Source organism: Symphalangus syndactylus, chromosome 23, assembly GCF_028878055.3.
Source record: "Symphalangus syndactylus isolate Jambi chromosome 23, NHGRI_mSymSyn1-v2.1_pri, whole genome shotgun sequence".
NCBI classification, from domain to species: domain Eukaryota; kingdom Metazoa; phylum Chordata; class Mammalia; order Primates; family Hylobatidae; genus Symphalangus; species Symphalangus syndactylus.
In genome coordinates this window covers 39,339,429-39,483,607 of record NC_072445.2, presented here as the reverse complement: position 1 = coordinate 39,483,607, position 144,179 = coordinate 39,339,429, and the positions used below count along the sequence as shown (strand labels likewise).

Genomic DNA, 144,179 nt, shown 5'->3' with positions numbered 1-144,179 from the left:
TTTACTACCGCGTTCAAGGGACTTCTCAATTGGGCCCCAATCTACTTTTCTGATATCATTTCTGATACAACTTTTCACTTACAGTCCAGCAAGGCCTGTCCACTCACTCTCGTTAGACCCTTCATGCTGTCCTACCTCTGAGCATTGGCTCATATTCACTCCTTGGAATGGACTTGATTTCACCTTTTAAAATCCACTTTTATTTGCTTCATCTAACTTATGACTTCTTCAAAGCAGATCAAATATCATCTTTTTGTGAAGTATCCCAGCACTCTATTAGGGTGAAATTATCATTCCTCCTGTAATATTTTGTTCCTAAGCTGTTTGTTACTGTATGTGATAGTTGTTTACTTTTTTCCTCTTAAGACTGAGATTCTCTCAGTAATTTTTGAATGATTTTCATGAACCAGCTAAGCTTAACTCTGGAGAAACGAAGATGAAAAGCATCTGGTTTCTCACCTCCAGGTGCACAGAATCTAGTAAAGGGGGTAAACGTATAAACAGAGAATAATTGAGGTTTATAAAAGTGGTTTGGGAACTGTGTGGAGGGCAGTCTCCCTTAGTAGGTGTTTAGGAAGACTTTACAAATGAGATGACATTTGAGCTGAATCGCAAATAAGTAGGAATTTGTCAGATGCGCTGGCAAAAGGTAGAATGTGAGTCCTTTTAACACCTAGTCAAAAGTGATTGGATGGTGGTTAGTTTTAACGTAATTTTTCTTATTTAGTGTATGAAAATGTCCATAAGTTACAAAGCAGTGTGGTTTCATCAGAATTGCTACTGGACCATAGGGTATGATATGATATGATACCCTATGAAACAACAATATGATAAAGAAGATGTTCCTTTCCACAGCTGTTCAGTCCACCATTGAATAGATCTGAAAGGTGTAAAGTTCACTGATATGCATCTGATTTCTTTTTTTTTTTTTTTTTTTTGAGACAGAGTCTTGCTCTGTCACCCAGGCTGGAGTGCAGTGGCATGGTCTCAGCTCACTAAAAGCTCCACCTCCCAGGCTCACGCCATTCTCCTGCCTCAGCCTCTCATGTAGCTGGGACTACAGGCGCCCGCCACCATGCCTGGCTAATTTTTTTTGGTATTTTTAGTAGAGATGGGGTTTCACCGTGTTAGTCAGGATGGTCTCCATCTCCTGATCTCGTGATCTGCCTGCCTTGGCCTCCCAAAGTGCTGGGATTCCAGGCGTGAGCCACCGCGTCAGGCCCATTTTTTTCTTTTCAACTTTTCTTAGACTGGACAGACACATTTCAGAGATTGGCAAAGCACCTCATTAAACTTGGCTGCTATAATTTTTCTTCTTTTTTCATCTCATTTTCTATTCTATTTTATTTTTGCCTTTGTTTACTCTTCGTTGGTTTGGAAATTCCTTCTGTTTTTAGCTGATAAAAATCTATGACTAATCTTAGATAATTTTATTATTTTTCTTTAGTCATTTTGCTATTCAGGGGTGTTTTCTTTTTTTAAAAAAATAGACATACTAGACTTAAATAGATAGTTATTATTTGGAATGGACTACATCCAAACAATTATGAGGAACAATTGTGAGGAACTCAGTTCCAGAAACTTTTGTATCCAATAAATGATAAATAGATAAGTAATGTACTAATGGAAAAAACACAATCAAATAATAAACCAAAGCCAATCTTTTTTTTTTTTCCCCTAAGATGGAGTCTTGCTGTGTCGCCCAGGCTAGAGTGCAATGGCGTGGTCTCGGCTCACTGCAACCTCTGCCTCCTGGGTTCAAACAATTCTTCTGCCTCAGCCTCCCAAGTAGCTGGGATTGCAGGCATGCACCACCACACCCGGCTAATTTTTGTATTTTTAGTAGAGATGGGGTTTCACCATGTTGGCCAGGCTGGTCTTGAACTCCTGATCTTGTGATCTGCCCACCTTGGCCTCCCAAAGTGCTGGGATTACAGGCGTGAGACACTGTGCCCTGCCAAAATTTTTTTTTTTTTTTTTTTTTGAGACGGAGTCTCACTCTGTCGTCCAGGCTAGAGTGCAGTGGTGTGATCTCAGCTCACTGCAAGCTCAACCTCCCGGGTTCATGCCATTCTCCTGCCTCAGCCTCCTGAGTAGCTGGGACCAAAGACCCCCGCCACCATGCCTGGCTAATTTTTTTGTATGTTTAGTAGAGACGAGGTTTTACTATGTTAGCCAGGATGATCTTGATCTCTTGACCTCGTGATCTGCCCATCTCGACCTTCCAAAATGCAAGGATTACAGGCATGAGCCACCACGCCCAGCCCAAAGTCAATGTTTTGACCAAGAGCAAGGCTACCACTTGTTATTATTAATTAATTAATTAATTAATTTTTGAGACAAGGTCTTACTATATTGCCTAGGCTGGCTTCAAACTCCCAGGCTCAAGTGATCCTCCTGCCTTGCCTCTTGAGTAGCTGGAATTACAGGTGCGTGGCACCATGCCTTACTATTTATTTCTAAACACATTTCAGAACATGGAATTTAGGGAGGACAAATTTTGATGAATCAAATAGGTACAGTGATATGGGTAGAAGATTGGTTTACTTTATCATAATTCCTTAAATACATATTGTGTACTTGATTAATGAAATGATAAATGCTTAGATATCATTTGACATTAAATAACTCAATCACTGAGCATGAACTCCATATTTAAAAACTTTATAAAATTTTCAGAGCTCACACAGACAAAATTCCTTATTGTCATGATCACTACATATAAGTTTGAGTTCTTTCTTCCTTTTTTTTTTTTTTTGAGACAGAGTTTCGCTCTTGTCGCCCAGGCTGGGGTGCAATGGCATGACTTCGACTCACTGCAACCTCTGCCTCCTGAGTTCAAGCGATTCTCCTGCCTCAGCCTCCCGAAGTAGCTGGGATTACAGGTGCCCGCCACCAGACCCAGCTAATTTTTTTGTATTTTTAGTTGAGAGGGGGTTTTACCATATTGGCCAGACTGGTCTGAACTCCTTATCTCAGGTGATCCACCTGCCTCGGGCCTCCCAAAGTGCTGGGACTACAGGCATGAGCCACCATGCCCAGCCCTTTCTTACTCTTTATTACATTGTTGAGTATAGTATTAACTGTCCTATCAATTGACATTTATATTGCCATTTAATCCAGTTTGATAATTTTTGTTTTTAAAATGTGGCATTTCTTGTCCAACAGGAAAATATCACAATCCTAAATATATATGCACCTAACACTGGAGCTCCCAAATTTATAAAACAATTACTACTAGACCTAATAAATGATATATACAGTAACACAATACTAGTGGGGGACTTTAATACGCCACTGACAGCACTAGACAGGTCATTAAGACAGAAAGCCAACAAAAAAACAATGAATTTAAACTCTGCCCTGGAACAAATAGACTTAACAGATATATACAGAACATTTTACCCAACAACTGCAGAATATACGTTCAATTCTTCAGCACATGGAACTTTCTCCAGGATAGACCACATTATAGGCCACAAAACAAGTCTCAATAAATTTAAGAAAACTGAAATTATGTTAAGCACTCTCTCAGACCACAGTGAAATAAAACTGGAAATCAGCTCCAAAAGGAATGTTTAAAACCACGCAAATACATGGAAATTAAATAACCTGCTCCTGAATGATCATTGGGTCAACAATGAAATCAAGATGAAAATTAAAAAAATTATTCAAGCTGAATAACAGTAGTGACATGACCTACTAAAACCTCTGGGATACAGCAAAGGCGGTGCTAAGAGGAAAGTTCTTAGCCCTATATGCCTACATCAGAAAGTCTGAAAGAGCACAAATAGACAATAAGGTCACACCTCAAGGAACTAGAGAAACAAGAACCAAGCCCAAAGCCAGCAGAAGAAAGGAAATAACCCAGATCAGAGCAGAACTAAATGAAATTGAAACAAAAAAATACAGAAGTGAAACAAAAAGCTGGTTCTTTGAAAAGATAAATAAACTCGATAGACCATTGGCAAGATTAACCAAGGAGAGAGAAAATCCAAAGAAGCTCAAGTAGAAATGAAATGGGAGATATTACAACTGACACCACAGAAATACAAAAGATCATATGAAGCTACTATGAACACCTTTATATGCATAAACTAGAAAACCTAGAGGAGATTGATACATTCCTGGGAGGAGAAAACCCTCCTAACTTAAATCAGGAAGAATTAGATACGCCGAACAGACCAATAACAAGCAGCAAGATTGAAATGGTAATAAAAAAATTACAGCCGGGCGCGGTAGCTCACGCTTGTAATCCCAGCACATTGGGAGGCTGAGGCGGGCGGATCACGAGGTCAGGAGATCGAGACCACGGTGAAACCCCGTCTCTACTAAAAAATACAAAAAATTAGCCGGGTGTGGTGGCGGGCGCCTGTAGTCCCAGCTACTTGGAGAGGCTGAGGCAGGAGAATGGCGTAAACCCGAGAGGCGGAGCTTGCAGTGGGCCGAGATTGTGCCACTGCACTCCAGCCTGGGTGACAGCGGGACTCCGTCTCAAAAAAAAAAAAAAAAAAAGTCCAGGGCCAGATGGATTCACAACTGAATTCTACCAGACATTCAAAGAAGAATTGGTACCAATCCTACTGACACTATTCCACAAGATAGAGAAAGAAGGAATCCTCCCTAAATCATTTTATGAAGCCAGTATCATCCTAGTACCAAAGCCAGGAAAGAACAAAAGAACATAACAACAACAACAAAAAAAACTACAGACCAATATCCCTGATGAACATAGATGCAAAAATCCTTAACAAGATACCAGCTAACCAAATCCAACAACATATCGAAAAGATAATCCACCATGATCAAGTGGGTTTCACAGCAGGGATGCAGGGATGGTCTAACATATGCATGTCAATAAATGTAATACACCACATAAACAGAATTAAAAACAAAAATCACATGATCATCTCAATAGACACAGAAAAAGCATTCGACAAAATGCAGCATCCTTTTGTGATTAAAACTCTCAGCAAAATCAGCCTACAAGGGACATACCTCAATGTAATAAAAACCATGTATGATAAACACACAGCCAACATAATACTGAATGGGGAAAAGTTGAAAGCATTCCCTCTGAGAATCAGAACAAGACAAGGATGCCCACTTTCGCCACTTCAGCATAGTACTGGAAGTCCTAGCCAGAGCAATCAGACAAGAGAAAGAAATAAAGGCATCCAAATCGGTAAAGAGAAAGTCATACTGTCACTATTTGCTGATGATATGATTGTATACCTAGAAAACCCAGAAGACTCCTCCAAGAAGCTCCTAGAACTGATAAAATAATTCAGCAAATTTTCTGGATACAAAAATAATGTACACAAATCAGTAGCTCTCCTGTACAGCAGCAGTGACCAAGCTGAGAATCAAATCAAGAACTCAACCACTTTTTACAATAGCTGCAACAAACAAACAAATCACACAACCAAAAAAACTTAGGAATATACCTAACCAAGGAGGTGAAAGACCTCTACAAGGAAAACTACAAAACACTGCTGAAAACAATCATAGATGACACAAACAAATGGAAACACACCCCATGCTCATGGATGGGTAGAATCAATATTGTGAAAATGACCATACTCCCAAAAGCAATCTACAAATTTAATGCAATTCCCATCAAAATACCAGCATCATTCTTCACAGAACTAGAAAAAACAATCCTAAAATTCATATGGAACCAAAGAAGAGCCCAAATAGCCAAAGCAAGGCTAAGCGAAAAGAACAAATCTGGAGGCATCACATTACCTGATTTCAAACTATACTATAAGGCCATAGTCACCAAAACAGGATGGTACTGGTATAAAAATAGGGACATAGACCAATGGAACAGAATAGAGAACCCAGAAATAAACCCAAATACTTACAGCCAGCTGATCTTTGACAAAGCAAACAAAAACATAAAGTAAAAGTGGGTAAAGGACACCCTATTCAACAAATGGTGCTAGGATAATTGGCAAGCCACGTGTAGGATAATGAAACTGGATCCTCATCTCTCACATTATACAAAAATCAACTCAAGAAGGACCAAGGACTTAAATCTAAGACCTGAAACTATAAAAATTCTAGAAGGTAACATTGGAAAAACCCTTGTAGACATTGGCTTAGGCAAGGATTTCATGACCAAGAACCCAAAGCAAATGCAATAAAAACAAAGATAAATAGCTGGGACTTAATTAAACTAAAGAGCTTTTGCACGGCAAAGAGAATAGTCAGCAGAATAAACAGACAACCCACAGAGTGGGAGAAAATCTTCACAATCTATACATCTGACAAAGGACTAATATCCAGAATCTACAACAAACTCAAGCAAATTATCAAGAAAGAAAGAAACAATCTCATCAAAAAGTGAGCTAAGGACATGAAGAGACAATTCTCAAAAGAAGATATACAAATGGCCAACAAACATATGAAGAAATGCTCAGCATCACTAAGGATCAGGGAAATGCAAATCAAAACCACAATGCGATAACACCTTGCTCCTGTTTCTCTGAATCAGGGTTTTTCTAAAGAAATCTTTCAGAATCGGCAAAAGTGGGGATGACCCAGGCATCTTGATTTGCAAAGTCGCAAAACTAAGTTGTCAATTATCACTGTAGATAAGCAACTCATCTTTTTAAAGTATAGTTACTGAACTGATTCTGAGAAATCTTTAGAGAGAAAAAACTCAACAGTACAAATTAATTGGGAAAGTTAGAATGTCCTTTCTGAATTTTTCATTAAAAAAATTACACTATCTGAAATAACATACAGCTACTAAACTGCTTTGTATTCTATTAAGAAATAGCTCCTAAAGATGTAGTCTTGTTTCATAGTTGTTGCACTGTATCAAAGCTTTAAATGTAAGCCCAATTCTTCTCTGTATGGAAAGGAAACGTGTTACTTAATGAATTATTTATACAGAGCATTTGTTGCCAACTGTTGTTCCAGCCATCTACACAGGAGTCTGTTCTGAGGTGGCAATAGCACATGGGAAGATGAACTTTCCCTGTTTGTTTACCCGTTTTTCTTTGGCTGTATCTGATGACAGTATAAGATGTTCTTAATAAAGTTTCATGTTCTTTTAAAAAAAATCGGAAAATAATAGATGTTGGCATAGATGCAGTGAACAGGGAACACTTTTACACTGCTGGTGGGAATGTAAACTAGTACAACCACTATAGAAAACAGTTTGGAGATTCCTTAAAGAACTAGAAGTAGAACTACCATTCGATTGAGCAATGCCACTAGTGGGTATCTACCCGGAGCAAAAGAAGTCATTATACAGAAAAGATACTTGCACATGCACGTTTATAGCAGCACAAGTCACAACTGCAAAAATGTGGAGCCAACCCAAATACCCATCAGTCAATGAGTAGACAAGGAAACTGTGACATATATATATGGTGGAATACTATTCAGCCATAAAAAGGAATGAATTAATGGCATTTGCAGCAATCTGGATGGGATTGGAGACTATTCTAAGTGAAGTAACTCAGGAATGGAAAACCAAACATCATATGTTCCCATAAGTGGGAGCTAAACTATGAGGATGCAAAGCCATAAGAATGACATTGGGGACTCAGTGGGAAAAGGTGGGAAGGGAGTGAGGGATAAAAGACTACAAATTAAGTTCACTGTACTTCTTGGGTGATGGGTGCATCAAAATCTCACAAATCACCACTAAAGAACTTACTAGTGTAACCAAATACCACCTGTCCCCCTAAAACCTATGGAAATAAATAAAATCTTAAAACAAATAAAATGTGACCATTTAGTCCATTTATAATTAATGGAATTATTGATTGATATATATGGGTCTAAGATTATTTTATTGCTTGTTTTCTATTTTTTTCACCTATTTTGTATTATATGTTTTCTTATGTTTTTGGCCTCCTATTTATTTATTGAGACAGCATCTGGCTTTGTTGCCCAGGCTGGAGTGCAGTGGTGTGGTCTCTCTTGCAACCTCCACCTCCCAGGCTCAAGTCATCCTGCCACCTCAGCCTCCTGAGTAGCTGGGGCTACAGGTGCACACCACCATGCTCAGCTAATTTTTGTATTTTTTGTAGAGATGGGGTTTTGCCATGTTGCTTTGGCTGGCCTTGAACTCCTGGGCTCAAGGAATCTACTCGCGTCTGCCTCCCAAAGTGCTAGGATTATAGGCATAAGCCACTGCATCTGGCCTCTTGGCCTCCTTTTGGAATGATTTTTATAAATTATGCTATGATCAGCCTTTGTTAGTTTTGTATTATGCATTTTAAATTGTTATTGTTGTTACCTTAGCAAATACAAATATATCCCTGATGTGAGTACTTTATTTTAAAATTTATTTATTTAAACTGACAAATAAAAATTGTATACAATTATCATGTATAACATGATGTCTTGAAATATGTATACATCACAGAATGCTAAATCATGCTAATTAACATATTAGCTCATATACTTATCCTTTTTTATGATGAGAACACTTAAAATCTACTCAGTGATTTTTCGAGAATACAATAACGTTGTTTTTATAGTCGCCATGTTATAAAATAGATATTCTGACTTCCTTATTTCTTCTATGAAACTAAATTTTGTATCCTTTGACAAACAACTCCCCAATTCCCCCATTTTCTGTCCTCCATTTCCCTGCTCCCAGTACCTGGTAACCACCATTCTACTCTCTGCTTCTTCGTTCAACTTTTTAAGATTCCACATATAAGTGAGATCATGTGGTATTTATCTTTCTGTGACTTACATTTCACTTAACATAATGTCCTCCATGTTCATCCATGTTGTCACAAATGACAGGATTTCCTTGTTTTTTAAAAGCTGAATAGTATTCCGCTGTATATGTATCACATTTTCTTTATCCATTTGAAGCAGGACAGACATGTCCCAAAATTAGAGTTTAGCCCAGAAAAGTTCTTGACTTTGCCCAGGAATGAATTCAAGGACAAGCCAGTGGTTTTAGATAGCAATCTTTTATTGAACTTTACTGCTCCTTGCAGAGCAGGGCTAACTCATAGATAATGTGCCAAGTTGGCAATGAATGGACTATTGGCAACTCTATACCCACTTATACCCACTTTCAATCATATGCCAATCAGCGGTGGGTTAATGCAAATTGGGAAGTAGTTTTTTTAAAGCTTTCTAGGAAAGGGGTGGTAACTTCTCGGTCATTGTTATGGGAAGGGGCAATAACTTCTGGGTCCTTACCATGGCATTTGAAAACTGTCATGGTGCTGGTGTCTTATACTAATGAGTAGTGAGGGCAACTAGGGATTGCTTTTGTTACCATCTGCTAGTTTCTGCTGTTTTTTTTCACTTATCCTCTCAGTACCAGGAAATAAGTCCTGCCAGTCTCCTACTTCATTCCCCCCTCAGATATTAGATACTCCTCCTTAATCTTAAGGGGGCTGAAGAAGGGTGGATGTCCATCTTCTGTAACTGCTTCCTGCTGATTTTATGGGCATAGGCCCTGATATGGTTTGGATTTGTGTCCCTGCCGAAATCTTATGTCAAATTTTAATCCCCAATGTCGGAGGAGGGGCCTGGTGGGAGGTGATTGGATCAAGGGGGTGGAGTTCCCCTTTGCCGTTCTTATGAAAGTGGGTTCTCACGAGATCTGGTTGTTTAAAAGTGTGCAGCACCTCCCCCTTCTCTCTCCCTCCTGCTCCAGCCATGTAAGATATTGCCTGATTCCCCTTCACCTTCCACCATGATTGTAAGTTTCCTGAGGCCTTCCCAGAACACGTACAGCCTGCAGAACTGTGAGCCAATTAAACCTCTTTTCTTTATAAATTACCCAGGTTTCAGGCATTTCTTTATAGCAATATGAGAACAGACTAATATAGAAAATTGGTACTGGGAAGTGGGGCATTGCTATAAAGATATCTTAAAATATAAATCTTAAACTATGAACTTTGGGTGATAATAACACATACACATAGATGAGACTGTGAACAAATATTAGGAGAAGCAAATCGAACTTTTAGAAACAGTAAATATTAGTAATTGGCTAAAACTCAATAGGCTAATCAGGACATTAGACACTGAAGAGAAAGTCAGTGAATTGGAAGGTAGACCTGAGGAAGTTGTCTATACTGCATTGCAGACAGACTTAAAAATACATAAAAACAAGGTTAACAGAAGTAGAAACTAGAAGGAGAAGATCCAAAATACATTTGAATTCCAGAAAGAGAATATAGAAAGCATGGAGGAAAAGCAAAGTTCAAAGAAAGAATGCTTAAGAATTTTTCAAAATTGATGAAAGACATTACTCTAAAGTTTTAAGATGCGCACTTCTAGAGCAGGAATAATGAAAATGGACTGGACATGTAGTAGTGAAACTGTGTAACGCCAAGGCAAAGACAAAATTCTAAATATTACCAGACAGAAAAAGACAAAATAACCTGCAAACTAACTAGGTATTAAGCAGACTTCTTAAGAGCAAAAACAAAGGCCAAAAGGCAATGGATAACATCTTCAATTAGCTGAGAAAATACGTTGAGTTCCTTATTCACCAAAACTATTATTTTATAATGAAGGCGAAGTTAATTTTTCTGGCAAAAGCCCAAGGGTTTATTATTCACAGATCCTCATTTAAAAATGAAATTACAGTCAGGGTGTGATGGCTGACACTGGTAATCTCAGCACTTTGGGAGGCCAAGGCGGGCGGATCACTTGAGGTCAGGAGTTCGAGACTAGCCTGGCCAACATGGTGAAACCCTGTTTCTATTAAAAATAGAAAAATTAGCTGGGCGTGGTGGCACATATCTGTAGTCCCAGATAGGAGGCTGAGGTGCGAGAACTGCTTGAACCCGGGAGGTGGAGGTTGCAGTGAGCTGAGATCACACTACTGCACTCTATCTTGGGTGACAGAATGAGAGACCCTGTCTCACAAAAAAAAAAACTAAAAATCAAAAAACAAATCAAACCACAAAGCAAGGATTAAGATACAAAGAGAAATAGTGAGCAATATTGGTAAACATATGAATATATCTGAAAAACACAGACTATAAAAGTAATTTTACCATGACTAATTTTGGTGTGCATAAATGTAGCAGAATGAAAATATCAGACAACATTAGCAAAGACAGTGGAATAGTACTGTAAAACTATGCAATATGGAAAGCACTAGGTGAGGTATCATAAACAAAACTGAATAAATCAGTAATCATCATAAATATAAACGGTTTAAACTTGCCACTTAAAAGACCTATACTTTAAGACAGGGAAAAAGGATCCAGTTATTTTCTATTCACAAGATGTATTGGAATCTGAAAAGTAAAATAATAGAGAAAGACAAAGCAGAGGAAAATATTAACCAAAAAGCTATTATTTAAAATAAAATTTAAATCAGAAATTATTATTTGAAATAAAGACTATCGGAGGTTCCTGGGAAAGATGGCCGAATAGGAACAGCTTTGGTCTGCAGCTCCCAGTAAGACCAGTGCAGAAGGCGGGTGATTTCTGCATTTCCAACTGAGGTAACTGGTTCATCTCATTGGGACTGGTTAGAAAGTAGGTGCAGCTCATGGAGGGTGAGCAGAAGCAGGGTGGGTTGTTGCTTCACCTGGGAAGTGCAAGGGGCTGGGGACCTCCCTCCCCTAGCCAAGGGAAGCCGTGAGGGACTGTGCTATTCAGACCAGGGACTGTGCTATCTGGACCAGATACTGTGCTTTTCCCATGGTTTTTGCAACCCACAGACCAGGAGATTCCCTTGTGTGCCTACATCACTAGGGTGCTGGGTTTCAAGCACAAAACTGGGCAGCTGTTTGGGTAGACACCGAGCTAGCTGCAGTTTTTTGTTTTGTTTTGTTTTGTTTTGTTTTTCATATGCCAGTGGCACCTGGAACCCCGGCAAGACAGAACCATTCACTCCCCTGGAAAGGGGGCTGAAACGAGGGGGCCAAGTGGTCTTGCTCAGTGGGTCCCATTCCCACGGCGCCCAGCAAGCTAATAACCACTGGCTTGAAATTCTCTCTGCCAGCACAGCAGTCTGAAGTCGACCTGGGACAATCCAGCTTGGTGGGGGGGAGGGGCGCCTGCCATTACTGAGGCTTGTGTAGGTGGTTTTCCCCTCACAGTGTTAAGGAAGCCACCGGGAAGTTCGGACTGTGTGGAATTCACTGCAGTGCAGCAAAGCAACTGTGGCCAGATGGCCTCTCTAGATTCGTCCTCACTGGGCAGGGCATCTCTGAAAGAAAGGCAGCCCCAGTCAGGGGCTTATAGATAAAACTTCCATCTTCCTGGGACAGAGCACCTGGGGGAAGGGGTGGCTGTGGGAGCGGCTTCAGCAGACTTAAACTTTCCTGTCTGCCAGCTCTGAAGAGAGCAGCCGATCTCCCAGCACAGTGCTCGAGCTCTGCTAAGGGACAGACTGCCTCCTCAAGGGGTCCCTGACCGCCATGCCTCCTAACTGGGAGACACCTCCCAGCAGTGGTTGACAGACACCTCATACAGGAGAGCTCTGGCTGGCATCAGACAGGTGCCTTCTGAGATGAAGCTTCAGGGGAAGGAGCAGGCAGCAATCTTTGCTGTTCTGCAGCCTCCACTGGTGATACCCAGGCAAATAGGCTGTGTAGTGGACCTCCAGCAAACTCCAGCAGACCTGCAGAAGAGGGTCCTGACTGTTAGAAGGAAAACCAATAAACAGAAAGCAATAACATCAGCTGGGCACGGTGGTTTACGCCTGTAATCCCAGAACTTTGGGAGGCCAAGGTGGGCAAATCACGAGGTCAGGAGTTTGAGACCAGCCTAGCCAATATGGTGAAACCCTGTTTCTACTAAAAATACAAAAGTAGCCGGGCATGGTGGTGTGCACCTGTAGTCCCAGCTACTTGGGAGGCTGAGGTGGGAGAATGACTTGAACCTGGAAGGTGGAGGTTGCAGTGAGCCAAGATCATGCTGCTGCACTCCAGCTTGGGCAACAGAGAGAGACTGTGTCTCAAAAAAAAAGCAATAACATCAATATCAACAAAAAGGATGCCCACACAAAAACTGCATCCAAGGTCATCAACATCAAAGATCAAAGGTAGATAAATCCACAAAGATGAGGAAAAACCAGCGCAAAAATGTTGAAAATTCCAAAAACCAGAATGCCTCTTCTTCTCCAAATGATTACAACGCCTCTCCAGCAAGGGCACAAAACTGGACAGAGAATGAGTTTGACGAATTGACAGAAGTAGGCTTCAGGAAGTGGGTAATAACAAACTCATCTGAGCTAAAGGAGCATGTTCAAACCCAATGCAAGGAAACTAAGAACCTTGATAAAAGATTACAGGAACTGCTAACTAGAATAACCAGTTTAGAGAAGAACATAAATGACCTGATGGAGCTGAAAAACACAGCACAAGAACTTTGTGAAGTGTACACAAGTATCCATAGCCAAACTGATCAAGCAGAAGAAAGGATATCAGAAATTGAAGATCAATTTAATGAAATAAAGTGTGAAGACAAGATTAGAGAAAAAAATGAAAAGGAATGAACAAAGCCTCCAAGAAATATGGGACTATGTGGAAAGACCAAACCTATGATTGATCGGTGTACCTGAAAATGACAGGAAGAATGGAACCAAACTGGAAAACAAGCTCCAGGATATTATCCAGGAAAACTTCCCCAGCCTAGCAAGACAGGCCAACATTCAAATTCAGGAAATACAGAGACCACCACAAAGATATTCCTCGAGAAGAGCAACCCCAAGACACAAAATCGTCAGATTCTCCAAGGTTGAAATGAAGGTGAAAATGTTAAGGGCAGCCAGAGAGAAAGGTCAGGTTACCTATAAAGGGAAGCCCATCAGACTAACAGTGGCTGGCTCTCTCTGCAGAAACCCTGTAAGCCAGAAAAGAGTGGGGGCCAATACTCAACATTCTTAAAGAAAATAATTTTCAACCCAGAATTTCATATCCAGCCACACTAAGCTTCTTAAGGGAAGGAGAAATAAAATCCTTTACAGGCAAGCAAATGCTGAGGGATTTTGTCACCACCAGGCCTACCTTAAAAGAGCTCCTGAAGGAAGCACTAAATATGGAAAGGGAAAAGCCAGTACCAGCCACTGCAAAAACACACCAAAATATAAAGACCAATGACACTATGAAGAAACTGCATCAACTAATGTGCAAAATAACCAGCTAGCATCATGAGGACAGGATCAAATTCACAAATACCAATATTAACCTTAAATGTAAATGGGCTAAATGCCCCAGTTAAAAGACACAGACTGGCAAATTGGATAAAGAGTCAAGACCCATCACTGTGCTGTATTCAGGAGACCCATCTCATGTGCAAAGACACACACAGGTTCAAAATAAAGGGATGGAAGAATATTTACCAATCAAATGGAAAGAAAAAAAAAAGCAGGGGTTGCAATCCTAGTCTCTGATAAAACAGACTTTAAACCAACAAAGATCAAAAAGACAAAGAAAGGCATCACATAATGGTAAAGGGATCAATACAACAAGAAGAGCTAACTATCCTAAATATATAGCACCCAATACAGGAGCACCCAGATTCATAAAGCAAGTTCCTAGAGACCTATAAAGAGACTTAGACTCCCACACAATAATAGTGGGAGACTTTAACACCCCACTGTCAATATTAGACAGATCAATGAGACAGAAAATTAACAAGGATATTCAGGACTTGAACTCAGCTCTGGACCAAGTGGACCTAATAGACATCTACAGAACTCTATACCCCAAGTCAACAGAATATACATTCTTCTCAGCACCATTTAGCACTTATTCTAAAATTGACCACATAATTGGAAGTAAAACACTCCTCAGCAAATGCAAAAGAACGGAAATTGTAACAGTCTCTCAGACCACAGTGCAATCAAAGTAGAACTCAGGATTAAGAAATTCACTCAAAACCACACAGCTACATGGAAACTGAACAATCTGCTCTTGAATGACTACTGGGTAAATAACGAAATTAAGGCAGAAATAAGTTCTTTGAAACCAATGAGAACAAAGACACAATGTACCAGAATCTCTGAGACACAGCTAAAGCAGTGTTTAGAGGGAAATTTATAGCACTAAATGCCCACATCAGAAAACGGGAAAGATCTAAAATCGACACCCTAACATCACAATTAAAAGAACTAGAGAAGCAAGAGCAAACACATTCAAAAGCCAGCAGAAGACATGAAATAACTAAGATCAGAGCAGAACTGAAAGAGATATAGACACAAAAAACCCTTCAAAAAAATCAATGAATCCAGGAGCTGGTTTTTTGAAAAGATTAACAAAATAGATAGACAGCTAGCCAGGCTAACAAAGAAGAAAAGAGACAAGAATCAAATAGACACAGTAAAAAATGATAAAGGGGTTATCACCACTGATCCCACAGACATACAAACTACCATTAGTGAATACTATAAACACCTCTACGCAAATAAACTAGAAAATCTAGAAGAAATGGATAAATTCCTGGACACATACACTCTCCCAAGACTAAACCTGGAAGAAGTTGAATCCCTGAATAGACCAGTAACAAGTTCTGAAATTGAGGGAGTAATTAATAGCCTACCACCCCCCAAAAAAGCCCAGGAGCAGATGGATTCACAGCCGAATTCTACCAGAGGTACAAGGAGGAGCTGGTACCATTCCTTCTGAAACTATTCCAAACAATAAAAAAAGAGGGACTCCTTCCTAACTCATTTTATGAGCCCAGCATTGTCCCGATACCAAAACCTGGCAGAGACACAACAACAACAAAAAAGGAAAATTTCAGGCCAATATCTCTGATGAAGATTGATGCAAAAATCCTCAGTAAAATACATGCAAACCGAATCCAGCAGCACATCAAAAAGCTTATCCACCATGATCAAGTTGACTTCATCCCTGGGATGCAAGGCTGGTTCAACATACGCAAATCAATAAACATAATCCATCACATGAACAGAACCCATGACAAAAACCACGATTGTCTCAATAGATGCAGAAAAGGCTGTTGATTAAATTTGATACCCCTTCATGCTAAAAACACTCAATAAACTAGGTATTGATGAAACATGTCTCAAACTAATAAGAGCTATTTATGACAAACCCATAGCTAATATCATACTGAATGGGCAAAAGCTGGAAGCATTCCCTTTGAAAACTGGCACGAGACAAAGATGCCCTCTCTTACCACTCCTGTTCAACATAGTATTGGAAATTCTGACCAGGGCAATCAAACAAGAGAAAGCAATAAAGAGTATTCAAATAGGAAGAGAGGAAGTCAAATTGTCTCTGTTTGCAGATGACATGATTGTGTATTTAGAAAACCCGGGCCGGGCGCGGTGGCTCACGCTTGTAATCCCAGCACTTTGGGAGGCCGAGGTGGGCGGATCACGAGGTCAGGAGATCGAGACCACGGTGAAACCCCGTCTCTACTAAAAATACAAAAAAAATTAGCCGGGCGTGGTGGCGGGCGCCTGTAGTCCCAGCTACTCGGAGAGGCTGAGGCAGAAGAATGGCGTGAACCCGGGAGGCGGAGCTTGCAGTGAGCCGAGATCGCGCCACTGCACTCCAGCCTGGGCAACAGAGCGAGACTCCGTCTCAAAAAAAAAAAAAAAAAAAAAAAAAGAAAACCCCATCGTCTCAGCCCCAAAACTTCTTAAGCTGATAAGCAACTTTAGCAAAGTCTCAGGATACACAATTAATGTGCAAAAATCACAAGCATTCTATACATCAATAATAGACAAACAGAGCCAAATCATGAGTGAACTCCCAATTGCTACAAAGAGAATAAAATACCTAGAAATACAACTTACAAGGGATGTGAAGGACCTCTTCAAGGAGAACTACACACCACTGCTCAAGGAAATAAGAGAGGACACAAACAAATGGAAAAACATTCCATGCTCATGGATAGGAAGAATCAGTGTTGTGAAAATGGCCATACGGCCCAAAGTAATTTATAGATTGAATGCTATTCCCATCAGGCTACCATTGACTTTCTTCACAGAATTAGAAAAAACTACTTCAAATTTCTTTTTTTTTTTTTTTGAGACGGAGTCTCGCTCTGTTGCCCAGGCTGGAGTGCAGTGGCACGATCTCGGCTCACTGCAAGCTCCGTCTCCTGGGTTCACGCCATTCTCCTGCCTCAGCCTCTCCGAGTAGCTGGGACTACAGGCGCCTGCCACCACACCTGGCTAATTTTTTGTGTTTTTAGTAGAGATGGGGTTTCACCGTGGTCTCGATCTCCTGACCTCGTGATCTGCCCGCCTCGGCCTTTCCAAAGTGCTGGGATTACAAGCGTGAGCCACCGCGCCCAGCCTCAAATTTCATATGGAAACAAAAAAGGGCCCGTATAGCCAAAACAGTCCTAAGCAAAAAGAACAAAGCTGGAGGCATCATGCTACCTGACTTCAAACTATACTACAAGGCTACAGTAACTAAAAGAGCATGGGACTGGTACCAAAACTGATATATAGACCAATAGAACAGAACAGAGGCTTCAGAAATAACACCACATGTCTACAACCATCTGATCTTTGAAAAACCTGACAAAAACAAGCAATGTTTTTAGGAAAGGATTAATTAGGAAAGGATTCCCTAATTAATAAATGGTGTTGGGAAAACTGGCTAGCCATATGCAGAAAACTGAAACTGGACTCCTTCCTTATACCTTATACAAAATTACTGATTAAAGACTTAAACAGGAAACCGAAAACCATAAAAACCCTAGGAAAAAACCTAGGCAATACCATTCAGGACATAGGCATGGGCAAAAAAGACTTCATGACTAAAACACCAAAAGCAATGGCAACACAAGCCAAAATTGACAAATGGGATCTAATTAAACTAGAGCTTCTGCGCAGCAAAAGAAACTATCATCAGAGTGAACAGGTAACCTACAGAATGTACAGAATGGGAGAAAATTTTTGCAATCTATTCATCTGACAAAGGTCTAATATCCAGAACCTACAAGGAACATAAACAAATTTACAAGAAAACAAAACAACCTCATCAAAAAGTGGGCAAAGGATATCAACAGACACTTCTCAAAAGAAGACATTTATGTGTCCAAGAAACATATGAAAAAAGCTCATTATCACTGGTTGTTAGAGAAATGCAAATCAAAACTGCAATGCGATTCCATCTTACGCCAGTTAGAATGGCAATCATTAAAAAGTCAGGAAACAACAGATGCTGTAGAGGCTGTGGAGAAATAGGAACACTTTTACACTGTTGATGGGAGTGTAAATTAGTTCAACCATTGTGGAAGAGAGTGTGGTGATTCCTCAAGGATCTAGAACCAGCAATACTTTTGACCCAGCAATCCCATTACTGGGTATACCCCCAAAGGATTATAAATCATTCTACTATAAAGACACATGCACACATATGTTTATTGCAGCACTATTTACAATAGCAAAGACTTGGAACCAACCCAAATGCCCATCAATGATAGACTGGATAAAGAAAATGTGGCACATATATACCATGGAATACTATGCAGTCATAAAAAAGAATGAGTTCATATTCTTTGCAGGGACATGGATGAAGCTGTAAACCATCATTCTCAGCAAACTAACACAGGACGAGAAAACTAAACACTGCATGTTCTTGCTCATAAGCGGGAGTTGAACAATGACAACACATGAACACAGGGAGGGGGATATCACACACCGGGGCCTGTCGGGGTGTGGGGGCCAAGAGGAGGGAGAGCATTAGGACAAATACCTAATGCATGTGGGGCTTAAAACCTAGATGACAAATTGATGGGTGCAGCAAACCACCATGGCATATGAATACCTATGTAACAAACCTGCACGTTCTGCACATGTATCCCAGAACTTAAAGTATAATAATAAAAAAGAAAGAAAGAATATCATTAAAGTTAATAAAAGAAATTATCCTCCTGGAAAAATCTGGATTCTATATACACAGAACACATACTAAAAATGCGTAAATGTAAATTGTATAAAGCAAAATCGTATCTCTTTACACAGTATGCTAAAAAATTCAAGAAATGGCCAGAAAACTATTAGTAATAATATGAGAGTCTGATGTCACATTAATCAAGATAAATACAAAGATTAATTACTTTTCTCTACACTTGTTAAAATTAATTAAAAAAATAAATGTAAAAATCACACTTACAATGACAACAAAACATTATAGGTACCTAGGAGTAAATATAACAAAAACTAATATGAAGAAGTTCTGTAAACTTTCGAGAAAGCACCAACTGTAAAGTCTTGTGAAAGCACCAATATGAAGACCTAAACCAATGAAGACTCATACAACATTTCTGGGTGAAGTGACTTCAACAATAACAATAATGTCAAATATCTCCAAATAGTTAACTCATTTTCAGCCAGAATGCTATTTTTTTTCGAGGGGAGTCAGGTAAAATTAAAGTTTGTATGGCAGAACATATTCCAAAAGAGCCAAGAAAACAATGAAAAAAGAGCAGAATAAGCCATGCTTAATAGATACTCAAATTTTCTATATACCCTGTATAATCAAAGCAGTATGATATGACATTTTTATCCTAATTGCCTCACTTTACAAAATTGTAATATTACCAATATACTGTATATCTGCTTGTGTATTTTATTGTCTATATATCTGCTTATGTACTTTATACATAAGTTGATAAGCAACTTCAGCAAAGTCTTAGGATACTGAACATCTGTGATATGTACCTGAAAAGAAAAAATCACAATAAATCACTGGATTTCTTGATCCACCTAGAACTCGTTTTTGACCCTTGGAGGGCAATGTGGCCCCTGTTGAGAATGCATGATTTAGGGGAAAAAGAATAGTTGATTCTACAAATGCTACTGACATAATTAGATATCTGTCAAGAAGGAAAAAAAGTGAAACCTCCATTCACACCATAAACAAAATGGATTAAATATTGAATTGTAGAAGAGAAATAGAAAATAAAAATTGTAAAAGAGAAAAAATTAAGTGAATATAAATATGTGTACCATAGTAGTCAAGGAGACCATTTATTTATTTATTTATTTTTTCATCTTCCAGATTCAGCAAGTACATGTGCAGGTTTGTTACCTGTGTATATTGTATAATGCTGAGGTTTGGAATATGAACGATCCTGTCACTCAGGTAGTGAGCATAGTAGCCAATAGGTAGATTTTCAACCCTCATCCTCCTCCCTTCTTCCCCTCTCTTCTTGTCTCCAGTATCTATTGTTCCCATCTTTATGTTCATGTGTACCCAATGTTTAGCTCCCACTTGTGAGAACATGCCGTATTTGGTTTTGTTTCTGTGTTAATTAGCATAGGATAATGGCCTCCAGCTGCATCCTTGTGGCTGCAAAGGACATTTCATTCTATTTAATGGCTGAGTAGTATCCCATGGTATATATGTACCACATTTCTTTATCCAGTCCACTACTGATGGGCACCTAAGTTGATTCCATGTCTTTGCTATTGTGAATGGCACTGCAATGAACATATGAATGCACGTGTCTTTTTGGTAGAATAATTTTTCTTTGAGTATATATATATATATGTATACTCAAAGTATATATTGCTGGGCCAAATGGTAGTTCTACCTTTAGTTCTTTGAGAAATATCCAAACTACTTTCCACAGTGGCTGAACTAACTTACATTCTCACTAATCGTGTATATGCATTCCAAAGAGACCCTTTAGAAAGCCCAGAAGTTACCGAGCATAAGGCAGACACATTTGACTAAATGAAATATATTTTTATATAGTAAAATGTACCTTTGTTTAATTTACTTCATTTCAGTTAAAAAATCTTTGGTGAGCATCTACTATGTGTGAGGCACTTTTCTAAGCACTGGAGATTCAGCAGTGAACAAAGTCCCTTAGAGTTTACATTCTTGTGGGGTAGAAAGTCAATAAACAAAAATAAATATATGATGTCAGGTGATAAATGCTAGGAATAAAGATACATCAGGGCAAAGAGATAGAGAATGGGGGGTACTGTTTTAGTTAGGGTAGTCAAATTTAAGCATATTTCTTAAAATAATTGAGTAATGCATATGTTTGAGGGGGAGTGTTCAGGCTGATTCTGAAGCAAGAACATGCTTGGCAGGCATGAGGAGAAATGAGGAGGCCAGTGTGGCTGCAGCAGTGGAAGGGAGATGGAGAGTGGGTGATGAGGCTAGAGGAGAAGCCAGAAGCTAGATACTGTAAGGCCTTGAAGGCCATGATAAGAACTTTCGTGAAGCTGGGCGTGGTGGCTCAGCCTAATCCCAGCACTTTGGGAGGCTGAGGTGGGAGGGTTGCTTGAGCCCAGGAGTTTGAGACCAGCCTGGGCAACATAAGACCTCATCTCTACCAAACCTAAAAAATAAAAAATTAGTCGGGCATGGTGGCGTGCATTTGTAGTCCTAACTACTCAGGAGGCCAAATGGAAGGATTGCTTGAGCCTGGGAGGTTGAGGTTGCAGGGAACTGTGATCACGCCAGTGCACTCCAGCCTGGGCAACAGCTCGAGACCCTGTCTCAAACAAACAAACAAACAAACAAACAAAGAAACAAAAAACAACTTTGGAATTTTTACACTGATAGGGGTTGGTCTTTGGAGAGTTTTGAGTAGAGAAGTGACCTCATCTGATTTACATTTTGAAAGCACGATTCTGTTGGGACTGGGGAGTGGGATGGAGAAGCTCAGTTTGGAAGCAGGCACAGCAATGCAGGTGAGATATGACGATGGCTTGGACTTCTTGATGAAGGAGATGTGTAGTAGTCAGATTCAAGATATAATTTTAGGGTACAGGTTGATGAATTGGATGTAGAGAAAGAATGAGTAGATTGGGAAAACATATTTTCAACACAAATGGCAGATAAAAACTTAATATGCAAAAACACATAAAACTGGGTAAGACAAAGGGCAAACCACCAGTTTGAAAAGCAATTAAATCACGTGAGAAAATTCAAAATACCATTAAACTTATGAAAAAATGTTCAGTCTCGCTAGTAGTCAGGAAAATACAATTAAAGGAACAGTTAGATATCACTTTTCTCAATAGACAAAGATTAAAAATAGCTACCGCTTCCAGCACCAGTGCAAGTATGGGGAAGATAGGACTCTCATATATTCCTATAGGAATGTGAATTATTACAAATTTGGGGAAAAGGAATTAGGTAATATCTATTAATATTAAAATACACATTTCTTTTGATCTGGCAGTTCTACTTCTGGAAATCTGTCCTAGAGAAATAAAATCCTGATCACATATAGAGATGTTTATTGCAGTATTATTTGGCAATGGCAGAATCATTTAGCCAAAGGCAAAAGGTTGGAAACAAGCTAAATGTCAATCTTTAAGGAAATGGTTGAATAAGCAGTAATTCATTCACACTACTGGATGCTATGCTATTAAAACGTTAGATTGATGTGTTGTCCATGATGTATTGTTAGGCGAAGAAGACAAGTTGCAGAATTATGTTTATAGTTTGACCCCATTTTTAGAAAAAAATTCCTACATATACTCATATTTGCATATATTTTTATATAAACCTAGATTAAGATGTGGAGAGATTCATAGAAAATTAACACTGTGAGTTTTTAATTTTTGAAGAGAGAAACTTAATAAAGATTTGAATAGAAAATTTATTGAGACCTAGCTTACAATGTGTATAATCTGTAGTGTGGCATCTCAGGTTTGACTTCCCAGTCTTGGCAAGTGCTCAAGCTTCTGGATGATGATAGATAAGAGTGTCTTTATTCCTGAAATGCTAGGATTACAGGCTTGTATTTCTTCGAAACCACAATTGGAACTTCTCAAGTAGAGTGTAGGAACACTAGTTGTTTTTTTCTATTCCTGATTGTTTTTAAGGGGGAGAGTAAAGGAATCTCATCAAATATAAAACTGAATATTTTGATCAATTTTTCAGCTTATTCTTTTATTCCTTTGGATCCTGTTTTTTCCTTCTATATCTTGTCCCCTTTCCCAGTTCCCTGTATTCACTTCCTTGATATGTCAGTTATAACCTAGGGTGAGAGATATTTAGGGGAAAATGGGAAATTGCATTTTTTTCTTTTTATTTTTTGAGACAGAGTCTCACTCTGTCGCCCAGGCTGGAGTGCAGTGGCATGATCTCGGCTCACCGTAACCTCTGCCTCCTGGGTTCAAGCAATTCTCCTGCCTCAGCCTCCTGAATAGCTGGGACTACAGCTGTGTACCGCCACGCCTGGCTAATTTTTGTATTTTTAGTAGAGACGGGGTTTCCCCATGTTGGCCAGGCTGATCTTGAACTCCTGACCTCATGATCTACCCGCCTTGGCCTCCCAAAGTGTGAGCCACCACACCCAGCCAGGAAATTGCATTTTTAATGCACTACTAACTCAGGGAGTCTTTAATTGGGATAGCCGCATTAACTGATTTTACATAAATTGTTTGTTTCCTAATATTTTGTGTTTCTCACTCAGCTTCATTATCTCTAAACTCACTTTTCTGCTTTTCTTTCCTATGTTCTGCTCCTAAATGAAAAATGACTAATTCAGTTGACTTCCATTCCATTCTGTGAACAGGACATTTGACATTTGTATTAGTTTATTTGCAAAACAAAATTTACTATTGATTTCTTAAGGTAAGTTTCACATTCCTACTTTTATATTGCCACTATCTTAGAAGTACATATTTATGTGTTTTCTTAAAATTTTCATCATTTTGTTAAACATGGTGTCATTTTGATAGCTTGTCCTTTTTCCCTTCCTTTTTTTGGGGTCCTTTAAGATTTCCACATCTGTATCTTTACAAGAGGGTTAACAATTGCTTTAAATTTGTCAGTGTTTCAGTGGCCTTTAGAAAATGGTCCACAAAATTTTTATAGTTGGAGTATTCTATTGTATGATTTACTTGCCTTCAAAGACCTAGTGGGAGTGCAAATGTTTTGACCCCAAGTTAGAAGTTATGGAGAAGATACAGGGAGGTTTCTATAGATCTATCTCTTCTGAATTCTTGCTTCAGTGGGACATACACACAGATATGGAGTCAGCTGAGCTGGGTTGCTGAAGCCTATCTACTGTTTTTTAGTAATTGCCTTGACAAGGTCCCTGCTTCTTACCAGAAATCTGAGAGAAGTTGCATTAGTCATACCCTTCTAAAACCTAGTAGTGGCCGGGCACAGTGGCTCACACCTGTAATCTCAGCACTTTGGGAGGCTGAGGCGGTGGATCACCTGAGGTCAGGAGTTTGAGACCAGCCTGGACAACATGGTGAAACCCCGTCTCTACTAAAAAATACACAAATTAGCTGGGCTTGGTGGTGCACTCCTGTAATCCCAGCTACTCAGGAGGCTGAGGCATGAGAATCACTTGAACCCAGGAGGAGGAGGTTGCAGTGAGCCAAGATCATGCCACTGCACTCCAGCCTGGGTGAAGAGTGAGGAAAAACAAACAAACAAACAACCTACTAGTTAGCTGTCAGATGGACCAGAGGGGCTATAGAAAAAATGACATGAGAATGATGAAAATCTAATACTTTTAACTATGTGAAAATCTTTCTGGTCAAAAATTTTCCCTGATAACAGCATAATGTGTGTAAAAAATATGCCAACGAAGGCTGGTAAAATCTCTAAATGTGTATTTTCCACAGATGACAAAAGCAACTTACAATATTAAAATCCATGTTTAATATCTGTCTTCTATCCTCTTCCCTCTCACTCTCTCTCTGTCTCTGGCAACTCAGTTTTGCTAAACCTATGCAGCTCATCAAAGACCTGAGGGTTCTGTGACTTCTAAAATTAACATAGGCTTCCATACCTGTGGCAGGGCTGTGAGAACACATTAGATAGCCATACAGTGGATTAGATTGTGCTAGAAATTATGGAGATACTCTTTTAAGGTTGCGGTTTGTGGGTGGCAAGCCACCCAGGTGCCGAGGCAAGAGACCGAGGACACGAGCTGTTCCAGTATAATAAAATATAAAACAAGAATAGTTACACCAGATATAGATCTTAGATATGATTATATATATCATTAATCATTAGTTTGCAGCAATTACTCTTTATTCCAATACTATAATAATCCTTGCTCTATAATCATAACCTAGGAAAAACCAGGCCATACAGAGATAGGAGCTGAGGGGACATAGTGAGGTGTGACCAGAAGACAAGAGTGCGAGCCTTCTGTTATGCCCAGACAGGGCCACCAGAAGGGCTCCTTGGTCTAGTGGTGACGCCAGTGTCTGGGAAGACGCCCATTGCCAGGTAGACCGAGGTCTAGCGGTAGCCTCAGTGTCAAGGAAAAACACCGGCTACTTAGTGGACCGGGAAAGGGAGTCTCTCTTTCCCTGGGGGAGTTTAGAGAAGACTCTACTCCTCCACCTCTTGTGGAGGGCCTGACATCAGTCAGGTTCACCCGCAGTTATCCGGAGGCCTAACCGTCTCCCTGTGATGCTGTGCTTCAGTGGTCATGCTCCTAGTCCGCCTTCATGTTCCATCCTGTACACCTGGCTTAGCCTTCTAGATAGCAGTAGTAAATTAGTGAAAGTACTAAAAGTCTCTGATATGCAGAAATAATGGCGTAAGCTGCCTTTCTCTCTGTCTCCTCTCCCTCTGTGCCTCGGCTGCCAGACAGGGAAGGGCCCCCTGTCCAGTGAACACGTGACCCACATGACCTTACCTATCATTGGAGATGACTCACACTCTTTACCCTGCCCCTTTTGCTTTGTATCCAATAAATAACAGTGCAGCCAGACATTCGAGGCCACTACCGGTGTCCGCGCATTGGTGATAGTGGTCCCCCGGGCCCAGCTGTCTTTTCTTTTATCTCTTTGTCTTGTGTCTTTATTTCTACACTCCCTCGTCTCTGCACACGGGGAGAGACCCACCGACCCTGTGGGGCTGGTCCCTACAGTGGTTGGGTAGCCTGAAACATTTATGAAACATTTTACACTTTGGGCAGAGACTAATGTCTGGTTTCTCTCCTTTTTTCATCAAACGTCTCCAAAGAATAGCATATCAGTATGAAAAGGTTCCTTGGAAGACATCTAGTTAGTCCAAAGAATTTGACAACTAGAATTATAGACTCTCAGGAAGTCTATTTGGAAGGGACCATAAAGATAACTTATTCCAATTACTCAGCTGTTTCCTGAGAGTCTCCTCTATGGCATTCTCACTGAATGAGCCTTAAACTCTTGCTTAAACTCTTTGGGCCTCCACTTCTCCTTATTACTAAGACAAAATTTGTTACTTTGTACATTCCATTCACTGATCTCATTTCTTTGGGGCTATACAAAATATTCTAATCCCTTATGAACTTTCACTATTTGAAAGTAATTCTCATTGTTTCCTCATATTTGTCTTCCCAGGGGAATTCTGCAACTTCCTGCACACTTAAGTCTTTCTCTCCTGAAGGCATTTAGTTTATCCACATCCTATGATTGGACTAAATGTAATATTCAGGGTGTGGGCTAACCAGCACAGTATTGAACAGTATAAAAATAAAATTTCTAAAAATGATTATTTTAAAATAGACTAAATTAACTCTTTTGGATGTTTGAAAGGCACATCCCACAACTACTTACTTGTATCTCTATATTCTTCCTGCTTACCTTCCTTCTCCTAGCTACCTTTTTTTGGAAAGTGCTCTTATGAAACTGGAAATCATCATTCTCAGTAAACTATCGCAAGGACAAAAAACCAAACACCGCATGTTCTCACTCATAGATGGGAATTGAACAATGAGAACACATGGACACAGGAAGAAGAACATCACACTCCAGGGACTGTTGTGGGGTGAGGGGAGGGGGAGGGATAGCATTAGGAGATATACCTAATGCTAAATGACGAGTTAATGGGTGCAGCACACCAACATGGCACATGTATACATATGTAACAAACCTGCACACTGTGCACATGTACCCTAAAACTTAAAGTATAATAATAATAATAAAAAAAAGAAAAGAAAAAAGAAGTTCATTAGTCATCTCCAAATAGCAACTACAGTGTTCTTTCAGTCCTTATTTTCCTTGAAGTCTCAGTCATTTTTTTCTCAAAACTCTAATCTTCCTTAATTATAGGAACATTCCACTATACAGGTTTTTCTTCTGTCTTCCTATCCCTTAGTTAAATTTCCTCAATATGTTACGTATAACAAACTCAGTCCTTGGACTTCTGCTTTTGTTAGTCCTGTACTTTCTCCTTTGAAGAACTTACTCATTGCTTCTATTGTTACCTGTACTCAGCTAATTCCAGATATCTCTTGAATGACAAATGTTATTGCTTATCCCCTTAAAACAACAATTTGTTGTTCCCTCCCTGTCCCCCAAATTAGTTCCTAGTTTGTTTGTTACCTAGTTTCAAAAGTTTCGAAACCATTGTTTTTTTCACTTTTCCTTACTCCTATGCAGTCAGTCATCATGAAGTAATGATTCTTCTTTGAATTTTTTTCTATTTATTCTCTTTCCATTACTTACTCCAAGTACTTCTTAATTATATTTACTACCTATGATGTTTCTTTTTTTAATCTTATTTTTCACAATCACATGATACAACCTTATTTTTAAAATGATACAACCGGGGTGGAGCCAAGATGGCCGAATAGGAACAGCTCCAGTCTCCAGCTCCCAGCCCCAGCGACACAGAAGACGGGTGATTTCTGCATTTCTGCTTGAGGTACCGGTTTCATCTCACTAGGGAGTGCCTAACAGTGGGTGCAGGACAGTCGGTGAAGCGCACTGTGCGCGAGCCGAAGCAGGGCGAGGCATTGCCTCACTCGGGAAGCGCAAGGGGTCAGGGAGTTCCCTTTCCTAGTCAAAGAAAGGGGAAACAGACGGCACCTGGAATATCGGGTCAGTTCCGTCCTAATACTGCGCTTTTCCAACGGGCCTGGAAAATGGCACACTAGGAGATTGTGTCCCGCACCTGGCTCGGAGGGTCCTATGCCCACAGAGTCTTGCTGATTGCTAGCACAGCAGTCTGAGATCACGCTGCAAGGCGGCAACGAGGCTGGGGGAGGGGCGCCCGCCATTGCCCAGGCTTGCTTAGGTAAACAAAGCAGCCAGGAAGCTCGAACTGGGTGGAGCCCACCACAGCTCAAGGAGGCCTGCCTGCCTCTGTAGGCTCCACCTCTGGGGGCAGGGCACAGACAACCAAAAACTCAGCGAGGACCTCCACAGCCTTAAATGTCCCTGTCTGACTGACAGCTTTGAAGAGAGTAGTGGTTCTCTCAGCACACAGCTGGAGATCTGAGAACGGACAGACTGCCTCCTAAAGTGGGTCCCTCACCCCTGAGCAGCCTAACTGGGAGGCACCCCCCCAGTAGGGACAGACTGACACCTCATTCAACCGGGTACTTCTCTGAGACAAAACTTTCAGAGGAACTATCAGACAGCTGAATTTGTGGTCTCACGAAAATCTGCTGTTCTGCAGCCACCGGTGCTGACACCCAGCCAAACAGGGTCTGGAGTGGACCTCTAGTAAACTCCAACAGACCTGCAGCTGAGGGTCTTGTCTGGTAGAAGGAAAATTAACAAACAGAAAGGACATCCACACCAAAAACCCATCTGTACATCACCATCATCGAAGACAAAAAGTAGACAAAACCACAAAGATGGGGAAAAAACAGACCAAAAAAACTGGAAACTCTAAAAAAACAGAACACCTCTCCTCCTCCAAAGGAACGCAGTTCCTCACCAGCAACGGAACAAAGCTGGATGGAGGATGACTTTGATGAGTTGAGAGAAGAAGGCTTCAGACGATCAAACTACTCTGAGCTACGAGAGGAAATTCAAAACAATAGCAAAGAAGTTAAAAACTTTGAAAAAAAATTAGAAGAATGGATAACTAGAATAACCAATGGAGAGAAGGGCTTAAAGGAGATGATGGAGCTGAAAGCCAAGTTTTGAGAACTACGTGAAGAATGCAGAAGCCTCAGTAGCAGATGTGATCAACTGGAAGAAAGGGTATCGCTGATAGAAGATGAAATGAATGAAATGAAGAGAGAAGGGAAGTTTAGAGAAAAAAGAATAAAAAGAAATGAACAAAGCCTCCAAGAAATTTGGGACTATGTGAAAAGACCAAACCTACATCTGATTGGTGTACCTGAAAATGATGGGGAGAATGGAACCAAGTTGGAAAACACTCTGCAAGATATTATCCAGGAGAACTTCCCCAATCTAGCAAGGCAGGCCAGCATTCAGATTCAGGAAATACAGAGAACGCCACAAAGATACTCCTCGAGAAGGGCAACTCCAAGACACATAATTGTCAGATTCACCAAAGTTGAAATGAAGGAAAAAATGTTAAGGGCAGCCAGAGAGAAAGGTCGGGTTACCCACAAAGGGAAGCCCATCAGACTAACAGCTGATCTCTCAGCAGAAACTCTACAAGCCAGAAGAGAGTGGGGGCCAATATTCAACATTCTTAAAGAAAAGAATTTTCAACCCAGAATTTCCTATCCCGCCAAACTAAGCTTCATAAGTGAAGGAGAAATAAAATACTTTACAGACAAGCAAACGCTGAGTGATTTTGTCACCACCAGGCCTGCCCTAAAAGAGCTCCTGAAGGAAGCACTAAACATGGAAAGGAACAACCGGTACCAGCCCCTGCAAAAACATGCCAAATTGTAAAGACCATCGAGGCTAGGAAGAAACTATAGCAACTAACGAGCAAAATAACCAACTAACATCATAATGACAGGATCAGATTCACACATAACAATATTCACGTTAAATGTAAATGGGCTAAATGCTCCAATCAAAAGACACAGACTGGCAAACTGGATAAGGAGTCAGGACCCATCAGTGTGCTGTATTCAGGAAACCCATCTCACGTGCAGAGACACACATAGACTCAAAATAAAGGGATGGAGGAAGATCTATCAAGCAACTGGAAAACAAAAAAAGGCAGGGGTTGCAATCCTAGTCTCTGATAAAATACACTTTAAACCAACAAAGATCAAAAGAGACAAAGAAGGCCATTACATAATGGTAAAGGGATCAATTCAACAAGAAGAGCTAACTATCCTAAATATATATGCACCCAACACAGGAGCACCCAGATTCATAAAGCAAGTCCTCAGTGACCTACAAAGGGACTTAAACTCCCACACAATAATAATGGGAGATTTTAACACCCCACTGTCAGCATTAGACAGATCAACGAGACAGAAAGTTAACAAGGATATCCAGGAATTGAACTCATCTCTACATAAAGTGGACCTAATAGACATCTACAGAACTCTCCACCCCAAATCAACAGAATATACATTTTTTTCAGCACCACACCACACCTATTCCAAAATTGACCACATAGTTGGAAGTAAAGCTCTTCTCAGCAAATGTAAAAGAACAGAGATTATAACAAACTGTCTCTCAGACCACAGTGCAATCAAACTAGAACTCAGGATTAAGAAACTCAGTCAAAACCGCTCAACTACATGGAAACTGAACAACCTGCTCCTGAATGACTATTGGGTACATAATGAAATGAAGGCAGAAATAAAGATGTTCTTTGAAACCAACGAGAACAAAGACACAACATACCAGAATCTCTGGGACACGTTCAAAGCAGTGTGTAGAGGGAAATTTACAGCACTAAATGCCCACAAGAGAAAGCAGGAAAGATCCAAAATTGACACCCTAACATCACAATTAAAAGAACTAGAAAAGCAAGAGCAAACACATTCAAAAGCTAGCAGAAGGCTAGAAATAACTAAAATCAGAGCAGAACTGAAGGAAATAGAGACACAAAAAACCCTTCAAAAAATTAATGAATCCAGGAGCTGGTTTTTTGAAAAGATCAACAAAATTGATGGACCGCTAGCAAGACTAATAAAGAAGCAAAGAGAGAAGAATCAAATAGATGCAATAAAAAACGAAAAAGGGGATATCACCACCGATCCCACAGAAATACAATCTACCATCAGAGAATACTACAAACACCTCTATGCAAATAAACTAGAAAATCTAGAAGAAATGGATAAATTCCTCGACAAATACACCCTCCCAAGACTAAACCAGGAAGAAGTTGAATCTCTGAATAGACCAATAACAGGTTCTGAAATTGTGGCAATAATCAATAGCTTACCAACCAAAAAGAGTCCAGGACCTGATGGATTCACAGCCGAATTCTACCAGAGGTACAAGGAGGAACTGGTACCATTCCTTCTGAAACTATTCCAATCGATAGAAAAAGAGGGTATCCTCCCTAACACATTTTACGAAGCCAGCATCGTCCTGATACCAAAACCTGGCAGAGACATAACCAAAAAAGAGAATTTCAGACCAATATCCTTGATGAACATTGATGCAAAAATCCTCAATAAAATACTGGCAAACCGAATCCAGCAGCACATCAAAAAGCTTATCCACCATGATCAAGTGGGCTTCATCCCTGGGATGCAAGGCTGGTTCAACATACGCAAATCAATAAATGTAATCCAGCATATAAACAGAACCAAAGACAAAAACCACATGATTATCTCAATAGATGCAGAAAAGGCCTTTGACAAAATTCAACAACCCTTCATGCTAAAAACTCTCAATAAATTAGGTATTGATGGGACGTATCTCAAAATAATAAGAGCTATCTACAACAAACCCACAGCCAATATCATACTGAATGGGCAAAAACTGGAAGCATTCCCTCTGAAAACTGGCACAAGACAGGGATGCCCTCTCTCACCGCTCCTATTCAACATAGTGTTGGAAGTTCTGGCCAGAGCAATCAGGCAGGAGAAGGAAATAAAGGGTATTCAATTAGGAAAAGAGGAAGTCAAATTGTCCCTGTTTGCAGATGACATGATTGTATATCTAGAAAACCCCATTGTCTCAGCCCAAAATCTCCTTAAGCTGATTAGCAACTTCAGCAAAGTCTCAGGATACAAAATTAATGTACAAAAATCACAAGCATTCTTGTACACCAATAACAGACAAACAGAGAGCCAAATCATGAGTGAACTCCCATTCACAATTGCTTCAAAGAGAATAAAATACCTAGGAATCCAACTTACCAGGGATGTGAAGGACCTCTTCAAGGAGAACTACAAACCACTGCTCAATGAAATAAAAGAGGATACAAACAAATGGAAGAACATTCCATGCTCATGGGTTGGAAGAATCAATATCGTGAAAATGGCCATACTGCCCAAGGTAATTTATAGATTCAATGCCATCCCCATCAAGCTACCAATGACTTTCTTCACAGAATTGGAAAAGACTACTTTAAAGTTCATATGGAACCAAAAAAGAGCCCGCATCGCCAAGTCAATCCTAAGCCAAAAGAACAAAGCTGGAGGCATCACGCTACCTGACTTTAAACTATACTACAAGGCTACAGTAACCAAAACAGCATGGTACTGGTACCACAACAGAGACATAGATCAATGGAACAGAACAGAGCCCTCAGAAATGATGCCGCATAGCTACAACTATCTGATCTTTGACAAACCTGACAAAAACAAGAAATGGGGAAAGGCTTCCCTATTTAATAAATGGTGCTGGGAAAACTGGCTAGCCATATGTAGAAAGCTGCAACTGGATCCCTTCCTTACACCTTATACAAAAATTAATTCAAGATGGATTAAAGACTTATATGTTAGACCTAAAACCATTAAAATCCTACAAGAAAACCTAGGCAATACCATTCAGGACATAGGCGTGGGCAAGGACTTCATGTCTAAAACACCAAAAGCAATGGCAACAAAAGCCAAAATCGACAAATGGGATCTCATTAAACTAAAGAGCTTCTGCACAGCAAAAGAAACTATCATCAGAGTGAACAGGCAACCTACACAATGGGAGAAAATTTTTGCAACCTACTCATCTGACAAAGGGCTAATATCCAGAATCTACAATGAACTCAAACAAATTTACAAGAAAAAAACAAACAACCCCATCAAAAAGTGGGCAGAGGACATGAACAGACACTTCTCAAAAGAAGACATTTATGCAGCCAAAAAACACATGAAGAAATGCTCCTCATCACTGGCCATCAGAGAAATGCAAATCAAAACCACAGTGAGATACCATCTCACACCAGTTAGAATGGCCATCATTAAAAAATCAGGAAACAACAGGTGCTGGAGAGGATGTGGAGAAATAGGAACACTTTTACACTGTTGGTGGGACTGTAAACTAGTTCAACCATTGTGGAAGTCAGTGTGGCGATTCCTCAGGGATCTAGAACTAGAAATACCATTTGACCCAGCCATCCCATTACTGGGTATATACCCAAAGGACTATAAATCATGCTGCTATAAAGACACATGCACACGTATGTTTATTGCGACACTATTCACAATAGCAAAGAGTTGGAACCAACCCAAATGTCCAACAACGATAGACTGGATTAAGAAAATGTGGCACATATACACCATGGAATACTATGCAGCCATAAAAAATGATGAGTTCGTGTCCTTTGTAGGGACATGGATGAAACTGGAAAACACCATTCTCAGTAAACTATCGCAAGGACAAAAAACCAAACATCGCATGTTCTCACTCATAGGTGGGAATTGAACAATGAGAACTCATGGACACAGGAAGGGGAACATCACGCTCCGGGGACTGTTGTGGGGTGGGGGGAGGGGGGAGGGACAGCATTAGGAGATACACCTAATGCTAAATGACGAGTTAATGGGTGCAGGAAATCAACATGGCACATGGATACATACGTAACAAACCTGCACATTGTGCACATGTACCCTAAAACCCTAAAGTATAATAAAAAAAAAAAAAAAAAAAAGTTGAAAACGTCAGCTTCATAGTAAAGTAAAAGTAGGGTATATTAATGTAATCTCAATTAAAGGCATAGTTTGTTTTGTTCTAAAAGGAAAAATAATTATGAAGGAGACATTATCAGGAAATTTTTAAAAATAAAAAAATTAAGAAAAAAAAATAAATAAATAAAATGATACAACCTTATTCATTTCACTCTGTGTCTCAAACATTGTAGAATACTTCCAGCTGCCTGAAGAGTAAAATATAAATTCCTGGCTTGTTTTTCAAATCCCTTTATATTCTCCTTTTCAAAATTATATCCCAGGATGCCTCCCATGAGTCTGCTGTAACAGCAAAATTGCCTACTGCACCTGGAGCATGACACAACAGCCTTTAACCCTTTGCCTTTCTTTTACTCTTTGTAATTCACTCAGCATGTCAACATCTTATCCATCTGCTGTGACATTGTACACCACTACTCCCTTCCCCATGAAGTTACCACCTCTACTTTCTCATCCTGCGATGGATTATGTTGTCCATCTAAACTATTTTTTGTAACTTAGATTTTACTTAAAAAATTGCCATGTATACATATATCACTATATATGTTATAAGCTACTTGATTGCAGGAGCTCTGACTTGTGTTTTTCTGTACACCCCTTATTGCTAGACCAGTGCCTTGCAAACATTAGGCCTGCTATGAGGAGTTACTGGTGGATTCGTTGGAAAGGCTATCATAGACATACTTGTCAAAGGAAATTACTGTATATTTCTTTAATTAAAATGTTTTATTTCAGAAAGTATCCAGTCTTTCTTGACGGAATCATATATGTTTTAACTTATAAAACAAATATTTGGAAACTGAAGTTTGTGGCTAGAAGATTAAAAAGGGTGAAACTTCTGAAGAGCAGAAACTGTGATATGAAGATGAAAGGGATTTTATAATTATAATCTGCTTAGGCAATGGCTGGGATATGGTTTGTATCTGGAGGATGGGAATCATAATAATCACTTGTCTTATGGGCCTTTAAAAAATTTATCCTTACTCTTCCACTTTTTTGTTGTACTTCCTTCCTTTACTTGACTTCGCCCTTTTCGAGTCTTTCGATTTTTCTGATTCTCTCTTTCCTTTAACTTTGTCCTTTCCTTTGTCACCTTTTTTGTTTTTATCACCTTTTTCTTTTTTATTTGGATCTTTCTCTGCATCTCTCTCCTTTTCTTTATCATTATTTCCTTTATCCTCAAAACTCTCCTTCTTTTCTTGGGCTTCCTGTCCTTTTAGTACACCTGACTCACTCTTCTTTACTTGGGATTCCAGTGTTTCTGGTACACTCACCTCAGTGTTCTTTACTTGGGATTCTGGTCCTTTCAGTACACCAGCCTCACTCTTCTTTTCTTGGACCTCCTGTTCCTTTGGCACATCTGCCTCACTCTTCTCTACTTGGCCTTCTTGTCCTTTTGGTACCTTCAACTCACTCGTCTCTACCTGGGCTTCCTGTCCTTTCAGTACAACTGACTCATGCTGTTTTACCTGGGCTTCCTGTCCCTTTGGGACACCCGACTCACTCTTTACTTGGGCTACCTGTCTTCTTGGCACACCCATCTCACTCTTCTCTACCTGGGCTTCCTGTCCTTTCAGTACAATCAATCCACTCTTCGTTACCTGGGCTTCTTGTCTTTTTGGGACACCTGACTCACTCTTCTTTACTTGGGACTCCTGTCCTCTTGGTACACCCGACACACTTTTCTTTATTTGGGCTCCCTGTCCTTGTGGTACACTCATCTCACTGATTTTTAATTGGGTTTCCTGTCTTTTTGGTATTCCAGCGTCACTGTCTACCTTGACCTCCATTCCTGTTTTGTCTTTCTCTAAATCAGTGCCTTTTCCTTCTCTTTCTGGCTCCTTTATGTGTGCTGATTTCAAGGATTCAACAGAATTCATAAATATGATGTCATTCTTTAGTGCTTCCTTGTTTTCTTCTCGGCTATTCTGAGACTTTGCAGTGCCTCCACATTTTAGAATCTGGATTTTGGAACAAGATTTTTTTGCAAGTTCTTCATCCATGTAACCTGTTAATATAACTGAGCATACAACAAAAGGGCATGATTTAGATATCAAGTATTTTCTCTTTATTTCTATTTTTTTCCCCTTGATACTGGTTCCTTTTTTTGTCTTAAAACTGACAAACTGAAATTTTTCTCAATCTCAAGTTATCTAAAATGATGATTCTCTATACATAAAATTATAAAAGTATCGATAAAATTCTGGACTATTTTCAATAATTTGGAAGATTAATGGGAGAAAAGGTAAAATGTACTGTAAATGAACTGACATTTGTTCAGTGGATTATGGCTAATGAATAATGCTTAGTGGCTAACAGAGGATGTATTCTGAAAAGAAATAGAATTTATTTAAGGAAAAATTGTGGGAGGAAGCAATAATTATATTTCTCAAGACAGAAAAAGGAAACTCAAAAATGCTTTCCATATTGAATAAAAGCATATCTTATTATGCAAAAGTAATAACAGTACTAGCTGATAATTATCAAGTGCTTACCACATACCAAGTACTCACTGCTCTAAGCACTTTATGTATTAAATCATTTGATACTCACAACAACCAGGTAGGGTATTATTAACCTCATTTTACAGATGAAGAAACTGAGGCACAGAATGCTTAAATGAATATGCATAAGGTTATGTAATCAGTAGGTGGTGGAGCTGGGATTTGCACCTGAGTAGTCAGACTCCAGTGTTCAGTTTTGATCATTACTGTAGACTACTTCTTGCAATATCTGCAAACTCTGCAAAAATTTCAGGTCCCTTGATCGTGTTCAGGTAAATCAGCTGTTATGTCTCAATTCCTGTGTGATTTAACAAACCTGAATTTATTGGCTTCTGCTAGGTATTTTTTATTTCCTTTTTTTTTTTTTTTTTAAGTAATATGGTTTCCTGAATTAAGTAAAAAATATCTGAGCCACCAAGGAGTTGTGTGGGTTCTTGCCATGGAGCAGAGGGATGTCTTGCTTTGAGAAAATCTAATATTTAATATTTACAACAGTAGAAAGAATACTGATTATAAAAGCTGAATCAGAAGACTTGGGCTGGGGGCAGTGGCTCACACTTGTAATCCCAGCACCTTGGGAGGCCGAAGTGGGCGGATCACTTGAGGTTGGGAGTTGGAGACCAGCCTGGCCAACATGGTGAAACCTGATCTCTACTAAAAATACAAAAATTAGCCAGGCATGGTGGCGCACACCTGTAACCCCAGCTACTCATGAGGCTGAGGCAGGAGAATCGCTTGAACCCGGGAGGGAGGGGTTGCAGTGAGCTGGGATTGCACCACTGCACTCCAGTCTAGGTGACAGAGCGATACTCCATCTCAAAAAAAAAAAAAAAAAAAAAAAGAAGACTTAGGTTTACTATTCCTGCTAGTTCGGTTTAATGGGTTTATTAAGGTAAATCAGTTAATCCTCAAAGATTCACTGTTTTTATATTTAGTTTGATCTGCTCAGTTTGTAGAGTTACTAAATATTGTAGACAAATGTTAAAGTAACATAGCCTTTGGAGACAGACTGGTTCAAATCCTGCCTCCACACCTGCCTAGCTGGGTAACCTTTGGCAAACTTTACTTTCTGTCTGTAAAATGGGGGCAATAGTAGTAGCTACCTCAAAGAGGTGTTATGAGATTAAATAATGTTATCTAAATAAAAGCACTTGGTACAGTGCATGGGACATAATAAGTAGTCAATAAATATTGGCCGTTACTACTTCCCAATGAGATAGTACAGGAAAAAACTCTCTAATTCAATCAAGACAAGGCATTCTTAGTTTCCAACAAATAATTTACAGGAGTGGTTAATTGTATTACAGGAAAATTTTTTTTTTTTTTTTTGAGACAGAGTTTCGCTCTTGTTGCCCAGGCTGGAGTGCAATGGCACCATCTCGGCTCGCTGCAAACTTCACCTCCCGAGTTCAAGGGATTCTCCTGCCTCAGCCTCCCAAGTAGCTGGGATTACAGGCATGTGCCACCGCACCCGGCTAATTTTGTATTTTTAGTAGAGATGGGGTTTCTCCATGTTGGTCAGGCTGGTCTTGAACTCCTGACCTCAGGTGATCCGCCTGCCTCGGCCTCCCAAAGTGCTGGGATTACAGGCATTAGCCACCACACCCAGCCAATTACAGGAAAATTTCTCTCTTAAAAATGAATTATTGGACTTTTCGTTTTTTACATTTAGGGTTTGATGTTTGAAAAATTGGCATACACGTAACTTCAGAATTTTATCAATTATAAAAATGAGGCACACCTGTATTAGATAAGAAACTAATTATAAATCAAAAGAGTTGTTGTAGTTCAGTGTTTTCTTTTATTATTTTCGGCTGTTGACATCCAAATAAAAATAACATTAGGAAAATTGCAGTAATGTTTTCTGAACCTTTTTGTATATGTCCCCACCTAGAGTTCGTCATTAAAATATGCTTACTGACATTTTATTCTAGACAATTTTCAGTTTCCTAATGAAAATCAGTGGTAATATATTTCAAGCATTGCTAAATTGAGAAAAATAGTTCAGAGTATTTTGATCTTCGACAGTGCTACTAGTGGACACTGTTTTATTTTGTTTTGTTTAGGGGTATGGTGGTGTAGAATGGTAAGATCATGCTCCACTGAAGCTTCTAACCTTAAGAATTTCATGGAATGTACTCCTCACATAAGCTGATTTTCCTTAAGCTATGAATATTTTTAGTTTTACTATCCCTTGGGGGTAATTATTTGCTACTGTGTGTAATACCTCATGACTCATTTTAACCTGAATTTACCTTCTAAATTATACAGGCTTTGTAAACCAAAATTAAGTATCATAGGATTTCCTGAAGCACCCAGTGTTTATTCTAGCTACACCTTTCCTAATTTCACAGAATTAAAAAACTTTTTATTCTTTCTCCCACTACACTGAAAAATATCTCTAGTTACTTCTAATAGAATCTTCATACCCTTATTTTAATATATTTGCTGTCATCTTTTAAATCTTGAATTTAATTAACATAGATTAGATTTACAAGATTTATTTTTGAGGAATCCAGCTATCCCATAAAGTGAGGTTCACTTTTATTTCAACTTTGCATTGCAGAAGTAAGCCACAAATCATTATTCCACCACATTCTAAGTTCTTTTCTTCCTTCTCCCAGATTTCAAGATAGTTCATACATCTTTTCCTTCTCTTGGACCTCATAATCATCCAACACGTACAGTGTAAATCTTCATAATATAAAGACTTGGAAGCCCTGGCTGCAAGTACATTTATTGCAGGCAGTAGCCCATACTACAAAATTTTAATACAATCAAAAGATTTAATCAAGACTTTGGGGATCATCATAATATATTCAAGCTGATTAAAAAGTAATTATTAAAATTTTTAAATTGGATTAATTTTTGTTAAAGCTAAAAGATATCATGAAATAGCTATCACATTAACAATTCTATCTAAATGATACTTAACGTAGAAAATAAAATGTGGGCTTTATTAGGAAACTAATCTTAGGTTCTTAATCCAGTGGTTGTCAGGGAGAGCACAACTGGATCTAGACTGTAAAAGATCTATTCAGTATCAGAGGGATGAATCATTATAGTTCTCAGGCTATGAATTACATTTTAAAAGATCATATACTTATTAGTTGAATGAGGAGGTGAGAAATAAGAGACTCAGTTTGCTGGGATGATGATATTTGTTGGTTTAATCTATCTTAAACCTTTCTTTGAACATTGAATTAAACCTTAACCTCCTTTTTCTAAAAATATCAACTGGGGCCAGATGCAGTGGCTCACACCTGTAATCCTAGCACTTTGGGAGGCTGAGATGGGAGGATCACCTGAGGCCAGGAGTTTGAGGCCAGCCTGGGCAACATAGTGAGACCCCCATCTCTATTTTTTAAAAGAAATGGAAAAAAATCAATTGGGAAAAATGTGTTTGAAAGATTATATCAATAAGAATATATCTTTTACAAAAAATTTTTTAAAAGATTAAACAGATTTTTCTCTGGCAACTTAAAAAATTAGTATTCATTAAAAATTTATTACCTCTGGGAAGAGACTTGGCCTGTGATCCCTTCTCAGAGCCCTTGTATTAGTCAGGGTTCTTCTGAGTCAAGTTGACATACAACATCAATCATCAGAGCCCACCTTTCTTTTTTTTTGTAAGAGAAACTCACAAGATCACAGTCCTATCACTTTTTCTATGTGAGGAGAGCATTTGAGGGATTGTTGGCACATTATGATTATTCTGAATGCATACCGTTTCTTGTACCATGAATCAAAAGAAATTAATTTCCCCTGCTGGGTGCGGTGGCTCACGCCTGTAATCCCAGCACTTTGGGATGCTGAGGCGGGCGGATCACCTGAGGTCAGGAGTTCGAGACCAGCCTGACCAACATAGTGAAACCCTGTCTCTATTAAAAATACAAAATTAGGCCGGGCGCGGTGGCTCACGCTTGTAATCCCAGCACTTTGGGAGGCCGAGGCGAGCGGATCACGAGGTCAGGAGATCGAGACCACGGTGAAACCCCGTCTCTACTAAAAAATACAAAAAAAAAATTAGCCGGGCGCGGTGGCGGGCGCCTGTAGTCCCAGCTACTCGGAGGCTGAGGCAGGAGAATGGCGTGAACCCGGGAGGCGGAGCTTGCAGTGAGCCGAGATTGCGCCACTGCACTCCAGCCCGGGCGACAAAGCGAGACTCTGTCTCAAAAAAAAAAAAAAAAAAAAAAAAAACAAAATTAGCTGGGCATGGTGGCACACGCCTGTAATCCCAGCTACTTGGGAGGCTGAGGCAGGAGAATCACTTGAACCTGTGAGGCAGAGGTTGCAGTGAGGCAAGATCGCGCCACTGCACTCCAGCCTGGGCGACAAGAATGAAACTTTGTCAAAAAAAAAAAAAAAAAAAGAAATTAATTGCCCTTTTCAACTTCATCTCCCTGCCTTCCTTTCCCTCCAAACCCACTCTCTTTCTAGTGTGAACTGAGAAAGAAGAATGAGGCTTAAACATGATTAAATATAAGGACATATTTTGTGTTTTTGTCAGTGTTTGGAATGTTTGAAATGCTTGAAACATGTCTCACTAGGTTTAAGTCTTATTTGCTTCTTTTGATCATATATTTACAGAATTAAACAAAAGTTATTACTCTACTTTGTTTTGTATGGTTTCCTTGCTTGAAGAGCTGAGCCATATATTAAGTAATCCTAATAGAGATAAAACTGAATCCAGAAAACAGTTAAAAAAGTCAAACATTGATTTAAATGTGGTCTTCTATTTTTAAAAGGACCCTTTTGTGTACATTTAGTTATCCAGCTTTTCTGTAGATGTATATTTGTATTTACAAACATTCCACAAGGTTTCATGACTAATCACAAAAAATGCCTTTGTGATTCAGTATAGGAGGCAATGTGTTAGTATGGGAAGAGTGGGAAGAGTGTGTATTTTGGAGATAGGACATCCTGGGTTTAAATCCTGACACCAATGTTTACCAACTCTTTAACCTTGGGTAAATACCTGAGTTAGTTTCCTAATCTGTAAAATGGGGAATAATAATAGCTACCAGGCAGGGATATGGTAAGAATAAGAGATGCTACTTTTGTAAGCGCCTAGCACAGTGCACAATACATAGTCAATGCTCAATACCTACTGTCTTTCAAAGGTAGTTACTTAGAAGGCAACAGAAAGGAGATGGTATTTTGTTTTTAACTAGTTTTTTTCCCCCATTAATATGATTCAGAGGGACTTCACCTATAACTAAAAAAGAGTTCTAAATTCCTAGCAAATAACTAATGGAATTCAGAAACCAATCTTCCTTTCATTATGTTTTCCTGAGAATCAGGGAGGAGATTCTTTTTCAGAGCCTAGAAGATGGCCAGAGATTGTGGCACCCTTTCATATGAGCTTCATCTTCTCTACAACAATCTCTTAAATTGTAGTTATTTAAAAACTTGGGGCCTGGCACAGTTGCTCACACCTGCAATCCCAGCACTTTGGGAGGCTGAGGCAGGAGGATCACTTGAGCCCAGGAATTCAAGACCAACCTGGGCAACATAGTGAGATCCTGTCTCAAAAAGAAAAGTGGAGGGTGGGGGGAGCCTTGGAAGTTTCTGGAAGATAGGAACATTCAAATTGGCCTTAGAAGCACAGGCCTCTATTTTGGGAGTGGAAACAGACAGGTCACAAAAGAATTAAAAGCAATGTAAAATATCAGAGTTGAGAATAGATATGGAACTTACCCACAGGAGTCAGTGCTAAAAACAAAACACAAAAGAAAGATCAGTGAGGATTTTCTAACTCAAGAGAAACCCACCTTCCAATAGTGTCCTTCCTAGGTGAATTTAGAAACAGGACTTGGAGGGAGCATAAAACTCTGTTTCATCCTCAGGAGTGTTGCTGGCCAATGCTCCATATCCCACTCCACACAGAGGGTTATCTTTAGGATGCCATTTAATTAATATAGGGATTTGAAATCTTGGGTAGGTAATATCAATTCTACTGAAATACAAACTATTGCATTTCCTGCCGTTCTTCGTTCTTTGATAAGTCTTTCATATGTCTTCTGCACAACAGTTTTTTGCTCACTGTTCTGGTCAGTTTGAAAAATGTGTATTGTTGGTCAATTACCAAAATCACATCTTGTCCTGACACATATTCTTTTTGTCAATCTTAGAGGATTTTGTTTTTTAGTAAAAATTATTAGTTGCCCGATTATAGCACAGAGGAAATAGGCTTTGTTCTGATAGATTAGCTGGGAATATATGCTACCAATAATCTTTGGTAGTAAATAACTAGAATCAAACACAAGACCATTATACTTTGTTACAAAAGGAAAATAAGAAGAATTAAAATTGAAATATGAGGAAATCACTTATTGAAGAAATATTGACTGCTGTAAGGTAGAGGAACTTGTAATACAAGAACATTTGGGAAAAAGAACTTAAAGGTCCTAGGCACAGAAATAGGTAAGGCAAGAAAATGATCCAAACTTACTGATTTTTCCAGAACTGTCCACTGAAAGAGACAAAGGCAAACACATCAGTAGGTACTGGGCTTTCCCTTCTTCCCAGTCCTCAAGCCTCTGCATTGAGTGGGATCTGTGTCATTAACAACTAAATTTCATTTATTTAAATGTGGAGAAACTTCATTTCCCTTCCCCCTTCTCTTTGCCTGGTGTAGTTTACAAAGACCTTGTGATAAGCTACTTTAAATCAACTTTACTTATCATTGATCATTAGCAATTTTGTCTAGAATGTCAAGATTACAATTTATAAAATATAGGACATATAATGGTCTTGCTTAGAAGACGTGTGCTAACATTATTTTTTGACATTGTTTGATACGAATTTTTTTTTTAATATATTTTTTTGAGACGGTCTCAGTCTCCCAGGCTGCAGTGCGGTGGCATGAACATGGCTCACTGCAGCTTCCACTTCCGGGGTTCAAGCGATCCTCCAGTTTCAGCCTCCTGAGTAGCTGGGACTACAGGTGTGTGCTACCACACTCAGCTAATTTTTGTATGTTTTTGTAGAGACGGAGTTTCATCATGTTGCCCAGGCTGGTGTGGAACCCTGAGCTTAAGCAATCCACCTGCCTTGGCTTCCCAAAGTGCTGGGATTACAGGTGTAAGCCACCATGCCTGGCCTGGTACGAAATATTTAAGATACAGTTGTTACCAAGTACTGAAATATAGGTCTATCTCTTGTGTTGATGTTACTTGATAAACCTAACATAGAAAATAGGCTGGTGCAGTGGCTCATGCCTGTAATCCCAGCACTTTGGAAGGCTATGAGGCAGGCGGATGGCTTGAGCCTAGGAGTTCAAGACTAGCCTGGGCAACATAATGAGACCCCCATCTCTGGAAAAAAATAGAAAAAATTAGCTGGGTATGGTGGCAAGCGCCTGTAGTCCCAGCTGCTCGGAAAGCTGAGGTGGGAGGATTGCTTAGGAAGTCAAGGCTGCGGTGGGCCATGATCACACCAGTGCACTCTAGCCTGGGTGAGTGAAACTCTGTCTTAAAAAAAAAAAAAGCACAGAATAATAAGAAAGCATGAAATTGTAAGACACATAATACCAGGATTGTTTACCAGAGATACATATGTGGAGTTAGGGTATTTAAACCATAGAATGGGAGTTGGCAAAATACAGCCCATGGAATAAATCTAGTATGTTGGCTATTTTTGCATGTCCTGTGGGGTAAGAATGGATTTTACATATTTAAATAGTTGAAATAATAATAATAATAATAATATTTTGTGGCACATGAAAATTGTATGAAATTCAAATTTCAATGTCTAAAATAGTATTTTATTGGGACATATCCATGCTCATTCTTTTATATATTGTCTATGACTCTTTTTGTGCTACAACAGCAGAGTTGAGTAGTTGTGACAGAGACTTTAAGGTTTATAAAAATTAAAATATTTGGCTGGGCATGGTGGCTTATACCTGTAATCCCAGCACTTTAGGAGGCTAAGGCAAGGGGATCGTTTGAGGCCAGGACTTTGAGACCAGCCTAGGCAACATAGCAAGACTCAGTTTCCACAAAAAATAAAAAAAAGTTAGCCAAGCATGTTGGCACACATCTGTAGTCCCAGCTACTCAGGAGGCTGAGGCAGGAGAATTGCTTGAGCCCAGGAGTGGAGGTTGTAGTGAGCTATGATCATACCACTACACTCCAGGCTAGGTGACAGAGCAAGACCCTGTCTCAGAACAAAACAAAACCAAAAACACCAAACAAACCAAAAAACACAAAAACCCAACAAACAAAAACAAACACAAAACATTAAAAATATTTATAGAAAAAATTTGCTCACCCCAGCCCTACAAGAAACTAATGTATTAAAAATATATTAGGAACTTACTAGTGTGAACTTGAGGTATTCCTGAAAATCAAAACAAGAAAATAGGTTAATGGTAGCATTTTTGGAACAGAAATACAGTTCTTTCCTACTCCCAATTCCCTAGTTCTTTTTTCTAGGGTACCATAAAGACTTCTAGCAGAATACAATGAAATATGATGAGACAACAGATCCCTTAGTGTGTTATAAGAACCTGACAGTTTTTACCACCTTTATGTGGTCCAACTTATTGTTGTCTCTCTAATTGAGCTCTCTGCTTTCACGCTTGCCTCCCAGTCAGTTCCCAGTACAGCAGTTAGCGGGACCCTTTTAAAGTGCCAGCAAGACTGCTGCTTAAGAGCCACCAGTGGTTCCCCATCTTGGTTTAACAAAAGTCAAAATCACAACAGTGGCTTTCAAAGATGGCCCTGGAAGATCTGTCCCTCCAAATCTCTCTTATAGCTTCTTTTTATGTCACTTTTCATTCTGTTCCAGCTATATGGTACTTGCTGTCTTGCTTTTCCTCAAATAGTCTGGAAATGTTCCTACCCTAGGGTGGTTTACTTGTTGTCTTCTCTGATTGAAATATTCCCCCCTCAGATATTGCCTGGCTAATTCTCTCACCTATTTCATGTTCCGTCTAGTAGTTATAGCAATTGCTGAGAGTGAAGCATTAAACTTTCCAACTGTAGTTGTGGGTTTTTGTGTTTCTCTTCAGTTCTAGTAGGTGTTTTTTTTTTTTTTTCCAGTGTGTTTTGAAGCACTGTTGTTTGGTGCATACATATGTAGGATTTCTATATCTTCTTGATGCATTGATATTTTTATCATGATATAATGTCCCTCTTTTGTCCCTGGTAAATTTCTTTGCATTGAGGTCCACTTTACGTGATATTAATGTAGCCACTTCTGCCTTTTTTTTTGATAAAAATTAATGTTTCATGGCATATATTTTTCCTTCTTTTTACTTTTATTGTTAAATTTGAAGTGACTTTCTTGTAGATAGGATATAGTTAGGTCATGTTTTCAGTGTACTCTGGTAATCTTTTAAAAAATTTGGTGTATTTAGACCTACATAAAATAAATTTATGTGATTTGCCTGATTGTTATGAGAGGCAAGTCCCAATTCTTTCAAGGAGGGGAAGTCAGAAAAGGCTTAATCTCTGCAGCAGTAGTGCTCCAAGTTTAGATGTAATAAACTTTATGGAGGAAAAGGCAAAGATCAATCTTTCTTTTTTATCTTGAATTCTATTTTAGTGTTTTCTCTGTTTGCATTTTGCAGTCTGTCCCTTCTTCTACTCCCATTTGCTACCTCTTCTCATTTTTATTATTTCTACCTTTTATCTTTTGGAGTTTCGTCTTGTGACCCTGTGGCTTCAGACTGTGATACAAACTTCTTAGTGTATTATTTCCATGGTCTTCCCAGCATATTTTTCCAGCATTATTTCCTCTTGCTTCTCTTTTGCAACTTAACTCTCTAAGCAGAAGAACAACTTGTTTTTAGTCCTTTCTATGTGGTTTCTTGTTTCTGTGGGCCTTTGATTTATTTAAAAGACAAAGACAGGAAGGAAGAAGAAAGAACGAGCGAACGGACAAAAGAAAGAAAGAAAGAAAGACCCAAACTAAACCAAAATAGAGACCAAAAACAACAAAAGTGTCAGTGCAAATAAAAGAATCGAGATGCTACAAAAGACCAGAGGAAACTGAGAAAAACAGTAGGAGCTTACTGGTTGCTATTGGACCAATTGCTAAAAATAAAATAAAACAAATCAGTTTTTTTTAAATTATGTACTGAGTTCTTATTGAAAATCCACTTGGAACACCAGAAAACAGACCTTTGGGAAACATTAAATCTTCTAGGAATACGCTATCTCTTATTAAGTCAATTTTAACTCCACTTTAATAACTTAAATATCCAGGCCATTTTGAATGGCATGTATGATGGGTTATATGAGTGAAGGCCACTTTTTCTAATGAAATAAAATATTTTTTAAACATTCTTAAACTAGGTCACATTCTTTCAGGAGACTGGCTAATAGTTAAAGGTTACTAATTTACGTTATCTCTTCATCGTCTTTTTTGTCTTTTCATGTTTTCAAATCTCTACCATTATACTAGCTGTCATTGTATTATTCTTTTACAGTACAGAAAGTTTATTTGTAATTAAAATGTAGTTGAGTTTAGCACCTTTTCTTTTTCTTTTCAGTTTTTATGAGAATTTAAAACCCTTCAAGAGTTATTTTAAGTTTTGCTTCTTTTACTTTTTTTCCTATTTCAGTCTCTAATCTCAAAATATCTGTTCTCTTCTTCACCGTTCATTGTATTCTCCTAGATTTCCGTTACTAAGTTTACTTACTCCTTGCCTTACTGTGGCAGGGCGGGTCTCACTAACGCAGGCCTCCATAACAACTGTTTCAGCACTGACTGAGTGGTTAAGGTAAATATTAAAAGCTGATAGAGCCAGGCTGGAATGTAACAAGCCCATCAAGAGTTTGCCTAGGCCTCTCCTGGGCCCTGAAGCATGACAAGATTATGAAGGAATTCTTAACAGGACCCGTTTAGGATTAAAACAAGTTTATTAGGGGGTCTGAAGAAACTCCCCAGGCCTCCGCAAACAAGTTTATTGGGGGTCTTCTGAAGGAACTCCATAAACCTCCATGATTTAGCAGGAGACAAGACAAGGGTAATCACCCCAGCACCTAGACCCATTTAGATTAAGTAAATTTTCTGAAGCTCTAGAGGAAAGTCTTCAGGACTCACATCTTAGTCATAGATTAGAAGAAGTTTATCACTTACGTCTTTAGATGAATGCACACTTACACGTAGACATATAGCTTAGAAGGTATATCGGCTCTGGAAAACTTTGTAATTTTGAGTTGGTCTGGCAAAAATTTCCAGGCCTTCTCTCTGTACCTACTTATATAAATAAAAACTGTCTTATTTCTCAGTTCATCTGCATCTCGTTATTGGGCCATGAAGAAAAGCAGCCCGATTCTCCTACCTCAGCCTCCCAAGTAACTGGGATTACAGGTGTGCGCCACCACACCCAGCTAATTCTTGTATTTTTAGTAGAGATGGGGTTTTGCCATGTTGGCCAGGCTGGTCTCGAACTCCTGACCTCAGGTGATCCAGCTGCCTTGGCCTCCCAAAGTGCTGGGATTACAGGCATGAGCCACCGAGCCTGGCCAGGTCATATGTTTTTTTAAAGGTCTGTATTGTCAATAAAAACTGCAGGCAAATTGGGACTGAGAAACATTTTTCTTTTCTTTTTTAAGTTGCAGTGCTTGCAAGCAAGTCCTGTCTTCAGAAGAACTGGCTCACTTAATAAGAGACGTAGCAGGAGTTTAAGGGGCATAATCTATAAAGTTAGTCAGTTTGCCGATTATTCTCATTGGTGGAAAAATAATTCTCCATCATAATTATATATTGGCAAGGGTCATAACACATTTGTATGACAGTGAAACAGCAAAATAACTAACATGAACTCTTTTTTTGTTTAAAGGACCTTTACCCATTCCTGCATGTAAGTTAGGACAATTTTAGAACACTGAGATAAAATGCAAAAACAGCAATCATGTAATTTTTGAAACTAACTGTGCGACTAAGGGGGAATTATGTAAACAACTAATTATGTTTTGTTAAAGATTTATGGGAGCATTGTGACCTGACCAAGGGCAAAGACGTTCCCAACCTCCTCTGACTCTTGCTAGCACCCAGATCTCTGTGTTCCTCAGTCATCTCTTGATTCTAACTCCTGCACATAGTTTCCCATATCCCCCCTCCCATAGAAACCCCCAGCCAGCCTGAAAGACATTAGAAGGATGGTATTTTAGAATGCTGGTTCTCCACCTTCTTGGTTTACTGACTCTCCAATATAATCTGCTTTTCATCCCACCAACCCTTGTCTCTCATATCTGGCTTTTCAGCTGCAAGCAGCCAAACCTGGGTTTGGTTACTTACATTTATATGTATCAATATTGTAAAAATCAGCACTAAAATTGTTTCCATTAGAAAGCCAGCAATGTAAAACATATGAACTTAAGCCTTTATTTTAGGTTCCAGGGCTAAATGGAACTATTATTCAATTTAAGAACATATAAGGCTAGTTGTCTGTCCCTCCGTCCCTCCTTCCTTCTCTCCTACCCTTCCTTCTGGTTTTCTTTCCTTCTTTTTTCACCTGCTGCCATCCTCAGTTTATCTCATGATACAAGGTTTTTCTGACTGTCATGTTTAATGTCATATGCTCAGGCAAAATGGATGATTTGGCTAGGCTAACAAAGTATTCATTTTGCAGTATTTCCATTTTTTTAGTGCATTTTCTTATGATTTTGAGGAAATTTTGCGGTCTCTCTACATTTCGATTTTGTTCCTTGTATTGTTAGTGCTTTTCCTTTTCTTTAATTTTGTTTCAAAATAATCAAAATTATTTTGTTGATTATTTTTAAATACTTTTAATTTCATTAATTTTTGCCTAATAAAAGTAGGACATTTTTATTATTGTGTCCTACTTTTGAGATTTTTCCTTTTTTAATCATCTGGAGCTCATGTTTTGTTCATCTATTTTTATTAATGAATAATTTCTGTTAAAACCATTTACCCTAATAATTTCTCTCTAAATGATATTTTGGCTGTATCCTAAGTGTTTTGATAAGTATTGATTTTATACTCACTTATTTCTATATATTCTGTAATTTCTCTCACAATTTTGTTTGTAACCTGTGGATTATTTGGATGTATGCTTTTTTGTTTCTAAATATGTATATGTTAATATTTTTTGTTATTTATTTCTATTTTGTTGCCTTGTGCTCAGAAAATGTGATTTATATTATGTTGAAGTGTACTTTGAAATTAGTTGAGGCTTGCTCTAGTTGAAGGAATTGGTGGTCAAGTTAATAACTTTTCCATCTGTGCTTGCTGGGTGGAATGTTCAGTGTACATTACTAGATAAAGCTTTCTAAAATTATGTCAAAGCCTCTCTAGCCTTACTAATTTTTGTCTGTTTTATTTATTTATTTTATGAGAGAAATGTTATTAAAATATCTTTAGTTACATATGTCTTTGCTATTTTGTCAGCTTTTGTTTTATGTATTTCAAAGGCTATGCTATAAGCTCACAACTTTCACTTATGTTTTATCTGATATTTGCACAATTATATCAAGTTTTGTTTTGTTGTTAATTGCCTGTTTTTTTTTGAGACAGAATTTCACTCTTGTCACTCAGGCTGGAGTGCAATGGTGCAATCTCGGCTCACCGCAACCTCTGCCTCCTAGGTTCAAGTGACTCTCCGGCCTCAGCCTCCCAAGTAGCTGGGATGACAAGCATGTGCCACCATGCCTGGCTAATTTTGTATTTTTAGTAGAGACGGGGTTTCACCATGTTGGCCAGGCAAGTCTGGAACTCCTGACCTCAAGTGATCTACCCGCCTTGGCCTCCCAAAGTGCTGGAATTACAGGCATGAGCCACTGCACCCGGCCAATTGCCTGGTATGTTTTAAAATTCCTTCATTTAAATTTTTCTGTGTGTCACCTTATTTTAGGTATATTTCTTAATAGAGTTTAGCTATTTTTCTTTTTAAAAAAATTTTTTTTTATTATACTTTTAAGTTCTAGGGTACATGTGCACAACGTGCAGGTTTGTTACATATGTATACATGTGCCATGTTGGTGTGCTGCACCCATTAACTCGTCATTTACATTAGGTATATCTCCTAATGCTATCCCTCCCCCCTCCCCCACCCCACAACAGGCCCTGGTGTGTGATGTTCCCCTTCCTGTGTCCAAGTGTTCTCATTGTTCAGTTCCCACCTGTGAGTGACAACATGCAGTGTTTGGTTTTTTTGTCCTGAGTTTAGCTATATTTCTTATTTTTTTTTACTGGAAAATAGAAAAATTAAAAAAAATTTAACTCTTTTAATTACATCTGAGAGTTTCTAGCTTTTAATATGTGAGTTTAATCTACTATTGTATAATATTGTGCTAAGCAATATATTTAGACTTTTTTAACCCTCATTTTAAAAAATTTGCTTTTTATTTGCTTTCTCTTTTTCTTTTTTCTTGCTTTCTTGTGGACTAATATAGTTTTCTTTCTTCTTTTTATTTTCCTTATGGGTTCAGAAGGTGTATGTCACATTTCTATTATATTAATAGTTGTCTTTTATTTTTGCCATAAATATTCAAATGTATATATTTAGTAAGATGAAAAGTTAATCAGTACATCTGACCTTTTGTCAAATTACCTTAGTTCATAATCATTAGCCTTGTCTCTAAGGGTTTTTTTCCTAATGCTTTAGGTCTACTCATTTTAAAGCACACTAATATATTTCTCCTTCACTCTCTCCTTCTTCTTCCTGCTTTTTTGTGTGTTTTGACAGGGTCTTGCTCCTAGGCTGGAGTGCAGTGGCATGATCACGGCTCACTGCCGCTTTGACCTCCCAGGCTCGAGCAATCCTGCCACCTCAGCCTACTGAGTAGCTGGGACGACAGGCATGCACCACTACACTCAGCTGATGTTTGCATTTTTTGTAGAGACAGGATTTCACCATGGTGCCCAGCCTGGTCTCCAACCCCTGAGCTCAAGCAATCCACCTGCCCTGGCCTCCCAAAGTGCAGGGCTTATAGGCGTGAACCACTGTGCTCAGCCTCTTTCTGCTTCTTTTCCTTCTCCTTCTCTTCCTTCTCTTTTTTTTCTTTATAGTCAACATTTTAGATTTACTATCATCTTTTGTTGATTTGTTTTCTTACATATGTTTCTTGGTTCTAACTTCTTTTTGAGTTTTCACTCAAAAGTAAACTCCCTGAAGTATGTCCCTTTGATAATTCTTTCATTGGGGACCTGTGTTTAATGAGTTTCTATGTTCTTGAATATATGAAAATGACTTCATTTCAGTCTCACTCATAAATGATAATTTTGCTGATTGTATCATATGAGTTTATAGTAATTTTCCTTCCGTCTTTTGATGATATTGTTCTGTTGTATTCTTTTTAAAACTTTTTTATTTTTAATTTTTATGGGTATATAATAGGTGCAAGTAGGTACATGAAATATTTTGGTACACTCATACAATGTGTAATAATGTGTAGTAATCACATCAGGGTTAAATGAATATCGCCCTAAGCATTTATCATTTCTTTGTGTTACAAACATTGCAATTATATTCTTTTAGTTGTTTCAAAATGTACAATAAATTTCCTTTGACCATAGTCACCCTGTTGTGCTATTGAATATTAGATCTTATCCATTCTGTCTAACTATTTTTATACCTATTAACCATTCCCAATTTTCCTCTCTCCTGACTACCCTCCCCAGGCTCTGGTAACCATCATTCTACTCTCTATCTCCATGAGTTCAATGTTTTAATTTTTAGTTCCCACAAATGAGTATGGACATGCGAAGTCTGTGTTTCTATGCCTGGCTTATTTAACTTAACATAATGACCTTCATTTCCACCCAGGTTGTTGCAAATGATAGGATCTCATTCTTGTTTGGATCTCATTCTCGTTCTGTTGTATTCTGGCACATATTATTGCTAATGAGATGTCTAGTGTTAACATGATTTTTTGCAGGTGATCTACTTCTCTGGTTGTCTTTATGATTTGCTTTTTAATGTCTGTTTGTCAGTTTACTACAATGAGTTTTGGCACATGTAAGTGTGTGTGTGTGTATGTGTGCATATATATCTGTGTTTTAAAGTTATCTAATTTCACCTTTCAGTGAACCATTTTGATCTGAGGATTTATGTCTCTTTTCTTCTGGAATATTATTAATTATTATGTTTAAAAGTATTACTTGACATTTATTCTTTTAATTCTTTCTTATCAAATTCCTATTATACTTGACCTCATTCTATTTACAGCTTTTCTTTTTCATATTTTCAATATCTTCTGTGTACTATTTTGAGCTGAGATTTTCAATATTTTCCATGTACTATTTTGAACTGAGATTTCCTCAGTTCTATTTTCCAGTTTACTCTTTTTAACTGTGATTAATAATATTTAAATATTATTTACATATAGTTACATTAGAATTTATATATTATCTAACTATTGTTTCAATTTTAATAACTTTTATTTTCAAGATTTCAGCTTGGTTCTTTTTTAAATATGCCTGTTCTTTCTTCAAACTCTCTCTCAAATATATATATACATATATATTTCTTTTTGTATCTTTTTAGAAAGGATAGTCTTTCTTTTATTCTCCAATAGGTAAGCCACAACCTGTCAGAACTCCAGCCTTTGGTGGCCTTTTCATGCTATACTAGCTGTCATATGCCATATCAGCTGCCTTACCGTTTAAAATTTTACTATCTCCTTCACTTCCTCCATTTAGGCATTTCTTCCCTCCTATCTTATCAAGGTTACTTATGACATTAATTTTGCAAAATTCCTTGTCAGTTCTTACTCCAAAAATTTATTGCTTAGCCTTTTTTGATGCTGTTGTTCATTCTTTACGTACTGAAATACTATCTTCTCTTGAGTGCTGTGAGACCTCCCCTTTACTGGTTCTCCTTCTTTCTCCCTGCTCACAACTTCTCTATATGCTTAGTTAGATTTTTCTCTTATTCTAAACTTCTAAAACTGATTAATCCTTACCCTTTCATTTTTACATATACCTTTGGTTATCTAATTTAGTCCAATGGTCTTAAATGTTACCTATATACTGATTACTGTCTAATTTATTTCCCACCCAATCTCTCCCTAAATCTTCAGACTAGATATTTAATTGCCTTTTGATATAGAGTATATGCTTGGATGGGGAACAGAATGTTTAGTGGGATTTTTCTTGTTACTCCCAAATTGACAAGTAGGATCACAAAGCTGAGGAAAAAGAGGTTATAACTTCCCATTCCCCTCCTCAGCAAACTGAGGTGAGACAAGCCCTCAGGAGGGATTGCAGCATTGCCAACTCCATAATTAAAAGGGAAAGGATTCTTGAGGCTGTGCAGTGCAGAGGTGCTGCTCGCCGGCCTTGACAGATGATGGCCAAATTAGCTCTCCTATCTCAAATGTCACTCTTTTTCCAAGACAACATAAGCAAACAACTATAAAGGGCAGGAGATTTAAGAGTCTTTAGGGTTGTGAGTAGTTAACAAAGGAATGGTGTTGTAGGGGAGGAAGGAATAGTGCTATCTTTTTCTGAAGGCAAATGAGTAGCACTTTGAGATTTGCTTACAGTGATTGGGGGTATCTGTGAGAAAGGATGTGTGGCACCCCATCTCCTGGTTGAATAGTGGATTCGTTGATTTGTTTGGTGCCTATCTGAATAGAAGGAAAGTAAAATTGGAGAGAGACAGCAGTGCAGAGTGTCCTTGTTCTGTGATAAAGATTCCTGAGCCTCCTGAGGGTTCGGTGGGCAGTGCAAAATACATCCTGGCTTGAGCCTTCTTGCTAGTATGTCACTCAAGTGGTGGCCTACTTGGTAAGGGCATCTCTGCAGTACGAGCTATGAAGTATATTGCTGGAGAGGGAGTTGAGGGGCTCTGGAATAGGCAAGACTAGAGTCAGTACTCCCACATCAGGGACTATGCATGGTCGAGTTCTTGTAGGTTCTTCCAAAGAACTCAAATATGTATTCTGCAAGACATTTGGGTGTCTGCTCTAGATGACATCAAAGGACAGTCAGTCTCAGGTTCTCAGAGAAAAGAACCTACAACTAACAGAAGAAGGAGACTGCAGGCTCCAAATCCATCCTCTCAGCCTCAACAGTGGGAATTATAACAACAGTGGGAATTATAGCAACAAGGAGAGTGGACAGGAAGGGGAAGCACATTGTATTTCTCTTCCCTATTCTGAGTCAGTGTGCCTGAGACTGGCCATTAGGAGAGGAGAGGGTTTTAAAGGGGGTGGCTTGAGCGTTTTAAATAATTTAGCATAACTAGAAAATTATGGGTTCTAAGACATTAAATGATAGGAAGGAGACACATGGCAGAGAACATGCTTGAAGCTTGCTAAGGTCAGATTATTTAATTAATTAGTCCTAAATGTTCCAGGCATCTGGAACCGAGCATACACAAAACTGAACTCACAATAGCATCCTATAAATCTGCTCTTCTCCACTATCTAAATCAATAAATAGTTTCATTCATCAAGTTTCTTAGACCCCAAATCTAGGAGTAATACTTGGTGTCTTCTTTTTCCCTTAAAATCACATTCAGTCCAACAGCAGGCCCTGTTGGCTTTGCCCCCAAAATAAATAAAATCTGAAGACCTTCTTCCCACTTCCACTCTGATCACTCTTTCCTTGCCACACTCACCTTTAGTTTCAGGCCTCTTAACTGGTCTTCCTGCTTGCTCTCTTGAGCCCTCAGTCTCACCCCAGTTAATCCTCCACAGTAATAGAGTGATCTTTTAAAATTATAAAGTAGACCCTATCATTTCCCTGTTCAAGCCCTTCAGTTGCCTTTCATGACACCTAGAATGAAATCTGCAATTTTTATTAAGGACTCAGGGCCCGACATAATCTGGCTCTTGTCGCTCTGGCCCTACCTCCTGCTCTGCCTCCTACTTTCTAGCCTGGCTGGCTGTTTTGCATCTCCATAGCAGGCCTGTGCATGTTGTACTTGTTCCTTTTGCCTGAAGCACACTTCCCCTTCTATACCATCTTTCTTTAGTCTGTTAACTCTTCTTATTTTTCTACATGAATTTATCTGCCTGACATTTACTACATGTTTACTTACCATTATTTGCCTGTTTTATCTCAACATATAAACTCCTTAAGGGCAAGGACTTTGTCTTGCTCATGGCTATATTTTCAGTGCTTAGGATAATGCCTGGCCTACAATAGGCCAATATGTATTTGTTGAATACATATATTTTTAAAATGCATTAATATCTTTGAAGGTTTTTCTTTTTTTTCCTTTAGTGTTTGACTTGTTCAATGCTGTTAGATTTCTTATTTTAGTCTTCTTCAGATTGCTCTAGTTATATTTCTCTGGGTTGGAATTCTCCAATTTGTTGGGGGCTTGTGAGGTATCACTCACATGGTGCTGAATTTCCTCATAGATTTCATAACTTTTAGTAGTTTCTTATTCCTTGGGGGCTATCTTTTGTGGGTGTTCTATGATATAAATACCCAGGTTGTAGATCCCTTCTTGGTGGCTATTGTCCTAACTTCCTGGATACACTGCCCCTGAACAAGATCTTAGCTGTTTTGACTTGGAATATTATGCACACTGCATGGGTAGCACACCTCCAGCAGGGCTCTGCACCCTGGACAGATCTAACTCTGGACCTGTGTGGGTGGCTCTGTTTTCATGCTTGGGGCAGATGGGTGAAGATATTTTGGCTTCTCTGCATGGGGAGGCAGTGTATTTTCTGCTCCTGGCTTTACTCCCAGTGGTGTAATTCCAGTTTTCTACGTGTTGTATCTTGAAGCTTTGTCCACCATCTAGGAGCAGGCATTGAAACCCTACCTTTGTTCCTGAGGCAAAGCTGCTACCTCTGTTTCCTCATCCCCTCACCATTCTTCCCAAGAGCTTAACTTTAGCTTTCCTTTCTTTATATGTGTTCCTATATTCCATTTTTGCTCCTTGGAAATCACTCTTACCCTCCTTCTTTATGCTTAGGTATGGCTGTGTATTTTTCATTTAAAAATATTTCCAGCCAAGACTTAGCCAGCCAAAAATGAGGTGTTATAACCCCTAGTTACTTTGGCATTCCTTTTTTCTCTCTCCCTACTCCTTGGGTCTTGGATTTTTACATTATTTCCCTGCCCATCCTCTTTGATGACTCCTCTGAAAAGGACACTATGCATTCAATTTGGATTCTGGCTTGTAATTTCTAGCTGTGAGACCAATAATCCCTTCTCCTGAACTTTGGTGGGCCTTGGTCTCTGTTCCCAATTATAGGGCCCATGTGCAAACATAGACATCTGGAATTTCCAGCTTCAGTCCTGGGTCTCAACCACTGAGTATGTATTTTCATCTGTGCAGTGAGAATACTTAGCTGATCAGCCTCTTTGCTCAGGCTTCAGAAAGGTATGTGAATGGGGATTTTGGAGAGACACTCACTAATAATTCTTTGTTGACAGTTCCAATTCTCTTCACTCAAATACCAATGTCTTTGTCCTAACATTATTGAAATTAGTAAAATGTTGTCATTATGAAAACTATATCCAGAGTGTGTTTAGAAGGAACTGTTTGAAATCTGTTAGAATGCCATAGATGTCTTTCATGTTTAAAACTTGGAAAATTTTACCTACTATCTGGATTAAGTGAGATGCTTGGGCAACTCTAGATGTGAATTCTTGCATGAAGAGGTTGGCTGGAGCTGGGCAGCAGCTACCTTCTTCAGACTATGCGTGTCCTCCCAGTTTTACACAGTTCCCAGGAGACTCACCTCATCTCGCTCATTTACTGACCTGCCTGGGCTCTTTTGGCATCTGCGTTTTTAACCTTGACAGGAACTTTGGGTTTTAATATTAATGTGACTTAATTTCAGGCTGAGGAATCTTAGCTGATATTGGGTTTGCTTAAATCATTTGTAACTGAGATATGAGAACCAGATTTGCATTTTGGAAAACTAGGACACAGTGTGAAAGGTGGTTTCACGAATTCTATATTAAATATCATCATTGTCAGTGCTTGACCTGGTTTAAATATTGAGTCACTGTTGGTATGTGTTACCTTGGAAGTTGTGTTTAGAACTAAAATAATGGGGCTGGGCGTGGTGGCTCACACCCATAAACCCATCACTTTGGGAGACAGAGGCGGGTGGATCACTTGAGGTCAGGAGTTCAAAAACAGCCTGGCCAAATGAGGAAACCCTGTCTCTACTAAAAATACAATAATTAGCTGGGCGGGGTGGCTTGCACCTGTATTGCTAGCCACTTGGGAGGCTTAGGCAGGAGAATCGCTTGGACCTGGCAGGTGGAGGTTGCAGTGAGCTGAGGTCACGCCACTGCACTCCAGCCTGGGTGACAGAGTGAGACTCTGTCTCAAAACAAAACAAAACAAAGCAACCCTAAAATAATGGGAAATATTACAGTTATGAATCAAAAAGTTTGTCCTGAAGTCCTAATCTGGAGGACTTTGGGTAATGTAGAAGCAAATGAATATGAGAAATATGAGTCTCAATCTTTTGGATACTTAGAAGTAGAAACATCTAAGATAAATCTCCAATATGACCAGCTGAGAAATAAAGAACTTACTTGCAGTTCTCCGTGAAATTACTAAAAAAAAGCAAAAAGAAATCCATTTAATTTTTCTCAGATGGAAAAAACATAGCATTATCTAACATATTTTGTTGGAGTCTGTGAGGGGAGGACTTGTGTGGGCAAAGAAGGAAGCATTCCAAACCACCCTATAGATTAGTTTTAGATTAGTTGTACAATGCAAAACTAGATGTAAGATTAGGCAGTGATGATGTAATGAAGTCAAAGGTAGGGTTTCCTTAAAGGCCCTCTTCATTTACTGGACCTGACAGCTTTGGGTATAGTCTCAGGTAGAGACAGCCATATCTTTCTGTTTCCTTTGAATAGCATCATAATATCTGAGAGAACACTGAAAGCCTCTCTCCATTTAAACGTCATTATGGATTTCATCTCTCAATAATTCTGCCTACCTGTTATTTCATAATATTGTTCAGTTTATTATTGATGAATCCTAGCTTAGTCCCTCTTTTAATTAGTGTTTAAAAAGATTCTCTGTAGTATAGACCATGTAGGGTAATAAGGAATCAAGGGAAGAAGGGGAACCGCAAATCACTTTGACAGAAGTGAAGTGAAGGGGACCAAAGAGAACCAAAGTAGAAAAAGACATGTAGTACTTACTTATAGGTGCTGCCAGCTGACCTAAAAAAATTAGATATCAGTGAAGATTTGTTTGAAAGGAACAAGTTTCCTTCTAGGGAGAGATATTTGTGTTGGGGAGAATCTTGGTAGTCACACAGCTCTGGGTGACAATGGCTAATTCTCTGTTAACAGCTCCAATTCTTTATGACTATGCATTCTTGGGTAAGTATTTGGGTCAGTTTCTTATCTCTTACAAAGGGGTTAGTGGAGTGATTCTAAGGATTAAATGGGATAATGTAATTAAAGCACCTTTATAATTCTATAGGAAGTGCAAAGTACGTATGTGTTTGAAATCATGTAAATGTAAGCTTCCTTCTCAGGGAGAAGCTAGATAAGCAGAGGGCAGAGGAAACTGGGAGCTTTGAGTCAGGTAGCTGCACACAGAGTTAGAAATGAGCAGGGCAGGCTGGGCGCGGCTGTAATCCCAGCACTTTGGGAGGCCGAGGCAAGCGGATTATGAAGTCAGGAGATTGAGACCATCCTGGCAAACACTGTGAAAACCCGTCTCTACTAAAAATACAAAAAAATTAGCCGGGCTTGGTGGTGGGCGCCTGTAGTCCCAGCTACTCCGGAGGCTGAGGCAGGAGAATGGCATGAACCCGGGGGGCAGAGCTTGCAGTGAGCCAAGATCACACCACTGCACTCCAGCCTGGGCAATAAAGCGAGACTCTGTCTCAAAAACAAAACAAAAAAAAGAAATGAGCAGGGTAGGGACAGGTCTCTAAGCCTTATAGAGAACAACAAGAGCAACAACAGAAAACAGTAGAAAAAGAAATTGAACTTACCACGGGGTGTTGAAGATGGACCAGCTGAAAAACAGAGAGGTATTTTAGGAACCATTTTTTCTTCCATGATATTTTCCTTTCTATGTAGAGAGTTTCTTCTTGGTAGGTCATTATAACAATAGGGAAAACTTTCCCTTTGGTATTCATTTACTTTTAATATGAATCAGCAGAATATGAACTTTCAAAAAATCACTAATAACTTCATGGAATTTTGATGACAGTATGGTTAAAGTATTAGAAAAGAAAAGTATGCACCCCAATCCCAGAAATCTTAACACTACAGGGAAAGGAGAGATTTTAGGACCCCACAGTTGTGAAAATATGGACTTACTGATGGCAAGTGGAATGGATCCAGCTGGTGAATAAAAGAGAGAAAATTATCTTTTTCTTTACTTGCTTGTTCAACTTGTTTTTCCATTTGTGATTTCCCTCATAATGCTGCATTTTAAACTACTGAGAAACTTTCCCCTCTGCTCTCTATTTTTAAATTAAATAGTAAAGTTTTGTCTTTTTCCATATGATATTAGTTGGCTCTGTGTCATCACCCAAATCTCACCTTGAATCCCCATAATCCCCACATGTCAAGGGCGGGACCAGGTGGAGGTAATTGAATCATGGGGGTGGTTTCCTTCACACTGTTCCCATTATAATGAGTGAGTCTCACGAGATCTGATGGTTTTATATAAGTACCTGGCATTTCCCCTGCTTGCACTCATTCTCTCTCCTGCTGCCCTGTGAAGACGTGCCTTCCACCATGATTGTAAGTTTCCTGAGGTGTCCCCAGCCATGTGGAACTGTGAGTCAATTAAACCTCTTTTCTTTATAAATTACCCAGTCTCAGATATTTCTTCATAGCAGTCTGAGAACGGACTAATACACCATATAATTATTTAAAAATTGAGATAATGATGAGTCACGTGAAAGCCAGACATCAAGGAAATAGCAACTTCAAGCCACTAAAATCCTTAAATGATCAGGGAGATTTTCCTCAGATATCTATGCAAAAATCATTATCAATTCTTACTCCAAAAATTTAATGCTTAGCTGTTTTTGATGCTGTTGTTCATTCTTTCCATATTGAAATACATCTTTCTTGAGTTCTGTGAGACCCTTCCCCCCTTTACTGGTCTCCTTTCTCCCTGCTCACTCCTTTTCTATATGCTTAGTTAGATTTTTCCCTTATTCTAAACTTCTAAAACTGATTAATCCTTACCCCTTCATTTTTACATACATCTTTGGTTATCTAATTTAATCCAGTGGTCTTAAATATTATCTATATGCTGATTACTGTCTAATTTATTTCCCACCCAGTCTCTCCCTAAATCTTCAGACTCAAATATTTAATTGCTTTTTGATATAGAGTATATGCTTGGATGGGGGGCAGAATGTCGAGTGAGACTTTCTTGTTATCTCCAAATTGACAAGCAGGATCACAGAGCTGAGGAAAAGGAGGCTGTAACTTCCCATTCCCCTCCTCAGCAAACTGAGGTGAGACAAGCCCTCAGGAGGGATTGCAGGGTTGCCAATTCCATAATTAAAAGGGAGAGGATTCTTGAAGCTGTGCAGTGCAGAGGTGCTGCTGGCAGGCCTTGATGGATGATGACCAAACTATCTCCTATCTCAAATGTCACCCTTTTTCCAAGCCAACATAAGCAAACAACTGTAAAGGGCAGGAAATTTAAGAGTCTTTGGAGTTGTGAGTAGTTAACAAAGGGATGAGATGTTGTAGGGGAGGAAGGAATAGTGCTTTCTTTTTCTGAAGGCAAATGAGTAGCACTTTGAGGTTTGCTTACAGAGATTGGGAGTATCTGTGAGAAAGGATGTGTGGCAACCCATCTCCTGGTTGAATAGTGGATTTGTTGATTTGTTTTGTGCCTATCTGAATGAAAGAAAGTAAAATTGGAGAGAGACAGTAGTGCAGTGTCCTTGTTCTGTGATAAGGATGCTTGAGCTTGCTGAGGGTTCAGTAAGCAGTGCAACAGACATCCAGGTCACATGAGTGCTGGGAAGGGAAGAGCTTGGTCTCTTTAAATAATACAGGAATTGGGGAAGTGCTGGGTAGAGAAAGGCGGGTCCCTGGCTAAGGCTCCACCTCCAAGGACCTAGGTGAGGACAGGCACTCCCGCTTTTGCTCCCAAATGTTGCATTTCCCAAGACCACTCGGGCTCACCACACCCCCATCTTGGGCCTGTAAAAACCCAAGACCTTAGGGGGCACACACACAAGCAGTTGAATGTCATGAGGAACACTTCTGTGGAAGAAGACACAAGCCATTGGCCGTCAAGAGCATGCCAGTGAAAGAGCACACCAATAGGCACCGGGAGGCCAGCAGCCCACCCACCGGCGGAATGATGGGGCATCTGTCTGGAGCGGTTGGAGAAGAGTCGGGCCACAGAGCAGCTGGACTCCAGGGGTAAACCATCTCCCTTCTGGCTCCTTCATCTGCTGAGAGCTACTTCTACTCAATAAAATCTTGTGTTCTCCAAGCCCAGGTGCGATCTGATTCCTCTGGTACACCAAAGGCAAGAAACCCGGGGATACAGAAATTCCTCTGTCCTTGTGATAAGGGAGGGGATCTAATTGAGCTGCTTAACACAAGCCACCTACAGATGGCAAAATTAAAACAGCAAAACTAAAAGAGCATCCTGTAACACATGCCCACTGGGGCTTCAGGAGCTGTAAAAACTCCCACCTAGACACTGCCATGGGATCAAAGCCCCACAGCCTGCCCATCTGCATGCTCCCCTAGAGGTTTGAGCAGTGGGACACTGAAGAAGCGAGCCACTCCCCATCACATGCACTGCAAGGGGGACAGAGGAACCTTTCCCATTTCACAGGCTTGAGCCTTCTTGCTAGTATGTCACTCAAGTGGGTGACCTACTTGGTAAGGGCATCTTTGTAGTACAGGCTATGAAGTATATTGCTGGAGAGGGAGCTGAGGGGCTCTGGAATGGGCAAGACTAGACTCAGTACTCCCACATCAGGGACTATGCAGTGGAATCTCAGAACTGGTCAAGTTCTTGTAGGTTCCTCCAAAGAACTCAAATATGTATTCTGCAAGACATTTGGGTGTCTGCTCTAGATAACATCAAAGGACAGTCAGTCTCAGGTTCTCAGAGAAAAGAACCTGCAACTAACAGAGGAAGGCGATTGCATGCCCGAAATCCATCCTCTCAGCCTCAACACAGTGGGAATTATAACAACAGTGGGAATTATAACAACAAGGAGAGTGGGCAGGAAGGGGAAGCACATTGTATTTCTCCTCCCTATTCTGAGTCAGTGTGCCTGAGACTGGCCACTAGGAGAGGAGAGGGTTTTCAGAGGGGTTCGCCTGACTGTTTTTTGTTTGTTTGTTTGTTTGTTTGTTTTTTGAGACGGAGTCTTGCTCTTTCGCCCAGGCTGGAGTGCAGTGGCACTATCTCGGCTGACTGCAAGCTCTGCCTCCCAGGTTCACACCATTCTCCTGCCTCAGCCTCCCAAGTAGCTGGGACTACAGGCGCCCACCACCGCGCCCAGCTAATTTTTTGTCTTTTTAGTAGAGATGGGCTTTCACCGTGTTAGCCAGGATGGTCTCGATCTCCTGACCTCATGATCTGCCCGCCTCGGCCTCCCAAAGTGCTGGGATTACAGGCATGAGCCACTGTGCCTGGTCCTGAGTGTCTTTAATAATTTAACATGATTAGAAAATTATGGTATGCTACCAGGCTACAGTAAGCAAAACAGTATGGCACTAGTAGGAAACACACATAGATCAATGCAACAGAATAGAGAGCCCAGAAATAAGGCCACATGACTACAACTATCTGATCTTTAACAAAGCTGACAAAAACAAGCAATGGGGAAAGAGCTTCCTATTCAATAAACGATACTGGGATAACTGGCCAGCCATATGCAGAAGATTGAAGCTGGACTCCTTCCTTACACCACATACGAAAATTAACTCAAGATCGTTTAAAGATTTAAGTGTAAAACCCAAAGCTATAAAAACCCTGGAAGACCACCTAGGCAATACCATTCTGGACATAGGAATGGGCAAAAATTTCATGATGACCACAACAAAAGCAACTGTAACAAAAGCAAAAATTGACAAATGGGATCTAATTGAACCAAAGAGCTTCTGCCCAGCAAAAGAAACTGTCAACAGAGTAAATAGGCAACGTACAGAATGGGAGAAAGTTTTTGCAAACTATGCATCTGGCAAAGGTCTAATATCCAGTGCCTGTAAGGAACTCAAACAAATTTACAAGACAAAAACAAACAACCCCATTAAAAAATTGGCAAAAAAAGGGAATAGATACTTTCAAAAGAAGACATACATGCAGCTCACAAACATATGAAGAAAAGCTCAACATCACTGATTATTAGAGAAATGCAAGTCAAAACCACAATGAGATACCATCTCGCACCAGGCAGAATGGCCATTATCAAAATGTTAGAAAATAACAGATACTGGGGAGGCTGTGGAGAAAAAGGAACAATTTTACATTGTTGGTGACAACGTAAATTAGTTCAACCATTGTGTGAAACAGTGTGGCAATTCCTCAAAGACCCCAAAACAGAACTACCATTAGACCCAGCAATCCCATTACTGGGTATATGCCCAAAGTAATAAAAATTGTTCTATCATAAAGAAACACACGTGTGTTTATCGCAGCACTGTTCACAGAAACAACGACATGGAATCAACCTAAATGCCCATCAACGATAGACTGGATAAAGAAAATGTACATATACACCATATAATACCACGCAGCCATAAAAAAGAACAAGATCATGTCCTTTGCAGGTACATGGATGGAGCTGGAGGGCGTTATCCTTAGCAAACTAATGCAGGAAGACAAAACCAAATGCCGCATGTTCTCACTTACAAATGGGAGATAAATGATGAGAACACATGGACACAGAAGGAAACAACGGGCACTGGGGGCTTATTGAAGGGTGGAGGGTGAGAGGAGGGAGATGGCCAGGAAAAATAACTAAGGGGTTCTAGGCTTAATACCTGGGTGATGAAATAATCTGTACAACAAACCTGCATGACACAAGTTTACCTATGTAACAAAACTGCCCATGTACCCCTGAACTTAAAACTTAAATAAAAATAAAGAAAGCAAGTTGATACTACTTATCATAATATTTCCTTACAAGTAAATAAAGGAAAGCTAAAAAAAGCCAACCAAAGATATAATGAAATATTATTTGGCCATAAAAAGAACTGAAGTACTGCTGCATGTTACCATGTGGATGAACCTGGTAAACCTTATGCTAAATTGAAGAATCCAGTCACAAAAGACCTCCTATTGTTTGATTCCATTTATATGAAATGTCCAGAACAGCTGAATCTATAGAGACAGAAAGAAGATTAGTGGTTGCCTGGGGCTATGGTGTGGAGAGGGTTTTGGGTTGGGGGATACTGGGAAGTGATTGCTAAACAGAGTTTTTCTGAGGGGTGATGAGAATGTTCTAAAATTGATTCTGGTGATGGTTGCACAACCCAGTGAGTATACTAAAAAGCATTAAATTCCACACTTTAAATAAGTGAATTGTGTCATATGTGAATATTATCTCAATAAAGCTGTTATTTACAAAGATAAAAAAGATAAAATTATGGGTTCTAATGCATCATCAAGGGACAGAGAGGAGATATTTTCCAGAAAACATGCTTGAAGCCTGCTAAGGTCAGACTATTTAATTAATTAGTCCTAAATATCCCAGGCATCTAGAACCTAACATATACAAAACTGAACTCACAATAGCATCCTATAAATCTGCTCTTCTCCGCTACCTAAATCAATAAATAGTCTCATTCGTCAAGTTGCTTAGACCCCAAATCTAGGAGTAACGCTTGGTGTCTTCTTTTTCCCTTAAAATCACATTCAGTCCAACAGCAGGCCCTGTTGGCTTTGCCCCCAAAATAAATAAAATCTGAAGACCTTCTTCCCACTTCCACTCTGATCACTCTTTCCTTGCCACACTCACCTTTAGTTTCAGGCCTCTTAACTGGTCTTCCTGCTTGCTCTCTTGAGCCCTCACTCTCACCCCAGTTAATCCTCCACAATAATAGAGTGATCTTTTAAAATTATAAAGTAGACCCTATCATTTCCCTGTTCAAGCCCTTCAGTTGCCTTTCATGACGCCTAGAATGAAATCTGCAATTTTTATTAAGGACTACAGGACCCAACATAATCTGGCTCTTGTCGCTCTGGCCCTACCTCCTGCTCTGCCTCCTACTTTCTAGCCTGGCTGGCTGTTTTGCATCCCCATAGCAGGCCTCTGCATGTTGTACTTGTTCCTTTTGCCTGAAGCACACTTTCCCTTCTATACCATCTTTCTTTAGTGTGTTACTCTTCTTATTTTTCTACATGAATTTATCTGCCTGACATTTACTATATGTTTACTTGCCATTATTTGCCTGTTTTATCTCAACATATAAACTCCTTAAGTACAAGGACTTTGCCTTGCTCATGGCTATATTTCCGGTGCTTAGGATAATCTCTGGCCTACAATAGGCCAATATATATTTGTTGAATACATATATTTTTAAAATGCATTAATATCTTTGAAGACTTTTTATTTTTTTTCTTTTAGTGTTTGACTGGTTCGATGCTGTTAGGTTTCTTATTTTAGTCTTCTTCAGATTGCTCTAGTTATATTTCTCTGGGTTGGAATTCTCCAATTTGTTGGGGGCTTGTGAGGTATCACTCACATGGTGCTGGGTTTCCTCATAGATTTCATAACTTCTAGTAGTTTCTTATTCCTTGGGGGCTATCTTTTGTGGTTGTTCTATGATATAAATACCCTGGGTTGTGGATCCCCTCTTGGTGGCTATTGTCCTAACTTCCTGGGTACACTGTCCCTGAACCAGATCTTAGCTGTTTTGACTTGGAATATTATGCACACTGCATGGGTAGCACACCTCCAGCAGGGCTCTGCACCCTGGACAGATCTAACTCTGGACCTGTGTGGGTGGCTCTGTTTTCATGCCTGGGGCAGATGGGTGAAGATATTTTGGCTTCTCTGCATGGGGAGGCAGTGTATTTTCTGCTACTGGCTTTACTCAGAGGGGCCTAATTTCAGTTTTCTGCATGTTGGATCTTGAGGCTTTTGCTGTCATTTGGGAGCAGATGTTGAAACCCTACCTTTGCTCCTGAGGCAAAGCTGCCACCTCTATTTTTTCATCCCCTCACCGTTCCCACCAAGAGCTTAACTTTAGCTTCTTCTTACAATGTGTTCCTATATTCAATTTCTGCTCCTTGGAAATCATTCTTACCCACCTTTTTTATGCTTAAGCTTGGCTGTATATTTTTCATTTAAAGATATTGCCAGGTAACACTTTTTAAACTTTTATTTTAAATTCAGGGGCACATGTGCAAGTTTGTTTTGTAGGTAAACTTGTGTCATGGGGGTTTGTTGTACAGATTATTTTGCTACCCAGATATTAAGTCTAGTTATTTTTCCTCATCCTCTCCTGCTCCCACCCTCCACCCTCTGACAGGCCCCAGTGTCTATTTTTCCCCTCTGTGTGTCCATGTGTTCTCATCATTTGGCTCCCATTTATAAATGAGATCATGCGGTATCTGGTTTTCTGTTCCTGCATTAGTTTGCTAAGGGTAACGGCCTCTAGCTCCATCCATGTTCCAGCAAAGGACATGATCTCATTCTTTTTTTGGCTGCATAGTATTCCATGGTGTATATGTATCACATTTTCTTTATTCAGTCTACCATTGATGGGCAGTTAGGTTGATTCCATGTATTTGCGATTCTGAATAGTTCTGTGTTTAACATAACCATGCATGTGTCTTTATGACAGAATGGTTTATATTCCTTTGAGTCTATACCCAATAATGGGATTGGCCAGCCAACACTTAGCTATCCAAAAAGCAGGTGGTATAATCCCTAGTTCCTTTGGCATGTTTTCTTTCATCCTCTCTACTAGGATGATATATAGGATCCAAGACCCTACATATCTATTCAGTCTTGGATTTTTACATCTTTTTCCTGCCCATACTCTCTGATGACTTCTCTGAAAAGGACACTAGGCATTCAATTTGGATTTTGGCTTGTAATTTCTAGCTGTGAGACCAGTAATCCCTTCTCCTGACCTCAGGTGGGCATTGGTCCCTGTACCCAATTATAGGGCCTATGTCCAAACATGGGCATATGGATTTTGCAGCCTCATCCCTGGGTCGGAGCCACTGTCTCTGTATTTTCATCTGTTCATTGGGAATACTTAGCTGATCAGCGTCTTTGCTCAGGCTTCAGAAAGATGTGTGGATGAGGACTTTGGAGAGACACTGGCTAATTCTGTGTTAATAGCTCTGATTTTCCTCTCTCAAATACCAATGCCTTTGTCCTAACATTACTGAAATGAGTAAAATGTTATTATGAAAACTGTATCCAGAGTGTGTTTAGATGGAACTAGAGGGGAGTATATAAGTATGTTTGCAATCTGTTAGAGTAACCCAGATGTCTGTCATGTTTAAAACTTGGAAAAATTTACCTACTATCTGGATTAAGTGAGATGCTTTGGCAACTCTGGATCTGAATTCCTGCATGAAGAGGTTGGCTGGAGCAGGGCAGCAGCTACCCTCTTCAGACTATATGTGTCCTCCCAGTTTTACACAGTTCCCAGGAGACTCACCTCATATCACGCATTTACTGACCTGCCTGGGCTCTTTTGGCATCTGCGTTTTTAACCTTGACAGGAACTTTGGGTTTTATTAGTGTGATTTAATTTCAGGCTGAGGAATCCCAGCGATGTTGGGTTTGCTTAAATCATTTGTAACTGAGATATGAGAACCAAATTTGCATTTTGGAAAACTAGGATGTAGTGTGAAAGGTGGTTTCATGAATTCTATATTAAATATCATCATTGTCAGTGCTTGACCTGGTTTAAATATTGAGTCACTGTTGGTATGTGTTACCTTGGAAGTTGAGTTTAGAACTAAAATAATGGGAAATACTACAGTTACGAATCAAAAAGGTTGACTTGCAGTCCTAATCTTGAAGACTTTGGGTAATGTAGAAGCAAATGAATATGAGAAATATGAGGCACTTAGAAATAGAAACATCTAAGATAAGAAAAGTCTCCACATATGACCAGCTGAGAAGTAAAGTACTTACTTGCGGTTCTCTGCGAAATTACTGAAAAATAAGCAAACAGAAATCCATTTAATTTTTCTCAAATAGAAAACACATAGTATTATCTAATATATTTTGCTGGAGTCCATGAGGGGAGGACTTGGGTGGGCAATGAAGGAGGTATTCCAAACCACCCTATAGATTATTTGGTTTTAGATTAGTTTTATAATGCAAAACTAGATGTAAGATTTAGCAGTGATGATGTAATGATGAAGTCAAAGGTAGAGTTTCCTTAAAGGCCCTCTCCACTTACTGGACCTGAACAGCTTTGGGCATAGTGTTGGGAAAAGACCACTGGATCCTTGCACTATAATGTTTGAAAGAACACTGAAAGTCTCTCTCCATTTAGATATCATTTTGGATTTCATCTCTCTCTCTCTTTCTCTCTCCACCCCCCGATAATTCCTCCTACTTGTTATTTCATAGTATTGTTCAGTTTATTGTTGATGAATGCTAGCTTAGTCCCGCTTTTAATTAGCATTTTAAAAAAGTTATAGGGGAAGCAGGGTAATAAGGAAGCAAGAGAAGAATGGGAAACTCAAATCACTTTGACAGAAGTGAAATGATGGGGACCATAGAGAACCAAAGAAGAAAAAGAGATGTTATACTTACTTATGGGTGCCACGGGTGGACCTAAAAACCAAATTAGATATCAGTGAAGATTTCTTTGAAAGAAACAAGGTTCCCTCTAGGGAGGTATATTTGTGTAGGGGAGAATCTTGGACACCTTTCTGGGTCCAAATTATGATTCTATGACTATGTATTCTTGAGTAAGTATTTGGCTCAGTTTCTTATCTCTTACAAAAGGGTTAGTGGAAATATTCTAAGGATTAAATGAGATAATGTAATTAAAGCACTTAAATAGTTCTAGAGGAGATACAAAGTAAATATATGTTTGAAATTATGTAAATATAACTTCCTTCTCAGGGAGAAGCTAGATGAGCAGAAGGCAGAGGAAACTGGAAGCTTTGAGTCAGGTAGCTGCACACAGAGTTAGAAATGAGCAAGGTAGAAACAAGTCTCTAAGCCTTGCAGGAAACAACAAGAACAACAACAGAAAACAGTATAAAAAGAAATTGAACTTACCGTGGGGTGCTGAAGGTGGACCAGCTGAAAAACAGACAGGTATCTTAGCAACTGCTTTTTCTCCCATGATATTTTGCTTTCTATGTAGAGAGTTTCTTCTTGGTAGGTCATTATAACAATAGGGAAAACTTTCCCTTTGGTATTCATTTACTTTTAATATGAATCAGCAGAATGTAAACTTTCAAAAAATCATGAATAACTTCATGGAATTTTGATGATGGGAAAGTAAATGGTTAAAGTAGTATGCACCCCAAGCCTGGAAATCTTAGCAGTACCAGGGAAAGGAGAGATTCTAGAATCCAACAGTGGTGAAAACACGGACTTACTGATGGCAAGTGAAATGAATCCAGCTTGTAAATAGACCAGAGACAATTATCTCCTTTTTCTTTCCCCTCTGCTCAAATTGTCTTTCAATTTGTTAAGTCCCTTGTAATGTATCATTTTGACCTGCTGATAAACTTTCTCCCCTGCCCTTTATTTTTAATAAAATAGTAAGTTTGATTTTTTCCATAGAGTTATTTAAAAGGTGAGAGAATGAGGTGTCACGTGAAAGCAAAACATGGAGGAAATAACAACTTAAAGTTGTTATTTAAAGTTTAGGTGTAAATCCTCTAAAGTCTCTAAAAAATGATATAAATTTTTCGTAGATGTTTTAGAATTTAAATGTGGAAAAAGAGACCAGATACGGCAGGAGTTCAAATGAAAAAGGGTTATAGAAACTTCTTATCTACTCCTATCTCTCCTACCATTTTTTCCTTTTTTAAGATAGTCTCTTGTTGATGGGCTTTGAAATTTTGTAAAATTTTTTTCTCTGCTCTGACTTATCTCTTCCCTTTTTGCAGTGACTGGTAACTGCTTGAAATCCTGCAGGGGACTGTAAATTGGTAGTCTTAAAACTTTCCAGTACATCATTAATAATCCAGAGAGGTTTTGATAATGAGACAGCGAGAGGCCAAGATGTATCTCAAGCCCTTTGTATCCCAATATGGGCAGATAAAGACTCATGGACTCCACTAGAGACCAACTGAGTCCTAAAGGAGAGAATTAAATGAACACATAGACTTAGTGATTGTGTGAGGATGCTATCTGACTGAAAAACAAGCAAAGATACTTTTTGTTACCCCCTTCTTGTTTCTTTTCTTACTCATTTTTTTTCTATTGGTAAATTTACTAGTGATATACTTGCTTGAACAGTTTTTTTTTTTAATCAAAGGCACTAGAAATTTCCAGAAAACTAATTATCAGCTGGTTGAATTCTGGATAATGGAAAAACAAAAGGCTGAGAAAATAGAACTTCAAGTTCCATGTTGCAACTCAAGTTCCAATAGACATCAGTGGACTTTGATAAGTGTACCACAGAGAAACAAAGAACTAACTGACTAATTGCCTGTATAGATGACTTATCTAGAAAGCAGAAATGGATCTATATCATTTTTCTCTCATTTTTTTTCCCTCTGCATGGAAAGTTCCTAATTAACATTCTTTAGAGTCATGTAAAAACTTTTTTCTTTGGTCTTTATTTTTTATGCAAGTCAGTGAATGTTCTATAAACTTATAATGTATTTAGGCCTTTCTGCCCATGGATGCCACGGAAGAAGCATCATTAAAGTCTCTCTTCTCCCAGCCGTCTTGTCTAAGTCAGAGTCTCCTAAAGAGCCGGAACAGCTGAGGAAGCTCTTCATTGGAGGGTTGAGCTTTGAAACAACTGATGAGAGCCTAAGGAGCCATTTTGAGCAGTGAGGAACGCTCCCAGACTGTGTGGTCATGAGAGATCCAAACACCAAGCACTCCAGGGGCTTTGGGTTTGTCACATATGCCACTGTGGAGGAGGTGGATGCAGCCGTGAATGCAAGGCCACACAAGGTGGATGAAAGAGTTGTGGAACCAAAGAGAGCTGTCACAAGAGAAGATTCTCAAAGACCAGGTGCCCACTTAACTGTAAAAAGATATATGCTGGCGGCATTAAAGAAGACACTGAAGAAATCACCTAAGAAATTATTTTGAGTAGTATGGAAGAATTGAAGTGATTGAAATCATGACTGACGGAGGCAGTGGCAAGAAAAGGGGCTTTGCATTTGTAACCTTTGATGACCATGACTCCGTGAATAAGACTGTCATTCAGAAATACCACACTGTGAATGGCCACAACTGTGAAGTTAGGAAAGCCTGTCAAAGCAAGAGATGGCTAGTGCTCCATCCAGCCAAAGAGGTCGAAGTGGTTCTGGAAACTTTGGTGGTGGTCGTGGAGGTGGTTTTGGTGGGAATGACAACTTTGATCATGGAGGAAACTTCAGTGGTCGTGGTGGCTCTGGTGGCGGCTGTGGTGGTGGTGGATATGGTGGCAGTGCAGATGGCTATAATGGATTTGGTAATGATGGGAGCAATTTTGGAAGTGGTGGAAGCTACAGTGATTTTGGCAATTACAACAATCAGTCTTCAAATTTTGGACCCATGAAGGGAGGAAACTTTGGAGGCAGAAGCTCTGGCCTCTATGGTGGTGGAGGCCAATACTTTGCCAAACCATGAAACCAAAGTGGCTATTGCGGTTCCAGTAGCAGTAGCAGCTATGGCAGTGGCAGAAGATTTTAATTAGGAAACAAAGGTTAGCAGGAGAGGAGAGCCAGAGAAGTGACAGGGAAGCTACAGGTTACAACAGATTTGTGAACTCAGCCAAGCATAGTGGTGGCAGGACCTAGCTGGTACAAAGAAGACATGTTTTAGACTAATACTCATGTGTATGGGCAAAAAACTCAAGGACTATATTTGTGACTACTTGTATAACAGGTTATTTGAGTTTCTGTTCTGTGGAAAGTGTAATGCATTCCAACAAAGGGTTTTAATGTAGATTTTTTTTTTTGCACCAATGCTGTTGATTGCTAAGTGTAATAGTCTGATCATGATGTTGAAAAAAAAATCTATTTGTGTTCTGAGTAATGGAAAAATAAGGGACCAAGGAAATTGGAACATTATCATATCACAATGTGGATGCATACATTTTGGCTTAAGATATGTTAGACACTGCTGGAGACAGCTGAGTTTCAGTCATGAAGGGAAATGGTCAAACTTACAAGAGGATCTTGTAGCTGAAAAACAAAGATAAATCAATGTGTACAGGCTGCTGAAAGAGGAGCTAGTTTTCGTACTACTTTCCTGAAAGGAAATATCAGAAATGGCAATGGAAGAAACATCCTTCTTAGGGCAGGGGCATAGAGTGCTGTGCTGGGGAATATACCTGCCATCATGGCTTGTGGGGATTCTGCCTTCTGCTTAGTATAGGAGGCTGCAGGAAAGGGAGATGATTGATCCCTTCCCTTTTTGCAGTGAGTAGTTACTGCTGGAAATCCTGCAGGGGATTGGTAATTTCTTTAAACTGTGCTGCCTTTACCTTTCTTCTCCCTATTTCTGCCATCCTGTGAAAGCTTTCATTTATTCATACAAATATCCTTCATTTCCCTGGTTGACAAGTCACTATAAACGTCGGGTAGTTTCCGAAGTTTATCTCTCTATTTTGGGTTTGGTATTCTCCTTTATTCACTCCTTATAGGAGTGGAGCAGCAGCTAAATAGTGGAATAAGCAAAAGAGATGAAGAAATATGAGTTTCTACATACGCAAGACAGAAATGAGCAGAGAGGAAAAGTATGCCAGGCCCTATAGGAAGCCAAAGGCAGCTATCATACAATAGACATGGAACTTAACCAGTCATTTCTGAAGTTTCATCTGGTGGTAAAAAATGGAAGGAACACAAAATGGAGAAATCAACATGTGTAGAACCAAGTGAATTCAGTTATCCCTTGATAGGCTTAAAGAGGGTAACTGCAGAGAGGATATGGGGGGCTCTAAAATCTGACAGTTCAGTGCATGTCCGGCGTTACGTGCCTTACTTTGTGCTTTGTAGCCTCAGACCTGTTTCTGCTGGTCTGAGGCAGGAGAGTGGTTATAAAGTGATAAAGTGAGGCTTTGTTCTTCCTTCTCATTTCATTTAGGGACAGTAAATGCTTGAAACACTTCTAGAAGTTCATAATGTCTTAAACTTGTACTTATATGTACTTTTGTCAGTCTCATTTTCTTTTTCTTTTATTTTCTTTCTTTCTTTTTTTTTTCTTTTTGAGACAGAGTCTTGCTCCGTTGCTTAGGCTGATGTGCAGTGGCATGACCTCGGCTCATTGCAACCTCTGCCTCCTGGGTTCAAGTGATTACAGGTGCCTGCCACCAAGTCTGGCTCATTTTTGTAGTTTTTTTTTTTTTTTTTTTTTGAGACAGAGTCTTGCTCTGTCACCCAGGCTGGAATGCAGTGGCATGATCTCGGCTCACTGCAAGCTCTGCCTCCTGGGTTCATGCCATTCTCCTGCCTCAGCCTCCTGAGTAGCTGGGACTACAGGCACCTGCCACCACGCCCGGCTAATTTTTTTTTTTTTTTTTTGTATTTTTAGTAGAGACGAGGTTTCACCGTGTTAGCCAGGATGGTCTTGATCGCCTGACTTCGTGATCCACCCTCCTCCGCCTTCCAAAGTGCTAGATTACAGGTGTAAGCCACCGCGCAGGGCCTAATTTTTGTATTTTTAATAGAGGCGTGGTTTCAGCATGTTAGCCAGGTTGGTCTTGAACTACTGACCTTAAGTGATCTGGCCCCCGGGGCATCCCAAAGTGCTGGGATTACAGGCGTGAGCCACTGCGCCCAGCTTCATTTTTTTTTTTTTTTGAGACAGAGTCTCGCTCTGTCACCCAGGCTGGAGGGCAGTGACATGATCTTGGTTCACGGTACCTCCATCTCCCAGGTTCAAGCGATTCTCCTGCCTCAGCCTCCTGAGTAGCTGAGATTACAGGCGTGTGCCACCATGCCCGGCTAACTTTAGTATTTTTTTTTTTTTTTTTTTTTTTTTAGACAGAGTCTCACTCTGTCACCCAGGCTGGAGTGCAGTGGTGCGATCTCGGCTCACTGCAATCTCCACCTCCCAAGTTCAAGTGATTCTCCTGCCTCAGCCTCCCAAGAAGCTGGGACTATGGGCATGTGACACCACGCCTGGCCAATTTTTTATAGTTTTGGTGGAGATGAAGTTTCACCATGTTGGCCAGGCTGGTCTTGAACTTCTGACCTCAAGTGATCCACCTGCCTCAGCCTCCCAAAGTGCTAGGATTACAGGCATGAGCCACCGTGCCTGGACAAATTTTTGTATTTTTAGTAGAGATGGGGTTTCACCATGTTGGTCAGGCTGGTCTCGAACTCCTGACCTCGTGATCCACCTGCCTCGGGCTCCCAAAGTGCTGGGATTACAGGCATGAGCCACTGTGCCTGACCCCGGCCTCATTTTCTTTAGTCACTCTTTTTCACTAACCTTTTAATTAATTAATTATATTTAAGAGGTACAAGTACAGATTTCTTATGTCATATATGGCACAGTGGTGAAGTCTGGGCTTTTAGTGTACCCATTACCCAAATAGTGAATATTCTACCCAACAATTTTTATTGACTTGAAAAGTTTTCTTTCTACTCTTCTTTACTAGGGCTGTTGGGAGCCACTAATTTTTGTTAAAGTCATTTAAATTTTAATCAGTTCATTTTGCACTTTCTCCAAATCGCTTATAACTTAGGGGAAAGCTAGGAAGGAATAAAATAGCAATATAATTTTCATTTATACACTATCATATTTTTAAAGTGTTTACACATAAGGGAGAGGGAGTCAAGCAGGGGAGAAAAGGGAAAGGGAATTCATGTATCCATGTAGATTCTCTGGCACATGGTGGCTTTTAGGGAACTGTGGACCAGATGTGACCCTTCCTTTGGCCCCAGTGAGATCCTCTGAGGTGAGCTGGCTTATGTTTATCCTCCCTGTAATAATTATGAGAACTTCCAAGGCTGTAAGTCTTGGCAATAACTGTGAGTATTGAGAAAAGCAGTCTTGATTCAGGGGAATAGTCAATAACAAATGGCTCTTATTCATTCACAAAAAGGATAGTTAGAACCAGAATTCAAGGCAGTAAATATCCAGTTTTAATGGTCATAGTGTGATTGTGTGGGATGCTGCCTGCCCTCTACACATTTTGGGTTTGTTTTCCCAAGTTATCTTTTAGGACTGTAAACTCCATGGCACCAGTGACCACATCTCTCTGTCACTTTTGTCAGTCTCATTTTCTTTTTCTTTTATTTTCTTTCTTTTTTTTTTCTTTTTGAGACAGAGTCTTGCTCTGTTGCCCAGGCTGGAGTGCAGTGGCATGACCTCGGCTCGCTGCAACCTCCGCCTCCTGGGTTCAAGTGATTACAGGTGCCTGCTACCAAGTCTGGCTCATTTTTGTAATTTTTTTTTTTTTTTTTTTTTTTTGAGATGGAGTCTCGCTCTGTCACCCAGGCTGGAATGCAGTGGCATGATCTCGGCTCACTGCAAGCTCTGCCTCCTGGGTTCATGCCATTCTCCTGCCTCCGCCTCCCGAGTAGCTGGGACTACCGCTGGAGTGCCGTAGGGTGATCTTGGCCCACTGCAACCTCCACCTTCCGGGTTCAAGTGATTCTCGTGCCTCAGCCTCCTGAGTAGCAGGGATTACAGGTGCCTGCCACCGTGCCTGGCTATTTTTTGTATTTTTAGTAGAGATGGGGTTTCACCATATTGGCCAGGCTGGTCTTGAACTCCTGACCTCAGGTGATCCTTGGCCTCCCAAAGTGCTGGGATTACAGGTGTGAGCCACTGCGCCTGGCCCCAGAACACCTCTATTAGTGATGTTTTCCAAAGGCAAGCAGTGAAAATGATTTTCTCAGGAATTACTAAATCTCAGTATTCAGGATTAAATATTTTTCATTGCACTGCTGCTGTACTGTATGTAGCCTCTCCATAAGAACCAGATCTTCTTTTAGGAGATTATTAACCCTGTTTTAGTTAGCATAACCACTTCATTCTTGCTTTTCATTATAGGTGTTGGAGATGAGATCCTTAATTGCATTCCTTTCCCCATATTCCCCCAGTGTTTTTTCCTCAGATCACTCTGTTTCACTCTCAGCTATCTTTCTTTTATGTTCTTGTTCATTTCTTATATTCTTTTCCAGATTCAATTACACCTTTGCCTTAGGAAGTTATTCTAATGATTATTGACAAGTCACTATAATCATTATTAGAACAATGCCTATTATGAATTTTAAGGTAATGGAATTTCCATTTTCTAAAATATAATTTGTTGCCCAGAGAGATGGTTAGTGTTAATCCAAAGTGCACCATTTTGTAAGCCTCCAGCTATTTCGAAGACCTTGGTCAAAGTGAAACATTCCACGGGGGTTTGGGCTGTGAGAAACATTCTGCCAAACCACCTGACCACAAGGTGGACAAAGGGCCAACTAAAGAAACATCCCTATCGTATTCAGCTGGGAGAAAGTGCAAGGAACACTACATTCTGCAGGAACAAGGGCCAGAACCCCCTCATCATGGGAACATCTTATCAATATCCTGCCAGCCAGCAAGCCATACTACCCAGACCCCTGCCGCCTATACCTATAAGTACCCCCAGCCTGTAAGCAGCGGTGGGCACTGGCATTAGGCTGGTTCTCCACTTCTGTAGGTCTAATGCTGGACATAAAGCCTACATTTGCTGTAGAGCTGCCACTCTCTCTGTGTCTTTCTTTAACCCTCGCCTTCCCTCCAAAACCTAACAGATAGGATATGGGGAAATCAAAGTCTACGAAATACGATTTTCAGCTTCTTTAACCCGGATACTTAAACAGTTGGAGCCAGTCTCCTTCAGACATAGTAAGAAGACAGTAGAGATAAGTTGATATATACAGGCAGCTTACCAATAGGTCCTGGAGTTTGCACTAAAAAGAAATTCAAATTGGCATATTAGTACGGTTATTTGACTGGAGAGTGTATTTTTCACTAATTTTATCCTAGAAGTGAGGCTTTGAGAGGTAGAGCAGGGGAGAGGAAGTGATATCAGTTATGAGATCATTAGGGAGACTTAATCCAACTATGTTAACTATAGAAAAAAGGAAAAAGGATATTTAGCATTTACTGCAATATTTCAGCCCAAGGTGAAGGTTTTTATAGGATCCTTGCCAACCTAAGAGACACTAGGGAAAGGCAACACTTTGTTATTAGGTATTAACATTACTGACAGTAGGGAAAGGTGAAACACTTCCTGTCAGTAAGAGTAGAAGATATTTCTTTCTCAAGGGACTGTTCTTTCGCCAAAATCTTTATTTCTGATCAACTAATATGTTCCAGAGGTAGACATTAGAATAGGAGGTAAGAATCTAGTTTCTTCTTCTCACAGCTTCCAGCTTATTGGAGAGTGATAGAGCAGTGACTGCTGCTTTGATTAGCTTTAGAGTCTATGAGCAAAGAGTCAACAAAACCTTCTGTTTTTTCGTTTTGTTTTGTTTTGTTTTTTGAGACAAGGTCTCACTCTGTCACCCAGGCTGGAGTGCAGTGGTGCAATCCTAGCTCACTACAGTCTCAATCTCCTGGGCTCAAGTGATCCTCCCACCTCAACCTCTTGAGTAGCTAGGACTACAGCTGCATGCCACTATTCCTGGCTAATTAAAACAAATTTTGTAGAGATGGGGTCTTGCTCTGTTGTTGCTCAGGCTGATGTTGAACTCCTGGTCTCAAGTGATCCTCCTGCCTTAGCCTCCCAAAGTGCAGAAATTACAGGTGTGAGCCTATGCCTGGCCAAAACCTTCAGTTTTTAATAAGAATTTGGTCTTCAGTTGATTTTCTAGCTCTGATCGCCTGGTGACCTGATAAATATTGAAAGCCTGTTATGTTTTTTTGTTTTTTTTTTTTTTTTTTTTTTAGACGGAGTCTCACTCTGTCGCCCAGGCTGGAGTGCAGTGGCACAATCTCGGCTCACTGCAACCTCTGCCTCCTGGGTTCAAGCGATTCTCCTGCCTTAGCCTCCTGGGTAGCTGGGACTGCAGGCGCACAACACCACACCCAGCTAATTTTTGTGTTTTTTTAAGTAGAGATGGGGTTTCACCATGTTGGCCAGGCTGGTCTTGAACTTCTGACCTTGTGATCCGCTGGTTTTAGCCTCCCAAAGTGCTGATATTACCGCATCCGGCCGAAAGCCTGTTATGTTATTTAGCAACACTGCTTACATAAGAATGATCCTTGATGTTAGACTGCATCTGAACTGGGAGAATTGTAAATATGTATTAAGAAGCCATAACTTTGGGCTTCCCTGAGTGTAGTGACCCATGTATTTGGTCATGTTCCTTACGGGATCCCTGCAGGTAATGTGTGTGGGGTTCTTATAGGAGATTTTAGTTCCTGGTGGACCTGCGGGGTTTCTAAGCCAGGTCAGCTCCCAACTCAACTGACAGAAGACCAAACAGAATAGGTCCTAGGTGGCTATGTGGACACCTGCATAGATCATGGCGAGTACTACTCCCACAGCAGAGGGATAGCTGATAATACCCTTGCTGGCAAGCTGTGCTTCCTGCCTTAGGTCCTACTGAGTAGACTGTTCCCAGATGAGAGCTATGGTAATCTTGTAAGTCTGCATGGTTAGTTGAATCTAAAAAGACCATATCCTCACCCAGTGGGCACTGCAGTTAATAATCCTTCACTTCAGTGTCACTCAGAATGAGAAATATCCAAGTTTTGATCAATAATCCTCGAACTTTTAACTCTGAATTTTTTTTTCCTGTGTAAAACACCTGGAAGATGGCTTTCCAGATCTGGATACCCTTGGCTATGAGCAGTAAACCAGTTACACATTTAGATATTATGCTAACTTAATAGTTGCTTTGCCTGTATCTACAAATATGTATCTTTGATTCTGAAGTAGAACTCTTAGGATACCTGCCCTCTTGACATAAGTTACTAAATCCTTGGATAGGTGATCACTTCAAAATTTTGTTTCTTCAGTTTTTCTCTATTTTCTTCCTCCCTTTCCGTTTCAATTTGTGACTTTTTGTACCTTTATTTTTATTCTCTTTCTCAACATACTCATTTCTCTTCTTTATTCTCTTATGTGCCAATTCACTTACTCTTTCTACTTCCAATTTTCTTCCTACTTTTATTCTTTTTAAATTTTCTCCTATTTATCTTGCTCTAAACTGCATCTTCATTCTTTATCTGTTACTATTTGTGTTACTCATTCTCTCACTTTATCTCCTCTAGGCCTTTACTACCCTTTAATCTCAATATTAGAAGTTCATTTTATTCATTGTTAATAACCTGTTATAACACCGAAAAATGATAGTGGAAAGAATGAAGAGTTAGTAAAACTTCAGTCTTAATTTTATTAACTAACCCATCCTCTTATTTTTTTGAGAAATGACTCCTGACCCTCAGTTTCCGCATCTCTAAATATGGGTATAATAACTGCCTTACCCATTGCCATTTGAATGTTGTTTAGATGCAACAAAGTAATGTACACGAGTGTTAAAAAAACAGTAGTAGACATTATAGGGATGATCAAAGGATGTGACTAGGTTGCTAAAAGTTGCTGAAAATAGAGCCTAACTCTTCTGGAGAGAACTTTTCAGGGCAATTAGGAAAGGAAGGCCGGGTGCGGTGGCTCACGCCTGTAATCCCAACACTTTGGGAGGCTGAGGCGAGCAGATCATGAGGTCAGGAGATCGAGACCATCCTGGCTAACAGAGTGAAACCCCATCTCTACTAAAAATACAAAAAAATTAGCTGGGCATAGTGGTGGGTGCCTATAGTCCCAGCTACTCGGGAGGCTGAGACAGGAGAATGGCATGAACCTAGGAGGCGAGGCTTGCAGTGAGTAGAGATGATGCCACTGCACTCCAGCCTGGATGACAGAGCGAGACTCCATCTCAAAAAAAAAAAAAAAAGAAAGGAAACTTAAAATTTCCATTATTTTACAAAGTGAAGATAATCTAATAATGGAAAAATTATTTGCATGGAAAGCAAAGCAGGAAGTTTAGGTGCTGGGTTCTAAGTCTTTATTAAGTATTGGCTCTACAGAGCTAGATTATATGCTGAAGTGGAAACAGCTTAGGACCATCTCTAGCGGGATATTTTTCACTTTGCATTTCAGCTTCATAGTTAATATATTTTTATTGCAGAAACTGGATGAGTCCAATCTGGAGTACTGGGTGAGATTATGAGGTGGCAGAAGGACTTGATCCTTGAGTCCTTGGGCATGAATAATTGAAATAAAAATAGATTGATGTTCTAAGTAAAGTACCAAAAGGCATTATAATTGAGAATCAGATGACTTACCAATGGTTTTTTGAGAGAGCTCTAAAAAAAAAAAGAGAAAAGAAATCAGTAGCTATATATATATTTTATATATACTTTTTATTTATATACTTTCATTTGTATACTTTCCCTAGTAGGAATCTGCATCACTATTGTCAAGTTCAGCTGCAGTTGAGTAGTAGAAGTGGTGACTTTCTTTCTATGGCAAACTAGTACATATAAGGGCCTCCTCATCTAAAAATCCCTTGGGTGATGCTGAGAAGCCACTGGAAATCTGCAAGGGTTCATTCTCCACTTTGTAGTTTGTTTTTATTGGTGAAGTGTACATTCACAGAGCTAATCATGACTTACTGAAATGCTAGGTTGAAGAAAAATAAGGGTTGAAGAAAATGTGAACTCCAAACCCTTGAAATCCCTACATGGAAACCAGGTAGCGATCCCTAAGATACTGCAGGAAAGTAAAATGCTCACTGTGAGAATCAGACAGCAAACTTACTGATAGGTCCTGTAGCTCCGGCTGTGAGAGAGAAAGAGGGAGAAAGAAAAAGATATCAGTATGCTTCACCACTGTGAAGGAAATTCCCATTTCCCAACACTCGCTCTAGGGAATATCATAAATAGAAACAACGGGAAGATCAAGAGTTGCTTGTATGGCGAGCCTCAGGCAGGCTCCCTGTTGCACAATATAAGGGATGTACAGGAATGGAGGCCTCCTCCTGCTTTCAGTGATGGTTGAAAATCTTCAGAGGGTTGGGAAAGACTCACTCCATATTAATCTGTTATGCCTCTATTTTTCTTCTTACATTTTCTTGCCCCTTGCCCCTAGTTTCCTTAGAGACATGGTTTATTTGAAAGGTGTACCTTCCCTTGCTGATGGATCATAAGAGGGCTGTTTTGGCTTATATTTTTAAATGTTAGCCTGTGAGATTTCTTAACATTTCGTGCATGGCCTCTTTGGAAACTATGTAATAGGAATGCCAGGGGAGTTGAGAAAGACAGTGTTAAAAAAGCAAGTCACCCCTAAACCTCAGCATCACAATATACCCATTAGCAAACCTGCATATGCACCACCTGAATCTAAAATAAAAGTTGAAATTATTTAAAAAAATGCAGGGCAGATCAGGCCCCAAGACCTTGTAGGTCAGATATCAAAAGGACCAGAGTGGAAAAACAAACTTGATACTTACGAATAGGGGCTGTGAATTGCACTGAAATACAAAAAGGAGGAAAGTGTGGTTTGATATTAACAGAATTTTCATTTTACCAGTATTGTTTCTAAAGAAACTATGAAGCAATTCAACCAGAGGAGAACAACTACTGTGGGACTGCAGATAATCTTAGCCTGGAAGCTGCATAACCCTCCTGCCAGATCAAATCATTCAGCATCCATCTTAAATGAGAAATTTAAGTAACTAAAAATAATAAATATAAATAATTAAAATACAATTTTAAACATGAATTATTTGGCTTTCCCTTGTCCTAAACTCAGTAACAATTCAGGATATTGTGTCTGATTGCTTGGGCATCAGAAGGTGTCAGAAGATTTGAATACAATTAAGAAGTATGAGTGAGAAATCCTGCAGGGGTAGAAATGGTAACAGTTAGGATGTGGAGGGGACCCCATATCCTACAGATGGCCAAAGAACGTTAGAGAAACAGAAAAGGAACTCACTTATAGGTCTAATAGTTCGAGCTAAAATATGGAGAAAACAAAATAGAACTAATGAGAAAATACTGTTTGCATTAAAATTCTTTCTGGGAAAACATCACAAATGTAGACACCAGGAGCAAAATTTCCACTTCAGCGGAGGAACAAATAAAGTTTATAAATGCTTCTTTCTTCGTCTTGGAAGACCCCAGTTACTGCTGGAATCTGCCAGCTGGAACTGTGGGGACGCACATTTGGTCAGGCAGGGTTCCTTCCCCTTTCCCGACGGGTGTCCTGCTTGTATCTCAGGAGATTACACAGGCCATTGCCTGTCTTCCAGCTGGCTAATTTGAACTTGCTTAGCTAGAATCTATAGCCTCATCTGAAGGAGACAGTGGGAATTGCTGTCTCTGTAGTGATTTTGGCCCTTATTCAACAGAGTAACTTGGCTTGCCATGTAAGATGGAATAGAAACTGCTAGGTTGACTTAAGACATTTATAGGTATGAGTAGTGGGCAAAGGAATTGAGACACTAGACCCACATACTTGTTAATAATGCAGTAACAGTCTTCTTCCTTATGACCACACACACACACACACACACCCCACCACACCTCTCTACACCTCATAGGCTATAAGTGATCCTCTCACCTTGGCGTCCCAAAGTGCTGGGATTACATGTATGAGCCACTGTGCTTGGCCTAATATGTGCTTTTATGATACCTACCCAGTATTTGCTCTCAAAGTTTGACTTCGTTATTTTAATAATGTTTCATTTGTGTAAATACTCCAAGAGGAGTAGACACAGGATGTGATATACCATGAGCTTTAATTATCAAATCACTTTTTTTCTCCTTCCGTCAGAGTTAGTCCTGTCTCAGGGGCTCAAGCTCTGAACATCCTCAAAAATGAAGGATAGAAATATGTTAAGAAGTGAATTAAACCCTGATGAGTTTCATCTTTCTTGTCTTTGGCTTTAAGGTCAATCTGCAGGGCTGGAAAAGCTGGTTAAATTTGGACCAAGTGCATTCATCTTTTTATTTCCTCTCTCAGGGCAGAGAATTCAAATCCTGTAGAGCAATGGTTCTTAAACTTTGGTATGCACGCAAATCACCCGGGGATCTTATTAAAATGCAAAGTCTGATTTAGTAGGTCAGGGGTGGGCAATAGGCTGAGATTCTGCATATCTAAAACTCCAGGGTGATGTTGATGCAGGTCCTTGGACCCACTTTAAGCATCAAGGCCATAAAGGGCTGGTAAAATCTCAGATCATATAAAAGTCATTGTTTCCATTTACCATTTTTTTTCTTTTTTAAATCAACTTCCTCTCACTTATCCCTTATTCTCTATTCCCAACCAGTGCTTCTTCCAGAGATATATGCTACAGTTTCATTTAAAATTCTATCTGGATACTTCTTTCAGATTTATTGTTTGTTCATAACAGGGGATATACATCCCACACAAACATCAGTGACAGTCTGGGATGCTCGGTCAGTTAGCTGGGACTCACTGCATGTCACTGAAATTTTCTTGGTGGGTCTTAAGTAGAATGCCCACCATCAAGCCTCTTTCTTTGAGTGTTACTGCGTTTTCTCACAGGGCAATCTTTCTTCCTTTCACTTGACCATTTTTTGTTCTTAACCCTTTTCCCTTTGCTGTTGAATCTCAAGATTTTGGAAAAGTTAAAGGTAATAGTACTTTCTTACAGAGGCACCCCAGTTTATTAAGATAAGAATAGGGAATAAAGAAGGGGAAAGGAATGGACCATTTGTGAAACAAATAAAAAAATCTAGGAATATGAATGTCTTAAATATTCTAACAGTTTAGTAAAGCAAAGCACATGAGAATTAAAGAGCAGAAAAAGAACTTACTAATGGCTCCTGCAGTTCTGGCTAAAATACAAACAAAAAAGGTGAGTTTGGAGAGAGCATGACTCAAGGGTGTTTATCTCAGGGAGTTTCAGATCAAGCATTTACTACATATTTGATTTACGTGGAAAGGCAGCAAGAAGGTAAGTAGGCATTTTCCTTTTCTCCTTAGGAGACTGTTAAAATCATACTCCCTGCAGTTATTTTTCTTATTCTTAATTTTCATTATCTTCCTGCTGTCAAATCCTTCTAAAGGTTATAGATAATTTTCCCTGGCCCTAGAATCTTTTTCACTATTTCATTAATTAATCTAGTTTTTATTATAAGAATTTCCACTTTGCTAAATGAAAAAATTAATCAGTCGCTTAGAGGATCTTGAAATCAGCCTCAAATTCCTCACACTGGTAAAAGAAAGAGAGAACAGTAAAATTGCAAGTTTTTCTCCTTTCTTCCATCTTTATGTGCCTTCTCACCACCCTCCCCATTCCTCTGGTAGCAGGCACGTTATAGAAGATGAAAATCATTACACATGGTATGCATGTATCAGAATATCACATGTATCCCATACATTTGTGCAATTATTAGGTGTCAGTAAAAAAAGGACTGAGTTGTATATATGGGAAACTTACATGGAGGTTCTTCAGCTGTTTTTAAACATTTTATACCACCTATAATAAAAATTGAAAAAGTGTAATATTACTTAGATTTAGACTTTCAGAAGGCATGGAGATAGACAATCCCATTCCCTCCTCCCCCTCCCCAGGTGTGGTATAAACAGTCTTGAGGTTAAAAACCTGAGTCCCAGTTTTGCTATTCTCTAGCTCTGTGATTTTGGGCAAATCACTAAATGTTTTGAACATTAATTTTCTCATCTCTAAAACAGAAGTTGTGTCCCCTGTCTTACTTATTTTGTGAAATTGCAGTGAAAAATCAGGAGTAATAACAGAAGGGAAAGCTGAAAAGTTGTATTAGAAATGTTATGGAAAGAAATATTCAGTAACTATAAATGAATGAAACACTTCGGCAAAGTAGTAAGCTACTATATTTTACTTTTTTCTGCTTTAATTTTTCCTCTTACTTCTGACTGTCATTTGGAAAGTTCTGAGTCCTGACAACAGAGCATTATAGTGTGCACTTAATTGTGTTTTTATTTTTGATTTATTAATTTGTGTTATTTTAATCTTTTAAATAACCCTATCTTCTTGTGTACCTTAGTACCTTAATTATATCATTTTAATCTCTGTTGCTTCTGTTGAGAAATAACCAATCATATTTTAAGATGTTGAAAAATTTGCAGTTTTTTTTTCTCTTAAAATAATTGAATAATTTGTTTCCTTCTTTGTGTATAATTATTTTTCGCTTATTTGTTACTTTGCTGTTTTGGGGAGGGAAATAGTGGCTTTCTCCAGAAATGACAGGATCTGCCCTCAGCATTTGGGAAGAGATGTCTGTTTTTCTATGTGGTATTTTAGGCCGTCAATCACTGAACTGTCAGTTTCTTGAGAAGGTGAAGCCACTCCTACCACCAAATAAAGATAATTTTAAAAGGACAGTTTTCATATACTTAAGATTTTTTAAGATTTAAGATATTAACCTATGTTAGGAGTGATAAGTATACTTGAGTTATGCATATTTAATTTTGATCAATTATTAATGACTATCTGGAGATGAGAAGAATTTTAGGATACATGTGGGCTGAGCAGGAAAGAGAATCATGATCAATTACTGATTTCTGCCATAGGCAAAGGCATGAGCAGAAATGTAACACAGGTCATATATATTCCATTCCTGACCTAAAGTAATATGGAATAATGAGGAGAAAGGAATTTTTCTTTCTTTTTTTGTTTTTTTTTTTTGAGACAATCTCTCTCTGTCACCCAGACTGGAGTGCAGTGGCACAGTCTCAGCTCACTGCAACCTTCGCCTCCTGGGTTCAAGTCATTCTTGTGCCTCAGCCTCCTGAGTAGCTGGGATTACAGGCATGTGCCACCACGCCCGGCTAATTTTTGTATTTTTAGTAGAGATGGGGTTTTGCCATGTTGGCCAGGCTGGTCTCAAACTCCTGGCCTTGAGTGATCCCCTCACCTCAGCCTCCCAAAGTGCTGGGATTATAGGCATGAGCCTCCATACTGGGCCAAGAAAGGAAATTCTTGAGCTGAGTATTTTGTGGCATTTCCCAGCTGAAGACAAATAAGCAGGGCAGTGGAAGGTATTTACCTGTTGCCTTACAGAGTACAGAAGAAGATAAAAAAACTTACGATGTACATATCCTGCCAAAATACTGAATATTGTGTGTTTTGGATTAAGGACACTGTCTCTGTGGATATTCTTCCTAATGGGAGCATCAGAGTTAGTTCTTTTAGAGAGTACCACATTTTCCATACCAGACAGAATTCCTGATTATCTCTGTCGGGATCACAAACTCAGTTGCATTAAGCGGCTCAGCAGGTCTCATGATTGTGAATCTGCTAGTTATAAGGGATAGAGATGGTGAAAAGTCCATGCCCTACCCAGAGGCATTCAAATTCAAAATTTAAAATAATGCCGTCCTGGCCAAACAAAACACATCTACAGGTGGCACTGGGCTAGTGTTGGCTAATTTGGGAGCTCTATTTTCAGATAAGAAGAGATGATTTAAGTGAGCACCATCTATACTTCAACAACAGTGCAGTTTGAGATCAGCATCATATGGTTTGTGGCCTGAGCTGGGATAGGGCAAGTGAATCCCTTCCTTTTCGTTATTTTAAGGATAGGTATTGGTTGGATCACATTTAATTAAAACCTGTGAGTAATAAACTTGTTCAGATTGTGAAGCATCTGGAAGTTTTGATACCTTTTAGAAAAAATAATGAAATATGATATATTTAATTCCATCTTTGAACAAGAAACAACTTTGCTAGTAGGAAATGTGACCCTAATATGCAACCACAAATGTAATAGTCAGTATGAAAACTTTTGTAGGAAAAGCACATAGATCAGAAAAAAAACCCTGTCCAGCCAGGATTATCTGTTTTGGATTTTTTGCCGATTTCCTCACTTCCCTGCTCCTCATTCCTGTCACAGTCTTCCCTTCATTTAGAAAATGTGTTCATTTTTTTTTTTTTGACAATCAGTTCAAATCAGTTCCAGAAGGTTTATTTAAACTTTACCTCTTTGGTTTTCCTCCCTTCTCCATTCATTTTTTCCAGCTTCCCTCACTTCTCTGTTCTTTTTTTTTTTTTTTTTTTTGAGATGGAGTCTCACTCTGTCACCCAGGCTGGAGGGCAGTGTTGCGATTCCGGCTCACTGCAACCTCCTCTCCCGGGTACAAGCAATTCTCCTGCCTCAGCCTGCCGAGTAGCTGGAATTACAGGCGCGCACCACCACGCCCAGCTAATTTTGTATTTTTGGTAGAGACGGGGTTTCACCAGGCTGGTCTCGAACTCCTGATCTCAGGTGATCCACCTGCCTCAGCCTCCTAAAGTGTCATGATTACAGGTGTGAGCCATGGTGCCCAGCCTCTTCTCTGTTCTTTTATTTGATTAATTTTCAACTGGTTGTTGAAATTAATTATGTAACTGACTTGAAATTTTAATGAGGGATTAAATAACTTGCCTATGTTCAAACAAATAGTAAGTAGGGAGCTGGGATGAAACTCCAGTTAGCCTGGCTCTAGAGTCTGCATGCTTAACTGCTAGGCAATAGTCCTCTGTAAATTGAAAATAATTAACAAGCAAATTTATTTTAAAAGTGATTTTTAGTAGGTCTTATTATATTATTCTCAATTCATGGAGAAATAGTGTATAGTTCAGATAAGAAGTGAGCAATAACTTTTTCCTAAGCCTACAGTTAGAATGAACAGCATAATTTCCTCCCTTGAAGGTAGGCTGTGATTAGAAAGGGACATAGTCGAAGGGAGGATCTGTTTGAGATGGAAGAAAATCAAACCTGTTCTATACCTTAAGGAGAAGCAGTTAAAGGAAGGAAAATATTTAAAGATGTAGAAGAGAGAAGCAATGACTTCTGAGGAAATAAGGGGGTGAGAGGATGTGGTCAAAGGCAAGAATGAAATAATTTGCTTAAGCAAGGTGAGAGGTCTCATTGTCTTAGAGAGGGGGAAAGGTGAGAAAGGTGGGCATGATCCAGTTAAGATGGCTAATGAAGGTGAAGAATTGTGAGTCTTAAGCCCTGTCACCCTGACATAGCAGGAAACAGGAAATATTAAGACAGAGAGAAGTCCTCTGCCTAGTATAGGAGCCCAACACCACCAGAGTTTGAAACAAGAAGATAAACTTACTCATGGATCCTCGAGGTAAAGCTAAAGAACAATAACAATTATTCAAGTCAGTCTAAAGTTTCAGTAATCCATCAATTTCCCAAAACTCTTCCCAGAAATCGTGTCCTCTCTCAGGTTATTAGACTTTCCATTCCCCTGTAGGTAGGCTCATAAAGTGATCTCATAAAGTGTGGTCCCATGGATGGGACCTAATGGAAAGTTTCTAATGGAAACTTATTAGACTTTCCATTACCCTGTAGGTAGGCTCATAAAGTGGCCACACTTGAAAGTGGTCCCATGTCTTTTCCCCCTTAGACACTATGCAGGAGTGAAAGTTTCAGGGGAATATTCAGCTTTACTCTATTTCCAATATTCTGATTTCATTCACCACCTTTCTCCTGTCTTTTCCGTTTCTCCCTCCCTCTTTCTTTCATCTTTTCAGTTTGGAGAGTCTTCTTTCCCTAATGTGATAGCCTCAAGAACCAAAGAAAGGCAATGTTACAAAGGTTCTAGTTTTATAAGAAAAGAAAATCGAGATTGAGAAAGGGAAGGGCTGTGCCTGAGTATGCAAAAAATTAAAGGCAGTTTTAGCTTCCAGTTTGCTTGACTTTAAGTTCAGCACGTTTTCCTTCATATTCTTTACAATTGTCTCTTCTTTCTGAATATTCCTTAAATTTTTTTTTCTTTAATATACTGACCATCTTCCCTCTCCAGCATTTTTTTTTCTATTCTGTTTGTTCAGCTCTAAAATGTTTCTCTTGTAAAATAACCTAAATTCTAGGGCAAGGCTTGTAGAAGGTTTAATGATATTAACTTTAATAGTAATTTGTACAAGCTACCATAGAATGAACCTTCACTATATTCAGTGGAGAAAATCTGGGCATTAGTCTTATTTGTCTTACATTGACTGTTAAGTGACTATGCAAAGTTTGATAATTCTAACCATCTTTTGGAACTGCATTTAACTGATCTATGACAGGGTTTAATAATTTTTCTTCTGCTCAACTTTTATGATTCAATGAGGCTAAATTCACAAACTAAAGCCCTGTGTTCTTGGGCCTTTTAGCCTCAGGGTAAGTTTTGGTAGGAGAAGCAAAAAGGCTGACTTTCTAGAAACAGGGCCTGCTTAGAAAGAGGCAAATAAGGAGGACAAGATCCCTAGACAAACAAGGGTTTATGGTACTGAAACAACCAAGAACTTGCTCAATTCCCTTGTAAATTGTGCTAGATACCCGCATCTCTAAGTGCACGTCAATTGCTTAAAAGCATCAGCGTTAATCCCCCTTTGAAAAGAAGATCAGAAAAAAAATCCCACACTACCCTCCCCAGGGAGCATCAAATCCTCTATGCCAGCTGTAGTGTGATTTTTTCATGGATTGTTTAGGCATCTTATACTTTGATGGTGTGGTCAAGGCCCAGAATGACATGTTAGACTGACGATGAGCAGAGAAGGTGATTCCCTTTTCCTTTTCTTCTCAGCCTTTGTAAAGGTTGAAACTGTTAAGGGAACTTGGAAGACCTTAGTTTGTTTGTTTGTTTGTTTGGGGAACAGGGTTTCACTCTGCTGCCAGGTTGAAGTTCAGTGGTTGTCATAGCTCACTATAACCTGTCACTACTGGGCTCAAGTGATCCTCCCACCTCAGCCTCCCGTGTAGCTAGGACTACAGGCATGCCACCATGCCCTACTAATTCTTTTAATTGTTTTGTAGAGACAAAGCCTCACTATGTTGTCCAGGCTGGTCTTGAGTTCCTGGCCTCCAGGATCTCCTACTTCGGCCTCCCAAAGTGCTGGGATTACAGGTGTAAGCCACCATGCTTGGCCCTTAGTCTTTTTTTTTTTTTTTTTTTTTTTCTTTTTCCTCTACTTGCTTTGAGGAGTTGGAGGACCTTAGTCTTGATTAAACTTTCCTTAGTTTTCCTATGTACTCCCTTCTTATTATCTGTTTGCTCTAATTTCCCTTTCCTAAATTGAGAAATAGAAAATAAACTGAAATATGGTTCCTGGAGTTGGCACTGAGGAATAAGAATAAAAATCCACATCAGTCTGAGTTAATTGGTTTATAAAGTATATAATTCTCACCGAAATCATTTTAGAAAGGGGACCGTTGATTAGGTCTCAGTAAGTACAATGGGCCATCAACTACTAGAATGCTTGGGTTTGAATCCTTGTTCCTCTACTTACTAGCTGTGTTACTCTGCCTGTTTTTTTTTTATGCCTAAGTTTATTCATTTTAAAAATAGGATTTATAATAATATCTACTTTCTAGGATTATTATGAAGAAAAAGTGTTTAGGACAGAGCCTGGAGCATAATGCTCAACACATATTATTATATCATCATTTCAGATTGCAATCCTTATCTGTTTATACATGTATAGGTAAGGGACCATAGCCTCCTCTATCTTGGGCACTACGCTAGTTCAAGATTTTCAAGGAAATAATAGGATCAAGTCCTTTGAGGTTCCGGTTTGAGAGGCCCTTTCTCAAGTTACCACAGTCCAGTGAATTGCCTATGAGACTTATCTCTCAAGAGGGCCTCATCCATTCTGTAGGACCACGCATCATCTTGAGCTTCAGGGATGAATAGCTTCCTGGTGGCCCTATGCATCTTTCAGTTAAATATATAACTAATTACTCATCATCCTTTGAGATTAATCCCAAAATGTGTCATATCCTCATTCAATTTACTCACCATCTGAAGACAATCCTCATCTTAAGGATGCTTATTATCATAATGCTTTTTATAATTGCTAATTGGATGTTCCTTCCACCTCTCCTTACTCCCTTAAACACACCATGCTGTCTGAAATTCATATCAGCAAATTTTCCTATATCTTTAACTTCTCCAAATGTTTTCTTCACCATCTTGCTTTAATGTGCCTGGCTGTCTTTTAAAAATACTGTATCTCAAGGCTGGGTGTGGTGTCTCATGCCTGTAACCCCAGCAATTTGGGAAGCCAGGGAGGGCAAATCACTTGAGGCCAGGAGTTCAAGACCAGCCTGGGCAAGATGGCAATACCCTGTCTCTACTAAAAATACAAAAATTAGCCGGGTATGGTGGCGCACTTCTGTAATCCCAGCTGCTTGGGTGGCTGAGGCACAAGAATCGCTTGAGCCCAGAAAGTGGAGTTGCAGTGAGCCGATGTTGCACCCTGCACTCCAGCCTGGGTAACAGAATGAGATTCTATCTCAATTTTTTTTTTAATACTGTATCTCAGATGTTGCTCAAAGCATACAAAATTTTAGTTAGACGGAAGGAATACTTTCAGAAGATCTATTGTACAACATGGTGATCATAGCTAATAATGTGTTATACTTGACATTTGCTAAGAGAGTAGATTTTAAGTGTTCTCATCACAAAAAGTATGTGAGGAAATGGATATGTTAACAGCTTGATTTAGTCATTCTACAATGTATACATATATCAAAGCATTATGTTGTATACGATAAATATATACAATTTTGTCAATTAAAAATGATAACATTTTTAAAAAAACATGTCTCTTACAGCCCTCTTAGTGATTTTTTTTTTTTTTTTTTTTTGAGACAGGATCTCACTCTGTCACCCAGGCCAGAGTGCAGTGGCGTAATCACAATTCACCCTAGCCTTGACCTCTTGGGCTCAAGCGATCCTCCCACCTCAGCCTTCCAAGTAGCTGGGACCACAGGCGCACACCACCATGCCGGCTAATTTTTTATTCATTGTAGAGACAGGGTCTCACTCTGTTGTTGAGGCTGTGATGTCTGGTTTTTTGTTTGTTTGTTTGTTTGCTTGTTTTTTAGAAAAAACCATACCCATATACATGCCTGAATGTAAGTAAATGTCATTTTTGCTCGCCATTGCTGTTTCCAAACAATGTCTTCTCCAGTAGAAACTCCTGTTGTCTTTGAAGCACAGATGAGACTTTACTCTGTACCTCTCTCCTTCTTGCCATCATAAATAAGTATGATGGTCATTCTCTCCCATTTCATTCTCTACCAGAAGCCAGGGTTGCTTTTTTAAAGCATAAATGTGGCTTTACCCCTTCCTTGATGAAAACAGTGGCTTATTGTGGTGCTCAGAATTGTTCTCCATATTTTATTCTAAAAGACTTTTTGTGATCTGGCCTCTCCCTACCTTTCAAACTCCTCCACCATCTTTCACAACTGGCCTTCCTGCAATCTCTCATACATGCTACTCTTCTTCCCCTCTCAGGAACTTGGTGTTCTTTCTGCCTGAGATACTCTTCCTTAAGATCCTCATGTGGCTGCCACCTTTTCACCGTTCAGAGTCAGTTCAGATATCTCCTCAGGGAAATTTCTTCTAATCTCCTAGCTAAAGGCCCTCACTTCTTGGTCTTGCTCTATCATATTATCTTAATTTGTTTTCTCCGTAGAATTTACTATGATAGTCTAGTAATCATAGTAGGAATTACCTAGAAAGGGAAATCATTGTATTTGTTTGCTTACGTGTTTATTTTCTGTCTTACCTCACTAGAATCTATGCTGCCTATGAAATACTTATATTGTCTTAGGTATAGCAGCTGCAGTGCTCTAAATGATTTCCCCTTTGGAGGGTTTTTATGGCAAGCCTGTCTCACATGGGTCCTCTGCAGATTTTGCTGAAGAAACTGAAGATTTGAGTTTATTGTTTAGCATGTTTCAACTCCCAAATATTTTACCCTTTCCGTAAGTTAGATGAAAACAAAGTAAAACTAGATAAAACATGTTTTAATTACAAAAGTAATAAAATATTGAGCTTGGTAGCTCTCTAAGGGCACCTGTTAACAGTTGTATATACAACAAAACGGCCCTGTTCATGGGATAAGGTTATGGCACAGTATTGGATTAGCACACTAATTCTGATATTTTATATTAATTTACATTTTAAGATTTTCAAATTACATTTTAAAAATTGAAGTAATATATTTTTAACATATGCATGATTTTCTAAATTCCTTGGAACAAACATTTTATTTCCAAACAATACTTTGGATTGGAAGAGTAAATACATTTAATGATGTCCTGGGGGTAGTTGGACAACCTCAGGACTTGGAGTCCAAAGGCCAGTGTTTAGAACCTCAGTTTTACTCTTTTGCTAGCTATATACCTTTGTCAAGTTAAATAATATCTTTAAATTTCATTTTTTCCTCATGTGTAATATCTGTAAATAGTCAAGAAACATGACTTACTTTAATTACGACCCTCTCCTTGTCCCCTATTCCCGTTCCCTGGTCTCCTCACAAACCTCTCTCTTCTTCCCTCCTATTCCTAAGTTAATGAATTTATTACTGTTTTGCTGAAACTATGATTGCCAGCTAAAACCATTTTAATCCTCTCTTTGTTGTTTAATCGGTGGACTTCTCATTCTTCGAAGGTCTCATTAATTTTAGAGAAAATACTCAATGATGGGGAAGGAAAAGGAGGTGAGGGACAAGAGCTCAGCAGGGTTAGGGAATGTTCCTTAGTTCTGTGACACACTAAAGAGACTTAGAATTTGGAAATACGAAATTTCCCCGCTCGCTCTCCTAAAGGTAAATACAAACAAAAAATTCATGTGGTTGTCTGGCTCAAAAACTATCCATTTCTTTCTTTTTTTTTGCAGGGGACAGGGCAGGAATGAGTATCAGAACCAGGAATGCCTGGGAGCACCAAACCCTTAGTGTTGGTTGCAGCTCAGGGAGATAGGGAATTAGCCATCTCTTCCATTGCTGCCAGCCTGACTTGGGGATGCCTCAGGGAAGGCTGCCCTTTCCTGCTAGCCATGTAAAGCTTTAAAATTCTGAGGACACAGCTAATATCATTTATCCCTCATTCTATATTATCTTCATCCTCATCTTATTTTCCTTACTAACTTCTTGCTCTTATCCTTTATTTACTCTGCTTTTCCAACACTTCAGGTTTGGAAATTGCTCTCTTCATGTCATCATAATAAACCACTAGAAACTTGCATTTACTTTTGACTGATTATTGAAGTGTCTGGTTATGGAGAACAAAGAAATTGGAGAAATGTGAAGCTTAAGCTTCTGCTGTGCTGCAGCGAAGAAGTCTGGGAAGTTTAGGAAGATATCCTCTTGATTAAATGGGGCTAAATGTCAGCAGAATTGAAGAAAAGTAAAGGAACTTACCAATACTTGATCGAGACAGTGCTAAAATAAAACACAACAAAAGAAGAATGAGTTCTGTTTGTCCCAGGGAGAACTTAGATGCCATAGACACTATATTGCAGAAAGATTGTGGGAAAGAGGATAGAAATGAGTCACAACTCATTTCCTGGTATCAATTGCAATGCAATGTGGTGAGCAGCTGGATATCTACATATGGATTGCAATACTTTTGTGATAAGGTGGGACTACAAGATCTATGCAAACTGTCTTTCAATTTTGGTAAGAGAATAAAAAATATTTTTGGAGATTGCTAGTTTCTCAATCTAAGGACATTTTTCTGTCCCTATAAGTCTTCTTTCATTGGTGATGCTGCTGCTCTGTTCTTTCCTTCTCTACCTTTCCTCCACCTCTTCCTCTCTCTCCTTAATTTTTTTTCTTTTTTCCCTTTGTTCAAAAAGATTTTTTGTTACACCAAACAACTACCACCTAACTGCTTCAACAGGGGTTTCCACTTTCCAAAACTCACTTGTGCCCTATGGAGATGAAGAATAGCAAGAGACCAAATCAGGAAGTTCTTGAATAATATTAGAAGCTAAAGAGTCAAAGTAGTGAAAGTATTTAGAACCTCGGGGCTTACTGAAAGGGTGCTTGCTATTGAGGGGAATATTTCATCCTCTCCTTTAAGTGATTACTTTCAACACGGTATTTTTTAAAGTTTATAAAGTAGGGCTGAGCTTGAAAACTAAAAAGAGAAGTAATATATTCAAGAAAAATATATCAAGAAGGAACCCATATTCTTGGTAATGAATGAGAAGTTTCACCACTCATGTGATACCTTATTGGGGGACTGAGGCTTAAATACTTGATCATCAGCAGAAATCAAGGCCATAGGCCTCATGCATTGTAAGAACCTGGGATTATCTTCCTGTTTAATATGTTAGGTTACATGGAAAAAGGGAATTAATATTGCAGATGAAGTTAAAGTTGCTAATCAGCTGACCTTAAAATAGGATGATGATTTTGATATATCTCAGTGGGCCTAATATAATCACAAATATTTTTAAGAGTGGAAGAGGGAGATAAAAGAGAGTAAGAGAAAGAGGTATTACAGTGGAAGAAGGGCAGAATGGTGTGATGTGAGGACTTGACTCATTTTTGTTCTCTTTGAAGATAGAAGAAGGGAGCCATGAACCAAGGAATGTGGCCAGCCTCTAGAAGCTGAAAAAGCAAGGAAACAGATTTGTTCCTAGAACCTCCAGAAAGAATGCAGTCTAGCTGACAACCTGATTGTTGTCCGGTGAGACATATATGACAGATTTATAACCTATGGAAGTGATAGATGATAAATTTGTGTTGTTTTAAGCCATTAAGTTTGTGGTAATTTGTTAGAGCAGCTATAGAAAACTAATACAACATGGTTGACTATTTCTCCAAAATTCCCTTGTAGTTAGGTGTGGCTATATGCTTGAGTTCTAGCCAATCTAATGTTGTTAGAAGTGATATGAAAGTCATCCAGGCTTGTTTGTAAAGTCAGCCACTCATGATCTTCAAGCTTTTTTCTTTCTGTTCACTTAATGTGGACTAACATGATGAACTTAGAAGCCATTATTTGAAGATGGTGGAGTCATTAGTTAAGATGAATTTGAGTGCCTAAGACATTGCTGAGAGAAGGGCCATCTGCCAATCTGGAATTCTTGTTTTGGACTTCTCATGAGTAAGAAATAAAATTATATTAGGGAAAACCACTGAGATTTTAAGATCTGGGGCTAAATCAGTGCAGATAAGAAATATAAAAGAGAAGTTGCAAGATCTGAAAGATGGAAGGAAAATCTTTACATACATAGTAATTTTAGAAGTAGAGACTACAGTTGGTTGTTAGATAGATATAGATATAAATATGGGCAAAATTCATAGCAATTAAAGTTAAATTTTTCTGTAATTAAAGAAAGATTGAGTCCACAGAATGGAAACTCTTCAATGTTTATGAGTGTGAGATTAACTTCATTTATCCTGCTCAGAATAAATGGAAGCATTCAGGATTTTCCATTGTGGGTGTGAGATTCACTTCATTTATCCTGCTCAGGATAATCTCACACTCATAAAAAGTTAATCTCACACCTATAAACATTATAATTAAAATGCAGAGCACAAAAATAAAGAGAATCTTGAAAATATATTTACTTAGGAACAAACATCAAACTAGTAATAGATTCTTATCAACAATAATAAATAATAAACAATAAGCAAATGGAATAAATCTTCAAAGTACTGAGGGAAAATAATGTTCAATTCTATACCTAGCTAAATTTTCATTTAAGACTGAAGGTGAAGTAAAGCTATTTTCAGCCATGTGAAGGCTTAGAAAATTTTTCACATACATGTAGAGTTTAAAGAACCACTAAAGGATTGTATTTAGGCAAGAAATAAAAGAGAAAAGACACAAGATGTAGCAAATAATGTTAAGCAAAAACAATGCTGAAATATTGTTGTAAGTCTAAGTAATAATTAATTGTGAAAAATAAATGATTATTTTGTCTTTAAAAAGAATACCACAAACAAGATGGAGAATGTGGAAAGAATAGTTTGGGGGGAAGATGGTCAAATAAAGGTTATTATCTAGTCTTGGAAGAAGATACTGATTATCTTTAAGTTTTAAAGAAAAATTAAATAGTACGCATGTTACAAATATCAGGATACATAAAACAAAATCCAGAAAAACACTAAGTAAAACAAAAGAAACAAGGAAATCTAATATACCAGCAGAAGGTAGGAAAGAAGATTTAAAAGTGAAAGAACAGAGCATAGTACTGTAAGTTGAAAACACAATATAAGTTGGAAACATTTAGATAAACATATATAATTCACAATATAAAATGAACTAAATTCATCTACTTGGAAACAGAAAATTTTACATTGTTAACATGAACAAAGTCAAGCAATATGCCATTTAAAAAAGACACAAGACAAAAACAAACTCTTAAGGTTCAAAATAAAAGGATGAAAGATAGGCAAATACTAATTAAAACAAAGGTGTTAGAACAATGTTAATATCAGACAGTGTAGAATTGAAGTAAAAAAATAGTCATGAGGATATGACTGGATATGAGGATATGAGTTTCAGCAGCATTTAGAAGTTACTTAGATACTTATATCAGAAAATAAGAGCGCCCACTTTGGCAGCATATATACTAAAATTGGAATGATATAGAGAAGATTAGTGTGGCCCATGTGTAAGGATGTCATGAAAACTCGTGGTGTCCCATATAAAAATAAAATAAAAAAAGAAGATGAGAAAGTCTGGAAATTAATTAAGAGTTTCATATAGCAAGCTAGAAAAAGGAACAAAAATAAAGCAAAAGTAAAGAGAAGGAATTTTACCCATAGATATACATAGCCCAAGCTATGACAAGAAAATGGTTTTAAGAATTGGAAAAGGAAACTCGAGATTATCAGATTTTGCAGATGACATGATTTTTTACATATAGAACTCAAGAGAATCTGAAAATTATTAGAACTCTAAGAGCACAGCAGGGTGGCTAGATACAAAATCTACTCTCAAATATACAACATATAACTTATATTCCAACAATAATTATTTGTAAAATCCATATAGAGAGATAGTATTCACATCCGAAACAAAAAACAAGTATGCGTATAAGAACTAATCCAACAAAAGACATGCAAGACCTTTCTGAAGAAAATTATATTACATTACTGAAGATTATATGAGAAAATTTGAATAGTAGGCAACCATGTTAATACATGTTAATACATGGGAATAATTGATTTTACAAATTAATCTACAGACTCAATGAAATTTCAATGAAATCCTAATATGACTCTTATGGATTTTGAGAAATTATGAAATTCTCTTGTAAGAGAAAAGGTCAAAGAATAGCCAACACATTTCTGAAAAAGAACAAAGATAATGTGCTATTTTTTATAATAAATGTTATAAAGTTTTAGTAGTGAAAGCAATGTAGTATTGGTTCAGTAAAAGACAAAAGATCACTGGAACAGAAAATAAAATCCGTGGAAAAACGAAATATATAAGATGAAGATGGCATTACAAATCAGCAGAGAAAGAATGCACCAGTCAATAAATCTAGTTGGAACAAGAGGAGAAGAAATCCCTCTAGTTGGTTTTCCAGATGAAAGGAAAATTAGATCTCACCTGTATTATTTCTAAAATCACTCACCAAAACCAAAAAACAATTAACAAAGCCCCATTTGGAATAAAGGCCTATATGTAGAAAGGGAAATTTTAAAACTATTGAGAGAAAGTATTAGATAAAATCTTTGTGATACCCAGATAAGGCCAAAGAAACAAAAAAGCAGAAACTCTAAAAGAAAACAAGAGATTGACAAATTTTATTACAATAAATTGTGTGGTGTTGGGGGAGAGTGAGTAGAGGCCTTCTAAAAGTCAAGAGACAGCATAAAAATTTAAAGCTAGGAGACAGACTTGGATGAGATAATTGCAAATATTTAACATATAAAAGTTGATCTTTCATAATAATAAAGAATTCCTACAGATCAATAACTAATAGATAAACGGGTAAAGTAAATGAACAAGCAATTTATATAGGGTGAAGCCTAACTAGCTAGTAAACCTATGAGAAGACACTCAATTTCAGGAGTGAGCAGGGAATGCAGATTTTAAAAATTGTATATGTATTCAAGTGGCAATAATAGAAAAATATGACAAAATCTGGGATTGTTACTAATGCAGAGAAATTGGAAACATTTATTTATTTTTGTATGCCTCTATGTAACTACCAAGGAGCTTAATTAATAGCTAGTAAAATTTAAAATATGCATAAATTACACAAATGCTCATATACAATGTGAACACTAATCCTACTTCAGTGTATGTACCCTGGATAAACTCTTTTCCATCTACTTAAGGACTATCTTTGCAGCATTATTTGTGATAGCAGAAATTGGAAACATTGAGAATGCATCGGTAGGAGAAATAATAGAAAAATATTGTATATTCATAAGGTGGAATATTATTCAACAAAGTGTATAACCTGGATTTCAAAACTACATTTTGGGAGAAAAATGGAAATCATAATGATACTGTCGGACAGATGCCATTTTTGTAAAATTAAACATTAAAAAAAGATACTATATTTTGTTCAGTGATAGAGACTATAAATATATGTAAATAGACTTAAATATTTAAAATATATTAATAAGCCTTTGGGAAGAAGGGAGTGGAATATGTCTATGATAACTTGAGAAATATGACAAGAATATTATCAATTTGTCGTATCTAAGTTGTGGATATACAAGTGTTAATTATTTTTATACTTAATTTTAAAAACTTTCTTAAAAGAAAAAATACAGAAAAAATAGGGCTTGCAAACCAGATGACAGTAGAATTGAAAGAAAACTACAAAGCACTTACCTAGAGAGTTGGCTGATGGTGCTAAAATACACACAGAAAACATGAGGTGAATCATGAGAATTTGGATCCCTAATCTTTACATATCAGCTTCAGTCGCTGTCACCCCCTTCTCAGGAGTTGAAGTCTAGGCCCTGGGAGTCATCACTGATCTGGTGATGGGTACTGACGGCCACTCCCACCAGCTACTGCATATGCTTTCCATCTCTAAAAATGGGTTTAATTTTTAGTAGGCTGATGCCATTCCTACTGCCTTAATACCTCCCTCCCTTTTTTCCCTCTCTATTTTCTTCTCTCTCTCCCTTTTATCTTTATTACTTTCCTTTTCTCTTGCTCATCACTTCTTCTATTGTTTTCCTTTTCTCCCAGCCAGATCATTCTAAACCAGCACTAGAACACTTTATCTATTGCTTAGTATTCATATGACTTGTTATATGACAGGATTTCTCTTTCCTCCAAAGCATTTACAATCTAGGGAAATGTTGCTAATAAGAAGCAAATTTTTGTTGAGAAGCAAGATAATACTTACTGTGATCTCTTTTGGATCCCTCTGAAAACACAAACGAAAGAAAAATCAATTTGGATATTCTATTTCTGTAGTTTTGGTATCACTACAGAGGATTACCCAATCAACACTCTCAAATATCCAATTAGGCAAGAAACTGGAGACAAAATCTCCTCATGGCTTAATTTATAAGTTTAATGACATAAAAAAACCAGGCAAAGATTAATTAAGGTTAATACATGTAGTGAGAAGAAATAATAAACTATACATGCAAACATTAAAACAGAAGAATGTATAGTTATAAGGTAAGTTGAGGTCAAATAAAAGAAGGAATGGCAAAATATTTACTCAGCTGACTGAGAGTTCAAGTTCAGTGACAATATGGCAAATTATAATGAATGCAAATGTGCATATTGATTGCGACTGAATGTGCATCCTGTGATCTAAAACTTGTTTCTTAGTGATGTCATGGAAACAGACTTTCTAAAAGATCTGGAGACAAAGCAAATTACATGAAAAACTAGTCATGTTATCACTGTTGTTTTCATAAAAGTATAAAAGTAAATAGTAATATTGATGCTTTATAGTTGATTTAAATTATGTTGAATCATAATATCATTTGATATTTCACTATAGTTAAAGATCTACTCAGAAATGTAAAGACAATAGTATTTTTTTTTCTGCTTCTTTTCTGAAAATGAGTGCTCTCCATCCATACTTGGCAGTCATTGTGATGGGAATTAAGTATAAAACACATTCTCTGTTTTATAATAATGTTTCTTGTTTCTCATGGTTCTATGGGGATTTTAAAAATGGTGTCTCACGCCTGTAGTCCCAGCACTTTGGGAGGCCGAAGTGGGTGTGTTACCTGAGGTCAGGAGTTCGAGACCAGCCTGGCCAACATGGTGAAACCCTGTCTCTAGTAAAAATACAAAAATTCGCCGGGCGTGGTGGTGCACACCTGTAATCCCAGCTACTCGGGAGGCTGAGGCAGGAGAATTGCTTGTGCCCGGGAGACGGAGATTGCAGTAAGCCGAGATCGTGCCACTGCACTCCAGCCTGGCCTACAGAGCAAGACTCTGTCTCAACGAAAAAAAAAAAAAAAGGGAAACTACATCAAGATGTTAATAGAGTTGCCACAAAAATGGAAAATACCACTGAGATGCTGAACACTTTAATATGCTGCACTTGAAATTTGTTATAAAAACTTTCATGTGCTGCACTTACATTTGCTAGAAAAATACTAAGAATAAATTTAATTTCAAAAAAATTTTGGAATAACCGTGGCAGCTTTTATATGTGATATATTTAAGTTAAACTAAACTTTGAGTACTAAATTTCATGTACCTAAACTAACATAATGACCTTACCTAATATTAATATCTTCCTGCCAGAAGATTTCTATAGTCTCAAGTTGACCAGTGCATTTATATTCCTATGTCTAGAAATAATAGAGGGAAGACTAGTAGGGCATGGGAACCTAGAAACTTAGGATGACTGAGATTTATAGGTTATGTTAGGGGGACTGGAAAGTCACAGAAATGGTCATTTGGGTTTATGAATTTTAAAGTATGACTTATTAAAACAACAATAAAATGTTTACTGATTCAAGTTTTTCCTTAAGAACGCAAGGGAGCCCAGATTAGAAAGATACTAAGATTGTAGGCTTGTACACTAAAGATCTGTAAACAGGAAATTAAAAATTAAGATATTACTAAATTACATAAGAATAAACTCCCTAATTGCCTAAAATTTGGAATTAGACAATTCTAAATTCCTACCCAGGTCGTCACTTGCAAGTCCTGTGGCCTTGGGCAAGTCATTAATGTTTTTTAAGCATAAGTTTCTCTTCTGTAAATTAGGGATAACAATAGTAAATTACTTTATTCATTTAAGAGCTACTTATTAAGGATCTCCCTCGCTGTGGTGAGGTGAATAGACTATAAGAAGGCAAGAGGAGTATCAAGGAAACAAGGTAGGAGGCAAGAGATATTGGTGTTTGGGCAAGGATTTTCATGGTGGTGGAAGGTGGTTTGATTTGGAGTATAATTTGAAAGCATCAGAGATGGGATTTGATGGTGGATTGGATGAAGAGAGTAGGAAAGGAGTTAAATATCATTCCAAGGTAGATAGTCTGGACAATTAGGTGAATACAGGTGCTAGCACCAGTCTGTAGAAGGGATTAGGGCTTGGGTTTTAGACATGCTAAGAGTGAGATGCCTTTCATATATCTTCAGGACACGTGTGCTATGATTATATAGGTTGGTTCACTGCACAAAGGGTTAAGGGAACTGAAATCCCCAGCAGTGTCTCTGGGGTGGGGCTGCATTCACTTGCAGGAAGGAACACCTTTTCCTAATATGCACCAAAGCAACCTGTAGGCTACTGGAGGCCTTGGACAACCAGGGAGGGATTTTTGGGTAGCTCATCTTTGTGTGGTTGACAGGGTTATTTGTAGATATTAAATATTAATAAAATGAAAAAAATGCTCACCTGAGTGACTAACATATAGTAGGTGCTGAGTACATGTTAATTCTCCTCCCTTCTTATGGTGTGTAGTTTTATTTTGCTTATCTGTGTACCCTTAAATTCCTAACATTGAGGTAGCTTCTTGCACTGGTTAAATCTGGTGTTCTGGTGGACTGTTACTGAAGAGATTTTTTCCCAAGAAATATGAGATGTAAATGACAACAGTAGACAACAGCAGCATTTCTTTGCACCCTTGGAATTTTATTGCACAAGTCATACCTTAATGTGATGAACTTTTAAGAATTTATTCCTTGATTTCTTTTTTTTGTTATTATACTTTAATTTCTAGGGTATATGTGCACAACATGCAGGTTTGTTACATATGTATACATGTGCCATGTTGGTGTGCTGCACCCATTAACTCGTCATTTACATTAGGTATATCTCCTAATGCTATCCCTCCCGCCTCCCCCCACCCCACAACAGTCCCCAGTGTGTGATGTTCCCCTTCCTGTGTCCAAGTGTTCTCATTGTTCAATTCCCACCTGTGAATGAGAACATGCGGTGTTTGCTTTTTTGTCCTTGCAATAGTTTGCTGAGAATGATGGTTTCCAGCTTCATCCATGTCCCTACAAAGGACATGAACTCATCCTTTTTTATGGCCGCATAGTATTCCATGGTGTATATGTGCCACATTTTCTTAATCCGGTCTATCATTGATGGACTTTTGGGTTGGTTCCAAGTCTTTGCTGTTGTGAATAGTGCCACAATAAACATACGTGTGCATGTGTCTTTATAGCAGCATGATTTATAGTCCTTTGGGTATATACCCAGTAATGGGATTGCTGGGTCAAATGGTATTTCTAGTTCTAGATCCCTGAGGAATCGCCACACTGACTTCCACAATGGTTGAACTAGTTTACAGTCCCACCAACAGTGTAAAAGTGTTCCTATTTCTCCACATCCTCTCCAGCACCTGTTGTTTCCTGACTTTTTAATGATTGCCATTCTAACTGGTGTGAGATGGTATCTCACTGTGGTTTTGATTTGCATTTCTCTGATGGCCAGTGATGATGAGCATTTTTTCATGTGTCTTTTGACTGCATAAATGTCTTCTTTTGAGAAGTTCTGTTCATATCCTTCGCCCACTTGTTGATGGGGTTGTTTATTTTTTCTTGTAAATTTGTTTGAGTTCATTGTAGATTTTGGATATTAGCCCTTTGTCAGATGAGTAGATTGCAAACATTTTCTCCCATTCTGTAGGTTGCCTGTTCACTCTGATGGTAGTTTCTTTTGCTGTGCAGAAGCTCTTTAGTTTAATTAGATCCCATTTGTCAATTTTGGCTTTTCTTGCCATTGCTTTTGGTGTTTTAGACATGAAGTCCTTGCCCATGCCTATGTCCTGAATGGTATTGCCTAGGTTTTCTTCTAGGGTTTTTATGGTCTTAGGTCTAATATTTAAGTCTTTAATCCATCTTGAATTAATTCAATGAGTAGTTAGCATTTGTGAGATCTGGGATGTTGAATTTCTCTTGACTACTCAGATTATTTTTTTCTTTTCTTTAGCTTTATCGAGGTATAATTATAAAAATTATATATATTTAAGGTGTTACAATGTGCGATTCTAATATATGTATACATTGTGAAATGATTGCCACAATCAAGCTAATTAACATATCTACCACTTCAAATACTTACTTCTATTTTTCATTTTGTGATGAGAATATGTAAGACCTACTCTCTTAGTAAATTTCAAGTATATAATACATTATAGTCACCATGCTGTACATTGGGTCTCCATAATGTATTTGTTATAAAACTGCAAGTTTGTACCCTTTGGCCAACTTCTGCCCATTTCTTCCACCCCCTAACCTCTGGTAATCACCTTTCTGCTCTCTGAGTTCAACTTTTTAAGGTTCCATATATACATGAGATCATGTAGTACTTGTCTTTCTATGCCTGGCTAATTATACTTAGCCTAAGGTCTTCCAGATTCATCCATGTTGTCACAAATGGCAAGATTTCTTTCTTTTCCTAAGGCTGTATAATATTTCTTTGTGTGTGTGTGTGTGTGTGTGTGTGTCTGTGTATCACATTTTCTTTATCCATTCATCCACTGATGGACACCTAGTTTATTCCTGTATCCCAGGTATTGTAAATAATGCTGCAATGAATATGGGAATGCAAATATCTCTTCAATATAATGATTTTTATTTCCTTTGAATATACGCCCAGAAGTAGCATTCCTGAATCATATGGTAGTTCTATTTTTAATTTATTGGAGGAACCACAATACTGTTTTCCATAATGGCTGTATTACTTTACATTCCTAACAACAGTGTACAAGGGTTCCTTTTTCTCCATATCCTTGCCAACACTTGTTATTCATTGACTTTTTGAATGCATCCTATCTGGTGTGAGGTGCATTTCCTTGATGATTAGTAATGTTGTGCACCTTTATTTATTAGTTGGCTGTATGTCTTCTCTGAGAAAATGTCTAGTTGGGTCCTTAGTCCATTTTATTTTATTTTATTTTATTTTATTTATTTTGTTTTATTTTATTTTCTCTCTTTTTTATTATACTTTAAGTTCTAGGGTACATGTGCACAACGTGCATGTTTGTTACATATATATACATGTGCCATGTTGGTGTGCTGCACCCATTAACTCGTCGTTTACATTAGGTATTTCTCCTAATGCTATCCCTCTCTGCTTCCGCAACAGGCCCCAGTGTGTGATGTTCCCCACCCTGTGTCCAAGTGTTCTCATTGTTCAATTCCCACCTATGAGTGAGAACATGCAGTGTTTGGTTTTCTGTCCTTGCAATAGTTTGCTCAGAATGATGGTTTCCAGCTTCATCCATGTCCCTACAAAGGACATGAACTCATCCTTTTTTATGGCTGCATAGTATTCCATGGTGTATATGTGCCACATTTTCTTAATCTGGTCTATCATTGATGGACTTTTGAGTTGGTTCCAAGTCTTTGCTGTTGTGAATAGTGCCGCAGTAAACATACGTGTGCATGTGTCTTTATAGTAGCATGATTTATAATCCTTTGGGTATATACCCAGTAATGGGATCGCTGGGTCAAATGGTATTTCTAGTTCTAGATCCTTGAGGAATCACCACACTGTCTTCCACAATGGTTGAACTAGTTTACACTCCCACCAACAGTGTAAAAGCATTCGTATTTCTCCACATCCTCTCCAGCACCTGTTGTTTCCTGACTTTTTAATGATCGCCATTCTAACTGGTGTGAGATGGTATCTCATTGTGGTTTTGATTTGCATTTCTCTGATGGCCAGTGATGATGAGCATTTTTTCATATGTCTGTTGGTTGCATAAATGTCTTCTTTTAAGAATTGTCTGTTCATGGACTAAGGTTCATGAACAGATGTGAACCTTAGTCCATTTTAAAATCAACTTATTTGTTTCAGCTGTATTTTGAGTTGTATCTTGCTTTTGAGTTGTATGAGTTCCTTATATATTTTGGATATTGCTATGGTTTGAATGTCCCCTCCAAAACTCATGTTGAAACTTAATCCTCAATGTGACAGCATTGAGAAGTGAGGCCTTAAAGAGGTGATTATATCATGAGGGTTCTACCCACATAAATGGATTAATCCACTAATGGATTAATGAGTTGTCATGCAAGTGGAACTGGTGGCTTCATAAGAAGAGGAACGACCTAAGCACAGCATGTTAGCCTCCTTGCCATGTTATGCCCTGTACCACTTCAGGAATCTATAGAGAGTCCCCACTAACAAGAAGGCTCTCTTGCACCCACATGCGCCCCCTCAGCCTTGGACTTTCCATCCTCCATAACTGTAAGAAATAATAATACATTTCTTTATAAATTACCCGGTTTCAGATATTCTGTTATAAGCAACAGAAACAGATTAAGACAAATATTAACCACTTATCAGATAGATGGTTTGCAAATATTTTCTCCCATTCTGTGAGTTGGCTTTCATTTTGTTGATTGTTTCCTTTGTTGTCCAGAAACAACTTTGTTTGATGAGATACCACCTATTTTTGCTTTTGTTACTGTGTTTTTGGTGTCATATAAAACAACTTGCAAAGACCAATGTCATGGAGCTTTTCACTGTTTTATTATAGGAGTTTTATAGTGGCAAGTCTTACATTAAAATCTTTAATCCATTTCGAATTGATCTTTGTGTGTGGTATATGATAAGGGCCAATTTCTTTTTTTTTGCATATGGATATCCAGTTTTCCCAATAACATTTATCCTTTCCCTATTGGGTATTCTTGGTAACTTTATTTTCTCCCTTGTTAATTTTCTGTGTGGATGATCTATTCATTGTCAATAATGGGTTACTGAAGTCCACTAATATTATTATATTGCTGTCTATTTCTCCCTTCAGTTATGTAAATATTTGCTTTATATATTTAGGTGCTCTGACATTATGTGCATACATACTTATAATTTTTATATCCTCTTGATGAATTGGCCCCTTTAGAGTTATATAATGACCTTCTTTGTCTCTTGTTATAATTCTTGACTAAAAGTCTATTTTGCCTAATATAAGTATAGCCACCCCTACACTCTTTTGTTTTCCATTTGCATGGAGCATCTTTTTTTCATCCCTTTACTTTCATTCTACATGTATCCTTAGAGCTGGAGTGTGTCTGCTATAGGCAGCATAGATAGTTGCAACTTGTTTTTAAATACATTTAGCTACTCTATGTCTTTTCATTAGAGAATTTAATCCATTTACATTCAAGTAATTATTGATAGTTAAGGACTTAATATAGCTATTTTCTTGGTTGTTTTCTGGCTGTTTTGTATATCCTTTCTTCCTTTCTTCCTGTCTTTCTTTGTGATTTGCTGATTTTCTGTAGTGGTATGCTTTAATATCTTTCTGTTTTGTGTATCTAGTATAGGTTTTTGGTTTGTGGTTACCATAAGCTTACATAAAACATGGTTTCAACAGTCTATTTTAAGCTAATAATAACTTAGATTATTAAAATAGATTACATACAAAAACTCTACATATTATTCTCTCTACTTTTTACATTGTGTCAAAATTTACATTTAAAAAAATTGTATATCCATTAACAAATTATATATTTTTAATATTTTGTCTTTTAACTTTTGTATTAGCATTAAAAGTTATTTATACACCATCATTACAGTATTAGAATATTCTGAATTGACTGTATATTTACCTTACCATCGAATTTTATACTTGGATATGTTTTCATTTTACTAATTATTGGCCTTTCATTTCAGCTTGAAGAACATTCTTTAGCATTTCTTGTAAGGCAGATCTATTGGTGATAAACTCCCTCGGCTTTTGTTTGTCTGATAAAGACTATCTCTTTCTCAGATCTGAAAAACAGCTTTACGGGTAAAGAGTTATTGGTTGGCAGTTTTTTTCTTTCAGCAAATTGAATATATCATCCCACTATGTACTGGCCTAGAAAATGTCTGTATAGAAGTGCTAATATCCTTTTGATGTACCTTTAAATGTGATATGCTTCTTTCAAGATTCTCTGTTTAACTTTGATTATTGACAATTTGACATAATGTCTTGGAGAAGTCTTCTTTGGGTTAAATACGATTGGAGAGTTTTGAGTTTCATATATCGAGATGTCTATATCTCTTCACAGATTTGGAAAGTTTTTAGCAATTATGGCTTAAATAAGCATTTGTTCTATTTTATTTCTCTTTTCCTCTGAGACTCCAATAATGCAAAAATTTAGCTTCTTTGATGGTGTCCCATAAACCTTGTGCATATTTCTTCATTTCTTTGTGTATTTTTTTGTACTCTGACCATATAATTTTAAATGATTGGTCTTTGACTTCTCTTATTCTTTCTTGTACTTGATCCATCATCTTGGAAGCTCTCTATTCCCTTTTTTCTTTAGTTTAGTCATTGCACCCTTCAGCTCCAAAATTTGTTTGGCTCTGTTTTGTTTTGTTTTTTTCTCTTTGTTGAACTTCTACTTTTGTTCTTGTGTTGTTTTCCTGATGTCATTATATTGTTTGCGTTGTCTTGTAGCTCACTGAGCTTTCTTATAACAATTGTTTTGGATTTTTTGTCAGGCAACTGGTGGATTGATTTTTAGGCAAACCTTCATTTTTGGGGGTTAGTTACTGAAATATTATTGTGTTCTTTTAGTGGTGTCATGTTTCCTTGATTTTTATGTCCTTGAAATCTTGTCTTGCTTTTTCACATTTGAAGAAACAGTCACCCTGTTCAGTATTTGTTTGTGCCTACTTCACAGATGGGATGTTTTCCCTTTTTTTGAGATAAAATCTCACTCTGTTACCCAGAGTGGGGCAGTGGCATGATCGTGGCTCACTGCAGCATCAAACTCCTGGGCTCAAGCAATCCTCCCACCTCAGCCTCCTGAGTAGCTGGGACTGCAGGTGTGCACAACCACATCCAACTGATTGATTTTTGTTTTTTAGAGCCAGGGTCTCACTATGTTGCCCAGGCCAGTTTTGAACTCCTAGGCTCAAGAAGTCCTCCTGCTTCGGCCTCTCAAAGTGCTGGGATTTCAGGCATGAACCACCACATCCAGGCTAGATGGGATTTCTAAGATTGTGCCTTCTCTCAATCCTGCAAAGCCAGTCCAGGTTCTGAGAGCCTTTCCTTTGTTTTCCCTAGGGTGGTGCTCTGGACTTCTCAAGTTTGTGTCCTTTTTTCCGATCCCACGAAGTCAAACTGACTGTGAGATGTTTCCTTTTGTTGTCCATGGTGGCTCATTTGGGGACTCAGCCTAGATGGGAGAGTGAAATGTGTGAAAGGCGTGCCTATGGGTCAGTAGTGCAAGGGGCATAGGTCACGCATCTGGAATGGCAGGCTTCTTGATGAGGCTTTCTGATGAGTGGATTCTGCAGGCTCTTTTCCCTGCTCCCAGCCTCTCCTAACCATTCAACTATGCTGATCATCTCAATGTTCTGGGTGGAGTGAGAAATAAGTAGGCTTACTGGACAGCATCCTGAATGTCTGGGGGATGTGGGCACTCATTAAGTTCTGCACGTTTTTTCTGTGGGAGAAATTGTAGGCCAAGTGGGTCTGTCTCAGCATTGAGTTGTGCCACCTTGTGGGAGGAGTGATGTGGGTAAAGTGAAACTGTTCTTCTTACCCTCTTGAATACATCTGTTCTAGGATTTTATAACCTGACAGTGTGCTGGAACTTCTCTGCTGGACTCCTAGACTACCCCTATTGTCTCATCTGTGGATAGTTGTCTAAATTGATGCTTCTGTGTGGGAAGAAAGCTCCTATTCTACTATTTTGCTGATGCCTTTCTCTCATATTACTTTTGTTAAATAATTAGGAGTTGGATAGGAGAGGAATTGCATAGCTTTGGGGAAAATGGTGCCTCATAGCGTGATGGTGAACATTTGTGAAATTTCTCAGAATATTCTGTAACTACTTTGATTTCTTCTTCTTCTTTTTAAAATTTTGGTCAGTTTTTATAGCCTTTTATGTTGTGGCGGGAAGAAGCACTGGTTTTCCTTTAATTTTACAAAAATCTCTACATATACTTACCTCGGTTATCATACGAAGTGTCTAGAGAATTGAAGAAAAATTATAAGATTCTTAATTTCTCATAAACAGACTCCTATATTAATTTCTTAGCAATACAATAATTTACCACTTTCTGTTGAATATGCATGTCGGGATCCTAAAAGAGAAGATAAAAACATAATGAGATTTTACTTCAACAAGTAAGTCTGTACTATTTTTTGTTAGATAAAAATGTTTACCTCTTCCTCTTTTAGATCTCTGAGAGGAAAAATCTTTTAGGAAAGAAAAAAACATACTAACTTTACTAACAGTTCATTAAAAAATAAGTTTATCGGGCTGGGAGTGGTGGCTCATGCCTGTGATCCCAGCACTTTGGGAGGCCAAGGCGGGCGGATCACGAGGGCAGGAGATCGAGACCATCCTGGCTAACGTGGTGAAACCCCGTCTCTACTAAAAATACAACAACAAAAAAAAAATTGGCCAGGTGTGGTGGCAGGTGCCTGTGGTCACGGCTGCTCGGGAGGCTGAGACAGGAGAATGGCGTGAACCCAGGAGGCGGAGCTTGCAGTGAGCCGAGATTGCGCCACTGCACTCCGGCCTGGGCGACAGTGCGAGACTCTGTCTCAAAAAAAAAAAAAAAATAATAAGTTTTTCATTAGTCTTAATCCAACTACTAAGAGATTTGCTAGTTTCCCAGATATTCCCATTTTCTTTAAGTTCCATTTCAGAAAATAAAGAGGGAATGCCATGGCACTGTGCTCCTCACTCTTGTTGTTCATGATAGATGAATCATAGAGGTAAGAAGGCGGAGGTTGGACCAAGAGTCCAAGTGTAGGGCATGGACAGCAACCGAAGTGACTGAGTTACTTTCCCTTTTCTTTCCTCAACTCTCAGGGATCTATATGCTTGTAGCTTGTGTGTGTGTGTGTGTGTGTGTGTGTGTAATTATTTCCACATCCACAATCTCATAACCTTATAGCTCTGGTGTAGCTAGTGGGCCTGGTATGGACAACTTTAGTGGCTTCCAGCAAGAATGAGAGGTAGCTCTCTAGTGGTTCTTGTTGAGCTCTGGAGATAGGACTAGTCAGAAAGAGAGAAAGAAGGAAGGAAAGAGAGAGAAAAAGAAGGAAGGAAAGAGAGAGAGAAAGAGGGAAGGAAAGAGAGAGAGAAAGAGAGAGAGAGCCGAGGGAACATTTATAGGCAACCCTAGTGAGTGGATATTGAAAGAGAACATTGAGTGTTGGGGCGTGAGGGTTAGGGATAGCCATGGTACATTGAAATTAGTGGTACTGGTGTGTCCCTTCAAAAAAGTAGACAGCGCATTGCCGTCTTCCCATAGCTATCACATTTCAAAACCTGAATTTGATCTCCAGCTCCCTCCTCAGCTAGGTGAACTCGAGTAAGTCTCAATCTTTTGAGCATAAATTTCATCTTAAATGGGGATAAGCTTTGTTTACCTCTTATACTGTATGGCTTTCAAAGTGTATTTTCACATATACTATTCCATTTCATATTCATTTTATCCACATTTTAAACATCCAGGAAATTGTTTCAGAGAGGTTCCTTAACCTTTCTAATATCTTGGAAGTAAACAGAAGATGGAAATGAATTCTTTTATGGTCTTAAGAAGGAGAATTATTTACCTTTTCTGAGAAAAATACACAATTTTTCTTAGAGAGAGAGGAGTGATAAACATTTGGATATTATAAAAATGAAAGATATGCTGACTCAACAAATCATGCTCAAAGGGAGATGAGTTGATTCACACTCTAAAGAGTATATTCCTTCATTAACTGTCTAGTAGTTCCTAGTCTATTTACCTCTACCATCCTCATAGTCCAGAAGTCGAGCACCTAGAAACAAAGGGAGAGCACATGATTTTGCTTCTTGATTATTAATGAGGCTTTATTTAAGACTCTGAGAACTAATGTAAACATGAACTCCTAATGGTGAATAATGATGTGAATTAATTTACTTTGCAGGAACTAGGAATTGTGCATAAGCTGCAAGAGCTGATGATGATAAGTGACTGTGTCAATCACCAATTTTATAATATTAGCCAGGCTAAATGATAGTCAGAAGGAGTTTCAGAGTTTCTTTTACCTCTTGATACTTCAGCAAATAGTCTCCTAGTTTTTGCCTTATACCAATCCTGTGCTATCTTTCTTAGCAACTTTGGCATCTCTCCAGACCTTTCCATGGAAAGTCTTCTTCACTTCTTCACATCCTGAAGTTGGTACTCTTCTCAATCATAATTACTCTGTGTTCACTCTCGTTATTCTAGGATACATTATATTTTTCTGTCCGGCCACTTCACTAAAGCCGTCTTCACAAATGGATTTAGGCTTTTTACTGAACCATCTGTTCCAGTGCCTGAGGAGTTTGCTATTTCCATGGGTTAATATCTCTGTTGCTGCTCTCAGACCACAGGAAGCATCTGAAGAGAGCCTCAGAATTATGCGGGCCTACCCAGTATTAATTAATTCTCCCCAACTCCAGTTTGGCATTCAGTACTGCTCAGAAATCTCTGGTAGATTTCTCCCACTCACTTAGAAGCAGTTCAGTTCATGCAATGGTGCACTATGCAAGGTTCTGGAAACAACTGTAAACAAGACAGATTTCATTCCTGACTTGTGAAAATTCTATAAATACTATATTTTTCTCATGAGTATAAGTACTTACTTTGTTCTGAATCATATCTGGAGATATACATTTCTGTGGAAGAATTAGGCAAAATGTTTTTATTAGTTACTTAGGAGAAGTGTTCTTCCTCTGATCAAACTCTTCTCACTCTAAGCTGTGCTTCTTGTTTACCAAGGTGGTCCTCCTGATATAATGCATTGTTGTTCTCACCCATTTTCCACATCTCCCATCAGCCCTGTTTTACCTATCTTTTCACACTACTTATGCTTTGAGGGCTCACAGGCATTGAGGGTGGGAAACAGGGAGGGAATATAGCTGATTAGAAAGTTGTGGGAGAGAAACAGAAAAATTCAGGAAAGGCAGACCTTATAGCACAGAAATAGGTCTTAGCTTTTATAAGCTCCATCTTTGTTTCATCGACAAGTACTACTCTGTATTTGTCTCTTCTTATCATCTCCCCAAATTAAGTCACTAAAAGTCTCCAATTCTTTTTATATAATACTAGACACTGGTATTTAGCAACATACTGCCTTCTCACTTCTATTTTTTTTTTTTTTAAACTCGGGTAATTTCCCTTGGAGCTCAGGTAATTTTCTTTTAAAGTGTTCTTATTACTTTTGCTAAACTCTGTGATTTTTTTTTTTTGAGACGGAATCTTGCCCTGTCACCCAGGCTGGAGTGCAATGGCGTGATCTCAGCTCACTTCAACCTCCGCCTCCTGGGTTCAAACAATTCTTCTGCCTCAGTCTCCCAAGCGGCTGGGATTACAGTCACCTGCCACCATACCCAGCTAATTTTTGTATTTTTAGTAGAGACGGGGTTTCACCATGTTGGTCAGGCTGGTCTTGAACTCCTGACCTTGTGATCCGCCCGCCTCGGCCTCCCAAAGTGCTGGGATTACAGGTGTGAGCCAATGCTCCAGGCCTATCTGTGATTTTTTGTTTGACATTATTGATAATGTAAACTTTGGGAGTTAAAAGTGCAGAGAGAATCACTAATAGGTCAGAGATTCTTTGACTCAAGTATTGAAACAGATTCCCAGAATATTGGCAAAGTGGCTAGCTGTTTGATAAGTAGAGATGAACTTGGACTGAATCTTGGCATCCCTCCCTCCATGGTTTTCACAGGAAATCTTCATTTTGACTCATTGTTACTCACCACTTTGCTTACGTCGTGCCCATCTTGTTAACAAAATAGCCAGAATGGCAAGTCCCAATAGTGTCAGGATGACAGCCAAAGTTATTTCTGAAAACAAAAACTCACCTGTAAACATGCTTATTTAGACCAGGAAATTACCGAAAACAACTTCTGATCACCTCTTACTATCCACCAGATAGACTTTTTTTCTTTCCCCTTTCTGCTACTTCAACTTCTTTATTCTTTTATTTGCCTCATATTACTGTCTTCACATTCCCGCCCCTGCCCATTTTTAGCTCTTACACTGGTTCTTTGGCCATGTACTAAGAAGCTCAGATGCTGTGTACACTTGGTTTAGAGTTGGCACAATCTGACAGATTTCCTCCTTAACTGAACCCTTTATTCCCCAGGCAGGAAGAATGTTAAAGGGAATCAGTGGTCTACAAAGCTATCCACTGGGGTATGGGGAAAATATTAGAACTTCTATTTTCTGTGTAATTTTAGCTCATACCTTTAAAGTTGCAAGATTTTCTTTATATATATATATAGCTATAAAGTCATAACATTTAAAAATATACTTGTATAGGAAATCTATACTCAAAACATCTTTATGAGTGAGTGATCAAAAACTTTCAGCACCCTGACTGAAGGATGCTGACTGAAGGTGGCTTTATTAATGAAAGCCACAGCAAAGGACAGAAATTTCTTATCACAGAAAAACCTTTCAGTCATCACTCACCAACCTGCTCATGATAAGATGGATATCTGCGAGGTTTGTTATTGTGGTTGGTAGGATAAAACATGCTGGGATTGCTTAACTTGTGTTTGTTTATGTGTCATTGATCTGCGTTCAATTGATGTAAGATAGAGTCTTGCAGTCATAGGAGAGAAAAATCTCAGACAATATCATATGGTTATAAAGGGCAGTGGCTACGAAGGATCGGGGGAGAAAAAAAAGGAGAGAGAGAGAGAGAAAGGAAAGAAGAAAAAAACAACCATAAATCTGCCTGTGAAAGTAAAAACTCTGGAGAACATTGAGCTCTGAAAGACTAGGAAAGTAGATTACACCCAGATTAAGACTACTTCAAGCAAACAATAGGTGAATCCATCTCAAGATGTAATAACACACCTCCAACCAGGGCAGATTAGGCATTTGTCTACTGAATCTTCTAGGTGTTTGGTCCTGTGAGAAAATTCTCCTGCCAAATCAACTTTTGGAGATTTTCTTCTAATGTACCTCTAAAATGAACAGCAAGTAGTCAATATGCCCTCTATTATGTGAATTTTTTTTCTAGTGTTAAATAACTCATCGGGGAGGAAGGGATAACTAGATGGTGTACTCAGTACTACTGTATATTCCCTTTCTTCCTTTAGTGTCTGAAATGCCCTGTCTATAGGGCAGTTAGAAGATGGTCCACCCTATTAATAGGGAAAATGAGAGGAAATCATTATTTCTGAGTTGAGGCAGATTATAGAGTGACCATACTACAGGAAGTGAGATAATGGGCTAAGGAATTTTCCTAGTGCTACGGAGGATGGTTATTTTCTTTGTTCAGTTTAAACTCTAGAAACCAAAGGAGAAACCAGCACTATCAGCCTAGAGCTTAGTTAACTGTGGGTTGTTTCCCCCAGGCTTCCGGAGGAATCAATAAGAGTGAAAGAAAAAATATTGATTTTGAAAAGGAAGCAGGCAAGGAAGATAAAGCAGTTGTGTTAAAGTCCCTAAGTCCCTAAGAGGAGACTCCTGAACTATTAGAGTCGAAGAAGCCTCAAAGAGGGAGTTAGTCCATACCCAAGACTGTCATTTTCCACGTATTGTCTTCAGCAGGTCTCGCATCATCTGGATTTCTTTGTCAGAGAGAGATCAAGATAAAACGAAAAACTCAAGTTCACTGTTTCTGAGCAATATGAACTTGGGTGTCAGGGAGGCCCTTGTAGGCAGAGATGCAGAGGATCACTGAGAAATTGTGTGGAGCAGATTGATCAGACCTAAGCAAATGATGAGAGTTTGGCCTGTGAAGGTTCTAGAATCTGTGTCATAACAGAGACTTAGAACATTAGCGAGGCAGGAGAAAAGGCAGAGGAGGATCAAAAGGCTAGGAAGATTTAATAATACTTTGGAGGACCTTGAACTTGTATAGGATACTGGAAGGGAACTCACTCTATCTGGGCTTTAGAATTATTTCTAGTTTTTCAGAGATTTTTAAGGCCAGAGATTGTATATCATTAATCTTTGTAGCTCTTTTTTTTTTATTTTTTTTTGAAGACGGAGTTTCACTCTTGTTGCCCAGGCTGGAGAGCAGTGGTGCCATTTCGGCTCACTGCAACCTCCGCCTCCTGGGTTTAAGTGATTCTCCTGCCTCAGCCTCCCAAATAGCTGGGATTACAGGCATGCGCCACCACACCCAGCTAATTTTTTATTTTTAGTAGAGATGGGGTTTCTCCATGTTGGTCAGGCTGGTGTCAAACTCCCGACCTCAGGTGATCCACCCGCCTTGGCCTCCCAAAGTGCTGGGATTACAGGCATGAGCCACCATGCCCGGCCTAATGTTTGTAACTCTTGAGGCAGAGAACCTTCCACAGAATAAGCATTTTATAAATATTTGATAATTAAAAATGAGAAAAATGACTATATTTAAAAAGAGGCAGACTGGATAAAGAAAAAGTGGTAAATATACACCATAGAATACTACACAAACATAAAAAATAATGAGATGATGTCCTTTGCAGCAACATGGTTGGAGCTGGAGACCACTATTCTAAGCAAACTAAAGCAGGAAGAGAAAACCAAATACCATATGTTCTCACTTATAAGTGGGAGCTAAACAACAAGAACACATGGACACTAAGAGGGGAACAACAGACACTGGGGCCTACTTAAGGGTGGAGGCTAGGAGGAGGGAGACAACATATCTTTTGGGTATTATGCTTATTACCCAGGTGACTAAAGAATCTATACACTAAACCCCCACAACACACAATTTACCCATATAACAAACAATTACATACGTGTACCCTTAAAACTAAAAGTTAAAAAAAGAAGAGCCTTGAAACAAATGAAGGTGAACAAAGGAAGTCAAGTTGTTGGAGTTAGAAAGCAAGAAGAAATCCAGTCCAGAGGTCTGTGGTGCTAGGAAGAGTGAGCCAGTAAATGGGATCTCATAAGCCACTGTGGAGAACAAGGAGAGTAATAAACACCCGTTATTGAGTGTCTATTGACTACAAAGTTCTATAGTGGGTACCTTATAAGCACAAACTTGTTTAATCCCTAATAAACTGTACATTGAAATTTTTTGAGATGGAGAGAGACACTAGAAGTTACCCAGCCAACAAATGGCAGAGTTTCTAACTCCAAAGCCCACACTGTATTCACAAAGCCACAATTTGTTTCAGTCTTCTATGCATCCTGTGGTGGTGATTTCTAAGTTAAGAAGTCAGTCACTTGAAGAGGAAGGTGATGCCTTCTAGTTTTAGGATGCTCCACCTGCCAAAAATAATCTCAAAATTGTTGAGATTATTTTTCCATAAGTGTTTTATGCATACTTATGGAACACCATCAAACATACAAATATATGAATTATGGAAGTACCAAAAGAAGAAAAAGAGGAAGGGGCAGTAAGCTCAATCAATGGAATATTGTCTGAAAATTTTCCAAATTTATAAAACCCAATGGTATAAAACCCAATGGTAAGTGTATAAAACCCAATGGTAAGTGTATATATATAACCACATTCAGAATACTCTAATATTGTAAAGGTAGTGTATAATCACTCTTACAAAAGTTAAAAAACAAATGTATTTAAAATAACTATGGCTATAGTAATTGGTTTGCAGATACATCATATAAATATATCAATATCATAAACTGTATATGTGTGTGAGAAACAAAAGTGTAAAGTTTTTGTACTGTATTGTAGTTAAGGTGTTATAGCTTAAATTAGGGTATTATAACTACAAAATATTTTTTGTAAGTCTCATGGTAACCACAAAGAAAAAATCTCCACAGATACCCAAAAGATAAAGAAAGAAATGAAAGCAAAGCACTAAAAAATACTACTAATTACAAAGGAAGACAGCAAGATTATAAGAAAGGAACATCCCAGCACTTTGGGAGGCCGAGGCGGGCGGATCACGAGGTCAGGAGATCGAGACCATGGTGAAACTCGTCTCTACTAAAAATACAAAAAAATTAGCCGGGCGTAGTGGTGGGCACCTGTAGACCCAGCTACTTGGAGAGGCTGAGGCAGGAGAATGGCGTGAACCCGGGAGGCAGAGCTTGCAGTGAGCCGAGATCGCGCCACTGCACTCCAGTCTGGGCGATAGAGCGAGACTCCGTCTCAAAAAAAAAAAAAAAAAAAAAGGAACAAAAGAACTACAAAACAGTAAAAAACTTAACAATATGTCAGTAGTAAGTTCTTATCTGTAAATAATTACTTTAAATGTAAATAGATTTAATTCTCCAATCAAAAGACACAGAGTGGCTGAATGATTTTGAAAAAAGAAAAAACAAGATCCAACAATATGTTGTCTAAAATAGCCCACTTGAGACTTCAGGACACACATAGACTTGAGAGTGAAGGAATGGAAAAAGATATTCCGTGAAAAGTATAACTAAAAGAGAACAAATGTGGCTATATTTATATCAGAAAAAATAGGTTTTTAAACACAATAAAAAGAGACAAAGAAGGTCATCATATAAGGATAAAGGGGTGAATTAATAAAGAGCAAATAGTAATTGTAAATATATATGTACCCAACATCAGAATACCTAAATATATAAAGTAAATATTAATAAATCAAAAAAGTGATTGCAAGATTGCCATCTGGCAATATGATAATATTAGTGGACTTCAATTCTGCATTTTCAACAATGTAGAGACCATCCAGACATAAAATAAATAAGGAAACACTCGATTTGAAATACATTAGACCAAGTGAACCTAAGACATATACAGAACATTTCATCCAATAGCTGCATTGTTCTCAAAGCACATGAAACATTCTCTATGATAAATAACATGTTAAGCCACAGAACAAGTCTTTAACAAATTTAAGAAGATTGAAATTATATCAAATATTTTTCTGAACATAATGGAATGAAACCGAAAATAACAGAAGGAATTTTGGAAAAATCACAAATATGTGAAAATTAAATAAGATGCTCTGAATAATGAATGGGTCAAAATGAAATTAAAAGAGAAATAAAAACCATTTTGAGCCAAATGAAAATGGAAACACTGCATACCAAAAATTATGGAATGCAGTAAAAGCAGCTCTAAAGGAGAAGTTTATAGCAAAAGCCACCTACATCCAAAAAAAGAGAAAGATCTCAAATAAGCAACCTAACATTACACCTCAAGGAACTAGAAAAAGAACAGGCCGGGTGTGGTGACTTATGCCTGTAATCCCAGCACTTTGGGAGGCCGAGGCGGGTGGATCACGTGGTCAGGAGTTCAAGACCAGCCTAATCAACATGGTGAAACCCTGTTTCTACTAAAAATACAAAAATTGCCAGGCATGGTGACGTGCGCCTGTAATCCCAGCTACTTGGGAGGCTGAGGCAGAAGAATTGCTTGAACCCGGGAGGTGGAGTTTGCAGTGAGCCGAGGTCGTGCCACTGCACTCCAGCCTGGGCAACAGAGTGAGACTCTGTCTTAAAAAAAAAAAAAAGAAAAAAAGAACAAACTAAGTCCAAAGTTATCCTTGGTTATGTTTATTCCTAAATGTTTTATTATTTTGGTGGTAGTGTAAATGGAACTTTTTCCTTATTTCATCTTTACATTCATTTTTCAATGCTAGTATGTAGAAATATACCTAACTTTTGTGTCTTGATCTTATATTCTGCAACTTTGTTAAACTTATTAGCTTTAAGTGTGTGTGTGCACATGTGTGTGTCTGTGTGTGCGTGTGTGTCTGTGTTCTTTAGGATTTTCTATATTTAACATGATATCATCTGCAGATAAAAATAGTTGTACTTCCTAGACAGATGTATTTTATTAATTTTTTTGCCTAATTTTTCTGAGAATAACATCCAGTACAATGTTGACTATGAGTGATGAGAATTAGCACTTTTTTTTTTTTTTTTTGAGACGGAGTCTTGCTCTTGTCACCCAGGCTGCAGTGCAATGGCGAGATCTCGGCTCACTGCAACTTCTGCCTCCCAGGTTCAAGTGATTCTCTGGCCTCAGCCTCCCTGGTAGCTGGGATTACAGGCACACACTCAGCTAATTTTTGTATTTTTGGTGGAGACATGGTTTCACCATGTTGGCCAGGCTGACCTAGAACACCTGACCTCAGATGATCCTCCCGCCTCAGCCTCCCAAAGTGCTGGAATTACAGGCATGAGCCACCATGCCTGGCTACATTCATACATATGTCTTATATTTACTTATGTGGTTACTTTTATCAGTATTTTTTATTTCTTCATATGAATATAAGTTACTGTTGTGTGTCCTTTCAGTTCAGCCTGAAAGAGACCCGGTAGCATGTATTATAGGTCAAGTCTACTAGCATCTAACTCTCTTAGTTTTTGTTTATTTGGATATGTCTTAATTTGTCTTTCATTTTTGAAGGAATGTTTTGATGGGTACAGAATTATTAGTTGATATCTCTTTTTGCTTTTAGCTTTTTAAATACGTCATTCGACTGCTTTGTGGCCTCCACAGTTCCTGATGATAAATAAGCTCTTAATTTTATTGAGGATCCCCTGCCCATGGTGAAACTCTTCTCTCTTGCTACTGTCAAGATTTTCTCTTTGTCTTTGAATTTTAGCAGTTTGATGATGATGATGTGTCTCAGTGTGGATCTCCTTTCTTTCCTACTTGGAATTCGTTCAGCATCTTGGATGTTTCATATTTTTTATTTTAATGTTTTATTTTCATATTTTAATATTTTTCATCAAGTTTTGAATGGTTTGACCATCAATTTTTCAAATATTCCTTCTGCTCCCTTCTCTTCTTTCTTTTCTTCTGTGAATCTCATTATGTTTATGTTGGGATGTTTGATGATGTCAGATTGGTCTCATATGCTCTGTTCATTAAAAGAAATTTGTTCTTCTATTGTTCAGAATGGATAACTTCAACTGTCCCATCTTCAAGTTCAAAGATTCTTTGTTCTGCCTGCTGAAATTTTCCTGCTGTTGAGCACCTCTAGTGTGTGTGCGTGTGTGTGTGTGTGTGTGTGTGTGTTTCATTTTGGCTATTGTATTTTTAACCTGCAGAATTGCTATTTATTTCTATAATTTCTCTTTCTGATATTCTCAAATTGCTAAGACATCATTCTTATGCTTTATGTTTTAGACATGTCTTATTCTACTAATTACAATGTCTGGGCTTCTTCAGAAACAGTTTCTTTTTATTATTTTCTGTGCATGGGTCGTGATTTCTTTTTTCTTTACATGCCTCATTATTTTTTGCTGAAATCTAGACATTTTGCGTATTATAATGTTGCAATTTAGAAACCAGATTTCCTCCCTCTACAGAGTTTGCTGTTGTTGCATTTGTTGTATTACTACTTGTTCGTTTGTTTGTTTAAAGAGTTTTCTGATCTAATTTTATGAAGTCTCCATTCTTTCCTGAATGTAACGTTTGATGTTTCTGCCCAGTTAGCTTAGTCATTAGCTAATGATTGAACAGAGACAATGCCTAGAACCAAAGCAAACACTATGCTAGTCTGTGTCAAGGAACTGTGTGTGTGTGTGTGTGTGTGTGTGTGTTGAGGTACACCTTCAACATTGAACCAGTCTCACTCTTGCCCCTCCAACAAATGCCCAGTGAATTTGCACCCAGTAAGGTCCAGGTCACCTTCTCCCTACAGGACTTAAAGCAAATCAAGGGGGATCTTGGCAAGCTTTCGGATGACCCTTATAGATATATAGAGGTTTTCCAGACTTTCACCCACATATTTAAACTCTCCTGGAGAGATGTTATGCTACTTTTGAATCAGACCCTGATGGACACTGAGAAGCAGGCCGCTCTGCAAGCAGCAAAGAGATTTGGGAATGAGCTTTGTATCACATATGGCATCAGGGAAGGGAGCGAACATTATCCAACTGGAAGAGAAGCAGTAAAAGTGAATGACCCTAAGTGGGATCCCAATGACAGGTGGAAGACTGGAAGAGGAGACACTTTCAGATGTGCATAATGGAAGGCTTTTGTAGGACTAAGACCAAGCCTCTCAATTATACTAAGTTGTCCATGATCAACCATGGATTTGATGAAAATCCTACTGCCTTCCTGGAGAGACTAAGAGAGGCCTTGGTAAAGCATACCTGTCTATCTCCTGATTCAGTCGAGGGACAGCTAACCCTAAAGGATAAATTTATTACTCAGGCAGCTCCTGACATCAGGAGGAAGTTGCAGAAACAGGCCCTGGGACCTGATGGTACATTAGAGGACCTTCTGAAAGTGGCCACCTTGGTCTTTTACAATACAGACAGGGAGGCCCAGGAAAGAGAGAGGAAATACAGGAAAGAGACAGAAGCTTTAATGGCCACCAGGCAAGCCCACAAACCCCAGAATTCCCAGGGTACACCTGTTAACTACTAAAGATATGGTCAGAACAGTTATCTCATTCTAAAAGTTTATTCACTCCCATACAACGTTTAATTTCTTTCACCAGGGTGAAACATCTCAGGGTACAATGTTGTTGTTAGTATATTTCACTTCTTATCTCAGTAATCTTTGGTACTATTTTTTTTCCTTGTATAATACACATATTTATTATAGTATGTATAGTATGTATGTATGTATGTAGTTACAGTGTGTATAACTTGGGTATACATACCCAAGTATATATAATCCATGCATACTTAACCTCATAAAACTTGTTTTTTCTCTCACACCTGGAAGCCATCAACCTCCAAATGGTCAGGGAACCGGAGCCTTGGATGATGGCTCCCCTTTGCTAGGAACCCTTATATAGACCTCTGGGAAGAATCTGACTGCCGTTTTCCCCAAAACAATGCCCCTATCAGCAGGAAGCAGCTAAGACCCGTCATCATCCATATTCGAACAGCAGTTAGATGTACCTCTTCAGACGGGGGAGGTGATATGGAAGAGGGGCAGGGAAGTGCTGGTAAGGGAAGGGCATGTTCCCTGGCTAGGGCTCCACCCCTGGGCCTGTGCCCACAGACCTAGGTGAGGACAGACACTCCTGCCTTCATGCCCAAATGTTGCATTTCCCAAGACCACCCCGGCCTGCCATGCCCCCATCCTGTGCCTGTAAAAATCCTGAGGCCCTAGCAGGCAGAGACACAAGCGGCTGGACGTCGAAAGGAACACATCAGTGGAAGAACACACAAGTGGCTGGATGTCAAGAGGGACACATCGGTTAAAGATCATGCCAACAGGAACGAGCAGACGCTGGCACGCTGGCAGGCCATTGACCAGCAGAACAACATGGAGTTTGGCCGGGTCAGTTGGAGGGGAACCCAGCTGCTGAGCAGCCTGACTCCAGGGGAAAACCACCTTCCCACTCCATCTCCCTTCTGGCTCCCCCATCTGCTGAGAGCCACTTCCACTCAGTAAAATCTTGCTTTCATTCTTCAAGCCCACGTGTGATCTGATTTTTCTGGTACACCAAGGCAAGAACCTGGGATACAGAAAGCCCTCTGTCCTTGGAATAAGGCAGAGGGTCTAATTGAGCTAGTTAACACTAGCTGCCTATACATGGCAAAACTAAAAGAGCACACAGTAACACATGCCCACTGGGGCTTCAGGAACTGTAAACATACACCCCTACATGCTGCCGTGGGGCCAGAGCCCACGTCCCGCCCATCTGTATGCTCTCCCTAGAGGAACTGTAAACATACACCCCTAGATGCTGCTGTGGGGCCAGAGCCCACGTCCCGCCCGTCTGTATGCTCTCCCTAGAGGTTTGAGCAGCAGGGCACTGAAGAAGTGAGCCACTCCCGCTGTTGCAAGCCCTGTGAGGGGGACAAGAAGACCTTTCCCGTTTCAGTATCTTAGAAGGTGGTAACTGCTGTGAAAAGTGAAAAAGCCAGTCAGTGAAAGAGAACTACTGGCAGCTGCAGTGGGATTTCGATTTAAATAGATTATCCTTGATATAGCTCTGTGAGAAGGCAATACTTGGGGGAAGTAGGGTAGATATCTAAGTGGATTTCTGAGTGAAGAGTTTTCCAGGCAGAGAAGAAAACTACAGCAAAGACCATAAGGTAGGAATGTGTCTGGTGTTTTCAAGGAATATGAAGTGGCCAGTGTCACTGGTATGAACTGATCCAGGAAAACAACAGTAGGAAAATAAGTTAGAAAGGTAATGGATCAGCCAGGCATGGTGGCTCATGCCTGTAATCCCAGCACTTTGGGAGGCCAAGGTGGGAGGACCCCTTGAACCTAGGAATTCAAGACCAGCTGGGGAAAGATTGCAAGACCCCGTCTCTACAAAATAATAAAAAAATTAGCCAGGCATGGTGGCATGCACCTGTAGTCTCGGTTACTCAGAAGGCTGAGACAGGGAAGGACCCTTTGATCCCAGGAGGCTGAGGCTGCAGTGAGCTATGATTGTTCCGCTGCACTCCAGCCTGGGCAACAGAGCAAGACCCCGCCTCAAAAAAAATGGTAACATCTAGTGAGTTACTGACAGGACTTTGATTTTAACTTGAGTGAAATAAAGAGATAAGATAGGTCATTATGTAGGCAAATGACATGTTTTTACCTATGTCTACATAAAGACATAAAACAATTTTGCTGCTGTGTTAAGAAAAGACAGTAGTGGGAGGAAAAGAAGAGGCAAGGAAACTACTATTAGAGTTATCCAGGCAATCGTTGACAGTACTTTTGTCTAGTTTGTGAACTACTAAAGTGCTGAAATGCGTTTAAATGTGTAGCAGTATTTTCCCCACTGGGGATAAGGGAATGACTCCCAAAGATTGCCAATACCTAGGCATTAAGGACAGCATAAATATAAGTATGGAATTTCATGCAGACCAGGGTTAAAGGGTCTAAAGATACACCTGAGACAACGTGCGAAAACTAAGGAAGGGAAGAAAGGTGAACAGAAATAGAGTAAATGGGAGTAGTTGCCAGAAAAGAAAGTAATGTCTAATTATACAGCTGTTTATTGATTAACAGAGGGCTTCTAAAGGGCAGTTATTTAGATAAGAACTTCTTAGATGAGAGTGCAACTTAGCTGAGTGTAGTAGATTCTAATCTTAGGCCCTTTGCCATAGACATTTTCTTTCCCCGGTGATTTTTTAAATCCATATTTTGTATCTGCAAACACATTTTTCTTTCCCACAGGTTCCAGAATCTGTGTCTCAAGCCTACATGGCTTAGATGTGATCTAACAAGAAAAGTCTGTCCCCTGTCTGGGTTACTGGGTCCAAGCAGTTGGCAAGTTTTAGCTCTGACTTTGTTTCTTAACTTCTAGAATAACAGGAATATAGGGTATCTTAGTATTTCGATAGCAAACTCTGACAAAAGGATATATATCAGAGGTGGGGACTTCCAACAAATATTGGACTAGAGCAAATAAAACTGTCATATGCAGGTGGCATTATTGTATATTTAGAAATTGCAACAAATTCTACAGCTAAATTTTTGGAATTAATAAGTTTACCAAGGTTATTAAATATAAGAATAATATCCAAGAAGCAGCATATTTTTATAAGACAGAAATGAAGAGAACATACAATTTGAAAAGAAAATACAATTCACATTATCATCAAAATTACGCACTACCTAGGAATAAATCTTTTTAAAAAGTTCAAAATATGTGGATTAAATATAAAAAAATTTTGTCTTATAGATATCCGGATATAGCTATAGCTCTCTATAAATAAAGAGGCATGTATAGTTTTTAGAGTAAAAATAAACACATATTTTATTTTATTTTATTTACTTGCTGCAAAACTTTTGTAACATATTGGCTCCTTAAGCAATATTTGGAAACAGGGTAATACTGTTGAGAAAACAAACATATTACATTTAGAGATTCCAAATGAGAATATATACTTTACAAATTGAACCACATACTTTGACATTTTCTTTAAAAACTACATTTATAAATTGTATGGTAACACCAATGTTTATCTATTCTCTGGGACAATCTAGTAAATTATCGTGATATGGATAATAATCCTCCATGGCAATGTCAAAGATGGTATTTAAATAGACATTTGATAGATAGATAGATAGACAGATAGATCGACAGATGATAGACACACACATAATTTCTGTTTGATTTTTGTGTTTTTATTATTTCTATACCTAGAGTCAAAGGTAAACTGAGCTAGGTGCAATCTGATTCTTTTTATTCTAAGTAAAATAGCCAGGCACAGAAAGACAAATACTGTGATCTCACTTATACATGGAATCTAAAAAGTCAGACTCATAGGAGTGGAGAGTAGAATGGTGGTTACAGGCTGGGGAAGTGGGGCGATGGTGGGGGAGGATGAGCAGATGTTGGTCAAAGAGTACAAAGTTTCAGTTACATAAGAGGAATACGTCTTTGAAATATATTGCTAATAATAATGTATATTTTACAAATTACGAAGAGGAAATTTCAGTCTATTCACCAAAAAAAATTGATAAGCATGTGAAGTGGTGATTATGTTAATCAGTTTAATTCAATCATTCCCTATATAGCTTAATTTAATAATTCCACTATATATAATATATAGATTTATTTTTATATTTTCATATATTTGTATATAGTTATATGTATCGATGAATATGTAGTTATATATTATTTATATTGAGTTACATATTCATATATATTTATAGTCTATAAATATATGTAATATATAATATACATTATGTTGTACATAATATATATGCTATGTATGAAATGTATAAATAGTTTTGAGGTACATATATCTGTCAAAACTTGACATTATGCCTCATAAATATATATAATTATTGTCTATTAAAAAAGAAAATATTAAATATAAGTCAAATTTATTTATATACCAGTAAAGCATATAAAATTATATAAATACTGAAAACAAACCTATGTAAATATAGATATACCTTTTTATTTAAAAGACTCCCTACAGTCATGGATTGGAAAACTTAATATTACTAAGGTGACAATATTATCCAATGTGATAGGGAGATTCAACATAATTCCTTACCAAAATCTTAATGGCAATTTTTTTTTTGGATAGAAATAGAAAAATCTCTCTTAAAATTAATGTGGAGCATAAAAGGACCTCAAGTAACCAAAACAATCTTGAAAAACAAGAAACAAATTTGCAGGACTCTCACTCCCCAGTTTCAAAACTTAATACAAAGTAACAGTAATCAAGTGTGCATGCAGCACTGGTATAAAGAAAAATACAGAGACAAGTGGAGAAGCATTGAGAGGCCAGAAGTGAACTCTCAATTCATTTACCATGGGTGCCAAGACCATTCAATGGGGAAAGGGTGGTCTTTGACAAATGGTGTTGGGAAAATTAGATACCCACATGCAGGAAGAATGAAGTTGGACTCTACTTTAAGCCATGTGCAAATTCGTTCAAATTGAACCAAAGACCTAAATTTAAGTGATAAAACTGTAAAACTCTTAAAAGAGAACAGGGGAAAAATCTTCATGACCTTGGATTAGGCAATGTCTTCTTTAAAATGACACCAAAAGCATAGACAACAAAAGAAAAATTACATAAATTGGGCTTTGTAAAAATTAAAAACTTTTCTGCGTCAAAATACACTATGAAGAGAGTGAAAAGAAAACCTACAGAATTGTTTGCACAGATGCAAAGATTCTAATTAAAATAGTAGTAAGATAAATCCAGTAAAAAAAGACAAAAACAAAATACATATAAATAAGTGTAGTTTAATCTTAAAAATATAAATTTTGTAATACATTAATACAACAATTATGAAATTATATATGTAACAATATAAAGCAAAAACAAAATTAAAAACAAGAAAATAAAAACTATATAATCTTAGATGGCACAAACATTTTAAAATAAAAGTTAATATCCACTCATGATTTTAAAAATAAAACAACAGCAGTAACAATATCCTCTAGCAAGGTAAGAATAGAAGATAATTTTCTGAGTCTACTAAATAGTGCCAGGGAAAAATCAAAAGCTAACATCAAAAACAGTAGTGTTGTATTGCTCACTTTACCCCTAAAATCGAGAACAAGAAAAGAATGTCCACTATTAGTACTTCCAGTAGTGAGGAGGACCTGGCCAGAGGAATAAAACAAATTAATTAATTAATTAATTAAATAAAAGTAATAAAGATTGGAAAGAAAGAAGACAGTATTGTCATTCACACATAATGTGCTTAAGTACTTAGATAATCGAATGGAATATATAAAACCACCAAACTTCTAGAGTAATTAATCAGGGATTTTAGCAAGGTCTCAGTGTACAAAATTAATAATGAAAATAAATTTTATTTCCATACATTGGTAATTAACATTTGGAAAATAAAATGAATATATCACTTACAATAGAATCAAATAGTATAAAATTATTAAGAATATAGTTAACTATATGCAAGATACCTACACTGAAAACTGCAAAACCCTTCAGATAAAAATTTAAAAATACCTACATAAAAGAAGAGACCTAACAAAAGTGTTGTATCTAGACTATTTGAAGAATTTCTTCAACTTCATAAAAATATTAAATAATGCAATAAAATAGAACAAAGATTTGAATGAATATTTCATAAATGAAGATAGATGACCAAAGAATTCAACATAATTGTCAGGAAAATGCAAACCAAAATGAGTTATTACTTTACACTCACTAACCTGGATATAATTTAAAAGGCTGAAAATATCAATTATTGGTTATGTGGAGTCATTGAAACTCTCATACATTGCTTATTTGAATGTAAAATAGTGCAGCCACTTTGGAAAACTGATTTGTAGTATTTTATAAAATTAAACACATACCTACTCTTTGACCCAGACATTGTATATGGAATGAAAAGTATAAATGAAATGAAATATGTGTCCACAATAGACTTGAAAGAGAATGTTCATAGCAATTTTATTAATAATAGCCCAAACCTAGAAACATCCAGGTATCCATCAGCAGAAAAATGAGTGGAAAAAACTGAAGCATATTCATACAATGAAATTCAACTTAAAATATTAAAAGAACATAGACAGCAATATACATGATCTCAACATTATATTGAATGAAAAAAATTAGATACAACAGAGCAAATAGTGTATTATTACCATATGAAGTTAATGAAAAGGCAAAATTAAACTTTGATGATAGGAATCAGACTATTGGTTGCCTGTGAAAAATTAATGTTCTTTTTTTTGATTGAGGTATGAATTACTTGGGTATGTTCAATTATTAATACTTTTAATCTGTGCTTGTAAAAATACGTGTCTGTAAATTACACTTCAATCATTTAAAAAAGAGAGATTACAAAATTTTGAGTTTGAGAGTAGAAATTCAAGCCTAATCTGCTTGAGACTATTAAGACTACTGGGTTGAAAGGAAGACCGACCCTAGCTTACTTTATAACACTGATGATATGAGTTTGAGGTGAGAGAAAAAAATATTTTTCATCATCCTAATGAAATTTATGTCTTCTCACATCCACAATTTTTTTAATCTCATGTCTTTGGAAAATCCTGCTTCACAAATATGGAAGAGAAAGCTATACCCTCCCTCTAGGAATCAGAGGTTGTCCTAACGTCCTCTTTCACATCATTCTCTTCTATAAACCCAGCGTCCTTAAAATTAGTTAGGCCTATAGTCAAGTAAGACTGTAATAAAAAATATAAGTGGAACTGCCAAGCTGGTCTTTCTTAATCTTTTGAATGAGCAAAATATCCTTTATCCAAAGGGAAGAGAAGAAATCCTGTGTCAGGAGGACATAATTGCTCTCTCTCCAGAAAAGAATGCCAATCCATCTATCTCTCTTTTTCTTTTTTTTTAGAGAGAGAGACAGAGTCTCTCTCTGTCACCCAGGCTGGAGTGCAGTCGTACAGACACGGCTGACTGCACCCTCTATCTCCCAGGCTCAAGCAATCCTCGTCCTCCTGCCTCAGCCTCCTGAGTAGCTGGGACTGCAGGCATGTGCCAACAAACTCAGCTAATTTTTTTGATGTGTGTAGAAATGGGGCCTCACTATGTTGCCCAGGCTGGTCTCAAATTCCTGTCCTTAAGCTCCCCTACCATCTTGGCCTCCAAAAGTGCTGGGACGTTGGGATTACAGGCTTGAGTCACCACATCAGCCTCCCTCTATCTAGAAACAGAATAAAGGTGAGGGGGTAGGTAGGCAGGATTAAACAAACACAAAACACTGTCCTGTGAATGATCAATTCAACCAAATTAAAGACTACATATCAAAACCCTGCACCATTCTCCTTACTGATAATCACACTCTTGCATAGCCCCTCACGTTATAGCAGGAGTGGTCGGTATGACCAGTTGACAACAACAGAGTTTATGGTATGTTATTTCCTATATTAGGTCATGAAAATATTAAAGTCTTCCTTCTTCTCCCCCACTTCCCTCCCCTCTTCTCTCTCTCTCATCACCTGGTCTGGGGGAAGTCAGCTGCCAAATCTTAAAGGCACTCAGGTGGTTCAGTGGAGAGGCCCATTGGTGAGGAACTGAAGCCTTCAGTCAACAGCCATGTAATGAGCCTTCTTGTAAAGAGACCCCCAACCCCAGTCAAGGCTTCAGATGGCTACAGCCCCAGCCAATGGCTTCACTGCAACCTATGACAGACTGAGCCAGAGCTACCCAGCTAAGCTGTTCCAAAATTCCTGACCTGTAATATAATATGCAATTGTTGTTTTAAGCCACTAAGTTTCTGAGTAATTTGTTACCAGTAATAGATAATTCACTGAGAATCTGTCATAAGTGTGGCTTCTCTCTGGATTATGATTACAAAATGCAAGCCTAAGCTGAATCCTAGTAGTTCTTCTTTGAATGCAGCAGCGTTGCCCTTGATACATGACTTTCTCTCAGTTCAATTGTATTAAATATTTGAAACACAGAAATGCCTGCCTTGACCCTCACCATGAATCCCCATCCCTTCTGATACCAGAATCTGGTTGCTATTTCCAGAACATTTCTCATCAAGGCATTATCCTAACTTATGGTTTCATTGCTAATTCATAGACACTTGTCCTGTTATAGAGATCTAGTGATTTCCATGTGAGATTTTTGCCCTCACACATGCCAATTCCCCTCGTTCTACCTGTCTACCTAACATCAGATGTCAATAATGGAAAAGCAAAAAATCAAGAAGTAGGAGCTTAAGACACTGTGTACTGAAAAGACTATTGCTTATTTCTGCCGCACCTCTCTTTCTCGTCATCTCTTGGTTACAGATGCCTTGGCCCTGTGCATAGTGTGCTCTATCTCATGAAATCTGAAGTAAAGAGAATCAAAAGGATGAAGAGTTTTAAATCTTTTGACAACATTTAAGAGAGAACAGGAAAATTTCCTCCCTTTTCCTGAAAGTCTTTGCTGATGAATGAAAAATTGGGTTTCCTTTATGTAACCTGTCGATGGGGAGGCAAAACTTGTCCAGAAAAAATGAAAATGTTCTCACTGTGCTATGTTACTAGAATTGTGATCTAAAGCCTGGGGCAGAACTTACCTATGCTACTCACCTCAATCCTCTTAGGCAGTGGCACTAGGAGCCTTACTCTCTTCAAATTTGGTGCCTTCCTACCGTTATGGAAGGAAGCTCTGTATTCTCCTTACTTTCTCAACCTTTAATCCTAACAGAGGCAGTTTCTATTGTGTCCCTGTTATTCCTGAATTAGGCCAATTCATAGCATCTCTCATCCACTTTGGGTAGATTGAGAGGTCAGGCAGAGGGAATGGAGTTAGGGAACAAACTGCAGCCTTCTGTGTCACAACCATCAAAAAATATAAAACTAGTCCCAAATGCTTGTTAGTGAGGATACAAAAATCTTCATATTTTTGGTCAGTCAATCAGCCGTACCAATTCTCTTTGTCCTTGCTGAAAAATACAAGTTCTGAGGGATACAGAATAATGAAGTGTGGCATCAAAATCCATTTGACTACTCAACTGGTTTGAAACATTAACCCTGCTTCTAGATCAGCAGTTCTCAACCTGAAGAACTTTGTAAAAAGTGTCATTGCCCATCTCAGATTAATCAAATAGAAATTTCTCAATGGTTAGGGTAGACAGAAAAGTAGGACTATAAATCAGTGATTTAAAAACTATTCCCAAGTGATTGTACTGTGCACCTGGGATCAAGTTGCACAGGCCTAGGCTGACAGCTCCATGCCCCCCATCCCTCATCTATTCTGCTGACACGGACTTCCAAGGCAGGGTGAGGAGGGAGGCAGTGCATCGCTCAAGGTCGGTCTTATTGCACCAGGAAATGTTTGAACTCTGTTCTCATTAAGAGTTTCACCAAAAACTAATTGAGTGTTTTTGATCTATATCATTATTTTCATGGGTATCACCCATCCAATTTAGTGTATGCCACTAAAAACCGTGAGGGTCGGTAAAGCATTATTGGTCTTTGAGTAAAGCTATGGCAGTGTCCTTTGATGCCATCTTTAATGTGTTATTTCATTTTCCTTATTTTTTAAACACTCTCATTTCGAAGAATATATTACAAGAGTGGTCACTGAAATGAGATGACAAGAATAAGACCTTTTCTGTGAAGAAAAGTAAACGTCTTTACTCTGTGATTGTGCCAAATAAAATTTATAGCCATCTTTTAAATGTAGAGAAATCGTCTAGAGTTCCTTATGTCTATTATACTAATTAATTTTTTATGTGTTAATTTTAGATAAAGCCAGAGAGTGGCGAGCTCCATATGATACTTTAGCATGTTAGTTTATGAATCATTTCTGGAGGAATCTTTTGTTCAGAGCCTTCTCTCTCAACTGATTTTTAAAAATATTTCCTGCTACCTGCGTTGTTTCTAACTTGAGATATTTTGTAAATCTCAGTATATTGGGGTATCTAGTTTTTCATCTCAATTGTATTCTTTAAGAAAACCTCATGATCTCAGATTTATTGCTAACCATTAAAATTTCATCTCTATGTTAAAACTGTGGGATTTTAAAGGTGGGGCTCCTTTTCCTCTGCTGTTGGGCCAGCCATAGCTGAGCAGGTCTGTTGTGGGATGAAGTACAGACTGCTGAACATTTTAGTGTCCTTTCCTTTTTTTGTATCTGCCTGTGAGCTGGAAGAGACATTTATATCCAAAAAAAAGAAAAAAGGAAAAAGGAGAAATTGTCTCAACTCCAGTCAGGTTAGTTAAGTCTTAGATAGCCTCAGTTACTAGTCACTTAATAAAAAGTGATTTTTTTAGTTTGGTAGTTGTTGTTGGCTTTTTTTTTTTTTTAATAGTCCCCAGTGAATGTCTGAGTATGGGAGGGGAGCAATGCTGTAGATGGTCATAAGGTAAATGTTCCCAATGGAGAAAACCACAATGAAAGGAGGCTTGGTAAGAAGTGGCCAAGCAATGTTTATCTGCATTGCACCCTCACATTAAAATCACAGGTGTGAGGACAAGTGTGTGAGGACAAGTGCATGAGGTGTGAGGACAAGAAATACGACGTGTATTTTCTTAACCCCTCTCTATAGTGGATAGTGAGCACTGGCACTACTACGTGGTTGGAATGTGAAGTCTAGATCATTTTCCAGTTTAGTTATTTTAAGCCTCCCTTTTCTCATCTATAAAATGGGAATAATACCAAATTTCCAAGGCATTGTAAAGACATAATAGCATATCATACATGACTCTTTTAGCATCCAGTAGTGTCAATTTGACATTGTAAAAACACTCGGCCAGGCGCAGTGGCTCACGCCTGTAATCCTAGCAGTTTGGGAAGCTGAGTTGGGCAGATCACAAAGCCAGGAGTTAGAGACCAGCCTGACCAATATGATGAAACTTCGTTTCTACTAAAAATGCAAAAATTAGCCGGGTATGGTACCATGTGCCTATAATCCCAGCTACTCAGGAGGCTGAGGCAGGAGAATCACTTGAACCCAGGAGGCGGAGGTTGCAGTGAGCCGAGATCACACCACTGCATTCCAACCTGGGCGACAGAGCGAGACTCTGTCTCAAAAAACAAACAAAAAAACTGAATAAATTTTAATTTCGAGTATGATTATTAATTATCAAAAGGATATTTGTTAAATAGTTGCACGATTTACATTGCCTGCAAATAAAGTGAGTTGTCTATTTATGTTTCCTTGAATATTCTTTCTTCTATTATTTCTCCATAGTCTTATCTGGCCCCTTTCCAACTTCCCCTGTGTAGCCAGAGACGTGCCTTCAAAGCTGACAAACCATTAGTGAAGGGGGCAACCCAATTTCAATTTTGGGTCCCATCAGCTCCTACAGCCTTCCACATAAAAATCTTTTTAAAATAATTTCCGCAGATATTGATTTAACATTCAAAATGATTTCATGCCCACATCTTCCTCTCCCACCTCATGCTGACTGGTTGCTTGCATAATTAAGGAAGGGAAAGATAAATTAGCAATTGGATAGCACTTGGGCCAATGAGGAATCCTGGGATTGACTGCAAATGGACAACTAATGGAATTTGCCAAACTTTTCTAATACACTTGAAACAGACCTTCTGGATCTCTACATACATTATTCAATGGATTTAATGAATCTTCCCCCAGTCATGCCCCTAAACCATATTTCAAACATATTTCATAGTTCTATTAATGTATTTCTCACATTGATTTTCAACCACCACACACTACTGACACATATTTGCAAGCGGTATTCTGAAAACCTATGTTTGGCCAGGCGCAGTGGCTCACGCCTGTAATCCCAGCACTTTGGGAGGCCGAGGCGGATGGATCACTTGAGGTCAGGAGGTTGAGACCAGCCTGGCCAACATGGTGAAACTCTGTCTTTACTAAAAATACAAAAAATTAGCCAGGGGTGGTGGTGCACACCGAAAATCCCAGCTATTTGGGAGGCAGATGCAGAATTGCTTGAATCCAGGAGGTGAAAGTTGCAGTGAGCTGAGATTGCACCACTGCGCTTCAGCCTGGGCTACAGAGTAAGTGAGACTCTGTCTCAAAAAACTAAAAAAAAAACCCCATTAAAGATAGTCTGACACTTTGGCTCACTAAGATTAAAAAATTTAAACAATTAACATGGATAAATTATATTGTTGTTATCTTTGGTTTCTTTTTAACCTTTCTTATTCATGCTAAAGTCTTCAACTATGAATCCTCACTTCACCTAGGCAGTCCTTTTATAATAATTGAAAAAATAATTAACTCCATAAATCAACCAAGACATCTTCTACCAAAAAATATGTACTGAAACCATTTGTTTTTCTCTTAAATTGCCAAATATCCCATTAACACAATCTAGGTTTCAGGGGAAAAATTTATAATTTTCACAAATAAACAAAAATGCAGATTATAATCTTGGTATATGAAATGCAAGAGAAAAACAGGATGACTGCGCATGTGAGATATGGAACATAGATAACTTAAGAGCATCTAGGTCTCTTCGTATCACTGGAAGCAGTTGCCATAACCTATGGCATTGGCTGTCAGAAAAATGTAGAAGAACAATAAAATCCTTACAGTTACCAAAGTCAGCTTTCCACATACTAGGTACTCAACAACAGCAGTAATAAAAAACATTGATATACATGTTAGAAATTTTCCTTTTAAAAGTGATAGGAAGCCTAATACATGCAAAAATGAAAATGAGTTTAATGTCTTCTGTGATAGAAAAAAATGTCAAAGCTGAGTAGCTTCCAGATATAATGCAGTGTCAGCCCCAGGTTGTTTTCTCTTGATTCTGCTCTCCTTCAAATTGGCTTCAAATAGAAGTAGAGTTCATCTTTGGGGTGATCCACAGTGCAACCAGTCTCATATCTGAACAAATTTAAGCTCAGTGAAAGATACTGAGTTTCCCATCCTTGTTTCTGTCTCTCAAATCCAGAGATTCCCTTTGAATGGATAAACATAGGTAACACACTTACTTCTGAAACAATTATTGTGGTTAAGAAGCTTTGTTATATGAACTAGCTAGGCCTTAATCTCCTATTTCACCCATAGTCCAGGGTCTTGAGCTTCACTCAAAATTCATGTACTGTAAACAACAAGGTATGGTTCCTTCAAAAGACCTTTGAGATTCTCTTATAAGAAAAATTGAAAGAGGTTGCTGGATATGCATATACAACTTATTTTCATTTTAAGATACAGGAGTAAAAGAACATCAGTTATGGGGTATTGCAAAATTATTGCTCTACTCTTCCTTACGTTGACCATGGTGCATAAAATAAATCTTATTTCTTTGGTCAAAACAGTGCTCTTGGAGCCCCATTGTTTCCTCTTCTTTCTTATGAGCTCTCATGGAGACTTTGCTCATCAATGGGATCTGCTGTCTATCTTCTCTTTTCCTAATTCTGGGCCAAATATTAACATACCCTGCAGTACTGTCCCTTCCAATGCCTGGTTTGAAAGTTGCTATTAGTAGCATCAGACTATTCCAAAATCTTCCATTATTCCAGGAACACATACTTGTTATTATTGTGTAGGTCTTATGCATACATTAAAAAATTGCTACTTATAAAGGACATGCTTTACACCAATTGTTGCTTTAGTAAATAATGAAATAGAATATATCAGAAGAGCAACATAAAAGTCCATCAATTTAATATGCTCTAATTGAACCCTAACCCAATATTATTCTAATAAGTGCTAATCCCTGTCATAAAACTTACTGTTTCCCAAATCATAAAATAAAGTAATACAAATATGTAAAATAATAAATGAAATATAAAAGTGTATTCACTATGTCTTAGCTTATTGGAAATGTTTATAATAGTATTTTTGGAAGTGGCTTAAATTCCTTTTGTATCATAAGTCTCGTGAATTTATGTATGTTTATATTATACTTGGTTCTATTTATGAAACTTGGCAGTTTGGGATCAAGTCCCATAACAGTCCTCTTTAGGAAAATATTGTTCTTTTAAAAAGTATTTTAGTCAGCCTAGACTGATATGTCTGCCTCATGCTGACAGGAGAAGTTATTTACCGCTGGAAAATCTGGAAGCAGATTTAGTACCCCTATATGTCAAATATTACAAAGAACTAACATATAGCTAGTTTTATAGTATGTTTCAGGTATGTAATTTTATTTATGTAAGAATCACCATAGTGTACCAAACTGCAGACTAGAGGAATAATTGACAGGTATTAATTTTGGTCTTCTTTGAATAGAGCTTTTTGCTACACAGGAGAAAAACAAGAGATCATGTCAAAACGGAATGAATTAATAAATCAGAATAATCTGGGATAGGTTTTCTCATTATAAATTATTTTTATTAATTTAAAAGAGAAACAGGTATCCAATGCAGAGGTTGGAAAGAAAAACCAGTCTTAATAGAGTCTTATGCAAAATGTTAAACATTCAGCAATTAGGAAGACCTTGTACAGCTGCTCAGAAAGTGCCTGCATAGCCCGTGGGAGATCAATTCTATAGACCAGGGATCATCAAGCTTTTTCTGTAAATGGCTAAATAATAAATATTTTAAGCTTGTGGGACACACATAGGTTCTGTCACATATCATTCTTTTCTTCACAGCCCCTTAAAAATGTAAAAATTATGCTTAGGTTGTAATCTTACAAAAATCAGCTGTGGACCAGAATGGACTTCAAGTTAAAGAATTCTCATATTGAATACATAAGTTGGATCACCTAGACTTCCACAGTTTTTATGAGGTCTCAATTGGTGACCATTGATATTTTCCACATTTTTTAAAAAAAGAGAGTGCTTCAACATTTGGTTGTGGAATTAACTTGAATTCTGATCCTCTTACTGAAGTATTTCTTGCCCATCAATTATCCTCTCTTTGTGCTATTCCCTAAGGAGGAATTCTCTGTCTGCTTTCCAATTTCTTTCAAACAAGAGTCCCTTATTCTTCATTTTTATACTTCTCTCCCTGTCATGGCCCCAGACAGACCTGTATAGTCCCTTCCTATGAGACGTTCCCTTCCCAAGCACACTAGCTTTGGGGCTCCCTCCTCCCTGCTGCTGCTTCCTCATGGTAACACCTGTTTTACTGGTAAGTTTTAAACAGTGCATTTATTTTAAATTCACGTATTCATATAAGATATCCTCGCATGACTGTTAATAGTTGGTTCTTTCTTAGCATCTTTCAACAGGTTAAAACACACTGGAAACACATTTTCATGTGCTTTGCTAATACTCTTAGGCTTACATACTTGCAGTACACTCTGCAAACATCAGAGGGCAATCGCCTACAGAAATCATATCAGCACTGCTGGGACTTACACATTCTATGTGGTGTGCCATGTGATATCCTTTAATACAAATCTTTTAAGCTAAAACTTACCAGAAATAGATCCTTGAGTTTCCACTTTACAATTTTAATGGAGTCATAGCTTCTGCAACCTTGAATACTTTCTGAATCTCCTGCCATTTGTTACTTTGAAATTCTTATCACTATTCAACTGGATTGGATCCAGTCTCTTGGCTTAGGCCTTCATTCCTCTGGGGTATTATCTTCAATATTTTCCCAACAGATTATGTAGTAGGTAAGATTTATGAGACCATGCATAACTAAAAATACTTTCTCCCAAGACGCTATTTATATTCTAGCTAAATATTAAACCTTGATCACCTCAGAAATTAGAAGGCATTGCTGTACTGGTTTCTATTATGTAATAATGCTGATGGGAAATGGGATGCCAGTTTGATTCATGCTCTTTTATAGGCGGCTTTTTCATACAGATGAATTTGGTGAGGATTTCTACCCTGACCCTATTACTCTGACCATTCATGAGTCTTTTCAATCTGTAGATGTCTAACTTTCCTTATCTCTGGAAGATTCTCTCCTATTGATTTTTGAATACTTCTTTATATATATATATATATGTATATATATATATTTTCTTTTTATTGTCCCCATTTTTCAATCAATTCTTAATTTTTAAATAAATATGTAACAAAATAAATATGTTAGTTGATTTTAAGAATTGTGGACTGCACTACATGTATGTCTATTTACATATATTTTGAAGTCAGATTTTATTTTAGAATAGTTTTAGATTTATAGAAAAGTTGCAAAGATGGTAGAGGAGGTCCCATGTACCCCACTCCCTGTTTCACCTATTGTTAACATTTTATATTTGTATGGTTCTGTAGTCACAAGTAATGGACTAATCCTGCTGCACTGTGACCAACTGAAGCCTGTACTCTATTCGGTTTTTCTTACTTTTACCTAATGTTCTTCTTTCATTTCAGGATCCCATCCAGAATACCTTGTTATATTTAGTTGTCATGTCAACCTAGGCTACTCTTGTCTGTGACAGTTTCTCAGGCTTTTCTTGTTTTTGATGACCTTGACAGTTTTGAGGAAGGTACTCTATAGAATGTTCTCATTTTGGGTTTTGTTGATTTTTTAAATGGTTAGACAGGAGCAATTTGTTTGGGGGATAAAACCACCAATGTGTAGGAAAACTCTCATCACAAAATATCAAGAATACCTATAATCAACATGACCTACTATGATGTTAACCTTGATCACCTGGCTGAGGTAATGTTTGTCAGGTTTCTTCACTATCAAATTACTTCTTCCCCTACCCCTTTTCATACTGTACTTTTTGGAAGAAAATCACTATGTACAATCCACACTTAAGAAGTGGAAAGTTATGTTCCACCTTTTTGGGAGGACAGTTTCTACATAAATTATTTGGAATTCTTCCACACAGAAGATGTGTCTAATATCTCTCAATTTATTAAATTATGTAATCATTTTTATTTCATTGTAAATATCATTGATATTTATTTTATACTTGGGCTATAATTCAATAATAACTTCTCTTTTGTTTTTGCTTAAAATTTTCCAGTGTGGTCCATTGGGAGGTCTTTCAGTTGACCCCTGTGCCTCTTTGACATATTCCTATCATTGTGTTTACTTTTGTTATTCTTGTTTTCGTCCTTGTTGTTGTGGTTGTTTTGAGCAGTTTCTCACTTTCTGGTATTACACGCTCTGGCCTAGAATCAGCCATTTCTCCAAGGAGCCCTGGTTCCTTTTATTGGAGAATGGTGTTAAAAACCAAAATCTTAGCTCTAGGAGTGTGAGTTGCTACTGGGATGTCATTTGCTGCAGGCACTCTTGGCTGGCAGAGCAAGGAAATAAATGTATGTGTGTATACTAACCGATGAATATATACATATCTATAAATATTTATTTCTGTAACCCTAAGCTCAATATGAGTTCATACTGTTTCCAAATCCAGTCTGGTAACACACGGGTCATTCTAGCTTTTCTCTTTGCTTATCTATAGCCTCCCTTATCTGTGTCTTGCTTGTCTATCACTCCCACCATCACCATCCATTTACTTAATTGTTTAATTCCAGTATACATGTATCATCCTTTCAGAGTTGTAGATTCATATCCCTGTAGGAAACAATTTTTTCAACTCAGGTGCAATGATCTGTGGTTCATTTTGTCTTTATTCTTATAGACAGTCCTTATTTCCAAAGTTGTGTTATACAAATGAGCCAAAAATGGGTCTTATATATTGGCCCTTAGGCTGTTTATTTTTCCACAGCAGACTAAGACTTTGAATTTAAAAGCCTACCAGTGTGGAACTAAAAATGTTACACATCGAATTGTTTTAAATATAACCCAAATGGACAGAATTTTAGCAATTTAAAGTTTGCCTGCTTTGCATACCCCTTGAAGCTGTACCTGACATGTGCTAGCCAGGATAAGATAAACTCTAGGACAAAAACAAAACAAAGCAAACAAAAACCCAAGTCACTGCCGTCCTTCAAAGTGCTCTAGGTCAGAACCTCCCCATTGTGCTACTGAGTGATGTCACCTATATATGTGAGCTCCCTTTCATCTCCCCCTCTGCCCCTGAATTCTCATGTCTTCTTCCCCTTCCAGATGGTGTCTCTGTAGGCCCTGGACTGTTCATGCTATGAGAGACTTCCCACACATGCAAACTTGTCAAAGTTTTGCCAAAATAAAGCCGTGTGGGCTACTGTCACCTCATTGTCATGAGTTTTTGCTGGATCAGCCACCACATCCTTAAATTCGCTTCCTACAAGTTACCACCATTTTCTCCCTTCAGTGAAGTTTCTTTAATGCATTCCTGATGCAGTTAGATTCTTTGGTGATAGTCTGAGTTCCATACAGGGATTCCCAAACTTCCTAAGTGAATTTTAAATTTTGCATACCTCAGGATTCACTTTTTTGTGCTTCTAGTGTAAATTAGATCACATTGTATAATAGTGTTGTTCTACACACACACACACACACACACACACACAGAGTCATGCATCACTTAATGATGGGGATGTGTTCTGAGAAATGCATTAGGTGATTTCATCATTGTGCAAACATCATAGTGTGTGCTTATACAAACCTAGATGGTATAGCCTACCAGACACTTAGGCTATGTGGATAGCCTATTGCTCCTATGCTACAAACCTGTACATGTTATTGTACTCAACTCTTTGGGAGATTGTAACACACAGGTAAGTGTATGTGTATTCTAAACATAGAAAACGTACAGCAAGAAATATAATATAAAATATATATTTTAAATGTTACACTTGTACAGGGCACTAGCCATAAATTGAGCTTGCAGGACTGGAAGTTGCTCTGGGTAAGTCAGTGAGTGAGTGGTGAGCAAATGTGAAGACCTAGGGCCTTACTGTACACTACTGTAGACTTTATAAGTACATGTCCATGGAACCCAGAACCCAAAAGAAAAAAATTACCTACAACTCCAGTTACAAACAAGCGAGCAATAAATACAATGAGCTGTGTAGGTGCCTTGCCCAGTTGCCTAGTGTTCCTGGGGTCCCTGGAGTCTAACGTTGGGTCCTGCTTCTGACATCAATCTGTAAAAAGAAAACATTAGGCCGAGCGCAGTGGCTCACTCCTGTAATCCTAGCACTTTGGGAGGCCAAGGTGGGCAGATCACAAGGTCTAGAGATCAACACCATCCTGGCCTACATTGTGAAACCCTGTCTCTACTAAAAATACAAAAATTAGCTGGGCATGGTGGCATGCACCTGTAGTCCCAGCTACTTGGGAGGCTGAGGCAGGAGAATCACTTGAACCCGGGAGATGGAGGTTGCAGTGAGCTGAGATCATGCCACTGCAATCCAGCCTGGTGACAAAGCGAGACTCCGTCTTAAAAAAAAAAAAAAAAAAGTTAGGCATATTAAATTCAACAGAGTTAGGCTGGGTGTAACGGCTCATGTCTGTAATTCCGGCATTTTGGGAGGCAGATGCAGGAGGATCACTTGAGGCTAGGAGTTCAATACTAGTCTGGGGAACATAGCAAGACCCTCATCTCTAAAAAAAAAATTAACTGGGCATGCCGGTGCAACACTGTATCCTAGCTATTCAGGAGGCTGAGGTGGGACAATTGCTTGAGCCGAGGATGTCAAGGCTGCAGTGAACCATGATTGGGCCACTGCACTCCAGCCTGGGCAACAGAGCAAGACACTGTCTCTAAAAAAATAAAATAATATAAAAATAATAAATTCAACAGAGTTTAGCTGATCATATCAGGCAGCCATCAGAAACAGAACAGGTTTAAAGCAACTGTGCCATTGCAACATAGTTGCACAATATTTATGGACAGAAAATGTTAAGTGATGCATAGAAATAGAAGTGAAGTACAGATGGGTTTGATTGGTCAAAGAGTGGCATTGCCTTATTTGAACACAGTTTAAACAGTTGGCCACATGTGATTGGCTAAAATTCAGCTGTTTGTTACAAAAGCAAATTGCTACTTTGGGAGGCCGAGGCGGGCGGATCACGAGGTCAGGAGATCGAGACCACGGTGAAACCCCGTCTCTACTAAAAATGCAAAAAAAATTAGCCGGGCGTGGTGGCGGGCGCCTGTAGTCCCAGCTACTCGGAGAGGCTGAGGCAGGAGAATGGCGTGAACCCGGGAGGCGGAGCTTGCAGTGAGCCGAGATTGCGCCACTGCACTCCAGCCTGGGCGACAGAGCGAGACTCCGTCTCAAAAAAAAAAAAAAAAAAAAAAAAAGCAAATTGCTAAGTTAGGTTTTTAGTTTGTTCATGTACTGAGTTAGGTTGTAATTCATTACCCGGGTGAGTACAGACACTTTCTTCAGTCAAATTTGGCCTGATTTAACACATTTAGTTCTTATTTTAAGCCAGTTTGTCATTCCCGGGTCTGCTGATTGTTTTCCCAATCCCTTATTCCCTACAAATAACTACTTCCTATTATACTTCATATTTTTATGTTTAAAATCTTACACACATTATTCTTTACTTTTTTATGTTAGAGAAAGCTGAAAATTAGAGATAAGCAAAAATTATAAGTAGAAATACCTGTATTTGCAGTACTTAGAAATAAATACCCTATTATTTTTTGTGTGATTTTGATGTCTATCTGACCATATGTCTTAAGCAAATAGAATTACATCTTTCACACTATTTCTAAAAACTGCTTTTTGTAATCATCAATATCTTGTAGATGCCTTTCCTTCTCTCCCCTTCCACATCTTTCTCTCTTAAACACAGAAACTTTAGGTCCTCTGTATGTATTCAGTGTAATTCCTTCAAAATATTCTCTGCAGATTACTCGACTTTTTTCAAACAATTCTCTATTATTGGGGAAAATACACAAGCTACGTATGTGAATTTTCCAAATTTATTTTTCTGGCTTTCTTGGAAATGTGTACTAATCTATTTACATTTTGAAATAGAATACACACAGAAGTTCATACCATAAATTCCAAAGTAAACAAAAGAGGGAAAAAATGGTGTCTTCAAACTTTTCCTTTTCTCCTTCAGTTTTCCTTCCCATTCCCTGATATTTCAGCCTAAACCATTAGGTGGAAGTTAGAGTCCAAGTGAGACAGGAGAGCTTTGGAGGAAGGCTGGCCAGCACAGCGTGCAAGGGCTTGAGTGGAGTGAGAAGGGCACGTGTGAGGTGGGGAGGCAGCACTTAAGAGAACTGCAGCGGCATAAATGGTAGAATATTCGCACAATGTAATAATATGCAGCAATATAAATATAGACGCACACAACATGGTGAAATCTCAAAACCCATTTTATTTAGCCAAAGAAGCTAAATACAAAAGCATATACGCTGTATGATTCCTTTTTGTTGTTTTCGAAGTTTTAGGATATGCAAGATTAAGCTATCATGCTTTATATCAAAAGAGTTTTTCCTGGGATGGATTGACTGACAATGAACATGAGGGGAAGTTTCAAGAGAGGGAAATGTTCCATATTTTGATCAAGGTAGCGGTTATATTAGCATAAGCATTTGTGAAACCCCTTTGA

General features: G+C 38.5%; 1 protein-coding gene, 1 long non-coding RNA gene, 1 other non-coding gene and 1 pseudogene across 4 annotated transcripts in view; 3 read left to right on the top strand and 1 right to left on the bottom strand.

The window, feature by feature from the left end:
• The window catches only part of LOC129473813 (uncharacterized), a 15,369-nt gene extending 15,106 nt beyond the window's left edge, over nt 1–263 (top strand). Inside the window, exon 3 of the long non-coding RNA XR_010119076.1 lies at nt 1–263. This exon is cut by the window's left edge and continues 181 nt beyond it. This is a non-coding gene — a long non-coding RNA (uncharacterized lncRNA).
• Nucleotides 264–34,346: 34,083 nt separating this feature from the next.
• On the bottom strand, nt 34,347–115,959 carry TSBP1 (testis expressed basic protein 1). 2 transcript variants are annotated; one of them, XM_063632366.1, is made up of 26 exons: nt 115,713–115,959; nt 113,942–114,028; nt 112,823–112,855; nt 111,961–111,993; nt 110,268–110,297; nt 110,162–110,182; nt 100,188–100,208; nt 99,662–99,682; nt 94,270–94,290; nt 88,185–88,205; nt 84,538–84,576; nt 83,912–83,932; nt 81,580–81,600; nt 80,889–80,909; nt 80,414–80,434; nt 77,008–77,028; nt 74,298–74,321; nt 69,236–69,259; nt 68,762–68,782; nt 68,132–68,152; nt 58,206–58,226; nt 57,585–57,605; nt 44,469–44,489; nt 42,598–42,618; nt 41,844–41,858; nt 34,347–35,659 (listed from the first exon to the last, which is right to left on the bottom strand). In XM_063632366.1, the coding sequence occupies exons 1-26, from the start codon at nt 115,723–115,725 to the stop codon at nt 34,620–34,622; spliced, it is 1,674 nt and encodes a 557-aa protein (XP_063488436.1). In that variant the 5' UTR covers nt 115,726–115,959; the 3' UTR covers nt 34,347–34,619. The 2 variants fall into 2 exon arrangements, with proteins under 2 accessions (XP_063488436.1, XP_063488437.1); XM_063632367.1 differs by lacking the exons at nt 57,585–57,605; nt 110,162–110,182 and having other exon boundaries at nt 115,713–115,957.
• On the top strand, nt 70,734–72,004 carry LOC129473764 (heterogeneous nuclear ribonucleoprotein A1-like; annotated as a pseudogene).
• LOC129473928 (U6 spliceosomal RNA) lies at nt 97,413–97,519 on the top strand. Its single transcript, XR_008654438.2, has one exon. It is a non-coding gene; the product is annotated as a U6 spliceosomal RNA (small nuclear RNA).
• Nucleotides 115,960–144,179: the final 28,220 nt, after the last annotated feature.

Bases quoted from the DNA above. Each gene is read 5' to 3' on its own strand.
- TSBP1 (XM_063632366.1), bottom strand. The intron at 77,029-80,413 runs GTAAGTCATCTG...ATTTCTTTTTAG, and splicing joins GCTCTCTCAAAAAACCATTG to TGCAAACTCCAGGACCTATT. The intron at 58,227-68,131 runs GTAAGTACTTTA...TAATTTTTTTAG, and splicing joins AATTTCGCAGAGAACCGCAA to GTCAGCTGGCAGCACCTATA.